The 144,179-nt window shown below is 44.0% G+C and overlaps 1 protein-coding gene and 1 long non-coding RNA gene across 3 annotated transcripts; both read left to right on the forward strand.

The window, feature by feature from the left end:
- The first annotated feature begins 15,915 nt into the window (after window positions 1–15,915).
- On the forward strand, window positions 15,916–94,243 carry LOC121540527 (BMP/retinoic acid-inducible neural-specific protein 3-like). 2 transcript variants are annotated; one of them, XM_041849463.1, is made up of 8 exons: window positions 15,916–16,513; window positions 16,927–17,270; window positions 53,365–53,555; window positions 53,759–53,943; window positions 66,709–66,814; window positions 67,209–67,445; window positions 70,365–70,587; window positions 92,383–94,243. In XM_041849463.1, exons 2-8 carry the CDS (start codon window positions 16,981–16,983, stop codon window positions 93,509–93,511), a joined length of 2,361 nt encoding a protein of 786 aa, XP_041705397.1. In that variant the 5' UTR covers window positions 15,916–16,513; window positions 16,927–16,980; the 3' UTR covers window positions 93,512–94,243. The 2 variants fall into 2 exon arrangements, with proteins under 2 accessions (XP_041705397.1, XP_041705398.1); XM_041849464.1 differs by having other exon boundaries at window positions 92,395–94,243.
- LOC121540528 lies at window positions 26,541–29,392 on the forward strand. Its single transcript, XR_005995502.1, has 4 exons — window positions 26,541–27,037; window positions 27,963–28,050; window positions 28,242–28,414; window positions 29,123–29,392. It is a non-coding gene; the product is annotated as an uncharacterized LOC121540528 (long non-coding RNA).
- Window positions 94,244–144,179: the final 49,936 nt, after the last annotated feature.

Genomic DNA, 144,179 nt, shown 5'->3' on the forward strand with positions numbered 1-144,179 from the left:
TTGGTTTATCTCAGTAGGGGCTATGGCTAGGCTACATAAGGAGTAGCTAAGGTATAACGCCAGAGTCCATATTCATGTCTACGGAGTTATGTATTGACATGTCCCCCCCCCCCTCCCTGTAGCCACTGGTTATGTAGGAGAGAGTGAGGTGGTTGTCATCTTAGACCACCCCCCCCCCCCCCCCCACCTCAAATATAATCTCTGATTAATTGAGAGATTCAAAGGGCTGTCATCGTTAAGTAACATAATAGATGCAAAGCATTGAATATTGAAATTAATTTTGTAACTTTGCCCCAGAAGTATTTAACTGCAGGGCACTCCCATATGATATTAATTAATGTGCCTACCTGATTTAGGAGACAGGGTGTTGTGGAAAACTCGATCCAAAGATTAAGGCAGAGACTATTTAATGATATAATAGAAACACCTTTATTCAAGCAGCTGCAGGGGAGATCTATCTCTGACTTCACAGGGAAGAACTCAAAGAGTAAATGGTTACATGTCCCTTATATAGTGGGAGGTGATAATACAATCATATTGTTTACACAACAGTTATTTTATACAAGCAACAGTTCCAGAACACAGTGGCATTGTGTTAGGGTGCAGACATAACAGGAGTCTATGAAAGGCATAACATCACAGTCCAACACAGAGCACATCCCTTGAGAAGTTACAACATATCACCCCAAAGTCTGCCACAGTTGGGGCCAATTTCATCGTAAAATGTTAGTCTGTGAACAAACATAAATGTGTAAGGTGATTCCAGGATGCCAAGGTTATATTTTTCCATATTCTGTTCCAGTTAAAGTGTTGTTCAATTTCAATTACTTTTGTAACTGCTAGCTCAGAATATTAGTTTTTCAAAAGTTGTTTATATATTATAGAGGCTTCTGGTGGCATGTATTGAAACCTGTGGCTTTCTTTTGCAAAATAACTATGAATTAACGGACACATTTTCAAATAGATGTCAACATATAATATCATATTTAGGTGTGGGATGTTCACTGTATTACAAGGAACAATAGGTCTATTTCGCTCCCGCAGCTGGCATATTCTGTCTATTCACAATTCACCTGTGGGAACATGGCGGCTCTCAACACCCGAAAACAGAAAGATTTGGCCACTACTAACCAAGAGATTGTTTGTAAGGAAATCACCTCTGGCCATGACTTATAATTAAAACCGATAAATGAATCTCTTGTACTGATCACTTGTCAAATGAATACCTACTCAACTAAACTGGAAAGTTTGTAGACAGCGGCCAATGTGAGAGAGGGATGACTCCATGAACTGGAAACAGTGCAAACTAAGCTAGAAGGGAAAATCAATCTCCTAAAAAAGAAAACAGAATAATTCTAAAATCATTCCCGTAAATTCAATGTGCGGGTCAAAGAACTTGAAACTGTTGTGGAAGCGGGCAATCCAACTTCCTTCATGAGCAATCTTTTCTATAAACTGTTTGGGCAGGAGAAGTTGGGTCCCATGTCGCTGATAAACATTGCGCACCGGACCGGTCCTCTCCAGAACGGATCTCAGTGTGTGATTGTAGGAATCTACAGTTTTGAAGTCAAACGGCAAATTGTTCGCCTCGCAGCGGAATTGGGGGCTCTGGCCTATGCAGAGAAGAGAATCAGCATCTACCCAGACCTGAGAGCCAAATGGCTGGACTGCATTTCTTGCACATACCCTTTTCTTTTTATTTTTACATTGTATAGAGCACATACAGTGCTATGAAAAAGTATTTGCCCCTTTCTAATTTTCTCTACTTTTGCATATTTGTGATTCTGAATGTTATCAGATCTTCAACCAAAACCTAACATTAGATAAAGGGAACATAAGTGAACAAATAACACAACAATTACATATTTATTTCATAAACAAAGTTATGCAACACCCAATTCCCCTGTGTGAAAAAGTTATTGCCCCCTTACACTCAATAACTGGTGTGCCACCTTTAGCTGCAATGACTCCAACCAAATGCTTCCTGTAGTTGTTGATCATTCTCTCACGTCGCTGTGGAGGAATTTTGGCCCACTCTTCCATGCAGAACTGCTTTAACTCAGTGACGTGTGGGTTTTCAAGCATGAACTGCTCGTTTCAAGTCCTGCCTCAACATCTCAATTGGGATCTGGCCATTCCAAAACTTGCTAAAAAGCAAAATTTGTTGCTTTTTAGCAATTTTCATGTAGACTTGATTGTGATTTTTGGATCATTGTCTTGCTGCATGACCCAGCTGCGCTTCAGCTTCAGCTCACAGACGGATGGTCTGACATTCTCCTGTAGAATTCTCTGATACAGAGCAGAACTCATGGTTCCTTCTATTAAGGCAAGTCGTCCAGGTCCTGAGGCAGCAAAGCATCCCCAAACCATCACACCACCACCACCATGCTTGACCTTTGGTATGATGTTCTTACTGTGGAATGCAGTGTTTGGTTTTTGCCAGGCATAATGGGACCCATCTTGTCCAAAAAGTAGACTCAAGTTTTCCAAAAAGCACCTGGATGATCATCAAGACTCTTGGAAGAACGTTCTGGACAGATTATTCAAAAGTATAACTTTTTGGACGACATGGTTCCAGGAATGCCTGGCGAAAACCAAACTCTGATATATTAGCAACTATTGAATCTGAAATTACTATCAGAACCCAAATTAATCAATCAAAGATTATCCCGCTTCTATAAAGAACTGTACACCTCTGATTGTAAATCCACACCAAGCCAGACTGTCCTTTCGAAAAAAATTAAAAACTAATCTTCTCTCAACAGAGGAAGCCACCTCGCTGGGAGCCCAAATCTCATCTCAATGAACTCAAAAGGACATTGGATAGCATGAATAAAGGCAAATCACCTGGATGGGACGGTATTCCTCCTGATGTCTATTTAACATTGTGAAATCAAATAGGTCCACTATTGATTTAACTTATTAATACAGACATTCAAAGGTTCATTTGGGAGAGATGTGAATACAGCACTGATTTCGCATTTATAAAAAAAGGATAAGGATGCCAACAAGTCTTCTCACTATCGTCCCCTATCTTTGATACACAGATATTAAAATGTTTTCCAAAATGTTGGCGTCCCATCTGGAGATTTACTTACCCAAATTGGTCCACACGGACCAAAGATAACCTCCATCGACTATTTCACTTCTTAGATGATTCATCAGAAACAACAGCTCCTTGGGATGTATTATCTCTCTATGGAGAAAAAGCTTTCAATAGACTAGAATTCTCATATCTTCGGTCTGTCTTGGAACACATGGGAGTTGGCAGGGGTCGCAATACATTTCTTACAAAAACGATGGATTCCAACTTCCACTGACAATTCTTGAAACAACAGGACAAGCACAGGTACTGTACAGAGTAAAGCGTTAAATAATGGATTTTTATACAATCGAGTGGTAGTGCAAGTTTGAAGTCGCTAATTTTCTAATCTTGATTACACTCGCTTACATATATACAGTGAGGGAAAAAAGTATTTGATCCCCTGCTGATTTTGTACGTTTGTCCACTGACAAAGAAATGATCAGTCTATAATTTTAATGGTAGGTTTATTTGAACAGTGAGAGACAGAATAACAACAAAAAAATCCAGAAAATAAAACGCATGTCGAAAATGTTATAAATTGATTTGCATTTTAATGAGGGAAATAAGTATTTGACCCCTCTGCAAAACATGACTTAGTACTTGGTGGCAAAACCCTTGTTGGCAATCACAGAGGTCAGACGTATCTTGTAGTTGGCCACCAGGTTTGCACACATCTCAGGAGGGATTTTGTTCCACTCCTCTTTGCAGATCTTCTCCACATCATTAAGGTTTTGTGGCTGACGTTTGGCAACTCGACCCTTCAGCTCCCTCCACATATTTTCTATGGGATTAAGGTCTGGAGACTGGTTAGGCCACTCCAGGACCTTAATGTGCTCCTTCTTGAGGCACTCCTTTGTTGCCTTGGCCGTGTGTTTTGGGTCACTGTCATGCTGGATTACCCATCCACGACCCATTTTCAATGCCCTGGCTGAGGGAAGGAGGTTCTCACCCAAGATTTGACGGTACATGACCCCGTCCATCGTCCTTTGATGCAGTGAAGTTGTCCTTTCCCCTTAGCAGAAAAACACCCCCAAAGCATAATGTTTCCACCTCCATGTTTGATGGTGGGGATGGTGTTCTTGGGGTCATAGGCAGCATTCCTCCTCCTCCAAACGTGGCGAGTTGAGTTGATGCCAAAGAGCTCCATTTTGGTCTCATCTGACCACAACACTTTCACCCAGTTCTCCTCTGAATCATTCAGATGTTCATTAGCAAACTTCAGACGGGCATGTATATGTGCTTTCTTGAGCAGGGGGACCTTGCGGGCGATGCAGGATTTCAGTCCTTCACGGCGTAGTGTGTTACCAATTGTTTTCTTGGTGACTATGGTCCCAGCTGCCTTGAGATCATTGACAAGATCCTCCCGTGTAGTTCTGGGCTGATTCCTCACCGTTCTCATGATCATTGCAACTCCATGAGTTGAGAACTTGCATGGAGCCCCAGGCCAAGGGAGATTGACAGTTATTTTGTGTTTCTTCCATTTGCGAATAATCGCACCAACTGTTGTCACCTTCTCACCAAGCTGCTTGGGTCTTGTAGCCCATTCCAGCCTTGTGTAGGTCTACAATCTTGTCCCTGACATCCTTGGAGATCTCTTTGGTCTTGGCCATGGTGGAGAGTTTGGAATCTGATTGATTGATTGCTTCTGTGGACAGGTGTCTTTTGTACAGGTAACAAACTGAGATTAGGAGCACTCCCTTTAAGAGTGTGCTCCTAATCTCAGCTCGATTGATTTGCATTTTAATGAGGGAAATAAGTATTTGACCCCCTCTCAATCAGAAAGATTTCTGGCTCCCAGGTGTCTTTTATACAGGTAACGAGCTGAGATTAGGAGCACACTCTTAAAGGGAGTGCTCATAATCTCAGTTTGTTACCTGTATAAAAGACACCTGTCCACAAAAGCAATCAGGGTGGCTATTTAAAGAAACTCAAATATAACATCTTTATATATTACATTCTCTGGCAACAGCTCTGGTGGACATTCCTGCAGGCAGCACTTCAATTGCATGCTCCCTCAAAACTTGAGAAATCTGTGGCATTGTGTTGTGTGACAAAATTGCACATTTTAGTGTGACTTTTTATTGTCCCCATCACAAGATGCACCTGTGTAATGATCATGCTGTTTAATCAGCTTCTTGATATGCCACACCTGTCAGGTGGATGGACTATCTTGGCAATGCAGAAATGCTCACTAACTCAAATTTCAGAGAAATAAGCTTTTTGTGCATATGGAAATTGTCTGGGATCTTTTATATCAGTTTATGAAACATGGGACCAACACTTTAGATATTGTGTTTACATTTTTGTTCAGTGCATTCGGAACGTATTTAGACCCCTTGTCTTTTTCCACATTTTGTTACGTTACCGCTTTATTCTAAAATTGAAATAATGACTAAGCAAAAACAGGTTTTTCTAAATGTTTGCAAATTTATAAAAATAATAAAACGAAATATCACATTTAAATAAGTATACAGTCCCTTTCCTCAGTACTTTGTTGAAGCACCTTTGGCAGCGATTACAGCCTCGAGTCTTCTTGGGTATGACGCTACAAGCTTGGCACACTATTTGGGAGTTTCTCCCATTCTTCTCTGCAAATCCTCTCAAGTTCTGTCGGTTTGGATGGGGAGCGTCGCTGTACAGCTATTTTCAGGTCTCTCCAAAGATGTTTGATCGGGTTCAAGTCCGGGCTCTGGCTAGGCCACTCAAGGACATTCAGAGACATGTCCCGAAGCCACTCTTGCGTTTGTCTTGGTTGTGTGCTTAGGGTCGTTGTCCTGTTGGAAGGTGAACCTTTTCCCCAGTTTGAGGTCCTGAGCACTCTGGAGCAGGTTTTTAATCAAGGATCTCTCTGTACATTGCTCCATTAATATTTCCCTCGATCCTGCCTAGTCTCCCAGTCCCTGCCGCAGAAAAACATCCACAGAGCATGATGTTGCCACCATCATGCTTCACCGTAGGGATGGTGCCAGGTTTCCTCCAGACGTGACTCTTGGCATTCAGGCCAAAGAGTTCAATCTTTGTTTCATCAGACGAGAGAATTTGGTTTCTCATGTTCTGAGAGTCCTTTAGGTGCCTTTTGGCAAACTCCAAGCGGGCTGTCATATTGCCTTTTACTGAGGAGTGGCTTCCGTCTGGCCACTCTATCATTAAGGCCTGATTGCTGGAGTGCTGCAGAGATGGTTGTCCTTCTGGAAGGTTCTCCCATTTACACAGAGGAACTTTGGAGCTCTGTTAGAGTGACCATCGGGTTCTTGGTCACCTCCCTGACCAAGGCCCTTCTCCACCGATTGCTCAGTTTGGCCAGGCAGCCAGCTCTAGGAAGAGTCTTGGTAGTTCCAAACTTCTTCCATTTAAGAATGATAGAGGCTATTGTGTTCTTGGGGACCTTCAATGCTGCAGATATGTTTTGGTTCTCTTCCCCAGATATGTGCCTCGACACAATCCTGTCTCAGAGCTCTAGGGATAATTTATTCGACCTCTTGGCTTAGTTTTTGCTCTGACATGAACTGTCAACGGTGGGACCTTATATAGACAGGTGTGTGCCTTTCCAAATCATGTCCAATCAACTGAATTTACACCAGGTGGACTCCAATCAAGTTGCAGAAACATCTCAAGGATGATCAATGGAAACAGGATGCACCTGAGCTCAGATTTTGAGTCCAATTTAAAGAGTCTGAATACTTATGTAACAAAATGTGGAAAAGGGGAAGGGGTCTGAATACTTTCTGATTGCACTGTGTATATATATATATACACTACAGGTCAAACGTTTTAGAACACCTACTCATTCAAGGGTTTTTCATTATTTTGTATTATTGTCTACATTGTAGAATAATAGTGAAGACATGAAAACTATAAAATAACACATATGGAATGATGTAGTAACCAAAAGAGTGTTGAACAAATCAAAATGTATTTTATATTTGAGATTCTTCAAATAGCCACCGTTTGCCTTGATGACAGGTTTTCACACTCTTGGCATTCTCTCAACCAGCTTCACCTGGAATGCTTTTCCAACAGTCTTGACGGAGTTCCCACATATGCTGAGCACTTGATGGCTGCTTCTCCTTCACTCTGCGGTCCAACTCATCCCAAACCATCTCAATTTGGTTGAGGTGGGGTGATTGAGGAGGCCAGGTCATCTGATGCAGCACTCCATCACTCTCCTTCTCAGTAAAATAGCCCTTACACAGCCTGGAGGTGTGTTGGGTCATTGTCCTGTTGAAAAACAAATGATAGTCCCACTAAACCCAAACCAGATGGGATGGTGTATCGCTGCAGAATACTGTGGTAGCCATGCTGGTTAAGTGTGCCTTGAATTCTAAATAAATCACAGACAGTGTCACCAGCAAAGCACCCCCACACAATAACACCTCCTCCTACATGCTTTACGGTGGGAACTACACATGCGGAGATCATCCGTTCACCCACACCGCATCTAACAAAGACAAGGCGGTCGTAACCAAAAATGTCAAATTTGGACTCCAGACCAAAGGACACATTTCCACCGATCTAATGTCCATTGCTTGTGTTTCTTGGCCCAAGCAAGTCTCTTCTTCTTATTGGTGTCCTTTAGTAGTGGTTTCTTTGCAGCAATTCGACCATGAAGGCCTGATTCACACAGTCTCCTCTGAACAGTTGATGTTGAGATGTGTCTGTTACTTGAACTTTATTTGGGCTGCATTTTCTGAGGCTGGTAACTCTAATTAACTTATCCTCTGCAGTACAGGTAACTCTGGGTCTTCCTTTCCTGTGGCGGTCCTCATGAGAGCCAGTTTCATCATAGCGTTTGATGGTTTTTGCGACTGCACTTGAAGAAACGTTCAAAGTTCTTGAAATGTTCCGTATTGACTGACCTTCATGTCTTAAAATAATGATGGACTGTAGTTTCTCTTTACTTATTTGAGCTGTTCTTGCCATTATATGGTATTTTTACCAAATAGGGCTATCTTCTGTATACCCCCCTACCTTGTCACAAAACAACTGATTGGCTGAAACGCATTAAGACGGAAAGAAATTCCACATATTAACTTTTAAGAAGGCACACCTGTTAATTGAAATGCATTCCAGGTGACTAACTCATGAAGCTGGTTGAGAGAATGCCAAGGGTGTGCAAAGCTGTCATTTACATTTTACATTTTAGTCAGTGCAAACGCCATGCTCTACCAACTGAGCTACATCCTTGCCGGCCATTCCCTCCCCTACCCTGGACGACGCTGGGCCAATTGTGCGCCGCCCCATGGATCTCCCGGTCGCGGCCGGCTACGACAGAGCCTGGATCAAGGCAAAGGGTGACTATTTGAAGAATCTCAAATCTCAAATATATTTTGATTTGTTTAACACTTTTTTGTTACTACATGATTCCATATGTGTTATTTCATAGTTTTGATGTCTTAACTATTATTCTACAATGTAGAAAATAGTAAAAATAAAGAAAAACCCTTGAGTAGGTGTTCTAAAACTTTTGACCGGTAGTGAATATCTATACACTATGATCCCTTATTGATGTCACCTGTTAAATCCACTTCAATAAGTGTAGATGAAGGGGATGACAGATTATAGAATGATTTTAAAGCCTTGAGACACATGAGACATGGATTGTATATGTGCCATTTAGAGGGTGAGTGTGTCAAGAACTACAATGCTGCTTGTTTTTTCACGCTCAACAGTTTCCCGTGTGTACCAAGAATGGTCCACCACTCAAAGGACATCCAGCCAACTTGACACAACTGTCATTGGAGTCAACATCGGCCAGTATCCCTGTGGAACGCTTTTGACACCTTGTAGAGTCCATTTCCCGACGAATTGAGGCTGTTCTGAGGGCAAGTCAATATTAGGAAGATGTTCTTAATGTTCTGTACACTCAGTGCAAAAATAAATTTGGAGATTACGGTGTACATAGTTGAATAATCTAATGTTAGGAAAGAAGTAGAAGGTGCTCAACCAACGTGAGTAGAGGTGCAACCTAAAAATGCGTAGACATCATTGGACAGGCAAAAGCACAACGCTTGTCTACCATTAAACATACATCTTTCTATTTGACAAGTTTAAAAGATTGACGTTTCGGCCTTCAATGGCCTTCTTCAGAAACAAATAACAAACAAGGCATTTAAACACTTGTTGGTCAATACATGTATAAATGAAATGCCTTTTATGACGTCTGACCGAGTTCACATGAATCCAGTTTGTTTCATTTTATGAAGAAATATTATACAGAATTAGGAGGTTGTTCCTTTACATGGTGTGATAGCTGATACTTTGGTCTATCAAAATATATGTTTCAAATGATGTTATATTAAGAAAATATTTGTGAAAAAGCTAGAGATTGTCCCATCTTTCAAGAGTCCTTGAATCACAAACACTCTGTAAAAGAGGTACACATTACTACATTGTCTTTCCATAAAAGTTCAATGACATGATTTACCTGTTCAACGACAGCCTACTGTACTGCATGTATATACACACCGTCATCTTCAATAGTCTCTCTAGACATCCGTGTTGCCTCCCACAATTTTCAAATGCTCCGGCTTTTTAAAGTTGTCTAGGGTCTGGTTTTCATCCTCACCATTGCTAATGTCAACACGCTCAAGTAGACTTAGTCTAGCTAGCTGATTTACGTACACAAGCTAGCTCAAACACACCCAAACTAAAAGATGAATACTCACGAGATGGTCCGCCAAGCACTGAAGCAACTGCATGCCAAGCAATCTCCTTCTTTCGCATGTCTTTGTAGTGTTTGCTTTTCAGATCATAAAGCTCTGCATATTTTTCTACTTCAGTGATATTCCTCTCGTTGTCCATGATGCATTTTATGTTGGTTAAACAAGGTCAAAGTGAGGTCAGGTCACCAGTCAAAGTAGGTGTAGTAGCTAGCTAGCATTTTTTTTTGTGGGGTTAGCTAAATTTAGAATCACAGAAAACTAAACATCACAACATAATGTACTTTTAGTATTACATGAATATTTTATATATATTTAAAATGTGTGTGATGTTGCATGTAATTGAATAAATCTATTTTTCATGACATTTTAATCGTCCCTCGTATCGAAATACGTAGGCTAGACTCACTTTTACATAGTGCATATTTAATTTGAACACCATAAACAATTTATTAATGGTTTTTCCATTAAAATATTAATCTTGGTTAACCCTGAACTAAAGTCTTGCATAATTGTTCAGATGCTCGATTGAGTTCTGGGTCCATACGTGTTAAAGTAATTGTCCAGTGAAAATCAAACTTTTAAAAGTTCATATTCTGTTAACTGCTACCCAAAAAATGTTGTTGACTCGTGCTATACTCGTATTTGTACCCAAAGCACAAATTGGAGAAAAAACACTTTAAAACCCCCACCTCAAACTTGTATCTAAAAAAGACTGTTTCAAAAATGCTTGCTATTTCCTCATAGAGTAGGATGTCATACTCTAATTACCACTTGAGTATGGTAATGAGTGTAAATCATTTTTGACAATTTCGATACTTTTTGGAAACAAAACACGTTTTATAAGGAGGATGGGATCCACCCGAATAATTTGGGTTCAAGGATCCTTTCACAGCAATATAAGACTGGGTTGAGACAATGACTTATCAATGACCCAAGCCCAGCTCAGTTAATCCCTACCATTGTGTCGCTGAGTTGTCATAATGCTTCAGCAAATGTACATTATACCAGGAGCGTTGGTAGACACAATGTAAGTAACCTAATTTATGTCCCTCTGTCACATCCTGATCTGTTTCACCTGTGTATTTATATCTGTGTTTTCTGTTTGTCTGTTCGTTTTGTTTAGTCAAGACTACCAGCGTTTTTTCCCCTTGCTCCTGTCTTTCTCAAGTTCCTGTTTTCTAGTTTTCCCAGTTTTTACCATTCTGCCTGCCCTGACCCTGAGCCTGCCTGCCGTTCTGTACGTTGTCACACCACCCTTGATTATTGACCTCTGCCTGCCTTGACCCTGAGACTGCCTGCCGTTCTGTACCTTTTGGACTCTGATCTGGATTACTGACCTCTGCCTGCCCTTGACCTGTCATTTGCCTGCCCCCTGTTTTTTTAATAAACTTTTGTTACTTCGACAGCCCCTCAGTAACCCGGCTGTTAGCAGCGTGGTCTCCCCAGCCACCCCGGTTGCCCTAGAACCCTGCTTACTTCCCATGTAACACTTCGCTGGAGAGTCGGGAACCTGACAGCCATTTCTCACTCAGTGTTTGCTCATCATCGAGCTGCAGCCCTCCTCTTTCCCTTCAGACCGCTCTAAGATAGCGTACCTCATCACGCTGATGTACGGGAGAGCTCTCGCCTGGGCTACAGCAGTGTGGGAACAACAGTCAGCCGTATGCTTCAGTCTGGAGGAGGTGCAGGAGGTAAATAAGGTTTTTGATGCTCCATTGCCCGGGAGAGAGGCTGCCCGGAAGTTACTCCAGCTTCGACAAGAATCCCGCAGTGTGGCAGACTATGCAATGGATTTCCGCACGTTGGCAGCTGAGTGTGCCTGGAACCCGGAAGCGCTGTTCGACATGTTCTTGCATGGAGTATCGGAGGAAGTAAAGGACGAGCCCGACTCGCTCATCGCCTTGACCATTAAGATTGATGGGCGACTACGGGAACGAAGGAAGGAGAGGAAGTCCAATTTTACTTGCCCGCCCAAGGATTCCACCTCGCCTCAGAGGCATCCCGGAAGTCCCCGACGGCGCCGTTGCCAAGAGAACCCGAGGCTACCCGAGTTCCCACGAGAGTCTCCGAAGTCTGCCGATTCACCTCTTCCTGAGCCGATGCAACGAGGCAGAGCTAGGCTATCTCCAGTCAAACAGCAATACAGGCTTCACACAAAGAGTTGCCTGTATTGCGGGACTACTGGTCATTTTGTGTCCACCTGTCCACTAAAAGACCAGGCTCACCGGTAGGAGCAGGTCTCTGGTGGGCCATACGGATAACTTTTCCTCTCCCGTTACTCGCACCCCCTTTCATACCATCTTGCTGTGGGGGAACTGGTCGAAATCTCTCCGGGAGCTTTATGGACGCTACCCTTGCGTCCGAGTTGGGCATCCCCACTCAGCCCCTCTCCATTCCCATGGACGTTAGAGCACTGGACGGGCGCTCTATAGGCCAGGTCACCCACAATACCACCCCCATCAATCTACGAGTATCAGGGAACCACAGCGAGACGATCCAATTCCTGCTAATTATGTCTCCTCAGGTTCCCGTGGTATTGGGTTTCTCTTGGCTCCAGCAACACAACCCCTTTATTGACTGGTCTACTGGTGCCATCATGGGCTGGAGCCCGTTCTGCCACGCTCATTGCCTGAAGTCAGCACAGCCTGCCCCGGTTTATCTTCCTGGGGGCTCGAAAGTTGCCTCGGACCTCTCCACCATTCACACAGAGTACCAGGACCTCTGGGAGGTGTTCAGTAAGGCCCGGGCCACTTCGCTTCTGCCGCACCGACCCTATGACTGCGGAATAAACCTTTTCCGAGGCACCACTCTGCCCCGGGGTCAACTGTTCTCGCTGTTGGGTCCGGAGACCAAGGCTATGGAGACCTACATTGAGGACTCCCTACCTGCCAGGTTCATCCGTCCTTCTGCCTCCCCCACCGGTACAGGGTTCTTCTTTGTGGAGAGGTACAGGGATTGGACTGCTGAGGACTGGGGTAAAGTCATTTCCTCTGATGAATCCCCTTTCCGATTGTTTGGGGCATCCGGAAAAAAGCTTGCCCGGAGAAGACAAGGTGAGCGCTACCATCAGTCCTGTGTCATGCCAACAGTAAAACATCCTGAGACCATTCATGTGTGGGGTTGCTTCTCAGCCAAGGGAGTGGGCTCACTCATAATTTTGCCTAAGAACACAGCCATTAATAAAGAATGGTACCAACACATCCTCCGAGAGCAACTTCTCCCAACCATCCAAGAACAGTTTGGTGACGAACAATGCCTTTTCCAGCATGATGGAGCACCTTGCCATAAGGCAAAAGTGATAACTAAGTGGCTCGGGGAACAAAACATACACATTTTGGGTCCATGGCCAGGAAACTCCCCAGACCTTAATCCCATTGAGAACTTGTGGTCAATCCTCAAGAGGCGGGTGGACAAACAAAAACCCACAAATTCTGACAAACTCCATGCATTGATTATGCAAGAATGGGCTGCCATCAGTCAGGATGTGGCCCAGAAGTTAATTGACAGCATGCCAGGGCGGATTGCAGAGGTCTTGAAAAAGAAGGGTCAACACTGCAAATATTGACTCTTTGCATAAACTTAATGTAATTGTCAATAAAAGCCTTTGACACTGATAGAATGCTTGTAATTATACTTCAGTATACCATAGTAACATCTGACAAAAATATCTGAAAACACTGAAGCAGCTCCGACTGGGAAAATACGCTTTTATGCGGTCATCCAACTTGGAATTGTAAGTCGTGAACTCAGGCCTCTTTCTTATATGCCCCCTTTATTTATCCTATGGTTCTGACTTGATGTACAGGGAGAACACTGTAAGAATGGCCAATGTTCTGAATTCTGTCGCTGTGCATTTCAAAAGTGCTAAACAAATAGTTATATTGACTATGTCTGTCCTAGCTCGCTCATGTTTTAATCGAAATTACAGATTGCCTCTCATCCGCTAGTCGTCCCCTTATGCCATAGTTTGTACATCTCAATTGTCAGTAGAAAACACATTTGTTTAAGCAAGTCAGCCATATCAGCTATGTTTTTCTAAAAGGCAGTAAATGAGGCTGAATGAACTGTTTCGCTGCCAGACAAGGCTATGCTGATAGCCAGGTGTAGCAGTAGTAAGGTGTTGGGACTGCTGTTGGGACTCTGCTGTCGGGACAGCTTTATGTAGGCCCTAACAGTTTGTGGGCACCGTTTGTCACCGTTATAGTGCAATTAATGTATTGTTTAGTGTTGTGGCATGCACCCCCCCAAAAAAAATTGTTTGCCCCACCAAGATTTACATGCTAAAATCACCAAAGTGTACAGGCTTCCTTCTTTTCACTCTGTCAATAAGGTTAGTATTGTGGAGTAACTACAATGTTGTTGATCCATACTCAGTTTTCTCCTATCACAACCATTATACTCAAACTGGTTTAAAGTCACCATTTGCCTCAGTGAAATCCCTGAGCGGTTTCCTTCCTCTCCAGCAACTGAGTTAAGAAGGACACCTGTATATTTGTAGTGATTGGGTGTATTGATACACTATCCAAAGTGTAATTAATAACTTCACCATGGTCAAAGGTTTATTCAATGTCTACATTTTTTTATGTTTTACCCATCTCCCAATAGGTGCCCTTCTTTGTGAGGCATTGGAAAACTTCCCTGGTGTTTGTGTTTGAATCTGTCTTTGACATTACAGATAATTGTATGTGTGGGGTACAGAGATGACGTAGTCATGAAAAAATCTTGTTAAAATCCTTGAGTCTATTGACGCACCCATGCGTCAATCTAAGTAACATAATACAAAAATCCCCATCAAAATCTGTCAGTTTAAACTAGAGATATCAGGATTTTTGCATGGGCTGAGTCTCAATCTACCGCATCCACCTATGTCGGCCTTCCGCATCTCCGGTGGTAGGTGGCCGAGCTACTGCAGGGTTTGTCAGACCATGAGACATCCCAAAAAGTGGTATTCTCTCAAGCATCTGTAGCGTCCGAACAGTTTGACCCCACTTTGGAAAGGGGAGACTCTCACGAACACTATTGTGTTCTCTGTTTTGCTCTACAACCACCGCAAGTGTCACAGGACTCGTCTGAAGGTAACCCATACTATAACGAATGGAAATATGGCGGTAGTTGTGGGCCAACAAAAATAAGAGGTTAAATATGTCCCAATTCTTAAAAAATATTTCCTGAGCTTTCTTATATCTCGTAGATATAGGACAGGCACTTCAAAACCTTATTCCTTATTATTTATTTTTGGACTGTCTTTTTTGCCATTCATGAATGTGTTATTCAATGCATTTCTATGGGCTATAGTAGTAAGGGCCCAATTCAATATTTTATCACTTTTTTTTATTTATTCATTTTTATACATTGAGGGGTCCTAAAATTTGAAATCAAATAGCTAAATGATCCAAGGTATGACCGTCTTAAAACAGTTCTATATGTGTGACAACCAAATTATACGTGCTTTCATGTCAGAGTCTCCAAAAGTCTCCAATAACACCAGAAAAAGTCGCTAGATTTGTCGCTAGTCGATTTTTTGAAAATGTGTCGCTAGAGGGGTATGAATACTCGCTAAATATAGCGACCACGTCGCTAAGTTGGCAACACTGGCCGCCTCTGTCAGTTGGGAGGTGGGCTGGGGGCGTGGCTCAGTAACGTTTCAAATTGTGATTGACAGCTCGGGAGAAATATGTTCTAGGTTCATGTGTCTGTTTTCGAAATAAACATAGCTACTATGTTTCATAAGTAGCAGGTAGCCTCAATAGCTGTATAATTATTTTTTTACTTTTGCATGCAAACCCCACTTTGGGATCCTAATGCCAAGGTACCAGATGTCAATAGACTCAACGTTACAATTCAGCATGATACATCTGGCGCAAAAATATATTTTATTAACATGTATTTTAAAATATATTCACATACGATGATGTGCTCAAGTTATATATTTAATCAATATATTCTGGACATATATGTATATTTAAAATTCCCCCGTATATATGTAAGTACACATTTTTGTCTGGGTAAGCACATTGACCATCCGTTCCGTTATACAGCCAGACCTAAGCCCTGCCTCTCTTATCTCGCTTCAGCCAATGGGGAGGGGAGGAGGATCGGTTTAGGAATAATTTTGACATTTTAATAGTGCTAGAGAGCAAGTAAGCGAATGTCACTCAGATACATGCTACTACACTGACTAGAGTACAAGAGGGCATTGCACTGACTCGAGTGAACAGTGCTCCAAGTGAGTCTCTCCAATCAAATGTAAAAATAAATTAGAAAAGAGTACCATTTGGCTTTTTTTGACGTGGAGGGGAAAGCAACCAGGTATTATTGCATGCATTTGTTGTTTATTCTATGGAACATCATAAACAACTAATTTTCTCCCTGGAAAAACACAAGTTTCAACTGCAGAAGGTGACATTTGTTTTCCTTCGGTGGAACGAGCGGCGCGCGCTTGTTCGTCTGTCTGGTGCGCTGTGTTGCCTTCTTCTTCCTTTGGATTTTACATCATCAAGGGTACCCACTGGAGGTATGATGCGGTGAGAGGGGGATCCAGCCATTCAGGTGCTTGTCGCTCAGTTTGCTCTTTCACCAACTTTCCGTGGCCTTATAGCGTATGCGCATCTGACCCCAGTATAAAATAGATTTTTCCTGTTAGGTCTCCATCGCATGCGCGTTCTCCTTTGCATTGTGCTGATCACAACTTTACCGTCCGGTCTGCCTGGGATAAATTGTAACAACTTCAGTGATCAGCTTAGTACAACACAGCTTGCAGAACCAGGTAAAAATGTATTTACTAATGTGTGAAAATACAATAGCCTATTAATTGCAGTCAATTTGACACCTGTGTAGAAAAGGCTATTTACCTGATTATATGAAGTAGACTGTGTATTGATTGGAAAACATTGAATATTTACAATACACACTATACTATATTATTTAAATTGCATAGTGGTAGTTCAGGAGATCATCTTTTTAAAAGCCTAATTGATTATTGAAAAATGTCAGGAAGCCTACAGTATAACAGAAGTTCAAGAAATGACAAGATCCTAGAACCTACAGTATCACAAACACACACACACACACACACACAGTGACGACATGTTAGCCTCTGTTTATTATTCTCATTCCAACACATACTCTTCCCCCTCTCTAACATCTAACCATCCTTTCTGTCTCCATCCTTTCCTCCAGGACACAGGGAGAGAAGTTTGGGGAGAATGAGGAGTCATCGGGTGCGGGGGAAGCATGAGTGGCCGGTGTATCACTGTTAGACGGGCGGCTCTGATGGTTCTATGGGAGTGTACAGCTCTAAGCCTCCTGCAGTGGTGGGTGGTAGTGGCGGCGACCGCGAGGGCCAGCCGGACTGGGGTTGGGGCCGGAGCCACGGCCGCTGCAGATGCAGGGGGCTCCAGCAATGCCACGGGGCCCTTCGCCTGGCTCCTGTCTGACAAAGGACCCTTTCATCACTCCCAGGAGTTTTCTGACTTTACGGAGCGCTACCAGCAAGGATTCACCACCAAGTACACGATATACAGGTGAGTCTGGCTAAGGGGATTAATTAAAGATGGCTGCAAGGTTAAGCAATATACATGTGAGATCATCGAGAGTTTGTTGAGTAGCAAGGTTCAGTGTAAAATCAACACTATCCTTTAGAGATACCTGTACAGGTGAGATTGATGCATGTGAGATTACCAGTATGTTTGTTTTACAAAACAAATGGGTTTAGCCTTGCACCTACCTAAGCTGGCATGTACCTCTAGTTTCAAAAGAATGGGAAGGGCGAGGCAGTTTGCAAAGTCTGACAGAGTAGCCTCATATCGTAGCTCACAACCAGTGGTCTTCATCAATAACATATACTGCTCTGACTACTGACAAGGTCAGATTTCGGATACTGGGATTGTTTGATGTAGTGAGTGCTGTACGCTTTGTCACCTGTCCATACCCATAGTTTGTAGTAGTTTTTTTTTCTATTCACGTGCCAGGGCGCGCACGTGTGTGTTTTTGCGGTGTGTTCCAAGTGCGATTATGTGTGCGTGTGCCAGGTCTTATGAATAGTGATGAGTGTGATTTTGTCGGGGCATGGCATAGCTGGAACAGCACAGTGGATGATACCAGTTGAAGGGTCCTAACTGACACACACTGGCGTTTGGCAGCCGGCTGAGATGACACGGCCAGGCACAGATGGGGAATGTAACGCTGCTCTGGTTACTCTGATCTCTCTGTCTATCTGATCAGTCTATCTATCCATCTGTCTTTCTGTCTCCCTCCCCCTTTCTCTGGTTCTGTGTACCTTGCCCCAACACACACTCTCTGTCTTACACTCTCACACACACACACACGTGAATATTCTCCAGTGCTCCAGTGACCTTTTAAGTCGGGACCGGGAAAGGGAGTCAAGAGGAGTGTGATAGTGTTAGCTCTCCCTCTCCTTCTCTCTCTGTCTCAGTGCCTTACTCCCCCCTAATGGTGACTCTTAGTGCAGAGAACATTACTGCCTCTGCTACACCTGCCAACTCTGGAAGAGAAAGAGCAATAGTGTCTTAGCATTGCAACACCTCAGTGATTCTCATCCCTTATCGGGGATAAACTCTCCCTTCTCATGTCATAAACATAGTTATTTGAAGATAAGAAGTAGTACAGACTCTGAATCAAACATAGGAGTTGAATATTACTATGTAATATGTGCTTTTACATATTACATTATTATATATTTTGTATCCACACTGTTGTGTTGTTACGTTTGTGATTGAGCCTATATAATGTGAGACAAATACACCCTGAATCAACTAAAGCTTTGAATTGAATATTATTGATGTCATTCCTCTCCATCCAGCCTTGGGATAGTGTAGTAGCTGTGGGTATTTGTCGAGAGCAGGGATTACAGTGGTGCTGTGACAGATTAGCTTTGTGACTGTCGGGCCAAAACATGCCAACTCCTATACCATACAAATGTACAACATTGGTAGAATTAGCCTAGAGCTACTGTGCATAATTTCCTTACATATCACCACGCTTTATTTCCGACCACAGTTACAACTCATCCTCTCAGCTGAAAATGACCTTGACTGGTTGATCTAAGAAGTGATTGTGTGTAATTAGGGAGTAATTGCTGTTTAATTAGATACACAACCATGTTTGTTAGAAGAGGCACAGAGAAGCACCTTGATAAACGCCTACAAGATTGAATCATACATTAGCGTCCTTAATTGGGGACATTAATGGTAACTGTAACTCTGTGTGCCACCGCCTTCACAAAAAAAACACATGAAAAAAGCACATGAAAAAAAAGTGGGTTTAGGACACGTGATAATATATTGTTTTGTGTGTAATTTTCATGAGTCAGACACGTGGTTTCATATATTTGTTTTTCATGTTTTTTCCTGAAAAGAAAATCCCCAAGTGACTTTTTTTCTCCATATGTTTATTTTTAACACTTCCAGCTACATCTGGTCTTCCATCCATGGACCAACCAGGACCAACCCTGCTTAGCTTCAGAGGCAAACCAGCAGTGGGATGCAGGGTGCTATGTTGCTGGAATGAATGTGACAAAACTTGCAACTGGAAAAAAGGCAGCGAAAGCAAAGGCCAGGGTTAACATAACCAAAGATAGGGAAAATTGCAGGAAAGAGGGTGGCGTTTTGCTTTTATTGCATTATAATTTTTAAAAATCACTAAAAAAAAAAATCTTACATCCATTTACCCCAAATATTCTCACATTTCTAAATTATTTCCTTGAACTATTTTGTTTCGCTATCAATAATTTTGGGTTTATGTTTTGCTTTCAATATCATTCTTTTTGTTTGCAATACTAAGAATTTTGTTCTCAACTTCAGAAGTTTTGCTTGATATTAATGGCACAAACGTAACTCACTCACTAGAGGATTGCACCATATAATAACAGAATTAACACAAGTTGTTTACAATTACTATGTTTACAAACATTGAAGTAAATCAAGCTTATATTTTGGGTTCTGATGTGGTACGAAAATTGAACTAAACTCATGAGGCATTTGTACATTATATTCTTCAAGAAGCAATGGGTTCATATTATTAATTTATAAGTAAAAAAATGTTTTATGTAGAAACTAATTGTTGCCCCTTTAACAGGCAGCGACCTTCATACAGCAGAACTACACTACATGGCCAAAATAATGTGGACACCTGCTCGTCGAACAGCTCATTCCAAAATCATGGGCATTAATATGGAGTTGGTCCCCCTTCGCTGCTATAACAGCCTTCCACTCTTCTGGGAAGGCTTTCCACTAGATGTTGGAACATTGCTGTGGAGACTTGCTTCCTTTCAGCCACAAGAGCAATAGTGAGGTCGGGCACTGATGTTGCTTCCAGAGGCAGTTTGGAACTCGGTAGTGAGTGTTGCAACCGAGGACATATGATTTTTACGCGCTTCAGCACTCGGCTGTCTCGTTCTGTGAGCTTGTGTGGCCTACCACTTCTCGTCTGAGCCGTTGTTGCTCCTAGACGTTTCCACTTCACAATAATACCACTTACAGTTGACCGGGGCAGCTCTAGCAGGGCAGAAATTTGACGAACTGACTTGTTGGAAAGGTGGCATCCTATGATGGTGCCACGTTGAAAGTTACTGAGATCTTCAGTACGGGCGATTCTACTGCCAGTGTTTGTCTATGGAGATTGCATGGCTGTGTGCTTGATTTTATACACCTGTCAGCAATGGGTGTGGCTGAAATAGCCGAATCCACTAATTTGAAGGGGTGTCCACATTTTGGCCATGTAGTGTATGTCGCCGTTTGAACGTGATCCATTAACCTGCCCCCCAAAATGTATTCAGTGCACTGTTTTGTGAATGTCCTGCAAAATTGTTCCCTTGTCTCGCATTTGGGCATTTTAGATGTGATCACTCTAATTCTACCGGTGGAAACATTGTTGCTGCAACATGTTAACACCATCTTTTCACATGTGAGGAGAATAACATTATTTCACATTCACATGTGAAAATCACATTTGCCGTTTCACATGTTTAAAAAAATCCCAATGTGAAAATATCTCTTTCACATGTGGAAATGTAAATCTGCAATTTCACATGTGAAAGTGAGATTTTCAATGTGAAATGGTACATGTGATTTTCACATGTGAATGTTTTTAAAATGGCAAATATCACATGTGAAACTGCAATTCACACGAGGTGAAAACATGTTCTTCTCCTCACATATCAAAAGGTGGTGTTAACATGTGAACTCTAAGTTTAATACATGTGAAACTTTTATTACTGTTTTAAATTTCAGCTCAACATGTGAAAACAACTATTTCACATGTGAAAATGCGATGATTTTTTGTTGTTGTAAGGGATGTCCTTCCAAGGCAACAGACAGTCCTCATTGCCTATAGAATAGAATACTATATTGTCATTCAAGAGGGAAATCATTTTCACAGCCTCCTCAAAATCACAAAACATAGCCACACAAATCCAGTTTCCAGTCACATAACATTTACTGCTTCAAATGGTTAATATATAGACTCATGATGTACTGCGGATCATGACCTCTCCTCTTCTCTGCCTCAGGACAGTCACAGTAGTGTGTCCCTGTAGCTCGGGGAGTCATGACGAGGAGCTCATAGAGCACAGGGCTTATTGATCCTGACAAGTGTGTGATGGGGGGAGTTATATGGGGCAGAGGTCCGTGGTGGTGTCTCTTCTGCCATGGCCAGTGTCTGTGTGTGTGTTTGTTTGTGGAGCAGAGGTCCGTGGTAGCATCTATTCCAGAGCCTGTGCTTTGTGTCGGTGGTGACAGAGCTTTCACTCTCAGGGACAGCTGAGTGAGGAGTGTTGATGGCACTCTGGTGCTGTGTGTGGCATGTGTGTACACCTGTGTGTGTGTGACTGTGCTATGTACAGGTAACTTAGACCCCTCTTTCGAAGTCACTGAGATCTTTTCTTCTCGGGCTCCCGAGTGGCGCAGCGGTCTAAGGCACTGCATCTCAGTGCTTGAGACGTCACTACAGACCCCCTGGTTCAATTCCAGGCTGTATCACAACCGGCCATGATTGGGAGTCCCATAGGGTGGCGCACAGTTGGCCGGTGTAGGCCGTCATTGTAAATAAGAATTTGTTCTTAACTGACTTGCCTAGTTAAATAAAGGTAAAATAAAAAATAAATCCATGGTAGCCAAAATAATGGCCAACTGGGCATTTTTGTATATGACTAAGCATGATTGGATATTAATTACTTAATTAACTCAGGAACCACACCTGTGTGGAAGAACCTGCTTTCAATATACTTTGTATCCCTCGTTTACTCAAGTGTTTCCTTTATTTTGACAGTTACCTCTATATGTGTGTGAGATTCCAGACACTATGTGTGCTCACTCAAGAGTGTGAGGTCCTGGCACATGTCTGTTTAATTACTTGAATTCCATGTAGCTTATTTTTTGGGGAGCCCAATGCGCCATTTCCCTAGAGAGAAATCAAATCATTTACAAGACACATCAACTCTAGAAATATGTGGGACGCTGGGCTGAAGGGAGTTGTAGTTTTCATTAAACAAATATTCATCCTAGTTCAGCGCAGAAACATGGTAATTAACTACAATGACCATAATCAATTGCGCCATTTTTTTCCAGCTCGGACACGGGTGAGAGAGAGGAAGAGGCGAAGCGAGAGCTTTCACCACAGACAGAAGGGGTAACCAAGACACGTCGCAGGGGCTATTAAGCTGAAGCATCCATTTAGAACGTTTTTTCTCACCACCAAATATGGTAGTGAGAGGAAGTCCAGTGCTGGGTAGTGGGAGAGGAAGGAACTAGGTGAAACTGGGCTCACATTTTTCTGTTCTCAAAACTATAATATTTTACGAACACAATGCATAGACTTGACGCTTTGCCAAATGTTCAAAAAAATTGCGTTGTTTAGAAGGAGTGCAAGGTCGAATTGAGTTTGTGCACACTTCACAGAGGAGGCATTCCCTAACAGAAATACATGGGACAACGCACCAAAAGGATCTAGCTAGCTCGTGCTTGCCTTTGCCCATCTCCTTGCTTGTTCTGCCCACTATGCTTAATTTGCTTCCACTGTAAATGACACAGATGAACGATCTTGGGTTAGTTATAAATATCTATGGTATCACTCTCGAGAAAATCTGTCCAAAAATAATCAATGCATTTCTATTGGTTTATTTTGGACCTAAACTTGTTGCCTACCTTCACGCCTTTAGGACAACGACTCCCATTGTTAGGGCGGAGACATGAGCATCTCGTCATAATATACAGATCTCTGGATGGATACACTTTTACGCCTGCTACGTTAGGTTAGATACACACCGACGAGGGACAGCGACAGTTCGCGAAAGTATGCCTTATCTACTTTGAAGAACTAGTAAAATGATTTTGTCAGACAGCTCTGCAGCATACTTAGGCAGGCTAGCTAAAGAGGATGACTAAAGAGTGCAGTATGGGGAGCACATAGATAACTGGCTGGCTGACTGCTACTGCCTGAGCAGAAAAATAACAAAGTCATCAGATAAAAACGAACTAATATACACAACTGAAATATTGTATTATTTCATAGTAGTTTCCTATTTTACTATTGATGTCTACCCAATATGGACCTGACAGAGACAATGGAATATTTTCTATGTTTTGGCAATTGAATGTTCATTCTTTTTGGCTTTGGAATTTCCATTAAAAATATCTAAAATCATTGTAATCTCATTATTTCATAATGCATTTAGTGTAAAAAATATATATATAATTTGAAACCGAAATCAAAAACGTGATTATTTTGTAATAATTGAACCGAAACCGAACCGACCTCAAGACATCCTGGTCAGGAAGAGCATAGGCCTCGGGCCATTTTGTGAAATAGTCCATGGCCGTGATCACCCAGCGGTTTCCACTGTCTGTGGTGGGGAACGGCCCAACTACATCCACTCCCACCCTCTCCATGGGAGCCCCAACTGGGAACTGTTGGAGCTGAGCATGAGAACGGTCTGGAGGGCCCTTTCTCGCTGTGCAGTTGTCACAGCGGCGGCAAAAGTCCTCCACATCCCTCTTGTGCTGCCCCCAGTAAAAGCCCTGACGGAGGCGGCGGAGGGTTTTTGTGACCCCAAAGTGTCCAGTCCCCACCCCACCATGAGTGCTCTGGAGCACAGCCTCCCTCAGTGCTTTTGGGACCACCACCTGCCTCCTATCCTCTCCCGTAGCTGGCTCCTTCCATGCTCACTGTAGCACGCCATCAGCCAGCCGCAGTCTCTCAATCTTTGACCACAACCCTTTGGTCTCGAGTGAGAGTGCTGCCACCTCTTCTTATGGTGGCCTCAGCTGTGCCTCTACCCACTGTAGCACTGGCTGTAGGTCTGTGTCCCGTCCCTGCTGCTGCCCCCATTCAGCCACGTCGACAGTCTGCAGTTCACAGCAGACAGGCCCACCCGCCCGACACACTGTGGCACAGACCCCCTCCTCTGCACACAGCTCTCTCTCACGGCCCTCTCTCCGCTCACAGTGGCAGCACCCGGCTGCAGTACAGGGCCGATGGGACATGGCGTTGGAGTGGTGTGCCCCTGCCCTGTGCACCACTGTGAAGTCGTACGGCTGAAGCTCCTCCAACCAGCGTGCAACCTGCCCCTCTGGCTCTTTGAAAGACATGAGCCACTGGAGAGCAGAGTGGTCAGTCCTTACAGTAAAGGGCAGGCCACCCAGGTAGTACTTGAAGTGTTTGATGGAAGCCACAACAGCGAGGAGCTCCTGCCGGGTGACACAGTAGCGGCACTCATGTTTGTTAAATTTTTTGTACACTACCACTCTCTCCCCCTCTGGCCCCACCTGGGCCAGCACCCCACCCATGCCCACATTGCTCACGTCTGTGTCCAGGATAAAGGGCAAGGTGAGGTCAGGAGGGGCAAGCACGGGGGTCTTGATCAGTGCACATTTGAGGGTGTTGAAGGCCTCCTCGTACTCCACTGTTGAAGTGAAGGCCTTGGCCTTCGGCAGCAGGCGGTTCAGGGGAGCAGCGACGCTTGAGAAGCCCCGTACAAACCTCCTGTAGTACGAGGCCAGGCACAGGAAGCTCTTCAGCTGATGCTGGTCGGTGGGGTGGGCCAGTCTCGGACAGCCCCCACTTTGTCCTCCATGGTGCTGATACCCTCCTCCCCCACTTGGTGGCCCAAGAAGGACACCTGTCTTCTCATGAAGTGGCACTTCTCAGGGTGGCGCTTCAGGCCTGCGGCAGCCACCCTCTCCAACACACGCCGTAGCGCCCCCAGCGCTGACTGGAAGGAGCTGCCATGGGCCAGGATGTCGTTGAGGTGTACCAGACACTCCTGTCGGGGGATGCCATCCAGCACCCTGTCCATTAGGGTGCTGGATTGCATCGGGCTCACGGAGGGATGTGTCGTGGAGGTAGCTGGGGAAAAGTCACACACAGATGTGGGGGAGGGGGGGGGTCAGTCATGAGTCTCTGCTGCTTTAACTGTTGGAGTAAGGGGGTTGTTGGGTGGTGTGAATGTGACATTAGGGGTGGCCATGGTGACTGCCGGCCCTCCCTGGAAGCTCAGTGTGCCCCCATTTAGGTCTAACTGGCAGCCTGTGCTCCTAAGAAAGTCCAACCCCAGGATACAAGGCTCCTGCACAGCCGCCACCCACACAGGATGACGCACAGTCCTGCCCCCTACTGTCAGAGTCGTTATTCCCTTCCCTTTCATGGGTGCCAGCTCACCTGTGACTGTGCGGAGCTGCACAGTTGTGGGCTCAATCTGAGTCCAACTTGGCACAATATCCGGCCTCACCAGGGTTACTGTGGACCCAGTGTCCACCAGGGCAGAGCAGGGCACCCCCTCCACAGTGACAGGGACATGACAAAAGTCCCCAACACAGGTCCGACCCATCACAACAACAGGCTCCATCCGCTTGCACTTGTCTGGGCGTGGAGCCTTGCTCCCCCATCCATGCCGGTGGGCTCCTCCTGGCGATGGTGGTGGTCGGGAAAGAGAGCCAGGGGTCCGCACCGCCCCGTCTATGTGGACCCCGAGCCGTTTCCCTGAGCTCTTAGGGACATGGGGCAATCCCGGTGCAGATGGCCTGGCTGGCCACACCCCTAGCAGACCATGGGACCAGGGCGTGTGTTGCGTGCCACCTGTAGCGACACAGCATGAATGAGTTCAGTCATTTCAGCCACCCATGCAGGCTTTTCTGGATCTGGGTTGTTACAATATTAATGAAGGAACCTATTAAATTGAAGGAGGCACAGGTGGCAAAAGTGGACTATCAAAGGACACATCGGTTTGGTAGGAAGGTTCCTAACAAACCGAGACCAATTGTTGCCAGACTAACCCACTACAAGATGAAAGTGGCAGTTCTGGAAAGAGGAAGGGAACTGAAGGGAACATACCTTTATATCAATTAGCAATCTTTCTCTATCAATGAGAAATAGCTGGGCGAAATCATCGATAGGAGGCGAGTACCTGTAAAAAAACGGATTTGTTGCTGCAAATCTCCCACAAATGGCTAATGTTATTTAGACAGACTAAGGGTGTTTTGGCTGACTGAAAACGGTAAGTAACAAACGTTACGAATTATGAATTTGATGATCATTCAGGTTAAATAGGTTGACCTATCATAATTAGGTTGCTAGCTTACGTTAGCTTGAGCGTTAGATAGCTAGCTAATGAACGTTAGCTAGCTAGCCATTTTCTGTGCTAATGTCTCTGGCTGTGGTAACGTTAGCTAGCTAGCTAAGGTTAGCCTCATGACCATGCTCGCGACGTAAGCTTACGGAAGTGTTGTCGCGGAATATAAGAAATGTATGGTTTTTGAAGACATTTGGCTAGCTAGCTAACTTTGTCAGTGTCTGTAATAGTAGTTAGCTAAAGTTAGCTAGCTAGCTACCTTAGCTAGCTTAGTCTAACACTTCTTCTGGACTGTCTCAGACACTATTTCACTTGTTAGCTACATTAGCTAGCTATGTTACCATAGCTAGAGTTCACTTATTCTCCATCTGGGTTAATTTAACCAAGCTATTTGGCAGGATTATATCATGATTGCATGGTGATTGATTGAGTTAGCTAGAGTCACTGTACTGGTTTTCAATGGTTTCTGACAGTGGCAGCTTTAGTCGGACTTGTGAAGTTGAGGAGGATGGATGCAAATTCTGTTAGCTAGCTAACGTTAGAGTTTACCTTAATTTTGATGTAGCCAAGTTAGTTTAGCTAGCTAGCTATGTTTCTAACATTTATTTATTTCTGTACTTAAATGCAGAGGTCAAGGCCAATGAATGGACAGCTTTGTAAAGATACACTGAATGAGTGGAACCTGGCCTCTGATTCCAAAGTTTGAGGGTAAGTAAAACAGAGAAATTCCTTTTTGAGAGTGAAGACAGAACTTTGGAAAGGAAAAACAGATTTTCATTGACCCTGTGTAAAACAGTATCTACGTCTTCCACATTGTCATCGATAACCAATCGTACAACCTTAATGGAAACTTGAACTACTTAATTTCACCAGAGCCTCTTAGAACCTTGCAGCCACTTTGGGACTAGATACATTACATGCACAGCTACCATAGATAGTCTGGCCATTTTACCATACTTGCTTTATTGGTCATTCGCACAAATATTCTGTCACAGTGACCAACCTGACACACAACACACATATCACAGGCTGGGAGCAGCTCATGGGCACTTAGGGGTAAACTGCCTTGCTCAAGGGCACAACAGCAGTAGGTAGTATAGAGATATTGTAGCTGGTAACTCTCTGGCTGATGGATCACTCCCTGCAGATATCCCTGCAGGCAGCTCCGGGGTTCGAATATCGGCCTGCCTTTCTAACCTCGAAGCTACTGCTGCACCTATTCATTTAGCTCTTTCCTCACTCCCTTGGATTTGTTCAACCAATTGACCTGGCTTATCAACCCTTCCCTCAAAGTATTTAATTTAGAAATGTGGGTGAAACTATCCCTTACAATCTCCCCCCTAGCGGTTAAGCCTAGCAGTTAAGAGCATTGGGCCAGTAACTGATAGGTCGCTGGTTCGAATCCCCGAGCCAGCAAGGTAAAAAAATCAGCCATTCTACCCTTGAGCAAGGCAGTTAACCCCCAACAACAACTGCTCCTCGGACGCCGAAGACGTGGATGTTGATTAAGGCAGCCCCCCGCACCTCTAATTCAGAGGGGTTGGGTTAAATGCGGAAGACACAGTTTGGTTTAATGCATTCAGTTGTGCAACTGATTAGGTACGCCCTTTCCTTTTTACCCTCTCTTTTGCAGCAGAAGAGATGAACCAGAAAACGCTCTTGCTTTTGGACGATTCGACTACAGCCTGAAGTTAAAGAACAACATAAAAGCCTTACACGCAGTGAGTATTCTTTTTTATACACGATGGGAGGTCCTCAGGACACAAACATGAATACATATATGCTGTGGACACACCAAGCTTGAGCAGTAGCTGGGTCTTGCAAGGTAAATGTTAAAAGATTTGTTGTGTATTTTGAAAACTGATTGTTAAAAGGAATTTATAATTCATTGAATACTTTGTGCTCACAACAGTCGAATGTGAGAGACGGCAGCCCAGATGACCAAGTGGCTGAACAACATCTGGCCGGCAAACCAGGTTGCGGAGTACATGAAGGAGACCACGATCCAGAGGGCTCAGTGGACCAGACAGAATGGGGCCAAGACAGTCGAGATAGTCCGAGAGTATCCATGAGACTCCAGGCATGGTGGGTTATTTTTTTAAACAAAAACAGTAGACTTGAATTTGATTCTGTTTGCTTAACTAGCCTGGTTGACGCAACCCACATTACTCACAGCGCAGGGAGAGCTGTGACCACACTGGTCTGGAAAGGAGGCTGTTAGTTGATGCAATATTCACTAATAAAGTGTGCAACAGGTTTTGATTGGTTCTCTCAAATGTTTTTTTATTTTCTCTGGGTTGAGACCTGTCATTGTTTGGATTTGAAAATCCAACCATAGTAATAAAGGGGGCGGCGCTCAGGGGCTGTGTGTGGCTGTGGCTGTTTGAGTGAGAAAGACACAGAGGAGAGCCAACCAGTAAAACCACAACCCCCTTCATTATCAACGCATTGTGGCGACAACATCAAAGAGCTATTCCGGACTTGAAGTCAGGAGGACTTCAAGAGTTAGGTGTTAGCCAGACTAGTGATTAACTGCAATTGAAAAGTAATTGTTTGTCTGGCTACAACATAACACAATTTGAAGTCATATGGGGCAGAGTCTCACAAGCATTAGAAGCAGCATTGGGTGTGTATGCGGTGGGAATCTGAGCAAGTGTGATGTCATCAATGTTTGTGGATATGTATGTAAATGTTAAGGTGTCTATTGTTTTTGTCAATGTATGTTTTTTTTGGGTTAAAAAATAAAAGTTATATACAATATTACTAAAAACATAATTGTCTGCTTTACTACAGATTGCTCTGGACTTCTCCATTTAAAACCCGGACTACACGGGGAAACTCACTGGAAACTCACTGGATCGCAGTCTTCAAGGACAAAAAGCCTTCGCTTCGCCAGCCCAGAGAGAAGCAGGCCCCCAATTTGAAATGACCCTGCTGGTGGTGCCTCGGATGCATTTATTTTTAGCCTGAAACAATCACGTTTTTCACTAAACATTATTTTCTGCAATATTTACCTGGAGCTAACCCTGCAGATAGCATTACTGGGTGATCTGAAAAGTCATAGTCAATCGATCAATAATATAATAATACTTTTAGCAAAAATGTTTATTTTCAATTTACAATCTGTAGAAACAATGAGAATAGAAAGGTTCAGAACTTTTGTAAAACATCACAGTACAGTTGAAAAATATATGAGAGATTGATGGGTGGTGTTGAAAGATGGGACTAATAACAACTAACAACTAATAACAACAAGATAACTAATAATGTAAGCATACTGTGTCCATAATAAATATATAGGTTGAGCGCTTTTGTGAAAGAGCACAGTTAGAAAGATATGGCATATAGAAGCAAACCGGATGGACATCATGAAAATGATCAGAGAGGTTGAGGGTAGAGGAAGTTCAGGAGTAAAAACAAACAAAATAGAATTATTGTAAAATTGACTGTGTCCATAAAATGTATATAGTTATCAAGTTCTCTGATGGGGCGTGGAATGGATAGGGGAATCAATGTACCGTATTTTCCGCACTATAAGGCGCACCGGATTATAAGGCGCACCTTCAATGAATGGCCTATTTTAGAACTGTTTTCATATATAGGGCGCACCGGATTATAAGGCGCATAGAATAGAAGATACTGTAGTCAAACGAATTGACTGGGGTTGCGTTATGCATCCACTAGATGGAGCTGTGCTAAAAGGAATGTCAACAAAACAGTCAGATAAAGTCAAACTTTATTAAGCGTTCTGACAACTCCGTTCACTCCCATGGTAATGTTGTTCAAACGTTAATGTGCATATTAACAATATCTCCCAGCCTTGCTCACTCTTCTCCCAAACGTGGAGGGGAACCTTTCCCTGATTCAGTAAACACGTAGTAAAAGAAACAGTCTGATACCACTAAATCAAACGTTAGTGCATAACTCAACATTGTTCAGTTACATATAACACGTAAAGCTCACTTTTTCAGTTCATTCCCCATCCACGAACCCCTCGAATTCTTCTTCTTCAGTGTCCGAATTGAACAGTTGGGCGACTACGGCATCCAACCTGCCCGGCTCCCTCTCGTCATTATCCGAGTCAGTGTCGCTGCTGTTGCCTGGCCGGTTCAGATATTATTCCTGCCTTCGTGAAAGCTTTGACCACAGTTGAGACCGATATATCAGCCCAGGCATCCACGATCCATTGGCAGATAGTGGCGTAAGTCGCCCGGCGCTGTCTCCCCGTCTTGGTGAACGTGTGTTCGCCTTCTGTCATCCACTGCTCCCACGCAGCTCGCAGTCTAGCTTTGAACGCCCTGTTGACACCAATATCTAGCGGCTGGAGTTCTTTAGTTAATCCACCCGGAATGACGGCAAGCTCCGAATTAGTTTGCTTCACTTGTTTTTTGACAGCATCGGTGATATTGGCGCGCATTGAGTCGTAGATCAATAGGGACGGAGCTGTGTGGAAAAAAGCCACCCGGTCTCTTGACGTAAATTTCTCTCAGCCACTCACTCATCTTTTCCTCATCCATCCATCCCTTCGGGCTAGCTTTGATGACGACGCCGGCTGGAAAGTTCTCTTTTGGCAAGGTCTTCCTCTTGAAAATAATCATGGGTGGAAGTTTCTGGCCATTAGCCTGGCAGGCGAGAACTACAGTGAAGGATGACTTCTCATTCCCTGTGGTACGTACAGACACCGTACTGGTCCCCGTTTTCTCCACAGTGCGGTTCACGGGAATATCAAAGGTGAGTGGAACCTCGTCCATGTTGGTGATGTGCTCTGGCCGGATCTTCTTTTCAGTGATCTTATTTTTGCAGTATGCGCGGAAAGTGACCAGCTTTTCTTGGTAATCTTTTGGCAGTTGCTGCGAGACGGTAGTTCGTGTGCGGATGGAGAGATTACGTCTTTTCATAAAACGAAAGCACCAAGAAGGACCGCCTCGAAATTCATCGATTGTCATGTCCCGTGCTAGCGCTGTTGCCTTCATTCGAATAGTGACTGTAGAGACGCTTCTACTTGCTGCTCTCTGTTCAACAACCCACTGTTCGAGTTTGTCCTCTAACTGTGGCCATCTCGCTTTGTTCCCGCGGAAACTCTGTTTAGTCTTCTTTACTTGGCGCAGGTCATCTTCTTGCTTCCTCCACTTCCGTACCATTGATTCATTAATGTTGAATTCTCTCGCTGCTGCTCTATTCCCATATTCTACTGCATGACCGACAGCCTTGAGCTTGAACTCTGCGTCGTAAGCGTGTCTCTTGAAAGGTGCCATTTTGGGGTCTTTATACACACACAAGTGGTGTGGGACTGTGAGTAAGCACAATACCGGTGTGTACTGGCTACCGTAATGCTGCAAGTGGTGCGGCTTTGTAGTTTACCAGTCGTACTGAAACATTTCATTATTATTACATTGTTTTTATTGGTTTTTCATACTGAAACATTTTGACAGAGCACCTTGAGCGCCGTGTACAACCAGTATGGATCAACCAATTAACCAATTGATCCATACATAAGGCGCTCCGGATTATAAGGCGCACTGTCGTTTTTTGAGAAAATGAAAGGCTTTTAAGTGCGCCTTATAGTGCGGAAAATACGGTAATGCCTATATGGTGTGTGAATACCCTGTCCATAAAGTTCCCAGCTGCGCCTGAATCGACTAGCGCCTTACACTGGGGAACATCCATGTGCTCAGGAAAGGAGACAAGTATTTTACAGTGTGCAGCAGAGGGCTCTGAACGAGTGTGGGTGTTCGATACCTGGGGTGATGCGTGAGTGCCCTGCCTGCCGCCTCCAGGCCCAAAAGAACGTTGACTACGACGTGTGGTGGATTGTCCCTTCGTGCCACACCTCCACTCTCTCGGCCGGCGGCTCCACCCAGCTCCATCGGCTCGAGGTCCGAGTCTTCCGGGGTGGAAACGGGCAGACCCCTATCAGGACGTCCTCTGACTGCCAGCAGGTTGTCCAACCGAATGGCCATGTCCACCAGTTTATCGAAGGACAACATGGTGTCCCGGCAGGCTAGCTCCTGTCGGACATCCTCCCGCAGATGGCACGGGAAATGGTCGATCAGGGCACGCTCCTTCCACCCGGATCCCGCTGCCAGCGTCCGGAACTCGTCCCCTGCCTCAGGTGGACCAGTCGCTCACCCGCCTCTCGACCCTCGGGCAGGTGGTCAAATACCGCCCGAAAGAGGCGAGCAAACTCCCTGTAGTCCTCCAACGCAGCTCCTCCTTCGTTCCACACCGCGTTGGCCCACTCCAGGGCTTTCCCACAGAGGCAGGAAACGAGGACGGACACCTTTTCCCGCTCCGACGGTGCCGGTCTGATGCTGGCGAAGTAAAGCTCCAATTGGAGGAGGAATCTCTGGCACAGCGCCGTTGTCCCCTCAAAAGCCTGTGGTCGGGATATCTGGATCCCTCCTGGTGCTGGGGTGTAGGTAGCTGGATCTGGTTGGCCAGCTGGTCTCGACAGATCGGGTCTGCTCCTCTCCAGGCGTTGGACTACCTGAAGAACCCGATCCATCGCTTCCCCCAAGCTGACCAGCATCGTGGAGTGCTCCTGGACCCGTGCCACGACTCCAGGCATGCGCTCTTCTCCCGCTAACTCCATAGCGGGTGGGTGATTCTGTGATGCGTGTGATAGAAGGAGTCAGGCGCAGGAGAGTAATACGCATCCAAAAACGTTATTCCGTCGATAAACAGTTGTGCAAGCATGAGACAACAAAACTCAGGCACAGGGGAAATATCTACCTTGGCAAACACCAAGGTAAGGGTAGTTCAACCGAGCTACACACAGCTCACAACAAACAATCACCCACACCGACAAGGAAGAAGAGGGAACACTTATACCTTGACTAATTGGGGATAAGGACCAGATGTGTGTGATTAATTAGACAAGACAAGTGGAGTGATGATAAATGGATCGGCAGCAGCTAGTAAGCCGGTGACGACGAACGCCGAAACCTGCCCGAACAAGGAGGGGAGGCAGCCTCTGTGGAAGTCGTGACAATATTATGTATAAGCTGGAAGTAGAGGCCTAAGCATTGTTGTTCACTAGTTTACTCCAATTAGGGAAGGGGTGGTGGGGTTGGAAAGTAATAAAGGGAAATATATTTTTAAAAAGGAAATGTATATGTATGTGTATGTATGTATGTATGTATGTATGTGTGTATATATACTGTATATGTATGTATGTATGTATGTGTGTATATATACAGTGGGGAGAACAAGTATTTGATACACTGCCGATTTTGCTGGTTTTCCTACTTACAAAGCATGTAGAGGTCTGTAATTTTACCCAGTCTAAAAAAATCCAGAAAATCACATTGTATGATTTTTAAGTAATTAATTTGCATTTTATTGCATGACATAAGGATTTGGTACATCAGAAAAGCAGAACTTAATATTTGGTACAGAAACCTTTGTTTGCAATTACAGAGATCATACGTTTCCTGTAGGTCTTGACCAGGTTTGCACACACTGCAGCAGGGATTTTGGCCCACTCCTCCATACAGACCTTCTCCAGATCCTTCAGGTTTCGGGACTGTCGCTGGGCAATACGGACTTTCAGCTCCCTCCAAAGATGTTCTATTGGGTTCAGGTCTGGAGACTGGCTAGGCCACTCCAGGACCTTGAGATGCTTCTTACGGAGCCACTCCTTAGTTGACCTGGCTGTGTGTTTCAGGTCGTTGTCATGCTGGAAGACCCAGCCACGACCCATCTTCAATGCTCTTACTGAGGGAAGGAGGTTGTTGGCCAAGATTTCGCGATACATGGCCCCATTCATCCTCCCCTCAATACGGTGCAGTCGTCCTGTCCCCTTTGCAGAAAAGCATCCCCAAAGAAAGATGTTTCCACCTCCATGCTTCACGGTTGGGATGGTGTTCTTGGGGTTGTACTCATCCTTCTTCTTCCTCCAAACACGGCGAGTGGAGTTAAGACCCAAAAGCTATATTTTTGTCTCATCAGACCACATGACCTTCTCCCATTCCTCCTCTGGATCATCCAGATGGTCATTGGCAAACTTCAGACGGGCCTGGACATGCTCTGACTTGAGCAGGGGGACCTTGCGTGCGCTGCAGGATTTTAATCCATGACGGTGTAGTGTGTTACTAATGGTTTTCTTTAAGACTGTGGTCTCAGCTCTCTTCAGGTCATTGACCAGGTCCTGCCATGTAGTTCTGGGCTGATCCCTCACCTTCCTCATGATCATTGATGCCCCACGAGGTGAGATCTTGCATGGAGCCCCAGACCGAGGGTGATTGACCGTCATCTTGAACTTCTTCCATTTTCTAATAATTGCGCCAACAGTTGTTGCCTTCTCACCAAGCTGCTTGCCTATTGTCCTGTAGCCCACCCCAGCCTTGTGCAGGTCTACAATTGTATCCCTGATGTCCTTACACAGCTCTCTGGTCTTGGCCATTGTGGAGAGGTAGGAGTCTGTTTGATTGAGTGTGTGGACAGGTGTCTTTTATACAGGTAACGAGTTCAAACAGGTGCAGTTAATACAGGTAATGAGTGGAGAACAGGAGGGCTTCTTAAAGAAAAACTAACAGGTCTGTGAGAGTTGGAATTCTTACTGGTTGGTAGGTGATCAAATACTTATGTAATGCAATAAAATGCACATTAATTACTTAAAAATCATACAATGTGATTTTCTGGATTTTTGTTTTAGATTCCGTCTCTCACAGTTGAAGTGTACCTATGATAAAAATTACAGATCTCTACATGCTTTGTAAGTAGGAAAACCTGCAAAATCGGCAGTGTATCAAATACTTCTTCTCCCCACTGTATTTGTGAGGAAAAAAAACATGGTGGATTGGAAGTGATGCAGACAATTACATTGATGGAAGTTACAATCTATTAAAGCTGATCTACCCCTAAAAAAAAACAAAAAAAACAACAACATTATTTTCTCCAGATACACAAGGTGACATCGCTTTAAGACATCCGCCAGCACCGTGGTCCTCCCAACACCAGTCTACAAGATAGGCAGGAAGACATTCTGACCCAGCTTTAATGAGTCCTTCATTGACTTGCAGCCAGTAAGTTTAAATAGTGGATTGGCATAGGGAGATTGATGGGGAAATTAGATGATGGCATTTTGTAAACCTTGAATGAAGGGGACAGCATTCCAAAATATGTTATGCATAACTGCACACTCCAAGATTCCATCCAATTTGATAATAAATAAATTGGTCATTTAGCAGACGCTCTTATCCAGAGCGACTTACAGGAGCAATTAGGGTTAAGTGCTTTGCTCAAGGGCACATCGACAGATTTTTCACCTAGTCGGTTTGGGGGTTAGAACCAGCAACCTTTCGGTTACTGGTACAACACTCTTAACCACTAAGCTACCTGCCGCCGACACAGTGCACATTGATGACACAGTGCACATAAAAATTACTTTTTGCCATTAAATTCCCATGTACCGAATACAAAAATGAATAAGTTAAATGGGTTTCCATCACATTTTCAACTCTACTGATGGTTTTGTCACAAACTGTTGCATTATATAGCAAATGTGCCCACTCTGGTCTTGGCACGTGCGCTCTAGCCAACATCTTGCACATACAGTGGGGGTAGTCTTTTATTTGTATTCGTCAAATGGCATCCAAGCATCAATCATCAAATCACCAGAATAAGACCCTAAATATTTATTGGAAATCACCTTGCACATTCACCTTGCACATCACCATCCTGTGAAGTTCATCATCATTTATTTAATCTGTAGCCGAATAAACTGCATGCTTTCTCGAGTCATAGTGAGAGGACCACACAACATATCATCGCTTGACTCCAAGTTTAATTTGATATGATGGTTATTATATCAATATTTGAGCTTAAAAGAGTTTCCACCGCCATTTCTCTCATTTCTCGACACAAAAAGATCCCACCATGTCGAATGAACAAATTGTCTGTAGGCATTTATAAAATTGTACCGGCATTTCATATTTCCATCAGCCCGGTCGTAACTTTTTTCATGCGTTAGGTAATTCATGAAATGGTTGGCTGGCAACGTGGTTAGTGTTGTATAAATAAACAAATGAGCCCCAGCCCCAAATGAATGGAAGATGTAGACATCAAACAGGGATTGGGTGTTGATTGATGTAAATGGCTATAAAATATACAAAATAAATTGTGTGTGATGGCATTGTCAGTGTGCCTCCATGATTTGCACGTCCTCATATTCTAAAATCAATGGATTTCTCTAACAGGTTGGGACCAACATGGTTGAGTACCTGCACCAGGTAGAGGTGGCCAGACCCTAACCATTTATGTTGGTTCTTGGGGACTGCTCACAGCTGTTTACAGTCATTAGTGGACCGGCATTGGAGCAAGGTACACTGCTTGGGGCACTATATGTGTGCTTCAAGTTATATTATGTGTTTGATATCAACTTTGCCACTGTGCCCCATCATGGGAATTCCTACAGACCACGGTGTATCAGCTGCCATGAACAGAATCCCCCGCAGTAAGAATGTTGCGAACATGCCTTTTTTCCACTGAAGAATGGTGGATAAGTATCTGCTCTTGTATGTAGTGTGAGAAGTGACAGGAGGAAACACAGCCCTCTGGCTGATATGCTCCTGTGAATTAATAGATCGATGGATGGGCCATGAATGTCTCATTCCAATGCTAATATGCTCTTAAGGCACTATTTATAGCTCTTAAATTGACTTTTAGTTCGTTTTTTAATGCATTTGTGCCTGCTTTTTGCCTACAGTACTGTATGTGGCTCATTTGTTCAACTACTGAAGCGCGTTCTGGTACGTTTTCATTCTATCACAACAATTTATTTTAAATACAAATATTACATTTTGGGGATTGTGAAAAGTGCTTTATGAATGAAATACAGTTAAGTAATGAGTCATTAGTCCATGTTCTTAGTAGAGTGACCTTCAAATGTAATATTTTACACTTGTTCTGTGTAACAATGTTTTAACTCAACTCAAATGTAGACCATTATTGTATTGCTGTCACCTAAGATAGCTGAAGTGTGTCAGTGAATGGGAATATCTATTGTGTTAATACCACTTAAAACAGTGTCACACGCACGCATGCTTTGTTTTTCTCAGATTGCAATCTGAGTGTGCACATCAAGTTCAACTGAGGCTTTAGTCTGATGTTTAGACTGTTTGGTTCATTAAATAATATAAATACATTTAATCAATCCTATCTTCTGAAATAATACATATTTAGACAATAGGGCTTTGTTTCAATGTGCTATTTAAAAACATGTCTATATTCTTGTAAATTTTTCTGACGTGATGTAAGTTTTGAAATGCAGGCAATAGAAATTAATTATTTGAAATTCAACATTTATCTTGATTGTGTGTGTAGGAAAGGGAGGGGGTGGGGTTTTAGAGAAGGCAAATATGCAAGCAAAATTGAAATTAGGATGACACTGAAAATAACCCAAGGATTACATTAAAAATTACTCAGATGCTGGGTCAATCCCCAAACCGAATGTGCTGGGTTTATGTCCCAACCCAACACACTGGGTTGTTTTAACCCAGCAATATAGTCCAATTTACCCACCAGTTGGGTCAAGCACTCAACCCAAGGCACTGGGTTAGAAACACAACCCAAACCCGCTGGGTTGAATTAACCCAATGCTGCATTTGTCCAATATTGACCCAGTGCTGGGTTGTCGAAATTACCCAAATTGAGTTATTTTTAACCCAGCATTTTAACCTAGGAACAATAATTCATTTTGGAAAAATAATATGAATTGCCATATTAGGCATAACTAAATTTCTACATTTTTAAGATGCCAAAATATAAATTGTTTTCAGTAATTGTTTTCAGTATCCTAATTTTCTTTAGTTTTTCTGATTGTTTCAGTGCATGCGTTCAACAAGCATTGGAAGAAGAACTTCCACAGGGCCGCCATGTCCAAAGTTCACTCAAAAAGGCAATAGTTCTGAACTGGGTTTGATATAGTTTTTGTTTTAATTATAACAATTGTGTTAATTATCTTTTAAACTTCCATTGGTTAATATATTGCTCAGTTATCACTTGGCTCATGTAAATAATTATGTAGTTGTCCCTTTAAACATCCTTAGGTCAACAGCCCCATAATGTTCACATTTCTCACATATGGGCTCGTCGGCTATTGGCCTAATGTGTAATGGAAGACAAATGTATATTTATTTGTGATATTGTGTTACATGTTATTGATTATGCTAATATTCAGAGCGGTAGCATAATTCTGCAACTCACAGCCGATGTGCATTAACGAATACACTGATGGATTGAAAGTAGAATACTTTGGTGAGGGCGAATCAAGGGCTGCGTTTGCACGGGCGGCCCGGTTCTGATATTTTTTTCACTGGATTGTCTTTTGACCAAGCTGGATTGTCGTCACCAAGCTTAGGACCCTGGGATTGAACACCTCCCTCTGTAACTGGATTATGGACTTCTTGACGGGCCAAAACCAGGTGGTGAGGGTAGGAAATATCACCTCTGCCATGCTGACCCTTAACACGGGGGCCTCACAGGCGAATATGAGACAGTCTACAGTGAAGAGGTCAGTGACCTGGCAGTGTGGTGACGGAACAACAACCTCTCCCTCGACGTCAGTAAGACCAAGGAGACCACACCCTCATCCGCATCGACGGGGCTGCAGTGGAGCGGGTCAAGAGCTTCAAGTTCCTCGGTGTCCAAATCACTAAGGACTTAAAATGGTTTCATACATGCGCACAGTCGTGAAGAAGGCGCGACAGTGCCTCTTACCCCTCAGGAGGTTGAACAGGTTTGGCATTGGCCCTCAAATCCTCAAAAAGTTCTACAACTGTACAATTGAGAGCATCTTGACTGGCTGCATCACTGCTTGGTATGGCAAGAGCACCGCCCTCGATTGCATGGCACTACAGAGGGTGGTGCAGACAGCCCAGTACATCACTGGGGCCGAGGTCCCTGCCATCCAGGACCTCTATATCAGGCAGTGTGAAAGGAAGGCCAGGAAAATCATTAGACTCCAGCCACCCAAGCAATACACTCTTCTCTCTGCTTCCTCACGGCAAGCGGTAGCAGTGCAATAAGTCTGACACCAACATGCTCCTGAACAGCTTCTATCCCCTTCAAAATAACTAACTATTGTAAATAGCTAACAAAATGGCAACACTGAGTTGATCCTTTTATTTAATTTTTACACCGTCTCTATGCACATTCACAGGACGCTGCACACTGAAACTCCAACACACACACAAACACCCACTCCATAATTTTCTCACACACACATAATATGCATATACAGTAGCAGTCAAAAGTTTGGACAAACCTATATATATATCCCTAAAGATATAATGTATCTTACCAGAACAAATTTAAATAGAAAGTTTGCAAAAATGTACAAGAAACTGCAAACATGGAGAGGTAGTTCACTTTATTTTTATGAAAAAAATCACACTGATTAACTCTTTAGTCATATCACAGTTTACTTTTTTACTTATGGCGCTGCCTACTCCAGACGACTCTTTAAAAAAAAAAAAATATGAGCAAAGAATATGTAGCTTAATTTGGAACGCTAAGCCAGACCAAATTAAATGTTCCTATTTAAATAATGAATATGAGTTTGGGGAACTGAAATTATTCAATATTAAAGCATTAAACCTCTCACTGAAAGCTTCACTCATACATAAGTTATACTTAAACCTAAATTGGTTCTCCTGTAGATTACTAGGAAAGGCTCATCCTTTGTAAAAATAAATAAATGAAATGCCCTTTTGCCTTTATGCAGATTACAATTTCAAATGTTTGGTTAATTGAAAATGAAACCTTGTTCAAAGTATCACCCTTTCTTAAACAAACCTTGAAAAGGTGGTTACAAAAAGACAACAAATATTACAACAAATATTATGGTTAAACTCAAATAGGAATGGTTATGTCACACATGCACCATCAAATATATGGGAATGTTTGCTCAATCCAAAATTAAAACCAATTGATAGCAGCATTACTGCAAAATGGAGCAGGCAAGGGAAAGGGGAAAAGGTAGGGAACTTGTTTTCTGAAATATATTAAAGACCAAAATTGGCTGACAAAGATTGGCATAAATAGAAAATATACCAGTTTCATTTGAGGACAAAAAGGAGAGACAAGAGGGATACAGAGATGAAAGACATAGAGACGTGAGATAGATTCGAGAGAGAGAGATATAAATTAAAGAGATGGAGAGAGACGAAAGAGAGAGAGAGACGGGAGGGAGACGAAAGCGAGATGGAGTATTGGAATGGTTAACAGCTATGATCCTAACGAAAGTAATGATCCAATGATTGAACATGCCACGAACAACATCAAAAGGAAATCAAACACTTACAAAACACTTAACAAATAGAGAGACGAGGGAGGAAGAGACTAAAGAGATAGAGTGAGGAAAGAGAGACTAAAGAGATAGAGAGAGATGAAAGAGAGAGACGAAAGAGAGAGAGATGAAAGAGAGAGTGATATGAAAGAGTGAGCGACCGAAATGTGCTTCTTCTTGAGCCACTCCTTTGTTGCCTTGGCCGTGTGTTTTGGGTCATTGTCATGCTGGAATACCCATCCATGACCTATTTTCAATGCCCTGGCTGAGGGAAGGAGGTTCTCATCCAAGATTTGATGATCGCACCAACTGTTGTCACCTTCTCACCAAGCTGCTTGGCGATGGTCTTGTAGCCCATTCCAGCCTTGTGTAGGTCTACAATCTTGTCCCTGACATCCTTGGAGAGCTCTTTGATCTTGGCCATGGTGGGGAGTTTGGAATCTGATTGATTGATTGCTTCTGTGGACAGGTGTCTTTTATACAGGTAACAAGCTGAGATTAGGAGCACTCCCTTTAAGAGTGTGCTCCTAATCTCAGCTAGTTACCCGTATAAGAGAGGGGGTCAAATACTTATTTCCCTCATTAAAATGCAAATCAATTTATAACATTTTTGACATGCGTTTTATTTTCTGGATTTTTTTGTTGTTATTCTGTCTCTCACTGTTCAAATAAACCTACCATTAAAATTATAGACTGATCATTTCTTTGTCAGTGGGCAAACGTACAAAATCAGCAGGGGATCAAATACTTTTTTCTCTCACTGTACATATGAGATGAAGTGTGCAAGATATGTAAACATTACTAAAGTGACTAGTGTTCCATTTCTTAGAGTGGCCAGTGATTTCAATAGGCAGCAGCAGCCTCTAATGTGATAGTGATGGCTATTTAACAGTCTTATGGCCTTGAGATAGAAGCAGTTTTTCATTCTCTCGGTCCCAGCTTTGATGCACCTGTACTGACCTCGCATTCTGGATGATAGCGGGGTGAACAGGCAGTAGCTCGGGTGGTTGATGTCCTTGATGATCTTTTTGGCCTTCCTGTGACATCGGGTGCTCTAGGTGTCTTGGAGGGCGAGTAGTTTTACCCCGGTAATGCGTTCGGCAGACCGCACCACCCTCTGGAGAGCCCAGCGTTAATACACTTGCGGAGATCATCTGTTCACCCACACCGCGTCACACAAAGACACGGCGGTTGGAACCAAAAATCTCAAATTTGGACTCCAGACCAAAGGACAAATTTCCACCGGTCTAATGTCCATTGCTCGTGTTTCTTGGCCCAAGCAGGTGTCTTCTTCTTATTGGTGTCCTTGAGTAGTGTTTTCTTTGCAGCAATTCGACCACGAAGGCCTGATTCACACAGTCTCTTCTGAACAGTTGATGTTGAGATTTGTCTGTTGCTTGAACTCTGTGAAGCATTTATTTGGGCTGCAATTTCTGAAGCCGGTAAGTCTAATTAACTTATCCTCTGCAGCAGAGGTAACTCTGGGACTTCCATTCCTGTGGCGGTCCTCATGAGAGCCAGTTTCATCATAGCACTTGATGGTTTTTGCGGCTGCACTTGAAGAAACTTTCAAAGTTCTTGAAATGTTCCGTATTGACTGACCTTCATGTCTTAAAGTAATGATGGACTGTCGTTTCTCTTTGCTTATTTGAGCTGTTCTTGCCATAATATGGACTTGGTCTTTTACCAAATAGGGCTATCAACACAACTGATTGGCTCAAACGCATTAAGAAGTAAATCAATTCCACAAATTAACTTTTAAGAAGGCATTCCAGATGACTACCTTATGAAGCTGGTTGATAGAATGCCAAGAGTGTTCAAAGCTGTCATCAAGGAAAGGGTGGCTATTTGAAGAAACTCAAATATAAAATATATTTTGATTTTTGTATCAATTTTTTGGTTACTACATGATTCCATATGTGTTATTTCATAGTGTTGATGTCTTCACTATTATTCTACAATGTAGAAAATAGTAAAAATATTGAAAAACCCTTGAATGAGTAGTGGACTGTTTAGGGAAAATATTTTTTTAAAATTTCAAATTGTATTCCAGGAAAGTATTTGAAAATACTTTCAAATACGATTTGCTAGAGTATTGGTTTTTACAAATAACCATTCAAATTTTCAAAGAAAGGTAATTGTTTTGGGGTATACTCAAATACACAGGAAAAATAATTTTAAATTACTAAATACACATTTATACCCAGGTCTGACACTCACACATTCACACACACCCTAGTTGGAACCCCTGTCGCTCACACACTGCCAGGGGCCAGTGGTGGAATTGCCCAGCGTTCATTCTAGCTAACCTGCCTGTATGTGTGTCTGTGTGTGTGTGTGTGTGTGTGTGTGTGTGTGTGTGTGTGTGTGTGTGTGTGTGTCCTTGCTAACCTGCGGCGGCATCCATAACTGTCCATCAGAAATCTCCAGAAGCTTTGTGTCGACAACGGTTAAGCTCTCCTCCACTCCCTCTCTCCCTTATTCCCTTGTTCCCTCTCCCTCCCCCTCAGCTTAGTGGAAGGAGTACCAGTAATGGCCCCTCGTTATAGAGAAATGCGTCATGAAACAGGCCCTAATGAGCTGATTCCTGTTGGCTACTTTCTTTTATAGCTTGTTTTTTCCTCTGGGGGAATTCTCATTGGTGAGCTTTTGATTGACAGCTAGCACGGACTCCTGAGGGGTTCTCTCCAGAAATAAATGAGTGTTGCTGTGTGTTTGTGTGCGTGAGTGTGTATATCCGTGCATATCTGCGTGTTGTACATTCCACGACAGAACACCCAGTGTAATGGCAGTGTGTAACATCACATCAGCATGCCTGCCTACACAGCAAATATGAGATCAGAATTTTTACACAATAACCCATAATGACAAAGCAAAAACAGGATTGTATACATTTTTGCAAACGTTTTCAAAATTAAAAACAGAAACACCTTCTTTAGACCCTTTGCTATGAGAATCGAAATTGAGTCCACCTGTGGTAAATTCAATTGATTGGACATGATTTGGAAAGGCACACACCAGTCTATATAACGTCCCATAGTTGACAGTGCATGTCAGCGCAAAAACCAAGCCATGAGGTCGAAGGAATTGTCTGTAGAGCTCCGAGACAGGATTGTGTCGAGGCACAGATCTGGGGAAGGGTACCAAAAAATTTCTGCACTATTGAAGTTCTCGAAGAACACAGTGGCTTCCATCATTCTTCAATGGAAGAAGTTTGGAACCACCAAGACTCTTACTAGAGCTGGCAGCCCGACCAAACTGAGCAATCAGGGGAAAAGGGCCTTGGTCAGGGAGGTGACCAATAACACGATGGTCACTCTGACAGAGCTTCAGAGTTCCTCTGTGGAGATGGGAGAACCTTCCAGAAGGACAACCATCTCTGTAGCACTCCACCAATCAGGCCTTTATGGTAGAGTGGCCAGACTGAAGCCACTCCTCAGTAAAAGGCACATGACAGCCCACTTGGAGTTTGCCAAAAAGCACCTAAAGGACTCTCAGACCATGAGAAACAAGATTATCTGGTCTGATGAAACCAAGATTGAACTCTTTGGCCTGAATGCCAAGCGTCACGTCTGGATGAAACCAGGCACCGCTCATCACCTGGCCAATACCACCCCTATGGTGAAGCATGGTGGTGGCAGCATCATGCTGTGGGGATGTTTTTCAGTGGCTGGGACTGGGAGACTAGTCAGGTTCGAGGGAAAGATGAATGGAGCAAAGTACAGAAAGATCTTTGATGAAAACCTGCTCAGGACCTCAGACTGGGGCAATGGTTCACCTTCCAACAGGACAACGACCCTACGCACGAGTGGCTTTGGGACAATTATCTGAATGTCCTTGAGTGGCCCAGCCAGAGCCAGGACTTGAACCCGATCAAACATCTCTGGAGAGGCTTGAAAATAGCTGTGCGGCGACGCTCCCCATCCAACCTGACAGAGCTTGAGAGGATCTGCAGAGAAGAATGGGAGAAACCCCCCAAATACAGCTGTGCCAAGCTTGTAGCGTCATACCCAAGAAGACTTGAGGCTGTAATCGCTGCCAAAGGTGCTTCAACAAAGTACTGCATACATTTATAGAAACCTGTTTTTGCTTTGTCATTATGGTGTATTGTGTGTAGATTGATGATTGGGGAAAAAAACAAACAATTTAATCAATTTTAGAATAAGACTGTAACGTAACTAAATGTGGAAAAAGTGAAGGGTCTGAATACTTTCCGAATGCACTCTATTATACACTGAGTGTACAAAACATTAGGAACACCTTCCTAATATTGAGTTGCACCCCCTTTTGCCCTCAGAACAGCCTCAATTTGTCAGGGCATGGACTCTACAAGGTGACGAAAGCATTCCACATGGATGCTGGCCCATGTTGACTCCAATGCTTCCCACAGTTGTGTCAAGTTGGCTGAATGTCCTTTGTGTTGTGGACCATTCTTGATACACATGGGAAACAGTTGATTGTGAAAAACCCAGCAGCGTTGAAGTTCTTGACACAAACCGGTGCACCTGGCACCTACTACCTACCATACTCCGTTCAAAGTCACTTAAATCTTTTGTCTTGCCCATTCACCCTCTGAAAGGCACACATACACAATCCATGTCTCAATTGTCTCAATTCTTCTTTAACCTGTCTCCTCCCCTTCATCTACTCTGATTGAAGTGGATTTAACAAGAGACATCAATACGAGATCATAGCTTTCACCTGGATTCACCTGGTCAGTCTATGTCATGGAAAGAGCTGTTCTTAATGTTTTGTATACTCATAATTACTTTAGTTATGGCCTAGTTATCTTCAACATTGTGGTCTGAAACTCTTGGCTCATGGGCCACATCAGACCTCCAAGTCACAATAAGATGGTTTGTGAAGTGATTAGTAATTCCTATCGGAATCCAGCCAGAGGAAGGATATCCAACAATTTGAAAATTTTATCAACCACAACCTGTATTCAAAATGACTTGACAAACAAGACTACCTAAACCATCTAAATTGTAACAACCATCTCAGTAACGGGTGCAGTAAGTCCAACCCCTTACAGATTGGATTAGTTTAGTTCAAATAATAAATCAATGTGCATGCAGAAACATAGATATTAAAATAAACTTCTAAAAATCTACCTGCAACAAAGCATTCTGGGAAAAAAATTAATGAGGCCCCTTCCACGTCTTTTTTATTGAACTCAACACAGTTGAGTAACAACACCACTGTCACGGATTCTGCCGAGGCTGCTCCTCCTCCTTGCTCGGGCAGGCTTCGGCGTTCGTCGTCCCCGGAGTACTAGCTACTGCCAATCGAAGTTTTCGGTGTTTGTCTTGTGTTGTCTAGTTTATACACCTGTTGCTTATTAGTGTTGATTGTGTAGCATATAAGTTCCCTTGTTTTACGTTTGGCCTTTGTGTGTTATTGTGTATTGTCTCGTTGATGTTCGGCATAGCTATTTCGCCTCATTACGCACAGGGTGTTTTTCCCCTCCAGTGTTTTGGAGACTTTTGTTTGTGCATTTGCATTCAGTAAAGTAGTCATCCTGATTCTCTGTGTCCTGCGTCTGACTTCACTTGCTGCGTACACATCACCTTTTTGACAGAATAACACACCCACCATGGAGTCAGCAGGACCAGCGGTGGTAACGGAGTCTCTAGAGGAGCGCGTCAGCAGCCAGGACGCCATGATCCGAAGACTCGGCACCGCCATGCAGGATGTGATGGACACTTTGAGCTGATGGGAAAGAGGAGGTTTGCCCACACCTCCTCCTACAATACCACCACCATCGGCCAGACCCATCGTTCCATCTCCGGAGTCCAGTGGGATTCGGCTCTCGCTCCCGAGGGCATATGATGGCACCGCAGCCGGGTGTCAGGGTTTCCTACTTCAAGTAGAACTCTACCTGGCAACCATTCACCCGGCGCCCTCGGGATACGAGAGCGTTTCCGCCCTCATCTCCTGTCTATCCGGCAAGGCATGGAGTGGGCCAATGCCGAATGGAGGGGAATAGACGCCGCCACCATCAGTTATGCGGAGTTCTCCAGCCGCTTCAGGGCGGTTTTCGATCATCCCCCAGAGGGGAAAGCGGCGGGGGAGCGTCTGTTCCACCTCCGACAGGGGAAGAGGAGCGCGCAAGAGTTCGCCCTGGATTTCCGGACTCTGGTGGCCAATGCAGGGTGGAATGAGAGGGCCCTCATCGACCACTATCGGTGCAGCCTACGGGAGGACGTTCGCCGAGAGTTGGCCTGCAGGGACACCAACCTGAGCTTCGATCAGTTGGTGGACATGTCGATCCGTCTGGATACCCTGCTGGCTACCCGCGGACGTCCGGAGTTGGGGCCGTCCATTCCATCCCCCAGCACCTCCGAGCCAAGCCCTATGGAGCTCGGGGGTGCTGGTGCTAGAGAGAGGAGGAGAGAGACCCGGAGAGAGGCCGTCCCCTGCACCAACTGTGGCCATAGAGGACACACTGCGGTTCGGTGCTGGGGAGGGTCTCCTGGGGATCGAGGCAACAGGTCACGCACTGATGAGTCATTTCAGGTGAGTAGACGCCCAACTCACCCAGAGCTCTCTGTTGTCCACTTGTGTATTCAAGTTGAATTTCCCCAGGTTTCATCTCATTCCCAGCATAAGGCGCTAGTCGATTCAGGCGCAGCTGGGAATTTTATTGATCGTAATTTCAGTGATAAGTTAGGGATTCCCCTCCTACCAGTAGATGTGCCTTTCCCTATCCATGCCCTAGACAGCCGTCCTTTGGGGTCAGGATTAATTAGGGGAGGTCACGGCGCCACTAAAGATGAAGACGCAGGGGGGTCATGAGGAAATCATACAGTTGTATCTGATCGACTCTCCTGCGTTTCCCGTGGTGCTGGGGCTTCCTTGGTTAATATCTAATGACCCCAACATTTCGTGGCAACAGAGGGCTCTCAGGGAGTGGTCTGATCAGTGTGTCGGGCGGTGTATAGGTGTTTCCGTAGGGGCGACCACGGTGGAAAGTCCGAACCAAATGCCCGCACTGCACATTCCTCCTGAGTATAATGATTTGGCACTCGTCTTCAGTAACAAGAGGGCGACACAATTACCACCTCATAGACAGGCAGGTGCTGCACTTCCGCGTAGTCATGTGTATCCTCTGTCTCAAGAGGAGACGGCGGCTATGGAGACATACATCGCCGAATCTCTGGGACAGGGATACATACGGCCCTCCACTTCTCCTGCGTCCTCGAGTTTCTTTTTTGTGAAGAAGAAGGATGGAGGTTTGCGCCCGTGTATTGATTACCGTAGTCTCAATCAGATCACTGTTAAATACAGTTATCCTCTCCCTCTGATTGTGAGTATGACGGAGTCATTACACGGAGCGCGCTTCTTCACAAAATTGGATCTCAGGAGCGCTTACAACCTGGTGCGCATTAGGGAGGGAGATTAATGGAAAACAGCATTTAGTACCACCTCGGGTCACTATGAGTATCTCGTCATGCCATACGGGTTAATGAATGCTCCTTCAGTCTTCCAATAATTTGTGGACGAGATTTTCCGGGATTTGCATGGGCAGGGTGTAGTGGTGTATATTGACGACATCTAGTATACTCTGCTACACGAGCCGAGCATGTGGCCCTGGTGCGTTGAGTGTTGGATAGGCTGTTGGAGCATGACTTGTATGTGAAGGCTGAGAAATGCCTGTTTTTCCAGGAGTCCATCTCCTGCCTGGGCCATCGGTTGTCCGCGTCAGGGGTGGAGTGGAGATTGACCGCGTTTCAGCCGTGCGTAATTGGCAGACTCCTACCACGGTTAAGGAGGTGCAGCGGTTTTGGGGTTTTGCCAATTACTACCAGAGGTTTATCCGGGGTTTTGGACAGGTAGCAGCTCCCATCACCTCCCTGCTAAAGGGGGGCCCGGTGCGTTTGCAGTGGTCGGCTGAGGCGGACAGGGTGTTTAGACAACTGAAGGACCTGTTCACCTCGGTTCCGGTGCTGGCACATCCGGACCCCTCTTTGGCGTTCCAAGTGGAGGTGGACGCGTCAGAGGCGGGTATTGGGGCAGTACTGTCTCAACGTTCAGGCATGCCTCCTAAACTCCGGCCCTGTGCTTTTTACTCTAAGAAGCTCAGCCCGGCGGAACATAATTACGACGTGGGGGACAGGGAGCTGCTAGCTGTGGTCCAAGCCCTAAAGGTGTGGAGGCATTGGCTTGAGGGGGCTCAACATCCTTTTCTCATTCTGACTGACCATCGTAACCTGGAGTACATCCGGGCAGCTAGGAGACTGAACCCTCGTCAGGCTAGGTGGGCCATGTTTCTGGCCCGGTTTGTCTTTAAGCTCACCTATATACCAGGGTCACAAAACGTTAAGGCAGACGCCCTGTCCCGGCGATATGACACAGAGGAGAGGTCCATTGAGCCCACTCCCATGCTTCCGGAGTCTTGTCTGGTGGCACCGGTGGTGTGGGAGGTCGATGCGGAGATTGAGCGGGCGTTACGTACCGACCCTACTCCTCCAGAGTGTCCGGAGGGGCGGAAGTACGTGCCGCTCGAGGTTCGTGATCGACTAATTTATTGGGCTCACACGTCACCCTCCTCTGGTCAGCCTTAGTGAAAAGTACTGGTGGCCAACATTGGCAAAGGACGTGAGGGTTTATGTCTCCTCCTGCTCGGTGTGCGCTCAGTGTAAGGCGCCTAGACACCTGCCCAGGGGGAAGTTACAACCCCTACCCGTTCCACAACGGCCGTGGTCTCACCTATCGGTAGACTTTGTCACGGACCTTCCCCCCTCCCAGGGGAATACCACTATTTTGGTTGTTGTGGATCGGTTTTCTAAGGCCTGTCGTCTCATTCCAATGCCGGGTCTCCCTACTGCCCTACAAACTGCTGAGGCCCTGTTTACTCACGTCTTCCGACACTACGGGGTACCTGAGGATATAGTGTCTGATCGGGGTCCCCAGTTCACCTCTAGAGTCTGGAGGGCGTTTATGGAACGCTTGGGGGTCTCGGTTAGCCTTACCTCGGGTTTCCATCCTGAGAGTAATGGGCAGGTGGAGAGAGTAAACCAGGATGTGGGTAGGTTTCTGAGGTCCTATTGCCAGGACCGGCAGGAGGAGTGGTCGGGGTATATCCCCTGGGCAGAGATTGCCCAGAACTCCCTTCGCCACTCCTCTACTAATCTGACTCCTTTTCAGTGTGTGTTGGGGTATCAGCCGGTTTTGGCACCCTGGCATCAGAGCCAGATCGTGGCTCCTGCGGTGGATGAATGGTTTCGGCGCTTGGAGGAAACATGGAACGCTGCGCATGTCCATCTGCAGCGGGCTATCCGTAGGCATAAGGCGAGCGCCGATCGCCACCGTAGTGAGGGTCCAGCATATGCACCTGGAGATCGAGTCTGGCTCTCGACTCGAAACCTACCCCTTCGCCTGCCCTGCCGGAAGCTGGGTCGGCAGTTTGTGGGGCCATTTAAAGTCCTGAGGAGATTGAACGAGGTATGTTACAGGTTACAACTGCCAAATGATTATCGCATTAACCCCTCGTTCCATGTGTCTCTCCTCAGGCCGGTGGTAGCTGGTCCACTCCAGGACAATGAGATACGAGAGGCTCCTCCACCCCCACTGGACATCGAGGGGGCTCCGGCGTACTCAGTCCGGTCCATCGTGGATTCGAGACGTCGGATGGGGGGTCTGCAGTATTTTGTGGAGTGGGAGGGGTACGGTCCGGAGGAACGGGTGCCTAGGAGGGACATCTTAGATCCCTCCCTCTTGACGGAGTTCCACCGGAGTCATCCCACTCGCCCTGCTCCGCGTCCTCCTGGCCGTCCCCGAGGCCGGGGTCGGCGCACGGCTGGAGCCGCGCGTCAAGGGGGGGGGGTACTGTCACAGATTCTGCCGAGGCTGCTCCTCCTCCTTGCTCGGGCAGGCTTCGGCGTTCGTCGTCCCCGGAGTACTAGCTACTGCCGATCGATGTTTTCGGTGTTTGTCTTGTGTTGTCTAGTTTATACACCTGTTGCTTATTAGTGTTGATTGTGTAGCATATAAGTTCCCTTGTTTTACGTTTGGTCTTTGTGTGTTATTGTGTATTGTCTCGTTGATGTTCGGCATAGCTATTTCGCCTCATTACGCACATGTGGTGTCAATTGCAATCCCACTGGTGTTAAAGCTGCAAAATGTATCAGTTTGGGCGACCCGACCAAATTCACATAGAAATGTGAGTTATATATATATATATATATATATATATATACAGTGGGGAGAACAAGTATTTGATACACTGCCGATTTTGCAGGTTTTCCTACTTACAAAGCATGTAGAGGTCTGTAATTTTTATCATAGGTACACTTCAACTGTGAGAGACGGAATCTAAAACAAAAATCCAGAAAATCACATTGTATGATTTTTAAGTAATTAATTTGCATTTTATTGCATGACATAAGTATATGATCACCTACCAACCAGTAAGAATTCCGGCTCTCACAGACCTGTTAGTTTTTCTTTAAGAAGCCCTCCTGTTCTCCACTCATTACCTGTATTAACTGCACCTGTTTGAACTTGTTACCTGTATAAAAGACAGCTGTCCACACACTCAATCAAACAGACTCAAACCTCTCCACAATGGCCAAGACCAGAGAGCTGTGTAAGGACATCAGGGATAAAATTGTAGACCTGCACAAGGCTGGGATGGGCTACAGGACAATAGGCAAGCAGCTTGGTGAGAAGGCAACAACTGTTGGCGCAATTATTAGAAAATGGAAGAAGTTCAAGATGACGGTCAATCACCCTCGGTCTGGGGCTCCATGCAAGATCTCACCTCGTGGGGCATCAATGATCATGAGGAAGGTGAGGGATCAGCCCAGAACTACACGGCAGGACCTGGTCAATGACCTGAAGAGAACTGGGACCACAGTCTCAAAGAAAACCGTTAGTAACACACTACGCCGTCATGGATAAAAATCAAGCCAGCGCATGTCCAGGCCCGTCTGAAGTTTGCCAATGACCATCTGGATGATCCAGAGGAGGAATGGGAGAAGGTCATGTGGTCTGATGAGACAAAAATAGAGCTTTTTGGTCTAAACTCCACTCGCCGTGTTTGGAGGAAGAAGAAGGATGAGTACAACCCCAAGAACACCATCCCAACCGTGAAACATGGAGGTGGAAACATCATTCATTGGGGATGCTTTTCTGCAAAGGGGACAGGACGACTGCACCGTATTTAGGGGAGGATGGATGGGGCCATGTATCGAGAGATATTGGCCAACAACCTCCTTCCCTCAGTAAGAGCATTGAAGATGGGTCGTGGCTGGGTCTTCCAGCATGACAACGACCTGAAACACACAGCCAGGGCAACTAAGGAGTGGCTCCGTAAGAAGCATCTCAAGGTCCTGGAGTGGCCTAGCCAGTCTCCAGACCTGAACCCAATAGAACATCTTTGGAGGGAGCTGAAAGCCCGTATTGCCCAGCGACAGCCCCGAAACCTGAAGAATCTGGAGAAGGTCTGTATGGAGGAGTGGGCCAAAATCCCTGCTGCAGTGTGTGCAAACCTGGTCAAGACCTACAGGAAATGTATGATCTCTGTAATTGCAAACAAAGGTTTCTGTACCAAATATTAAGTTCTGCTTTTCTGATGTATCAAATACTTATGTCATGCAATAAAATGCAAATCAATTACCTAAAAATCATACAATGTGATTTTCTGGATTTTTGTTTTAGATTCCGTCTCTCACAGTTGAAGTGTACCTATGATAAAAATGACAGACCTCTATATGCTTTGTAAGTAGGAAAACCTGCAAAATCGGCAGTGTATCAAATACTTGTTCTCCCCACTGTATATAGTATCCTTGCTGTGGTGTAACACTCGCAACATGGACAGCTTTTAATGGAATAATACACCTCAGTAGCACTCATGTCTGACAACTGTACAATGATCCTTTCTTTCCATAACAGGCTTGACCACTAAAGCCTGGTTATTATGAGCTATTTGAGCCACTTGGTAATCTATACATCGAGCAGCAGCCTCTGTGTGCACTAGATAAAGACCGTTGGAACCCTGCTCTGCCAGCATGGATATCAAGACCCTTTATCTTTATCAGAGGGTCTGAGCCTCTACAGAGGAGCCTTGAGAGCAGCTCAGCAGCACAGTGTTTTGCCCTTTGAGCAGAAGGTCTTCCCCAGTGATTAAAAACCAGTCCAGCAGCAGGGCATCACAAGTCACTCTACACAACCAGAGATTGCACCATTGTGTAAAAAGTGTTGGGGAAGGACAGTGTTTTCACGATAGACACAGAGCAATTATCAGAACACATTGAAAACAGCATGGCACCATTCATCTTTTAGGAAATGGCACATACAGATCCAAATGGCACCAGAGTTGCTGTGCAGACATGATATTTTCCACCCAGCATGGCCTGAATCTGAATATGAGTCTTCTAATGCAGGCCAAGCTGTGTTGTTCTGTCCACTCTGCAATTGGAACAGTATAATCCTATGTTGTATTCTTCTTTCAATACTCAGAGCACAGATAAACGTTGGCCTCGTCTTGGGTCGGGGCCAGGGCCTCTGCCTATCTTTACACTCTTCATTCTGGCAGAGGGGACTGGGGTTGTGGGCTGGGTCTGGCTGTAACATGCTCTTGAGCCCTTTTTCTCTCTCCTCACTATGACTATGGTAGACGGTGTTTGCTAATGGAGTGTGCCCTGCCTGTGTGTGTGTGTGCATCCCAGCCTGTGAGTTTGTTTGTGTGTGTGTTTGTTAATGTGTGTGTGCATACTAATGTATGTGTGTGACATTGCAGGGAGTTTGGCCGCTGGAAGGTGAACAGCCTGGCTCTAGAGAGACAGGATAACAATGATCTGGCCCTGCCTCTGGACCCTGAGTTCCTCCAGACCATCAGGCACCTGGGCAGACGGCCCAGCCTCAGCTCAATCACAGACAGCATCATCAGGAAGTATGGAACACACTTCCTACTCTCAGCCACCCTGGGGGGTAAGAATAATAAAACATGTATTTATTTATTGGTGTAATGATTGGAAGGCCAATTTCTTTCCACTCAATCTGTATGCTGCTGATTCTCAGCTTCAGAAACACATTATTTCTTTGCTGTATAGGTGTCGTATTGGATGTGGACTATTCCCGGCCCAGTTCTCAGTGCATATTCTGCTCCTCTCTGTGCCCTTGTTTGTGTTTAGGGGAGGAGTCGTTAATGATCTTTGTGGACAAGCAGCGGTTGAGTAGGACAGTGGAGGCAAGCGAGGCCAACAGTACGGCCGTGACTCTGGAGGCTCTGCACCAGCTGGCTGCCTCCTACTTCATCGACAGAGAAAGCACCCTGCGCAAGCTGCACCACATCCAGATAGCATCCACAGCCATCAAGGTAAACCTAGGTACACACATCACAAACCATACAATGGTTCGAATCAACCTAGCAGTTTAGCTTTGTATTTCCATCTGTGATGTGTGCTGTAGCTGTGTCTGTTGGCTTGGTGGTGGGGGTGTTGGTGCCAGGATTAAATTTTCCTACATAGCAGGATGTGTGTTTGATTTAAATATCATCAGTCCATTCCATCTTTCATTCCCAGAGCCTTCTAGCTGGGTCCATCATTATTACTGAATAGTGAATGTGATCGGCTGAGTTTGCCCTTTGCACAGCAGGACATGTTTGTCAGACTCAGCATTCAGACTGATTAGTTGCCTGTGAGCCTGTGATTTATTTACATGTACCTGTGACAATGACAGGATTATCATTGAGGAAATTCCCTTGCACAGGCACCTTGTATAAGAGCGGTGTTTCCCAAATGGCAGTTTTGGACGAGCTGGTGAGCCACTCCCAGCTAATTTACATTTCTTTAAGAGTCATGGTATAAAACTACACAGCTGGACTGTTTTGTTCATAATGAGGCTTTGGGAACCAATGTCACAGTCATCCCTAACGTAATTATACAGTTGAGTGTTGATTCCTAACACTATCTGAGATTAATTAAAAATGAACTTGTTGTTTGAAAGCGTCCATCCATTTATCATTGACTCATCCCAGTGCTATCCCATCTTGGGCAACCACAGACAGATAAGGCCATATTCCTTAAAGTGAATTGGCAAAAGGACACATCATGGCTGCGTTGGAAGTGTCCTCGTGGACAAAGTGTTGCTAAAACCGTCTGATTAAGTTGAATGGAGCAGAAGTCCTCTGAGGTGCATTTGTTTGGGAAGCAGTTTCAAGTTACTGATGTGAAATATTCACAGCATCAGCAGGCTTTAATTCAGGCCATGGATTTCTACCTCACTCAGATGAAGACGGATGGCAAGACAAAAGCGTCACATAGAGAGAGCACCAGACAACGTCTTTAAGAGATAGATTTTCAAGAGGAGAAAAACCTGTCGTCCTAGTATAACGCAGGAGATATAGCTACTGTATAACACTCCGGGTGAAAAATAAATGGAAGGGGAAAAGAAAATAGATAAAGAGGGGAGGGGAAGTGGTGCCTCTACAATTACGCATGAGAGATGAATTATCGGTTCCATTTCAATCATTTCTTTGAGATCTCGCCCCATATGTCAGCCATTTTGGGTATGAGTTAATGTGTCTCACACTGTCTGTAATAAACGATGCTTTAACCTACCAGCGAGCAAGGAACACTGACAGGAAACACTAAAAGCACTGGGTGGACATAAATCAGGTGGTTTAAGTTTGATTTACAACTCAGGTCAAGTTCTACTGAGGTTTATCACAATTAGCCTGAAAAACAACTAGCCATCGATGTGAGAAAGGACAGAGGAATGTGTTTGACCCAATTCTCTGGTCTGCTAGGATGTGGTGTTCAGTCATTCACACCATGTTATGGTTAATTTGTAGGAGAATAAAGAGAATTTGCTAGGCTGAGCTTTGGAACGCAAGAGAAATCTAGTGAGAAATGACGGTAGCAGCAGTTCACGATGTAGAACGGATTTAATGTAAAAACTGTAGCTATTTGAATACATAAATGATAGAATAACACTATTTTACCAAGATACTCAGAAAACATCATCAAATACATAAATACATGTATTATGATCATCAGACGAATTACTGTCATCACTGAACGATGGGACAACATCATTTACTTTAAAATTTCTGACAGTGATTTTTTTTTGCTTGCGTGATGTTATTGTTGGCTAGACTAGCCCAGACAAGGGATGGGCAACTCCAGTCCTCGGGGACAGAGTGTAACTTTTCCCCCATCGCCTAGCAAACACAGCTGATTAAACTAATTGCATTCTAAACTGAAGATCATGATTAGTTGATTATTGGAGTCAGGTGTGTTAGCTGGTGCTGACACCAATCAGACCCCCGGGGACTGGAGTTGCCCACACCTGGCCTAGACCATACTTAGCGGCAGATGGCAAAGACATGTTCTGATTGGCCTGTCTGTATTTGTTAAGGCTTGTGATTGAATTGCAGATAGAACCTTATAGTGCCAAGTTCAAATGGGTTTATGGAGATAAAACGTACTAGTTGTTCCCTTTTTTCACTTAAAATTTACTTTTTCAAAAATCTAACTTCACAGACATATGAAGAACCATCTGAAGATATGTGACTAACTCATTTTTGACAAAAATGTCAGATTGAACCGTAGAGTACAAAGGTCTCGATGTACTCCCCCTCAAGAAAAAGGCACCCTCGGATGCAAAAACAAGAGGAAGTTTGTTATTTTCTATCAAGGTCATAGAATCTGGGGGAACTTTACAAATTAGGTAAAGATATGAGCTGTAGTCAGCTTCGCTTACCGTTAAACCTCTGTCTGGGTCATCAGTCAAGCTTCTCAATCACAAGCTGTGCATAATCTTAAACGTTAGCCAGCTCGGTTTCCTCTCTGCAATGTTGTCTGGTCAGAGCACCAGAATTATTAAGCTCTGAGAGAAGGGAAGAGGACCGCTCAATCACTCCGTCAGTATGAATTAGCCTAGTATCAAGCCCCTTCTGTCGGTCTGGACTTCATCACATCTTCTTGCAAGTCTCCATGTGCTGGCTCCATAAATGTTTCTGTGGACACATACACACAGTCACTGTTCTATTACCAATGGCAGTTAGGGATATGTGATAGCTGACACTGAAACATATCCTATCTTGAAGTTTGAACAGATCAGATAAAACCTACCCAATTATGGTCTCCCCATCAATCGACTGAGGCTGCCGTCTGACAAAAACATCCCCAGTCCATCTGTAGAAATAGGCAGAGTTTAGGCAGAGTTCATCAGTGAGACAAAAAAGGGTGTTGCTATTACTGGATATTTGTGCTGTACTATATTATTAGTAATGACCTCATTGTGAATGTGTTGAGTGGATGTGTTGAGTGCCAGGTCTCTCTGCATTTCATGCATCTGTGAACACATACACACAGTCACTGTTCTGTTACCAATGGCAGATAGGGCTAGGTAATATCTGACACACAAACATATACTATGTTGAAGTTTGAACAGGTCATCCTAAATCTACCTAATTCTGTTCACCCCATCAACGACCGTTGGTGAGCAAGCAAGAGGTGAGGCTGGAGGTGAGGTATTTTCCAGCGCACAATTGATGGGCATAGCAGCGTAGATCAGCTCCTTGCTCATCAAAGATACTGGTCGGTCACACACAAACACATAGACACAGAGCACTGATTACATTATCAATGGTGGTTATGATTAGCCTGGTGAATTAGCCTATATTTCACTTCAGATATCTTAAAATGTGAAGTGAAATAGGATTATATGCATCTAAGTAGTAGAAGATAAGCAATAAATAATGTCTGTTTCATAAATGATGTTTCACAATTGGGTTATCAAATGTATCAAAGTAATGAAGTGGGTTACCTTCTGTATTTGTACAAATGATGAGCCTGTGAAAGCTGTTGCCGCTGACAGGTAAAGATTGCTGGCTGGATACTTGCCAACATGTGTGCATGATGCTGATAAGGGCCCCCTTGCTGGTCTTCTCTATGCTGCATGTTCGGCTGCAACCTGGACCTCTCTCAAACAACTGTTGCAGGCAATCTTATGAGGTGGTGTTGACTGGAAGGGCCTGTGACAAGGTGATATAATAGACAGCCAAGTGGTAAAATTGCATTTTGTTTTAAAGAAAGGACAAAGCTTTTTGCTAATGCGCTTCACAACCAAAATGACATTACTAGTTGCATCTGCTTGGCTGGGGAATTAGCCTACCAGTTTATCAAGCCAGGTATTTTTTTATACACATTTTCACATAACATACAGTGCATTCGGAAAGTATTCAGACCCCTTGGCTTTTTTTCACATTTTGTTACATTACAGCCTTATTGCTTTTTTTCCTTCATCAATCTACAAACAATACCCCATAATGACAAAGCAAAAACAGGTTTGTAGAACTTTTTGGAAATGTATAAAAAACAACAACTGAAATATCACATTTACATAAGTATTCAGACTCTTGTTGAAGCACCTTTGGCAGTGATTACAGCCGAGTCTTCTTGGGTATGACGCTACAAGCTTGGCACACCTGTATTTGGGGAGTTTCTCCCATTCTTCTCTGCAGATCCTCTCAAGCTCTGCCAGGTTGGATGGAGAGCGTCGCTGCACAGGTCTCTCCAGAGATGTTAGATCGGGTTGAAGTCCGGGCTCTGGCTGGGCCACTCCTGCGTTGTCTTGGCTGTGTGCTTAGGGTCGTTGTCCTGTTGGAAGGTGAACCTTCGTCCCAGTCTGAGGTCCTGAGCGCTACTTTGCTCCGTTAATCTTTCCCTCGATCCTGACTAGTCTCCCAGTCCCTGCCACTGAAGCGGGCTGTCATGTGCCTTTTACTGAGGATTGGCTTCTGTCTGGCCACTCTACCATAAAGCCCTGATTGCTGGAGTGCTGCAGAGATGGTTGTCTTTCTGGAAAGTTATCCCATCTCCACAGAGGAACTCTGGAGCTCTTTCAGAGTGACCATCGGGTTCTTGATCACCTCCCTGACCAAGGCCTTTCTCCCCCGATTGCTCAGTTTGGCCGGGCGACCAGCTCTAGGAAGAGTCTTGGTGGTTCCAAATTTCTTCCATTTTGGAACGATGGATGCCATTGTGTTCTTGGGGACCTTCAATGCTGCAGACATTTTTTGGTACCCTTCCCCAGATCTGTGCCTCGACACAATCCTGTGTCGGAGCTCTACGGACAATTCCTTCCACCTCATGGCTTGGTTTTTGCTCTGACATGCACTGTCAACTTTGGGACCTTATATAGACAGGTGTGGGCCTTTCCAAATCATGTCCAATCAATTGAATTTACCACAGGTGGACTCCAATCAAGTTGTAGACCCATCTCAAGGATGATCAATGGAAACAGGATGCACCTGAGCTCAATTTCGAGTCTCATAGCAAATGGTCTGAATACTAATGTAAATAAGGTGTTTGTGTTTTTTTTATTTTGAATCATTTGCAAACATTTCTAAAAACCTGTTTTCGTTTTGTCATTATGGGGTATTGTGTAGAATAATGAGGAAAACAACTAATTTAATCATTTTTAGAATAAGGCTGTAACTTAACAATATGTGGCAAAAGTCAAGGGGTCTGAATACTTTCTCATAGGAGTCGAGGGTGACTGGCAACAATGGAGGAGTTGTCACAAGGGTACTTGTGTCGCATGACACACTTTTATTCTGAGGTCTTGCCTGACAAGCTGTGAAAATAGCAAGCGAACAGTGAATAATTTTTTGGGGGGATGTCGCTAAACCATTGCAATCACATTGCTGGACATGTTATGATACCCACCTTTGCTCCTTCTGGTAGGTCCCGGCATCTGTTCATGACCAGGGGATCAGTCTGGCACCCAACTGTGCACTTTGTCTAACAGAAAAACAGGTTCAACGATTGTCATCATCCCTCAATTAATAACAAAGCTCGAGAAATAATGTAATCTCTTTTGGAAGCTAATTCTATGCTTTACAGATGTAGACTGACTGGCTCCAGATTAGATTAGGTTTAGGCCGGTGATGCCGTTACATTCTGCAACCAACTGTGACATGTTTTGCTATGGCCCTGGGTTGGTTTGAGTTTTTTGCTGCTAGTTAGTGTGCTGTTGTAGTCAGACATTAGTTAACTAGTACCACCATAGCTGCATCCAATATGTATTTGTGCCCTAGACATGGGTTGCACCTTAGCGGCTAATGTGACTGTTTCGTCTAAATTACACAAATTTAGAGTGGCATGGAAATAAGATTATATTTCTAAAGTAGGCAAATAATTTGTAGGAAACAACTTTGCTATATTATGATGTTGTCAAATTTAATTTAGAGAGCTGGCAATGTTTCCATTACTGTTACTAGGAAAGTTTGTCAAAAATAGCTAGCAATGTTAATTTGTGGTGGTCCCCTCAATCTTAGTTAGCTGGCTAAAGTTATACTGCATCTAAAGTCAATCTAGTGACATCACAATCATAACAAAACGTTTTCCTACTAATTATTTGCCTAATTATTCGTGTTTCCAAGCCAAATCCAATAATAATATTAACGCTTGCATTTTGAAAATAATTGAGCTTCCAAGACACTTGAGGCAATGCACCATACAAAATAAAATATAAAAGGGTTGTTACTGTACTAAGTTTGAGCACTTTCTCCATTCTTCCTTAAAACCTTTAAACAATGGCTGAGGCATTTTAAGACATTCTTGCCTGAATCAGAGGAAGCGTGCATGCTTCATAAGGAGTGAGTGAAAGAATGCTGGTGCTGACTCATAGTACTGTATGATGATGCATACTAGACACATCCCCTCCCAGGGCCGGCCCTAGCCTTTTGAGGGCCCTAAGCAAGATTTGGTTGGGGGACCCCGCCACCTCATGGGCAAAACATTTTAGTGGCTCCACTCTTTATTATTTCCCCCTCTCCGGAGTAAGAAAAAGTTCATTTGCTGCAATTTTACACATTTCTCCATGGGGCGTAAAGAAAATATTGCATAACTTAATATTTGAAAGCAAGTTTTCCGCAGTTTTACACATTTTGCCATAAGGTAGAGAGAAAGTTTAGCAATTTTATAACTAATTTCATACAATTCTACTCCTTTTGCCATGGGGCGGAGAGAAATGTGCAGTTTTACAGCTAATTTCCTGACATTCCACAGATTTTGCCATGACTTATGCCATGTTAACATGATATTTTACAGAGAGTGACTAACAAAATCAATGGGGGCTTGTGCCCTGGGCGTGAATGAAGGAGTCAGGCGCAGGAGGTAAAACACCGAAGACCAGAGTTTATCTCATTTACATAAATAAAACGCACCCAGCGTCAAAATTAAACTATCACAAGGGAAATATTCCACCTTGGCAACAACAAATCACTCACAAAGACAAGGGGAACAGAGGGAACACTTATACACATACTAATTAATGGAATGAGCACCAGGTGTGTGTGATTGACAAGACAAGATAGGACAAGTGGAGTGATAAGAATGGGATCGGCAGTAGCTAGTAAGCCAGTGACGACGAACGCCGAAACCTGCCCGAACAAGGAGGGGAGGCAGCCTCGGCAGAAGTCGTAACAGTACCCTCCCCTTGACTCGCGGCTCCAGCAGTGCGCCGACCCCAGCCTCGGGGACGGCCAGGAGGACGCGGAGCAGGGCGAGTCAGTTGGTGATGGTGGAAATCCCTCAACAGGGAGGGATCGAGGATGTCCCTCCTTGGGACCCAGCACCATTCCTCCGGACCGTACCCCTCCCACTCCACGAGATACTGAAGGCCCCCCACCCGACTCTTGGATCCAGTATGGAACGGACTAAGTACGCCGGGGCCCCCTCGATGTCCAGAGGAGGTGGAGGAACCTCCGCACCTCAGACTCCTGGAGCGGACCAGCTACCACCGGCCTGAGGAGAGACACATGAAACGAGGGATTAATATGGTAATCAGGGGGAGTAACAACCTGTATGTAACCTTGTTTATCCTCAGGACTTTAAAACGGCCCCACAAACCACAGGCTCAACTTCCGGCAGGGCAGGCGGAGGGGTAGATTCTGGGTTGAGAGCCAGACCCTATCCCCTGGTACGAAAACCGGGGCCTCCCTGCAGTGGCGGTCAGCGTTCGCCTTCTGACGACGTACGGCGCGCTGGAGGCGAACGGAACGTGGGCAGCGTCCTAGGTCAACTCCGCGCGCCGAAACCAGTCATCCACCGCAGGAGCCTTGGTCTGGCTCTGGTGCCACGACGGGTTGGTAACCCAAAACACATTGGAAGGGTGTTAGGTTAGTGGAGGAGTGGTGGAGAGAGTTCTGAGCGTATTCTGCCCATGGCAGGAACACAAACCACTCCCCCGGCCAGTCCTGACAGTAGGTCCGCAGGAACCTACCCACATCTTGATTCACCCTTTCCACCTGCCCATTACTCTCAGGGTGAAATCCAGAGGTCAGGCTGACCGAGACGCCCAGACATTCCATGAACGCCTTCCAGACTCTAGACGTGAACTGGGGACCTCGGTCGGACATTTTATCCTCTGGTACCCCGTAGTGCCGGAAGACGTGAGTAAACAGAGCCTCCGCAGTTTGTAGGGCCGTGGGGAGACCGGGCAGAGGAAGGAGGCGGCAGGACTTCGAAAAGCGATCCACAACGACCAGGAGAGTGGTGTTACCTTGGGAGAGGGGAAGATCAGTAAGAAAATCAATACTAAGGTGAGACCATGGTCGTTGTGGAACTGGTAAAGGTTATAGCTTACCCGCTGGGAGGTGCCTAGGTGCCTTACTCTGGGCGCACACTGAGCAGGAGGAAACATACACTTAGCCAAGGTAGGGCACCAGTTCTTCTCTGTCAGGCAGCGCATTGTACGACCGATACCTGGATGACCAGAGGATGGTGTCATGTGTGCCCAGTAGATCAGACAATCACGCATAAGCGTAGGCCATACTGCAGCCCAGCTGGACACTGCGGTGGAGATGGATCTGTGCGTAATGCCTGCGCTATATACGCGTCCATCGCCCATACTACCGGCGCCACAATGCATGAGGCCGGGAGTATGGGGGTGTTGTCTCTGGGTCTCTCCTCTGTGTCATACAGCCGAGACAGTGCGTCTGCCTTCACGTTCTTCGTATCCGGAATATATGAGAGTGTGAAATCAAACCGGGTGAAGAAGAGGGCCTACCTGGCCTGGCGAGGATTCAGCCTACTCGCTGCCCGAATGTACTCCAGGTTACGGTTGTCTGTCCAGACAAGGAAAGGGTGTTTCACCCCTTCGAGCCAATGCCTCCACACCGTCAAAGCTCGGACAACAGCCAGCAGCTCCCGATCACCAACGCCGTAGTTCTGCTCCGCCGAGCTGAGCTTCTTCGAAAAGAAGGCACAGCTTGGGTGGCGTGCACGAGCATTGGGATAAGACAGCGCCTATCCCTACCTTGGACGCATCCACCTCCACTACGAACGGTAGTGATGGATCGGGGTGAGCCAGTACCGGGGCTGAGGTGAACAGACCCCGCAATCTACTGAAGGCCAAATCAGCCTCAGCAGACCAGCGGAGCTGGGACGGCCCACCCTTCAACAAGGAGGTAATGGGAGCTGCGACCTTGCCAAAGCCCCGAATAAACCTCCGATAGTAGTTGGCAAAGCCAAGGAAGCGCTGCACCTCCTTCACCATGGTTGGAGTCGGCCAATTACGTATGGCTGAAATGCGATCTCCCTCCATCTCCACACCTGTGGTAGTAATGCGGTGTCTGAGGAAGGAGATTGACTGCTGGAAAAACTCACACTTCTCTGCCTTGGCATAAAGATCATTCTCCAGCAGTCGGACCAGTACCTTGCGAACCAGGGACACATGCTCGGCGCGCGTAGCGGAATACACCAGGATGTCATCGATGTAGACCACCACACCGCGACCAAGCATGTCCCGAAACACCTCGTTCACAAAGGACTGGAAAACGGATGGCGCATTCATCGAAACGTAGGGCATCACCACTGTCAAGTACTCTGATGGGGATTGGAATGGATAGGGGAACCAATGAAATGCCTTGACGACGTGCAAATGCCCTGTCAATAAAGTTCCCAGCTGCGCCTGAATCGACTAGCGCCTTACACTGGGAAACTACCAGGTGATCGGGAAAGGAGATAGATAAGGTACAGTGCGCCGCAAAGGGCCCCTACCAGGACGTCCTCTGGCTGCTAGCAGATTGTCCAGCCGGATGGCCATGTCCACCAGTTGGGAGAACGATAGCATGGCATCACGGCAGGCTAGCTCCCTTCGGACGTCCTCCCTTAGGTGGCACCCGAAATGGTCGATCAGGACCCGCTCGTTCCACCCAGACCACGCTGCCAGCGTCCGGAACTCCAGCACATAGTCCTGTGCGGTCCTCGTCCCCTGCCTCAGATGGACCAGTCGTTCGCCCGCCTCTCGACCCTCAGGCGGGTTATCGAAAACGGCCCGAAAGAAGCGAGCAAACTCCCTGTAGTCCTCCAACGCGGCACCTCCCTCGTTCCACACCGTGTTGGCCCACTCCAGGGCTCTCCCACAAATGCAGGAAACAAGGACGGATACCTTCTCCCACTCCAGTGGCGCCGGCCTGATGCTGGAGAAATACAGCTCTAGTTGGAGCTGTATCCCTTACATTGCGCTGCCGTCCCATCAAACGCCGGTGGCCGGGATATCTGGATCCCTCCAGGGGCTGGGGTGTAGGTGGCTGGATCCGGTTGACCAGCTGGTCTCGATAGATCGGGTCCTCTCCTCTCCAGGCGTTGTACTACCTGAAGAACCCGATCCATCGCTTCCCCCAAGCTAGCCAGCATCGAGGAATGCTCCTGGACCCTTGCCACAACTCCAGGCATGCGGTCTTCTCCGGTAAAACACCGAAGTCCAGAGTTTATTCCGTTTACATAAATAAAACGCACCCAGCGTCAAAACGAATCTATTACAAGGGAAATATTCCACCTTGGCAATAACAAATGGAAGACTCGCTCTCACAATGAAACAATCACTCACAAAGACAAGGGGAACAGAGGGTACACTTATACACATACTAATTAGGGGAATGAGCACCAGGTGTGTGTGATTGACAAGACAAGACATGACAAGTGGAGTGATGAGAATGGGATCGGCAGTAGCTAGTAAGCCGGTGACGATGAACGCCGAAACCTGCCCGAACAAGGATGGGAGGCAGCCTCGGCAGAAGTCGTGACACTGGGCTTGTGCCCTTTGTGCCCGGTCGGTAATTTGGCCATGATTACTACATGTTAAGATAGCTGGCTAGACTAATTTACCAATCAAATTTTTTTTAGCTGACATGGGCTAATCGACAACTGCTGATGCACAACCAAATTTCGAAATTGTACCTTGTGTATTCTACTATTCTAACTCTCAACAGTAAGTAGAGTCCCCGACTGAGTTCCTAAAAAACATATTTTTTTGTTTAGCTTTTTTGTCAGCCCCCTAGGGACCAAATTATTTTGTTTATACCTTGGGCCGGCCCTGTCCGCTCCTAATTACATCACATAACCAAGCAACACAAACTAATTATTCCAGGAAAGCCTTTAAGAGCAATCATCAGACCCATTAATTGTAGCTGTTAGAATTTCTGATAGTCAGCATGATTTAATTGCACTCAATTATGGCATATTAGTACAACCCTCCCTCTCTCCACCTGCTCTCCCCACCTCCAATCCATCTCATTTAAATGTTTCAACTTGTATTCAGGCAATCTCCCAGTTTTGATAATGACAGAGCCCAAAGCCCCCGTAAATTACTGTACATACTGAGATATACAAATCACTGTTTAGAGTATTTGTTTTTCTAAATCAATTTCTTAAAGAAACAAGTAAGTGTGCACATGCTCTGCTCAGCTGGGTCCTTGTTGCAGATGGTCTCATTGCTATGCATAGAAAACCCAGCTTTAGATTTGCATTCGGTCAATTTTCCCTTTAAATCGGACATCTGTCTGTGTTAGAAAGTAATCTTCCCATACCTGTAGACACATCTTGGATTTTAATTAATTGTGTCGAAGCATCAATAAAAAAGAATGGAAATGCTGGCGATGGGCCTGCTAAAGTTGTGGTTGTCTTTCCCTCTTTCTCACACCCACCCTCTCTTTTGCTTTGTCTCGCTCACTCTGTCTCGCTCACTCTCTCTCACACACTCACTCTCTTTCTCTCCCCCTCTCCTTCTCCATTTCAAAGTAACTCAAACCTCAATGTTGAGTGAAACTTTAAATGAACATCTTGTGATTATCATATAATGAATAACTGCTACTTATGTAATGGTTAAATAAGGTTGGTCATGGTTCTGGTGTCTCAATGCTTTGAAGGATACAGACCTTTTGACACAGTTCCGTTTCTTTTCTTTTTCTTTCTCATGTCTCACCCTTCCCTCCGTTTTCCCAGTGACCTTAAAGTAGGTGTTAAAGAAAAGCCAATTTTTCTGCCCACAGAGGGAAAGGAAAATTGTGTCCTTTCTGCTGGATGTAGAACCATAGGTACTCATTAATCTACACTGGTGATGTGGTTACTTTTAAGGAGCCACTGTGTTGGTAGGGGAGAACAATTTATAAGTGACATGGAGGGAGATGTTTGTCTTGGGAGGGTGGCAGAGGAACCTTGATATACGGGAGCTTTAAATCTGCCTTTTGTCAATGATGATTGAGCTGTGATTGTGAACAATCTAACCGCACACTCAGAGGAGAACAGAGATCCTGTGTCTTCCTGGATTGTCAGCGTGAATCTAGTGATTTATATTCTTTCTTCAAGTTGTTTCTTCACGTCTCCACATTATCTCCCCTGTGTCAGATGACAGAGCTTTTGGGTTGCATCGCTACTGTATGTCATCACTTTCTCTGAGTAGACAAACCTACTCTGCACCCTTAAGCTTCATGTACCATACTTTTTGGATATAACATCATGTGGCCTGTGAGTTTTCATATAACAGACTATACAGAATATGTCATAATGCACAACCTTGGTGTTGCGTCATACATCAAACAACTGAACTACTGTATCTAGACTACTTGTAATGTTTGTAGATGTGAACATTTAAACGTGTCTAAATAAGGTATAATATATTTAGTCCTGTGGAAGTGCAGATGGGAGGAAGTAAGTGAGTGTACTATTAGTTGTTAATCTCATTCCATATGACATTCAACTCTGCATCCCTGCATTTTTAATGACTTTAGTGGCTCTCTCTCACAGTGTAGTGGATTTTTGCCATGTGCCTCTGTCTTTCCCTTTAGGTGACCGAAACAAGGACGGGCCCTCTTGGATGCAGTAACTATGACAACCTGGACTCAGTCAGCTCTGTTCTGGTTCAAAGCCCTGAAAACAAGATTCATCTGCAAGGTCGGCCATCCAGAATTGAACACACCCAGACATTCTGATGGAATTGTCACGGTTTCTATTTTCTGCAAAGCATTATACAAGAGGCACCAGAGTGTCAGAAGGAATTTAGCTTCAATCCGTCTTTCAGTGTGGCATTGGAAACCAAACCACTGGATTCCTAAGCGAATCACAGGGATTTGTAGACATGTATGAACAAGCCAGTGGAAATTAATCTATAAAGTGACTAGAAACTACCTCCTCTTCTGTCCTATAGTCATTTACAGTAGAAATGCTATAGGCTATATTTACTACAGTATTTGACAGTCTAGTTTATATTATTACAGTAATGTGTCTTGTAGTTTACCAAGTATTGTCATATACTGTATAAAAAGTACCATATCCTCTGTTCTGCCAGGTCTCCAGACCATCCTACCAGCGTACCTGAGGGCTAGGTTCGTCCAGGCGGCTCTGAACTACATCGGCTGTAATGAGGAGGGTCAGTTTGTGTGCCGGGACAATGACTGTTGGTGCCGCTGCAGCCCAGGCTTCCCCCAGTGTAATTGCCCCAACGTGGACCTGAGGGCCATGGAGGCCAGCCTAGTGCACATCAGGGACACCTGGAACATGGCTAACCAGGACTTTGAGGAGTCAGGTAGGGAGCATGAGATTGACGATACACTCACCGAGTATAGAAAGAGTTTGTAACATTAAAGATACTTGCACACAGAGCCAAGTACTGTAGGTAGACGACAGAACATTACACAACACAGAGATCAATGTGACGTCTGCTGTCTGCCTTTGACAAGAGATATGGGTTCACGTCTACACTGAGTGTTTAAAACATTAGAAACACCTTCATAATATTGAGTTGCCCTCAGAACAGCTTCAATTCATCGGGGCATGTACTCTACAAGGTGTCAAAAGCATTCCACAGGGATGCTGGCCCATGTTGACTCCAATGCTTTCCCGAGTGGCGCAGCGGTCTAAGGCACTGCATCTCAGTGCTTGAGGCGTAACTACACACCCCCTGGTTCGATTCTAGGCTGTATCACAACCGGATGTGATTGGGAGTCCCATAGGGCAGCGCACAATTGGCCCAGTGTCGTCCGGGTTTGGCCGGTGTAGGCCGTCATTGTAAATAATAATTTATTCTACTAGTTAAATAAAGGTTAAATAAAAAATGAAATAAAAGTTGGCTGGATGTCCTTTGGGTGGTGGCCCATTCTTGATACACACAGGAAACTGTTGAGCGTGAAAAACCCAGCAGCGTTGCAGTTCTTGACAAACTCAAACTACCATTCCCTGTTCAAAGGCATTTCAAACTTTTGTCTTGGCCATTCACCCTCTGAATGACACAAATACACAATCCATATCTCAGTTGTCTCAAGGCTTAAAAATCCTTCTTTAACCTGTCTCCTCCCCTTCATCTACACTGGTTGAAGTGGATTTAAAAAGTAACATCAATATGGGATCATAGCTTTCATCTGGATTCACCTGGTCAGTCTATGTCATTGAAAGAGCAGGTGTTCCTAATGTTTTGTACACTCAGTATATACTTTAAGGATTAATTATGCAAATTAAATGTCAGGTCAATATTGATAAGTCTAAAGTGTCTGCTTTGTGTCAGTAAACACATTTAATTAATATGGCCCATATGAGGGACTTTATTAGACTACATTTTCATTTGATAAATTATAGATTATATAACTAATCAGGATTGACTTGATTTAGTTACACATTTCAAATATGGAGAGCATAGGGATATTTCACCCCCGGTCTTGATAAGAAATTACTATACTTTTTAAAGACACATTGTAATCAACGGATTAAATAAATTAGAGGCTGCACCAATATGAGTTTTCCATTCATACAACATGTAGGGTAAATTACCACAGTAGATTTGCCTTGGTAAATGAGAAAATGATTTATGTATTCTGAAAGTTATTTATCTTGAAAACTTGATTGCTGACAAGAAAAACATTTTGGGACTAGATCAACAATGGACTAATGAAACAAATACCAAAAGATAGTTTTTGGGTGGAGTTTTCCTTTAAAGAGCAGTAAATCATTGGTCAATTTGGATGCAATTGAGATCAGCAGTGCAGGTCTAGGAGCAACAAAGGTTCAGCCGCGAAGTGGTAGGCCACACAAGCTTACAGAACGGGACCGGCGAGTGCTGAAGTGTGTAGCGCGTAAAAATCGCCTGTCCTCGGTTGCAACACTCACTACAGAGTTCCAAACTGCCTCTGGAAGCAACGTCAGCACAATAACTGTTTGTCAGGAGCTTCATGAAATGGGTTTCCATGGCTGAGCAGCCACACACAAGCCTAAGATCACCATGCGCAATGCCAAGCGTCGGCTGGAGTGGTGGTGTAAAGCTCGCCGCCATAGGACTCTGGAGCAGTGGAAAACGTGTTCTCTATAGTGATGAATCATGCTTCACCATCTGGCAGTCCGATGGACGAATCTGGGTTTGGCGGATGCCAGGAGAACGTTACCTGCCCAAATGTATAGTGCCAACTGTAAAGTTTGGTGGAGGAGGAATAATGGTCTGGGGCTGTTTTTCATGGTTCGGGCTAGGCCCCTTAGTTCCAGTGAAGGGAAATCTTAACACTACAGCATACAATTACATTTTAGACGATTCTGTGCTTCCAACTTTCTGGCAACAGTTTGGGGAACACCCTTTCCTGTTTCAGCATGACAATGCCCCCATGCACAAAGCGAGATCCATACAGAAATGTTTGTCGAGATCGGTGTGGAAGAACTTGACTGGCCTTCACAGAGCCATGACCTCAACCCCATCGAACCCCTTTGGGATGAATTGGAATGCCGACTGCGAGCCAGGCCTAATCATCCAACATCAGTGCCCGACCTCAGTAATGCTCTTGTGGCTGAATGGAAGCAAGTCCCCATAGCAATGTTCCAATATCTAGAGGAAAGCCTTCCCAGATGAGTGGAAGCTGCAGCAACTCCATTTTAATGCCCATGATTTTGGAATGAGATATTCGACGAGCAGGTGTCCACATACCTTTGGTCATGTAGTGTATTACACAATGGCTAATCTAAGAACGAATGCCTATTGTAATCAGATATAAATCAGCACCACTGTTAATTGTAAATATCACAGTCACTTTCTCATTACAGATTAGGTTGGATTGATTCTATGGCTATTGATAGCTCTGAAAATATTTTGGTTAATTCCTGTTATGCCCCCTTTCACTCATTAAGCCGGATGCCCTGAAGCAAGGTAACATTTAAACATTTTTGCCCTGTTTGGCTGTTTGGCCTCTACACACAGAGATGAGCTTGCTCTGCTAGGAGCTGGCTGGGTTCTTGGCGTTTCATACACAGACCCACATTTAGTTCAGTCTCTCTCCATTAACATATGCGTCACACAGTATCACTTCCAGTTTCCCCCACGGTGGCCCGGCAAACCAGGTCCCATGTGCCATCTCCCTAAAGTGATCCGTTTGACTATGAGCCAAAATGAACAGAATCATATAAATAAAGAACTAAGCGGAGCAGAATTGCGATGGCGCATTAAACCTTTTCACACCTGTCTGCCTTTCAGAGGAGTTCCAGAACTTTGTACGGAGACTCCCGACATTCTACGCCCTCAACACATCTGCCATCCAGTACTTCTGGAAAATGGAGCCTGCCGTCCATCAGCGCTACAGACAGCTAGAGCTCAGCAGCAGACAGCTTATCGCCAAATCCAGACGGATCGTCAACAAACTCTTCACCCTCAGCAAGAGGTGCCGGACACAGCTGACAGTCATTGTGTTGAGAAAGAGGTGAGAACATGTTATGATAAATGATAAACATTTCCTGTGAGGAGTGGTTGTTTAGTCATAATATCTGTTCAGATGGACATACAGACAGTACTGTAAGGAGATCTGAAAAAAATACAATCAATCAATGGGAGATATTGTAGGTAAAGTATTTATTTTTAGGGCAATCTCAGTAGAAATGGTACAAATAGACGTTCAAGACCCTCGTAAGACAGCATAGTAAAATAGGATGTATTGTAAAAGGAAATAGTAAAATGGTGGTGTACTGGGTGTTACGTTCCCCAATTAGAAACCAAAAATAGTCGCTGAACAGAAAAAGGGAACTAACAAATGAGCCACTGACAACCAAAAGAAAAAAGGTGGGGTTTTAAAATGGGTTCTGAAAGGCAACCATGTGTGCTGGCCAAGCAAACTTGAGTAGGGTCTTAACACCCACCATGGATGCCCACTAGATTCCCATGATAGACAAATTAAAGGAAAAGAAAACCCCCACCAATTTAGGGTAGGGAGTAAAAACAAACATGAAGCAAACCAAACAGGGGAGACACAAGCACTGTGCGAAAAGGGACCATAATCAGGGGATATCTTTACATGACATGTTTTTGATATTCTACAGAATACAGACAATTTCCAATGCATATTTTGAGTGTTGTGGACATCCTTAAAATTTCGGAATCCAGATGTGCCTTTTAGACATGTATGATATTGGGATGACTCTGAATATCACACATGGACATTTCCTATGGCCGGATATGTACTCATTCAATGTCCTGAGATATGTGACATCCTCTTTCTTCTCTTCATGTTGACAAATACTGACTGTATACATTGCATATCTGTGTTTTCTCAGCACATTCAAGATATGAAACTATATTGATTCCAGATATGCTTCTCTTGGCTGTCCATATCTGGATCTTGATATGCTTTTTGATATGCTGAAAATAAGGATGATTTCTGATGCATTTCTGAGTTTTCACCACATGCTCAATAATTTGACAAATATTAAATCAATATTTTTCTTTCATACACAAATCACTTTTGGATTCCCTCTGGATTTCTCTATATGATGACAAATACTGACAGTAGGCCTACATAGTATATTTTCTCAGCACATACAATGCATAGGCTCTTGACTGAGATCCATATCAGGATCTTGATATGAATTTTGATATGCTTAATAAGGACAATTCCTGATGCTTATTTGAGTTTTGAGGATATGCTCAATAATTGGACAAATATTTAATCCATATAATTCTTTCAGACACTAGCTATGATTTTTTATTCCTTCTTGATAAAGGCACCCGCAATCCGCAAGCTAAAAAGCACAGTAACTGGTAGCCTAGCAACAAGAATCACTTATTTTCAGAGTTCCAATTGTCATTTTTGAATTTGGGTGCCACAAATGAGTGTGTAAACGGTGTATGGTTGAACTGACAACTGGAGAAACAAGGACGTGAGAATCTGTTCAGAAAATACTTCAAAGAAGTTAATGCTAAAGTGAGTAGCTAATTTGAGATGTTTTATTTATCTTAGTAACTAGAATCAAGAACGTTGATTAATTTGGCCAGCAGCTAGTAGAGCTAGCTAGCTAGGCTTGATAGGGGAATAAAATATAACTGGTCGCCTAGCTAGCTAGCAACAAAAACATCAATTATTTTTACCCCCTATCAAGTCTCAAGGTGACAGATAATGTTTTAAAACGTTTAGGCATATTTTGTATTACTGGTTAATATAAGCTAGCTAGCTAACTAACTTAGCTAGCTAACTAACTTAGCTAACTAGCAACTTGGCTAGCTAGCTAGTTAGTTAGTTAGTTAGTTAGTTAGTTAGTTAGTTAGTTAGTTTTCTCGTCATGAATGAAGCAAGTAGAGTAGCTACATTATATATACACATGTTTGTGGAAACCCCTTCAAATTAGTGGATTCAGCTATTTCAGCCACACCGTTGCTGACAGGTGTATAAAATCGAGCACACAGCCATGCAATCTCCATAGACAAACATTGACAGTACAGTGGCTTACAAAAGTATTCACCCCCCTTGGCATTTTTCCCACTTTGTTGCCTTACAACCTGGAATTAAAATAGATTTTTGGGGGGTTTGTATCATTTGATTTACACAACATGCCTACCACTTTGAAGATGCAAAATATTTTTTATTGTGAAACAAACAAGAAATAAGACAAAAAAACGGAAAACTTGAGCGTGCATAACTATGCATAACTATGTCTCTATAAGCTTGGCACATCTAGCCACTGGGATTTTTGTCCATTCTTCAATGAAAAACTGCTCCAGCTCCTTCAAGTTGGATGGGTTCCGCTGGTGTACAGCAATCTTTAAGTCATACCACAGAATCTCAATTGGATTGAGGTCTGGGCTTTGACTAGGCCATTCCAAGACATTTGGACATGACAAGACATGCTTTAGCAGTGTGCTTAGGGTCATTGTCCTGCTGGAAGGTGAACCTCCGTCCCAGTCTCAAATCTCTGGAAGACTGAAACAGGTTTCCCTCAAGAATTTCCCTGTATTTAGCGCCATCCATCATTCCTTCAATTCTGACCAGTTTCCCAGTCCCTGCCGATGGAAAAACATCCCCACAGCATGATGCCGCCACCACCATGCTTCAAAGTGGGGATGGTGTTCTCAGGGTGATGAGAGGTGTTGGGTTTGCGCCAGACGTAGCGTTTTCCTAGATGGCCAAAAAGTTCAATTTTAGTCTCATCTGACCAGAGTACCTTCTTCCATATGTTTGGGGAGTATCCCACATGCCTTTTGGCGAACACCAAACGTGTTTACTTATTTTTTTCTTTAAGCAATGGCTTTTTGTCTGGACACTGTTCCATGAAGCCCAGCTCTGTGGAGTGTACGGCTTAAAGTGGTCCTATGGACAGATACTCCAATCTCCGCTGTGGAGCTCTGCAGCTCCTTCAGGGTTATCTTTGTTGCCTCTCTGATTAATGCCCTCCTTGCCTGGTCCGTGAGTTTTGATGGGCGGCCCTCTCTTGGCAGGTTTGTTGTGGTGTCATATTCTTTCCATTTTTAAATAATGAATTTAATTGTGCTCCGTGGGATGTTCAAAGTTTCTGATATTTTTTATAACCCAACCCTGACCTGTACTTCTCCACAACTTTGTCCCTGACCTGATTGGAGCACTCCTTGGTCTTCATGGTGCCCCTTGCTTAGTGGTGTTGCAGATTCTGGGGCCTTTCAGAACAGATGTGTATATATACTGAGATCATGTGACAGATCATGTGACACTTAGATTGCACACAGGTGTACTTTAATTAACTAATTATGTGACTTCTGAAGGTAATTGGTTTCACCAGATCTTATTTAGGGGCTTTATAGCAAAGGGGGTGAATACATACAGTGGGGGAAAAAAGTATTTAGTCAGCCACCAATTGTGCAAGTTCTCCCACTTAAAAAGATGAGAGAGGCCTGTAATTTTCATCATAGGTACACGTCAACTATGACAGACAAATTGAGAAAAAAAATCCAGAAAATCACATTGTAGGATTTTTTATGAATTTATTTGCAAATTATGGTGGAAAATAATTATTTGGTCACCTACAAACAAGCAAGATTTCTCGCTCTCACACACCTGTAACTTCTTCTTTAAGAGGCTCCTCTGTCCTCCACTCGTTACCTGTATTAATGGCACCTGTTTGAACTTGTTATCAGTATAAAAGACACCTGTCCACAACCTCAAACAGTCACACTCCAAACTCCACTATGGCCAAGACCAAAGAGCTGTCAAAGGACACCAGAAACAAAATAGTAGACCTGCACCAGGCTGGGAAGACTGAATCTGCAATAGGTAAGCAGCTTGGTTTGAAGAAATGAACTGTGGGAGCAATTATTAGGAAATGGAAGACATACAAGACCACTGATAATATCCCTCGATCTGGGGCTCCACGCAAGATCTCACCCTGTGGGGTCAAAATGATCACAAGAACGGTGAGCAAAAATCCCAGAACCACACGGGGGAACCTAGTGAATGACCTGCAGAGAGCTGGGACCAAAGTAACAAAGCCTACCATCAGTAACACACTACGCCGCCAGGGACTCAAATCCTGCAGTGTCAGACGTGTCCCCCTGCTTAAGCCAGTACATATCCAGGCCCGTCTGAAGTTTGCTAGAGTGCATTTGGATGATCCAGAAGAGGATTGGGAGAATGTCATATGGTCAGATGAAACCAAAATATAACTTTTTGGTAAAAACTCAACTCGTCGTGTTTGGAGGACAAAGAATGCTGAGTTGCATCCAAAGAACACCATACCTACTGTGAAGTATGGGGGTGGAAACATCATGCTTTGGGGCTGTTTTTCTGCAAAGGGACCAGGACGACTGATCCGTGTAAAGGAAAGAATGAATGGGGCCATGTATCGTGAGATTTTGAGTGAAAACCTCGCATTGAAGATGAAACGTGGCTGGGTCTTTCAGCATGACAATGATCCCAAACACACCGCCTGGGCAACGAAGGAGTGGCTTCGTAAGAAGCATTTCAAGGTCCTGGAGTGGCCTAGCCAGTCTCCAGATCTCAACCCCATAGAAAATCTTTGGAGAGGGTTGAAAGTCTGTGTTGCCCAGCGACAGCCCCAAAACATCACTGCTCTAGAGGAGATCTGCATGGAGGAATGGGCCAAAATACCAGCAACAGTGTGTGAAAACCTTGTGAAGACTTACAGAAAACGTTTGACCTGTGTCATTGCCAACAAAGGGTATATAACAAAGTATTGAGAAACTTTTGTTATTGACCAAATACTTATTTTCCACCATAATTTGCAAATAAATTCATAAAAAATCCTACAATGTGATTTTCTGGATTTTTTTTTCTCATTTTGTCGGTCATAGTTGACGTGTACCTATGATGAAAATTACAGGCCTCTCTCATCTTTTTAAGTTGGAGAACTTGCACAATAGGTGGCTGACTAAATACTTTTTTCCCCCCACTGTATGCATGCACCACTTTTCCATTATTCCTTTTTTAGAATTTTTTAAAAAAGTTTTTAATTTCACTTCACCAATTTGGACTATTTTGTGTATGTCCATTACATGAAATCCAAATAAAAATCCATTTAAATTACAGGTTGTAAAGCAACAAAATAGGAAAAACACCAAGGGGGATGAATACCTTTGGAAGGCACTGTATAATAGCCTTACTGAAGAGCTCAGTGACTTTCAACGTGGCACCGACATAGGATGCCACCTTTCCAACAAGTCAGTTTGTAAAATTTCTGCCTCGCTAGAGCTGCCCTGGTCAACTATAAGAGCTGTTTTGTGAAGTGGAAACCTCTAGGAGTAAGAACAGCTCATCCGCGAAGTGGTAGGCCACACAAGCTCACATAATGGGACCGCCGATTGCTGAAGTGCGTAGCAAGTAAAAATCGTCTGTCTTCAGTTGCAACACTCACTACTGAATTCCAAACTGCCTCTGGAAGCAACGTCAGCACAATAACTGTTTTTCGGGAGCTTCATGAAATGGGTTTCCATGGCCGAGATCACCATGCGTAATGCCAAGCGTCGGCTGGAGTGGTGTAAAGCTCGCCGCCATTGGACTCTGGAGCAGTGGATACGCGTTCTCTGGAGTGATGAATCACGCTTCACCATCTGGCAGTCTGAAGGACGATTCTGGGTTTGGCGGATGCCAGGAGAACGCTACCTGCCCCAAAGCATAGTGCCAACTGTAAAGTTTGGTGGAGGATGAATAATGGTCTAGGGCTGTTTTTCATGTTCGGGCTAGGCCCCTTAGTTTCAGTAATGGGAAATCTTAACGCTACAGCATACAATGACATTCTAGACGATTCTGTGCTTCCAACTTTGTGGCAACAGTTTGGGGAATGCCCTTTCCTGTTTCAGCATGACAATGTCCCCGTGCACAAAGCGAGGTTCATGTAGAAATGGTTTGTCGAGATCGGTGTGGAAGAACTTGACTGGTCTGCACAGAGCCCTGACATTAAACCCAGAACACCTCCTCTTTCCGTGACATATACTGACCAGGTGAAAGCTATGATCCTTTATTGAGGTCACTTGTTAAATCCACTTCAATCAGTTTAGATTGAGGGGAGGAGACAGCTTAAAGAAGGATTTTTAAGCCTCGAGACAGTTGAGACATGGGTTTTGTATGTGTGCCATATAGAGGGTGAATCGGCAAGACAAAATATTTGACTACCTTTAAACAGGGTATGTTAGTAGGTGCCAGGCGCACCGGTTTGCGTCAAGAACTGCAACACTGCTGGGTTTTTCATGCTCAACACTTTCCCATGTGTATCAAGAATGGTTCATCACCCAAAGGACATCCAGCCAACTTGACACAACTGTGGGAAGCATTGGAGTCAACATGGGCCAGCATCCCTGTGGAACGCTTTCGACACCTTGTAGAGTCCATGCCCCGATGAATTTAGGCTTTTCTGAGGGCAAAAGTGAGTGAAAAAATTGAATAAATACAAAGGTCAACTCAGTCCGTGTAAATGTTGTTAGCTATTTAGCAGTCTTATGGCTTGGGGATAGAAGCTGTTCAGGAGTCTGTTGGTGTCAAACTTTGATGCACCGGTGCCGCTTGCCATGCGGAAGCAGAAATAACAGTCTTTAACAATTTTTCCAGGCCTTCCTTTCACACCGCCTGATATAGAGGTCGTGGATGGCAGGGATCTCGGCCCAAGTAATGTACTGGGCTGTTCTCACCACCCTCTGTAACACCATGCGATTGAGGGCAGTGCTATTGCCATACCAAGCAGTGACCATGTTTACATGCGCACAGTATTCCAGATAGTAGCTCATTTCCCGCTTAAGGTCTTATTAGGGATAAACTGTTTACATGCACCTTTGATATCCCAGTATTGTTGTAGCCATGAATAAACAGATTATTCCTAATTGAATTTCATATGAGTTAAATGGAATAGTAACTGAAATCTGAAGGCCTATAACCTCTCACATGTAGCCTAATATAATATTAACTCCTGCAGAATTAGGCATTTATTGCAGTAACATTATACAACAAATCTAAAGATTTGTCTCGGGAATAGGACTGGAGAAATACGATTTCTTTTTTTCAGCATCTCTTGAGAAAATGCGAATGCGCATGTAATGTGTTATCTTACTGTAGTTTGTTAACAAGAAATGTGTGGAGTGGTTGAAAAACGAGTTTTAATGACTCCAACCTAAGTGTATGTAAACTTCCGACTTCAACTGTATTTGGCTAAGTGTATGTAAACTTCCGACTTCAACTGTATATGTTTGAAATCTATCACTTCATGGGTTCATTTCAGAGAGACAAATAATCATGTTTTGCTGCAAATGCTATATATCCACTTTACTCTCAGAGAAATAGGTAGTACTGTTTGGTTTTACACAGTCAAATGTGACAAATAATGAAATTTTTTATAAAAACGTTACAAATGATACATTTGTCACATCAATATTTAAAAACAATACAGTAATATGAGATCTGTATGTGAAATATTTACATTTTACAATTTAGTCATTTAGCGGATGCTCTTATCCAGAGCGATTTTACAGTTAGTGAATTCATCTTAAGATAGCTACAGTAGGTGTGACAATCACATTTCACAGTCAAATATACAATACAGGACACAAACATTCAATTTCAGCTAAACAACGGATATATAGTGTTTTGCAACAACACCCATTTTAATACACATCCAATCTTCATCTAAATCTATGAATTAAAATCTGTGAACAGTAATATTTTACACACACATGAAGGTATCCATAAGTAATAATTTCTGATGAAAAAACACTAATGTGAAAAATGTGTGTGTATATAGCCTTTTGTAACAAACGTCTTAAAATATGACTCAGCTAGATTGTGTGTACTCTATTAATTATATTGTTATATTCAACATGCAGTTCCAGATACAGCCCTGCCATTAGTTGAAGGTAGCCAATCCAGTAGTTTCAGAAAAATAGTCACTTCCTGAGATCTGTATTATTATTTTTTTAAGTCATTGCTTTCTCAGATCTTTGTTCAAATAGTTGACAAAAGTAGTTACTTTCTGAGATCTGTATTCAAATACTTTTGAAAGGTAGTCACTTTCTGTGATCTGTATTCCAATAGTTGTAGTCACCTCCAAAGTAACGATATATATATATATATATTTTTTTTACATTCCACAACTTACAGTTAAAACTATAGCTATCCCATTCTGGAGGATGCTATGATAAACATTGTTGGTGACCTTTAAATTACATGAATATGGATGCAGAATCAAGCCTCAAACTGGTAGTTACTGTATTTATAGCTCTGGATGGGGTATCAAACTAGTAATAAAGAGGTAGTAAAATAGTAATAACACGTAATTAACACAACCCTTAACGGCTGAGCTTTTCTTAGCAGAGACCTTAGAATTTATTTTGTAGAAAGAACAATTGTAGATAGCAATATGGTCGCAATATGGTCAATATGGTCGCTAATCTCTATTGACTACCAGAGTATTGTTATTTTAGACCACAAGATCGATCTAATCCATTCAGCTACTCAGTCTCCAGTTCTTTTTAAAGAACGGACTGTACTACAATCTGAATTTGACATCCTCTCCACAAAAAAGACAGAACAACTGACGCTAAGCTCAAGGCAAAACTTTTTCGAACATGGTGAAAAATCTGGCAAACTACTCTCCCAACAATTAAGACAGGCATACAGCTGGCCAAATTACTCAATTATGGCACAAGAGTGGAATGTGATTGTGGACCCAATCTGTATCAATTATCAATTTTAATCTTTCTACCAGAACTTACAGTATATACATCAGAGACGACAAACACCTCCCATATGGAGTCTTTCTTTGAGAAACTTGACATCCTGACTATAAATCAAGAACAACGATCTATGCTTGACCTCATTCTCCATTGCGGAAATAGATCAAGCCATCGCAAGCATGCAAGGCAGGAAATTACTGTGACCTGATGAATTCCCGGTAGAAGTTTATAACAAGTTTACTCATAAATTAACCACACGTCACGGTTTTCTCTGAGGCAATTGATAAGAATAAACTACCTCCAACCCTCAATCAGGCAGTCATACAGTATCCGTTTGACAATAAACAAACAAAACAAAGACCCACGCAATTGCAGTTCCTACAGGCCAATTTCCTTGCTCTATATCGATTATAAGATTTTAACAAATATCCTCTGATGCCGTCTGGAAACTGTCATGCCAATCATAATCTACCTGGATTAAACAGGCTTTATAGCAGGAAGACAATCGTCTTTTCAATATAATCTATGCCAGCTAGTCAACGTAATCGGCAGAAGTAGCAATCTCGCAGGATGCTGAAAAGGAATTTGATTGAATCTAATGAAAATACTTCTTCACTGCCCTTGATACATTTGGATTTTGTGAAGTATTTAAATAATGGATCAAGATATTGTACTCATTCCCTATGGCGTCTGTACGTACAAACAAAATATGTTTAGACTACTTCCCTCGACCTAGAGGCACGAGTCAGGGATGTCCACTTTCGCCCCTTCTATTTAAAATTGCGATAGAGCCGCTTGCTATAGCACTAAGAACAAATTAAAATGTTACTGGTATACATAGAGCCGGTGTAAATCACCAACTTTTGTTGAATTCAGATTTTCTACTCTTGTTTATTTCGTTCCCTCATAATACAATCCCACAGGTTATCGATTCGCTGAAAGGATTTGACAAGCTTTCTGATTACAAGCTGAACCTGAACAAAATAATTATGTTCCCAATGAATAACACAGTATCTAATGCATTTTTTGATGGAAAGGTAAATGCCAATAAATGCACAGCCATTCTGAGTGATCACCTTCAACCTATGGTGAATAATTTATATCCTGATGGGAGTGGATGACAATGCCTCCATCCACAGGGCACGAGTAGTCACTGAATAGTTTGATAAGCATGAAAACGCTGTAAACCATATGCCATGGTCTTCTCAGTCACCAGAGCTCAACCCAGTTGAACACTTATGGGAGATTCTGGAGCGGCGCCTGAGACAGTGTTTTCCACCCCCATCAACAAAACACCAAATGATGAAATTTCTCATGGAAGAATGGTGTTGCATCCCTCCAATAGGGTTCCAGACACTTGTAGTGCCCAATGCTTTATATGAAGCCCTATCTAAGCCAGGGGGTGGGGGTTTCTCCTAAGATAACATATGGAATTGTTTAAGATGGTCATACCAAGGACCATTTACAGTGGGGAAAAAAAGTATTTAGTCAGCCACCAATTGTGCAAGTTCTCCCACTTAAAAAGATGAGAGAGGCCTGTCATTTTCATCATAGGTACACGTCAACTATGACAGACAAAATGAGAAGAAAAAATCCAGAAAATCACATTGTAGGATTTTTAATTTATTTATATGCAAATTATGGTGGAAAATAAGTATTTGGTCAATAACAAAAGTTTCTCAATACTTTGTTATATACCCTTTGTTGGCAATGACACAGGTCAAACGTTTTCTGTAAGTCTTCACAAGGTTTTCACACACTGTTGCTGGTATTTTGGCCCATTCCTCCATGCAGATCTCCTCTAGAGCAGTGATGTTTTGGGGCTGTCGCTGGGCAACACAGACTTTCAACCCTCTCCAAAGATTTTCTATGGGGTTGAGATCTGGAGACTGGCTAGGCCACTCCAGGACCTTGAAATGCTTCTTACGAAGCCACTCCTTCGTTGCCCGGGCGGTGTGTTTGGGATCATTGTCATGCTGAAAGACCCAGCCACGTTTCATCTTCAATGCCCTTGCTGATGGAAGGAGGTTTTCACTCAAAATCTCACGATACATGGCCCCGTTCATTCTTTCCTTTACACAGATCAGTCGTCCTGGTCCCTTTGCAGAAAAACAGCCCCAAAGCATGATGTTTCCACCCACATGCTTCACAGTAGGTATGGTGTTCTTTGGATGCAACTCAGCATTCTTTGTCCTCCAAACACGACGAGTTGAGTTTTTACCAAAAAGTTATATTTTGGTTTCATCTGACCATATGACATTCTCCCAATCCTCTTCTGGATCATCCAAATGCACTCTAGCAAACTTCAGACGGGCCTGGACATGTACTGGCTTAAGCAGGGGGACACGTCTGGCACTGCAGGATTTGAGTCCCTGGCAGCGTAGTGTGTTACTGATGGTAGGCTTTGTTACTTTGGTCCCAGCTCTCTGCAGGTCATTCACTAGGTCCCCCCGTGTGGTTCTGGGATTTTTGCTTGTGATCATTTTGACCCCACGGGGTGAGACCTTGCGTGGAGCCCCAGATCGAGGGAGATTATCAGTGGTCTTGTATGTCTTCCATTTCCTAATAATTGCTCCCACAGTTGATTTCTTCAAACCAAGCTGCTTACCTATTGCAGATTCAGTCTTCCCAGCCTGGTGCAGGTCTACAATTTTGTTTCTGGTGTCCTTTGACAGCTCTTTGGTCTTGGCCATAGTGGAGTTTGGAGTGTGACTGTTTGAGGTTGTGGACAGGTGTCTTTTATACTGATAACAAGTTCAAACAGGTGCCATTAATACAGGTAACGAGTGGAGGACAGAGGAGCCTCTTAAAGAAGAAGTTACAGGTCTGTGAGAGACAGAAATCTTGCTTGTTTGTAGGTGACCAAATACTTATTTTCCACCATAATTTGCAAATAAATTCATTAAAAATCCTACAATGTGATTTTCTGGATTTTTTTTCCTCAATTTGTCTGTCATAGTTGACGTGTACCTATGATGAAAATTACAGGCCTCTCTCATCTTTTTAAGTGGGAGAACTTGCACAATTGGTGGCTGACTAAATACTTTTTCCCCCACTGTAGCTTTTTGATTTAGAATTTTAAGACCGCTTAAGGTATAAAAAAATATACAATATATTTTTTGATAAAAAATTGAATTTGGCATTGAAACCTCTCATCACCCCGAGAACACCATGCCCACAGTGAAGCATGGTGGTGGCAGCATCATGCTGTGGGGATGCTTTTCATCGGCAGGGACTGGGAAACTGGTCAGAACTGAAGGAATGATGGATGGCGCTAAATACTGGGAAGTTCTTGAGGGAAACCTGTTTCAGTCTTCCAGAGATTTGAGACTGGGATGGAGGTTCACCTTCCAGAAGGACAATGCATACTGCTAAAGCAACACTTGAGTGGTTTAATATAATAATAATATGCAATTTAGGATATTATTGTGCTACTCGAGTGGTTTAAGGGGAAACATTTAAATGTCTGGGAATGGCCTAGTCAAAGCCCAGACCTCAATCCAATGGAGAATCTGTGGTATGACTTAAAGATTGCTGTACACCAGCGGAACCCATCCAACTTGAAGGAGCTGGAGCAGTTTTGCCTTGAAGAATGGGCAAAAATCCCAGTGGCTAGATGTGCCAAGCTAATAGAGACATACCCCAAGAGACTTGTAGCTGTAATTGCTGCAAAAGGTGGCTCTACAAAGGATTGACTTTGGGGGGGGTGAATCGTTTTTTTTTGGTCTTATTTCTTGTTTGTTTCACAAAAAAAATATTTTGCATCTTCAAAGTGGTAGGCATGTTGTGTAAATCAAATGATACATAAAAAAGAGGAGAAATGCCAAGGGGGGTGAATACTTTCTTAACCCACTCTATGTGACCGACCGCATCGGTTCGGTTTTATGTAACAACATTTGAAATTGTGTTTTTTACATTGGATAAAAGTAAAGACTTAGAGCTACAAAATGGTATATTATACACTGCAGTTGAGGAACAATGGGAAAGTAATTCTGCTTTGAAAGTTGATAAACTTGTAACCCCACTTTTGAGAAAATCGTCCTTGAATGTTTTGGTACACCTACTGGAGTGCTCTTCTTTGTATACACCCTCTTAAGCCTTATCCCCACCCATCTTTTTAAGGATTCACATGTGAGGCCATGTGCTAAACAAAGTGAGTGAGGTAGTGTGGTTGACAACCGAAGATTTCAAGACTAAAAGTGGTGAAAGTAGTAGCCTACAATAAGAGAAAAACAGGTAAAAATACACTTTATCTAGTCCTTGGCCTATATCCTAATCTGACTTTGGTGCAGGTCATGTTGTTCTTCACATTACCGTCTCTGATAAACACACACTATATCAAATAAAATCAAACATTATTTGTCACATGCACAGGATACAGAAGGTGTAAACAGTACAGTGAAATGGTTACTTGCCTATTTGCATAGTAGCAATATAAAAAATAGAAAGTATTTTCTAAATATTTTATAATTATTAGATGATGTTTACCAAGACACAATTGTCTTAATTGATGGGTCATGTGAAATAAATGCTATAACCACCCACAAGCCACATCTAGCTTAGTGGATGGGTCACTATTGTCTAGACATGTACACATTTTCATGAAATACAATAGATGGCCGTAATCACCCCTAGACACACCTGGCTAAATTGATGGGTCATGTAATCATCTGCCAAAGTGGAGTAATAATAATAATAATAATAATAATATGCCATTTAGCAGACGCTTTTATCCAAAGCGACTTACAGTCATGCGTGCATACATTTTTTTTGTGTATGGGTGGTCCCGGGGATCGAACCCACTACCTTGGCGTTACAAGCGCCGTGCTCTACCAGCTGAGCTACAGAGGACCACAGAGGAGCTACAGAGGAGTCTACAGAGGAGTCTTTTGTTAGCTAACATTAGGCTATAACTAGCAATGCAAATGTTTTATACAACCTCCTTCTGTGTTTTCTTTTTGACTCCCTCCGCCTTTGCAATCAAATACCTAAATATTCTCCATCTCCTTGCTATCATACTCTGCTTCCATCGGTGATTCCACTGATTTCAAAACTAGGTCAACTTCTTCCGTGACAACAACACTGTTGATCGCGTTTCTTTCCCATCACTGTCATCAGACGACTCTACAAAGTTTGGTTCAATTAACATTTTTTTAAATAAATCAGAGATTTCCTCATCGTCTGATTCATTTTCAGAGTCAGAGAGAGTCAGCATGGCATGATCATCAAAACTTTTTCCCACTGATCTTTGTCGATAGTACCTGCTAAATTCAGGGCAGCAATGTTGTTGAGAGCAGTAGCAACACTTCTGCAGTTCTCCATGATATCTTTCAAAAAGCTGCGGTAGCAAGGATTATCTACACATACTGAGCAGCTCATGTTATAGACAGAAGAATACTACATGGCAGACCAATCCGAACTCATCTCTCAGCATTTCCAGCCCATCCATTATCTCAGCCAATCATGGCTATAACGTTAAGGTTCCTGTCTTTTTCCATGGCTAAACCTGCTAGGCTCGTAATTTAACAATTGTATTCGTATTTACAGATGGCATACACATTTGTTGTTAAGGCACATGAAAGTTCACATGTTCCAGAAGGCATTTCTGCCCCCAAAAAAGCATTACAAGAATAATAAAAAAGTTTTTGACTTTCAAATGCCTCTCCTGTGAAGTAGTGACGTGCACCATACGCCTAGCTTCTTGAAATGGGTCACATATACAGTATACTTCCATAAATTGTTTTAACTGGTATCAGGGACCTTCAGATGAGTCTTGTGAGGCTTTTGGGCATCTTGGAGCAAAACTACCGACATTAATGCGTTCGTGAGAAACTCACCTAGTGTGTAGCCCAAACTTTTTGGACGCTACAGACAGAAGTGAGCAGAAATGGATGTACTGACTTCAGTCGAGTCCCGTGATGGTTGTGGGTGTCGTAGAGCAAAAGTACACCATCGTGTTCGTAAGAGTCATCTTTCCACAGATCGGTCATAATAGTAGGTCAAACCGTTCGGACGCTTTAGATGTTTTCATGAGAAGACTGATTTTGGGGATGTCTCATGGTCTGACAAACACCGCTCTAGCTCTGCCACGTTTCAATACAGATGCAGAAAGGCGATATCAGCGGATGCGGTGGATTGAGACACAGACATATTTTGATGGGGAACGGAATTAAGACCCTTGTGGATATCTTACCAATCAATACTTTGCTTCCTTCGTATTCCTGAAAAGCGAATTGACCAACACTTAGACTCCAATCCCAGTGCCTGCTGAAACATCTACCAAACCATCCAAAACATGAAAAGCCTGTCATTGGTAAAAACAAAGACATCCTGGGAGAAAGAAATGGGGGCAGAGATATCGGAAGACGTGGCAATCTTTCAAGGTGCAGGATGTAAAAAATGAACACGGTATTGGACCCTATACTGTATATATTAATTGCCTTCCGGCTACTGCTATATGACATCATATGTTTTGGGAATGTCCGTCTTTATTCCTTTTTTGGTCCGCATTTTCAACACTTTATGCAGCGTCTGCGTTCGACCAATTGACCCCAACCCATACACCGCCATATTAGGAATAACCCCAGTGAACAATGTCACAAAACATCTATCAGACATGATAGTATTCACATCTCTGTTAGCCCGCTGACTCTTCTTATTTGAATAGAAATCTGCTGCCCCAACCTCCAATTCACGATGGGTTAGAGACGTTTTATCTCTCCTTAAATTAGAGAATATTAGGTTAATTCCCCAAGGCGCTACTAAAAAAAGTCAAAAGTGTGGCAGTCTTTCACATCACATGTAATGAGCTTCACATCTCTGTAGATTTTCAAGGCCAGGCACCTACAGGTGTAGGCCTACACACAGACTATTAGTGAATAAGATGAATGTGCTCTCTACACAGCTAAGAGGAGAAGTATTTGTGAGCTTGGGGATGTGAACAAAAAAGTATGATTGTGTGTATACTGTATTATGTATAATATGACTAGTTGTACATGATGTATTATCTGTAGCGGGACGTCAGATATAGTATTTTATGGTTCTAAATCCAGCAGTCTATGCTAACTATTAGTATTATTATCAGTTTTTTATTTATTTATTATTTTCCATATATATACAAGAAGTGCAGTCACACAACAAGGATTTTAAATTGGGGAAAAAATATGAAATAGTGAAGGACCGAGATTAATTAAAGTTTTAATTTTTCTTGTATTCATCCCACCCTCCAGTGTAGGAGAGGTGGGTATGATCTGTAAAAAAAAAAAAATGTTCCGTAGGTGAAAAGTATTTTACTGCTGCTCTTTAATTATTTGTTACTTTCATTTCGTATTATTTTATATTGTATTTTTGTGTGATCTTTATTTGGTATTCTTTCTTAAAACTGCAATGTTGGTTAAGGGCTTGTAAGTAAGCATTTCACTGTAAGTATTGTATTCGGCAAATACAATGTGATTTGATTTGATTTGAAGTGCTTTGAAAGGCTGGTCATGGCTCACATCAACACCATCATGCCGGAAACCCTAGACCCACTCCAATTCGCATACCGCCCCAACAGATCCACAGATGACGCAATCACCGGTTGCATCACCGCCTGATATGGCAACTTCTCGGCATCTGACCGTAAGGTGCTACAGAGGGTAGTGCGTACGGCCCAGTACATCACCGGACCAAGCTTCCTGACATCCAGGACCTACAGCTGAAGTCGGAAGATTACATACACCTTAGCCAAATACATTTAACCTCAGTTTTTCACAATTCCTGACATTTACTACTAGTAAAAATTCCCTGTCTTAGGTCAGTTAGGATCACCACCTTATTTTAAGAATGTGAAATGTCAGAATAATAGTAGAGAGAATGATTTCTTTCATCTTTTATTTCTTTCATCACATTTCCAGTGGGTCAGAAGTTTACATAAACTATATTAGTATTTGGTAGCATTGCCTTTAAATTGTTTAACTTGGGTCAAATGTTTCAGGTAGCCTTCCACAAGCTTCCCATAATAAGTTGGGTGAATTTTAGCCAATTCCTCCTGACAGAGCTGGTGTAACTGAGTCACGTTTGTAGGCCTCCTTGCTCGCACACGCTTTTTCAGTTCTGCCCACAGATGTTCTATAGGATTGAGGTCAGGGCTTTGTGACGGCCACTCCAATACCTTGACTTTGTTGTCCTTAAGCCATTTTGCCACAACTTTGGAAGTATGCTTGGGGTCATTGTCCATTTGGAAGACCCATTTGCGACCAAGCTTTAACTTCCTGACTGATGTCTTGATGTTGCTTCAATATATCCACATAATTTTCGTTCCTCATGATGCCATCTATTTTATGAATTGCACGAATCCCTCCTGCAGCAAAGCACACCCACAGCATGATGCTGCCACCCCCGTGCTTCACGGTTGGGATGGTGTTCTTCGGCTTGCAAGTGCCCCATTTTTTCCTCCAAACATAACGATGGTCATTATGGGCTTCTATTTTTGTTTAATCAGACCAGAGGACATTTCTCCAAAAAGTACGATCTTTGTCCCCATGTGCAGTTGCAAACCATAGTCTGGTTTTTTTATGGCAGTTTTGGAGCAGTGGCTTCTTCCTTGCTGAGCAGGCTTTCAGGTTATATCGATATAGGACTCGTTTTGCTGTGGATATAGATACTTTTGTACCTGTTTCCTCCAGCATCTTCACAAGGTCCTTTGCTGTTGTTCTGGAATTGATTTGCACTTTTCGCACCAAAGTACGTTAATCTCTAGGAGACAGAACGCGTCTCCTTCCTGAGCGGTATGACGGCTGCGTGGTCCCATGGTGTTTATACTTGCGTACTATTGTTTGTAGAGATGAACATGGTACCTTCAGGCGTTTGGAAACTGCTCCCAAGGATGAACCAGACTTGTGGAGGTCTACATTTTTTTTTCTGTCTTGGCTGATTTCTTTTGATTTTCCCACGATGTCAAGCAAAGAGGCACCGAGTTTGAAGGTAGGCCTTGAAATACATCCACAGGTACACCTCCAATGGACTCAAATGGTGTAATTAGCCTATCAGAAGCTTCTAAAGCCATGACATCATTTTCTGGAATTTTCCAAGCTGTTTAAAGGCACAGTCAGCTTAGTGTATGTAAACGTCTAACCCACTGGAATTGTGATACAGTGAATTATAAGTGAAATAATCTGTCTGTAAACAATTGTTGGAAAAATTACTTGTGTCATGCACAAAATAGATGTCCTAACCGACTTGCCAAAACTATAGTTTGTTAACAAGAAATTTGTGGAGTGGTTGAAAAACAAGTTTTAATGACTCCAACCTAAGTGTATGTAAACTTCCGACTTCAACTGTATATACTAAGCGGCCCAAAAAATTGTCAAAGACTCCAGTCACCCAAGTCATGGACTGTTCTCTCTGCTACCGCATGGCAAGCGGTACCGGAGTGCCAAGTCTAGGACAAAAAGGCTCCTACCCCCAAGCCATAAATGACTGCTGAACAATTAATCAAATGGCCACCCGGACTATTTACATTGACCCCCCCTTTGTTTTTAAACAGCTGCTACTCACTGTTTATTATCTATATGTATAGTCACTTTACAAATTACCTCGACTAACCTGAACCCCCGCACATTGACGCGGTACCAGTACCCCCTGTATATAGCCTCGTTATTGTTATGTAATTTTCTTGTGTTACTTTTTGAATTGATTAGATTTTGTAACTTTATTTTATTTAGTAAATATTTTCTTAACTCTATTTCTTGTACTGCATTGTCGGCGCATGTGACAAATACAATTTTATTTTATTTGAGCAAGACACTTAACCCTAATTGCTCTGGATAAGAGTATCTGCTAAGTGACATGAATGTAAAACATGCAGGTCATCTAAACAATCCACTTGGGTATACCCTTTGTGCCTGAATACACTCTGGTGTTTTAAAAAAATATATATTTTACCTTTATTTAACTAGGCAAGTCAGTTAAGAATAAATTCTTATTTACAATGACGGCCTACACCGGCCAAACCCGGACGACGCTGGGCCAATTGTGCGCCGCCCTATGTGAATGTCCCAGTCGCAAATGGCTGCCTCATGTCCCCATGTTCATGTTCAGACGTACACATTGTTTATAAGTGAGGGGTGATAAATTATATACTCTGCATATTGCTTTGACAGTTCTGCACTGATGTTTTATGTTTCTTATGTTCAAAAGAGTTCAAAGGCAATCAATCAGAACATGGGATAGCTGCTCCAATTTCACCAACCCCCTTGCCGGGTAAAACTGCTGTGCTTGTGTTTTTTTCTCTTCATTTAAAAAAAAAATTGTTTTAGAAATGGTTTCACTTGGCAAAATCAGCACTTATTTCTTTGTTAACAATCATAGAGGACTGATTAATAAAGCTGAACCTATTTCATACATTAGATATACTGAGATTGCCTTTATTTTCATGGTGTGTCCTGTTTACTTGTCCTAGTTTATGGAGAATGTATTTTCTTCATACATGAAGATAATACGGTAGTTAGATTGATACTCTATAAATAAATAAAAGGGTCATGGCATGGCCATTTGATTCTCATAAGCTGTGAAAATACAGCCACTGCCATAGAAAACTCTGTCTCCTACAACTATAGTGCCTTGCAAAAGTATTCATCCCCCTTGGTGTTTTTCCTATTTTGTTTTATTACAACCTGTAATTTAAATTGATTTTTATTTGTATTTCATGTAATGGACATACACAAAATAGTCCAAATTGGTGAAGTGAAATGAAAATAATAACTTGTTAAAAAAAAATCTACAAAATTAATAACGGAAAAGTGGTGCGTGCATATGTATTCACCCCCTTTGCTATGAAGGCCCTAAATAAGATCTGGTGCAACCAATTACCTTCAGAAGTCACATAATTAGTTAAATAAAGTCCACCTGTGTGCAATCTAAGTGTCACATGATCTCTGTATATATACACCTGTTCTGAAAGCCCCAGAGTCTGCAACACCACTAAGGAAGGGGCACCACCAAGCAAGTGGCACCATGAAGACCAAGGAGCTCTCCAAACAGGTCAGGGACAAAGTTGTGGAGAAGTACAGATCAGGGTTGGGTTATTAAAAAAATATCTGAAACGTTGAACATCCCACGGAGCACCATTAAATCCATTATTGAAAAATGGAAAGAATATGGCACCACAACAAACCTGCCAAGAGAGGGCCGCCCACCAAAACTCACGGATAAGGCAAGAAGGGCATTAATCAGAGTGGTAACAAAGAGACCAAAGATAACCCGGAAGGAGCTGCAAAGCTCCACAGCGGAGATTGGAGTATCTGTCCATAGGACCACTTTAAGCCGTACACGCCACAGAGCTGGGCTTTACGGAAGAGTGGCAAGAAAAAAGCCATTGCTTAAATAAAAAATAAGCAAACACGTTTGGTGTTCGGCAAATTGCATGTGGGATACTTCCCAAACATATGGAAGAAGGTACTCTGGTCAGATTAGACTAAAATTGAGCTTTTTGGCCATCTAGGAAAACGCTATGTCTGGCGCAAACCCAACACCTCTCATCACCCCGAGAACACCATCCCCACAGTGAAGCATGGTGGTGGCAGCATCATGCTCTGGGGATGTTTTTCATCAGCAGGGAGTGGGAAACTGGTCAGAATTGAATGAATGATGGATGGAGCTAAATAGAGGGAAATTCTTGAGGGAAACCTGTTTTAGTCTTCCAGAGATTTGAGACTGGGACAGAGGTTCACCTTCCAGCAGGACAATGACCCTAAGCATACTGCTAAAGCAACACTTGAGTGGTTTAATTGGTGAATAGTGATGCACGCTCAAGTTTTCTGTTTTTTTGTCTTATTTCTTGTTTGTTTCACAATAAAACATATTTTGCATCTTCAAAGTGGTAGACATGTTGTGTAAATCAAATGATACAAACCCCCAAAAAATCAATTTTAATTCCAGGTTGTAAGGCAACAAAATAGGAAAAATGCCAAGGAGGTTGAATACTTTCGCAAGCCACTGTACTGCTATTGTGGCTGTAACACAGAAGTTATCTTGTTCAAGTCTGACTCTGTGACAGATTTGTCTTCATGGGTTTCAGTATAGCAGTACAAGCTGCTTCCTACCCCTTCCATTTCCATTCTAGGTTTTCTTCTCAACCTATTATTGTTTCCCGCCTAATGTTTCATGGAGGCAATTTATAAAGTAAATCCAGTTAGTCACAGAGAATTGTGTGACAGCGCAGAGACAAAGAGACATCCCCGGTCTCTGGCATTAGGTGTTTTTGTAAAGCGCTGACAGACCGACAGCTACATGTAACACCTCTTCACTTGCCACCCACCTCCTCTCTCACCTCATCTCTCTTGGCAACACCTACCCAGCAGTATTTACATATGCTGAGGAGGTGGCATGAAGCATTCTGGTTTGGCGTGGTGGGAGAACAGCATTATTCTGGCTGAGCAGAAGTTCCAGTGAGGAGGAGAGATATGTATACTACCCATGAGGGTGACAACACCAGGCCCAGTAGATAAAAAATCTAATCAAATAAAAAATGAAACATTTCTATTAGATAGAAATGTTTCTGCAGCTATAATTTGATTTGATTAACGTGCACGGCCAAATGTCTTATGGCATCTATAATGAGTTATTCATCTATGAAGCTGGCCTTTAAAAGATAATGTTTTATTTTCTGCTTTTCCACTCTCATATATTTTCATGAGCTGTCCTCAATTCATCATACACTGTTGCTGTGTGCACATATACCTTTTTATGTCTCGTGGGGTTGGGAAAATACCGTGACACCCTGCCTGCGTACATATGACGTTAACACTCTTTGACAACCCACTGACATGGCCAGACATAAATACTGCAGGGGAATAATTAATATATTGTTATTTTGTCAGAAAAATACAGCTATATCATGACATGAACCTACAGGAGATGGAACTATTTTTTGGGGAATATGAATATCAGCCAACTTTGCGGTTATTCTAGTGAACCTGATATCATAGTGCAGATAGTGTTCCCAGAACTGCAAAGTGCACTATACAGTGTATGGCTATACTAAGTGCATTTCCCAACAAAAAAAAGAAACAGGTCTGGAAGGTGATCCATATTTGTGTTTGAGTGTGTTTTGCAGGTCCTTCAGCTACTGGCTGAACTACATCCTGTCCATCATGTACTGCAGCGAGAACAACCACATAGGTTCCTACCTGGAGGAGACAAGGAGCTGCTCCTGCCCCTACGACCATCCGTCCTGCCAGGGTGTCATACCCTGCACCGTGGGCGAGGGCTCTTTCTGCGCCTCCTGCTCCTATGACAACCGCTCCCGCTGTGCCACCTGCAACCCAGGGTACATGCTCAGCCAGGGGGTCTGCCGCAATGAGGTCCCAGACTCCACGGACCACTACATCGGCTTCGAGACGGACCTGCGGGACCTGGAGCTGAGATACCTGCTGCAGAAGAAAGACAGCCGTATTTGCATCCATGGGATCTTCGTCAGCAACGACGTCCGGCTCAACAACTGGTTTGACCCGTCTTGGAGGAAGAGGATGCTGCTTACACTGAAGAGCAACAAGTACAAGTCCAACCATGTCCACATGCTCCTGGGGATGACCCTGCAGATCTGCCTTACTAGGAACAGCTCCCTGGAGCCAGTGCTGTCTGTCTATATCAACCCCTTCGGGGGAAGTCACTCTGAGAGCTGGATCATGCCCATCGACCAGAACAGCTACCCTGATTGGGAGAGGACTAAACTAAACATTCCCCTGAACTGTTACAACTGGACGTTAACTTTGGGCAACAAGTGGAAAACTTTTTTTGAGACGGTCCACTTCTACCTGCGGAGCAGGATCAGGGCTCCGTTGCCCCAAGGGAACGGCTCGGTGTACTATGAACCTTTAGAGTTCCTGGAGCCCGATAAGAACCTGGGCTACATGAAAATAAACAGCATCCAGGTGTTTGGTTACAGTATGCACTTTGACCCGGAAGCGATCCAGGACCTGATTCTGCAGCTGGACTACCCATACACTCAGGGATCGCAGGACTCAGCCCTGCTGCAGCTGCTGGAGATCAGGGACCGGGTCAACCGACTGTCCCCTCCCGGACCTCAGCTCCTGGACCTGTTCTCCTGTCTCCTGCGCCACCGCCTCAAATTATCCACCACAGAGGTTGTCCGAATACAGGCAGCGTTGCAGGCTTTCTCTGCCAAACAGCCAAACTCCATGGAATACGAAACAACCAAATTATGTAGCTAATAAGGTGCCAGAGTCCAGCTGCATAGATGCTTTTGCTGCTATCACACTGACTTGATTACAGTTAAGAGCAATTTTGGAAGGCACTGAGGGACATTTTCTTTGTGGTTATGATCTCAAGAGATATGCATTGGGATTAATGTAACATTTTAACTCTCCGGAAATTTGTAGTGTCATATACACATAAGGGGGCTTCACCATGCTCACTTTGCCTTTTTACATAATAAAAATAAAACTATGACTTTCTGACCATTATGGATATCAAAAGATTTATCATCACTGATATGTTGCCCGTGTCCTGAAATCCATAGATTGCACAGATCTCAATAATCACTTACAATGTGATGCTTTTTATGATAATGAAGTGTTATATTTGACACCAGCATGGTTTTACTTAGGTCCTTCACTTTATTATTGAACACACATCGTTTTTATACTCACACTCTTCAGTTTAATCCTACTCCACCCCAAGTCCAAAGCTACATGAGACACTAAGGAAATCAACTGTTCCTTGTTTTTAATTTTTTCATGTTTAAATTCCCACAAATTGGAGTTATAACAATACTTCAGACGTACAGAAATAAAACACCATAAATGCAATGGCTAGTATGTTATGGTACATGTACTTTTATTTTTTATAATGCAGTTGTTTGTGAACAGTTACTAAGCAATGTCGATATGCTGTATAACAACATTCTGAATTTGTTAATTCACTAAATAAAAGTCATTTTTATGTCCTGTCTGTAAATAGTGTAGATATTCCATCTAGTGTCTATTTTTATCAGAGATAATCTATGACTTAAATCCATCTCATATGTATATTTGATCTTTAGTTCATTAATCTAGATAATATCATATTTGATGCAATTCGGACAAAAAGAGACACAGTACTACTGTTAGTTGTTCCCAGATCCTGTCAATTAGTACCAATTCACCAAATGACGAAGATAAAACGGAAGTGTGTCAGTTAAGATTATATTTAAATGCTTCAGGAAAATCTCATTAAGATGTTCCATTAATTCATTCAGTGCATCGATAGGATTTCTCATCCCATAATTTAGGAGCAGGACAGACAGATATTCCATGAAATGTTGCCTTATGTGAATCTTTGCAATTAATCTGTGTAAAAGACTTGGACAAGGCTACATTGCCAGACAACAGTATAATACATTAAAGTCACAACAAACCCTAGAGCACAACTCGCTCCAGTGTTTGCCATTAAACGCCAGGTGCCTTGTTCTTAGACTAATGGCTTTTCCCCTTGGATATCCTTGAAAACAATCCAGCCAATGCATTGCGTGATAAAAAATTGTAAAATACTAAGTGGCAGCTTGGAAAGTTTTCTATAATTTATGATGGCCATCAGAGTGGGGGCATTCATTAGTTATTGATTTACTTTCTTATCTTCATTATGGCTGTCATTATGTAGTACCTTTTCAGAATAATGGGAATATGAGGTATGAATCTAAGGAATATTAGGTGCAAATATACAAATACAGTTAAGAAAAAGAAAACACTGAGTTTAATTGGAATGTCTGATGAGATAACAGTGAAACAAAAGCGGCATGGATAAACTTGAAATGTGAATTGTATTTGTTTCAATTACGTGTAGGTGGGTGCAGGTATATGTTATGTTTGGTTATTAATGAGACATGGCCATCCCTAATTAAATCCCATCACTCATCCCAGTGGTTGGCATAGTCGGCAGGGCAGCAGCAGCAGTAGGCTATACTGCGCAGAAAATTGCTTCACCAAAGGTCAGCCAGGTCTGTGAAATCTAGTTTCGAATAACCCAGCTTTGGCCCTCTCTGTATCTTCCATTTACATTGATGGATGGTTGCTGGAGGAAGAGAGACGGGCACCGTATCAAAGCCCATTATCTCAGGTGTTTCTCTCACTAGCTGCTACTCTCTAGTAATCTGAAGACTTTTATGTTTTACTCTGGGTCCTGGAATAAAGCTATTCAGCTGAGAGGCCTCAGAGAGAGAAAGCTTTGGGTTGTCCCAACAATGGGCCTGATGGGAGGCAAGTGTTTACATTTTGGTTTAAATCTACCAGCCCTAGCTGAGCTCTAGCTCCATCACCCAGAATGACAACTGGAGGCAATGAGACTCAAACATTCCACAGCATTAGCTCAGACACAGGCAGCAAAGAAGGAGGAAAATAGTAAATAGAAAACAGAGGTGGCCAACCTTCCTCCTGAAGAGCTACTATGTTGCTCTAGTCATGCTTTAACAAATCTGACTCCCTTTACAAAAATGAATTTGTTGCTGCAAACTAAATATTCTCCCACAAAATGTTGCCAAAAGTTAGCCACTAGTGGTGAATCTGCAGCAAACATTTGGCAACAATAATATGTATTGACACTACATTTTACATTTTAGTCATTTAGCAGACGCTCTTATCCAGAGCGACTTACAGTTAGTGAGTGCATACATTTTTCATACTAGTGGCAAACAGTTCACCAGAGGGTTTTTTCTGGCAGACAATTCTCTCAGGATTCAATTTTAATTTGTGGCAAACCTGTGGCAACAAGTTCCAAGACCAGTAACCGTTGATGATCAATCAGGGGGATTGGAAACATATGTTGGAAAATGGAAACAAAGCTATCTAGATAACTAGCTACCTACCAAAGTCGTCCGGTGAGTGTCTAACATATGAATTAAACTTCCTAATAAACGTACAAATTGTATTAGCTAAATGATGCATAGTTAGCAATGTCATGTTTTATGGGATAGAGTGAAACACATTTTGTTGATACCAGTTTCAATCTGTCAGCTCCACTGACTGACTGGCTAGTGCTTAGCTAGTTAACGTTAGCTATCATATTTTTGCTAGCTAGGTAACTAATGATTTGCCTAAACACAATTTTTTGGTGAACACATTCCTGTCTTTTAATACCAATATGCATGGCAGTGTGCTAGTGTCACGGTTCAGTAGCATGTTCGTTAGCACTACAGCTAAGGAGTGTTGTTCCTTCTCCATTTCTAGAAGTCAGGAGAGCTGACAGATTGAAACTGGTATCAACAAAATGTGTTTCACTCTATCCCATAAAACATGACATTGCTAACTAGGCATCATTTAGCTAATAAAATTTGTACGTTTATTAGGAAGTTTAATTCATAAGTTAGACACTCACCATACAACACTCCTTCAGTAGCCTCCAACTGCTCGTAAAACTAAATGTATGCTCTTCAATCGAACGCTGCTGGCACCCGCCCACCCGACTAGAATCACTACTCTCGACGGGTCTGACCTAGAGTATGTGGACAACTACAAATACCTAGGTGTCTGGTTAGACTGTAAACTCTCCTTCCAGACTCACATTAAGCATCTCCAATCCAAAGTTACATCTAGAATCAGCTTCCTATTTCGCAACAAAGCCTCCTTCACTCATGCTGCCAAACATGCCCTCGTAAAACAGACTATCCTACCGATCCTTGACTTCGGCGATGTCATTTACAAAATAGCCTCCAACACTCTACTCAGCAAATTGGATGTAGTCTATCACAGTGCCATCCGTTTTGTCACCAAAGCCCCATATACTACCCACCACTGTGACCTGTACGCTCTTGTTGGCTGGTCCTCACTACATTTTCGTTGCCAAACCCACTGGCTCCAGGCCATCTATAAATCAATGCTAGGCAAATCCCCGCCTTATCTTAGCTCATTGGTCACCATAGAAACACCCACCCGTAGTATGCGCTCCAGCAGGTATATCTCACTGGTCATCCCCAAAGCCAACACCTCCTTTGGCCGCCATTCCTTCCAGTTAATAATATAATAATAATATGCCATTTAGCAGACGCTTTTATCCAAAGCGACTTACAGTCATGCGTGCATACATTTTTGTGTATGGGTGGTCCCGGGGATCGAACCCACTACCTTGGCGTTACAAGCGCCGTGCTCTACCAGCTGAGCTACAGTTCTAGTTCTAGCTAGTGCAACTGAGTGACTGACGAGTGGAAAACAGCTAACGTTATTTCGACAGACTAAGGGTGTTTTGGCTGACTGAAAACGGTAAGTAACAAATGTTACGAATTATGAATTTCATGGTCATTCAGGTTAAATAGGTTGTCCTATCATAATTAGTTAGCTAGCATTAGCTTGAGCGTTAGCTAGCTAGCCATCTTCTGTGCTAATATCTCTGGCTGAGGTAACGTTAGCTAGCGAGCTAACTTTAACCCCACGACCATGCTCGCGACGCTAGCTTACTGAAGTGTTGTCACGGAATATAACTAGCTAAATGTACGTTTTTTTGTTGACGTTTGGCTAGCTAACTATGTCAGTGTCTGTAATAATAATAATAATAATAATAAGCCATTTAGCAGACGCTTTTATCCAAAGCGACTTACAGTCATGCGTGCATACATTTTTGTGTATGGGTGGTCCCGGGGATCGAACCCACTACCTTGGCGTTACAAGCGCCGTGCTCTACCAGCTGAGCTACAGAGGACTTAGCTAACTTAGTCTGACACTTCTTCTGGACTGTATCGGACACTGTCTCTCTCATTAACTATCTTAGCTAAATTAGCTGGCTAGCTTGCTACATTACCATATCTAGATTTTACTTATTCTCTATCTGGGTTAATATAACCAAGCTATATGGCAGGCTTATCTCAAGCTTGCATGGGGATTGATTTAATTTTCTAGCGTTACTGTACTGGTTTTAAATTGTTTTTGACAGTGGAAGCTTTAGTCAGACTTGTGAAGTTGTGGAGGATAGATGCACATTCTGTAAGCTAGCTAACGTTAGAGTTGACCTTAAGTTTGATGTAGCCAAGTTAGTTTAGCTAGCTATGTTTCTAACATTTATTTATTTCTGTACTTAAATGCAGAGGTCAAGGCCAATGAATGGATAGCTTTGTAAAAATACACTGAATGAGTGGAACCTGGCCTCTTTGATTCCAAAGTTTGAGGGTAAGTAAAGCTGAGAAATTCCTTTTTGAGAGACAGAGCTTTGGGGGAAAAAAACATAGAATTTCATTGACCCTGTGTAAAACAGCATCCACGTCTTCAACATTGTCATCGATTACCAATAGTACAACCTTAATGGCAACTTGAAAGACTTAACTTTCATGTCGGCTTCCTATTTCGCAACAAAGCCTCCTTCACTCATGCTGCTAAACATGCCCTCGTAAAACTGACTATCGTACCGATCCTTGACTTCGGCGATGTCATTTACAAAATATCTTCCAACACTCTTCTCAGCAAATTGGATGTAGTCTATCACAGTGTCATCCGTTTTGTCACCAAAGCCCCATAGACGAGTGGAAGCCCCGTACCCACCATTGTGACCTGTACGCTCTCGTTGGCTGGCCCTCACTACATATTCGTCGCCAATCCCACTGGCTCCAGGTCATCTATAAATCACTTCTAGGAAAATCCCTGCCTTATCTTAGATCATTGGTTACCATAGCAACACCCACCCGTAGTATGCGTTCCTGCAGGTATATCTCACTGGTCATCCCCAAAGCCAACACCTCCTTTGGCCGCCATTCCTTCCAGTTCTCTGCTGCAAATGACTGGAACGAACTGCAAAAATCTCTGAAGCTGGAGACACTTATCTCCCTCACTAACTTTAAGCATCAGTTGTCAGAGCAGCTTATCAATCACTGCACATGTACACAGCCCATCTGTAATTAGCCCACCCAACTACCTCATCCCCATATTGTTATTTATTGTTATTTATTTTGCTCATTTGCACCCTAGTAGCTCTATTTGCACATCATCTTCTGCACATCTATCACTCCAGTGTTAATACTAAATTGTAATTATTTTGCCCTATGGCCTATTTATTGCCCTACCTCCATAACTTACTACATTTGCACACACTGTATATAGATTTTATATTGTGTTATTGACTGTACGTTTTGTTTTTGTTTATTCCATATGTAACTCTGTGTTGTTGTTTTTTTATTGCACTGCTTTGCTTTATCTTGGCCAGGTCGCAGTTGTAAATGAGAACTTGTTCTCAACTGGCTTACCTGGTTAAATAAAGGTGAAATAAAAAAATATAAATGAAATTCACCAGAGCCTCTTCGAACAATGCAGCCACGTTGGGACTAGATACATTAAATGCACAGCTACCATCGATAGTCTGGCCATTTTACCATACTTGCTGTATTGTTCATTTGCACAAATATTCTGTCACAGTGACCAACCTGACACACAACACACACATCACAGGCTAGGAGCAGCTCATGTGCACTTAAGGGTAAAGTGCCTTGCTCAAGGGCACAAAAGCAGTAGGTAGTATATACAGATATTGTAGCAGGTAACCCTCTGGCTGATGGATCACTCCCTGCAGATTTCCCCGCAGGCAGCTCCGGGGTTCGAATATCGGCCTGCCTTTCGAACCTTGAAGCTACTGCCGGCCCTATTCATTTTGCTCTTTCCTCACTCCTTTGCCTTTATTCAACCATTTCACCTGGCTTATCAACCCTTCCCTCAAAGTAATTAATTTAGTAATGTGGGTGAAACTATCCCTTAAAATCTCCCCCCTAGCAGTTAAACTCTAGCGGTTAAGAGCGGTTGGGCCAGTAACTGATAGGTCGCAGGGAGAGCTATGACCACACTGGTCTGGAAAGGAGGCTGTTTGTTAATGCAATATTCACGAATAAATTGTGTAATTGGGTTTTGATTGGTTCTCTCAAATGTTAGTTTTTTCCTAGGGTTGAGACCTCTCATTGTTTGGATTTGAAAATCCAACCATTGTAATAGAAGGGGGCAGCGCTCAGTGGCTGTGGGTGTTTGAATGAGAAAGACACAGAGGAGAGCCAACCAGTAAAACCACAGCCCCCTTCATTATCGGCGCATTGTGCTGACAACATCAAAGAGACAATCCAGACTCTGAAGTCAGGAGGACTTCAAGAGTTAGGTGTTAGCCAGGTTAGTGATTAACTGCAATGGAAAGGTAATTGTTTGTCTTGCTACAACATAACACAATTTGAAGTCATATGGGGCTCACAAGCATTAGAAACAGCATTGGGTTTGAATACAGTGGGAACATGTGGATCTGAGCAAATGTGATGTCATTAATGTTTGTGGATATGTATTTAAATGTTAAGTTGTCTATTTTTGTCAATGTTTGTTTTTGTTTGTCAAAAAAAACAAAATAAAATAAAATGTTACAACAAAAAAATGATTTACTACAGATTGCTCAGGACTTCTACATTTTAAACCCGGACTGCTCGGGGAAACTCACTGATATTGTGGTCTTCAAGAACAAAAAACTTCAAGATCTTCTCTTCGAAGTGCAGATATAGTTTGAATTGACCCTGCTGGTGGTGCCTCAGATGCTAGTGTTTTTTTGTTGTTGCCTGAAACAATCGTTATTCACTAAACATTCTTCTCTCCAGACACACAAGGTGACCACGCTTTAAGACTTCTGCCAGTGGTCCTCCCAACACCAGTCTACAAGATAGGCAGGAAGACATTCTGACCCAGCTTTAGTGAGTCCTTCATTGACTTGCTACATCATGTACGTTTAAATAGTGGATTGGCATAGGGAGATTGATGGGGAAATTAGATGATGACATTTTGTAAACCTTGAATGAAAGGAACAGCATTCCAAAATCTGCTACACATAACTGCACACTCCAAGACATTAGCAAGGTTTCCATCCAATTTGTGACAGATTTCCATGTGAATATTCTAAAATCTGCATAAAACAATATGTGCATTTTCCCACCATAGATATTTCCAGCAAACTGACTTTTTGCGGATAAAAGGCTGTGCTCAGTTATCATTTGGCTCATGTAAATAATGATGTAGTTGTCCCTTTAAACATCCCCATAGTGTTCAGGTTTCTCTCATGTAAATGTTGTAGCTACATGAAAATATTAAATAAACAATTTAGGAAATATCCAGTCTGTTATTTTCTTCATTACCATGCTGATGTTTTCAAGTTGTATTGGATATATTTTTATCTGTTAAAGACATTGAATACATGTTGTCTAGTATATTTACTACATTTAGTATGTTTCTTTTTTTTCTCTGTGTAGTAAGTTCATTTAAAGTTACGCGATTTGATTTATGTAGATATATTTCAATTTTGTTTAACACACAGTAGCCAAAATCCGGATCTAATTTGCATATTCATACTGAGTTTGCAGCAAACAGAATGTTCGCCACAAGTTTCCCAGAATTGTTTGCCAGAAGTTCACAAGTTGCCACATATTTACCGCAACAGTTTGTCACAAAACTAATTTGCATATGAAATTATGAGCTTGCTGCAAACTGTAGAATGTTCGCCACAAGTTTCCCAGAATTGTTTGCATTGAAAAATATGAGCTTGCCTCAAATGGTTTGCCACAACTGTTTTTTTTTTATTTTATGTTTTTTTTTAGTATTCATTTATTTTAATTTTTTTTATTATTCTTTTTTTTATATATATATATTTTTTTTTTTCGGGGGGAATTACTGCCACAACTGTTTGCCAGAAGCAAGTTTTTTCTGTATGGGATATTTTTAGTACAGATGTTTAGGTCCATAAATTATATTTATGTGCTTTAGGTTTCTCTGCCAGAGGGGCTTAGTGAAACTAATTTACTGGCAATGCAACTAAATTAATGGAGTACAGGCATCAGAACACATAAAGGGGTAATTCTGTCTGAAAGTAATATTAACATCCTAAGAGTGCAATTGTGAAAAGGGAGCCAAAAAATTGTGATTTGGTCGGCCAAATGCAAATTCACCTTTCACTTGATTCCGCTCTGCAACTCCTCCAACTTTCAATCAATCAACATTTCAGATGGATTAAAAAAGGCAAGGCTTTTCTCCAAATCATCAGATTTGTGCATAGCTCTGAAATACACAAAATGCATTTGATAATGAAGCAGAGAGGAGGGGAATTCTGATTTATGTTCCTTACCTCGTTTGACACTGGGGACCGTTTAGAAGTGGCATTTCAAAGGAATGTACTTTCCATTAGCTCTCCAAATACTAACATTGATTGGTGCCTTTTCTTGAAAGATAAAAAATCTTGTCCATAATAAGTGCGTTAAGTAGTAAGAACATCCAGGTCCAGGCACTACTTCTGTTGGTGTCGTTTGGTTCTAAAGTTACTGTTATAACACATTTATTTTTTTATGGGGTAACTGCTATTGTGTGTCATTTCCTTGTGAAAAGCTCTATTACTGTTTGTTAGAGTAATGAACCCATGCCATGGCCCACCTGTACCATGGTGTTGTGAATACTGTGTTGTTGCTTTCCCATCTTCTATACCACGTTCAAAGTGGTGTCAAAGCTTGCAGAGAGTAGTTGCATGGCTGTAGCAATATTTAAATGGGACAGTGAAAACAGGAAGGTGAAATACATTACTCCAGGAAAAACAAAAACATTATCTCTGTTATTTCTCCAGACATATGCTTCCTTTCTTTCCCTCTCCCTTGTCCACCTTTTTCTCAACATCACAGTGCACCCTCTTGGCCAACCTACTTACGCCTGCCGGAAAAAGTATATTTGCGACTGTATCTATTCCAATTGCTCATGATAGAGAAAACACCATCTTACTTCTGGGACCATAAATGCTCATTAAAAAAAATTCCCAGTTGTACTCCAAGGTTGCCAACCTCAGTGGCTCATTTTAAGCGTCTTCTCCAGAGTCGCAGCGCACAAACACTGGGGAATGGTTAAAGAAAATTGTGATAAATAAAAAAGTATACACGTTTAATTTAAGGACCAAAGGATTGACAGCCGTCCCATATAGATTGCAAAATAGTTGGGAAGAGATTTTTGACGTACCGATTCCATGGCAGTGTTCATGAACTGATACGCAAAACGACGCCGGATTCAAAACTCATAATTTTTCAATTAAAATTATTATACAAAATTCTTGCTACCAATAGAATGTTATTTGTATTGGGGATACAATCTTCCCAGCTCTGCAGATTTGGCTGTGAAGAGACAGAATCATTAGATCATTTGTTTTGGTACTGTCCATTTGTAGCTTGCTTCTGGACACAGGTCCAGGAATGGCTGAAGGATTGCAATATTTGCATGGAGCTGACCCTGCAGATAGCACTACTGGGTGATCTGAAAAGTCATAGTCAATCGATCAATAATATAATAATACAGACATGCTGTGTCCATAATAAGTATATAGGTTATATATTGTGAGCTCTTGTGAAAGAGCACAGTTAGAAAGATATGGCATATAGAAGCATACCAGATGGACATCATGAAAATGATCGGAGGAAGTTCAGGAGTAAAAACAAACAAAATATAATTATTGACTGTGTCCATAAAATGTATATAGTATGTATAAGCATGAAGTAGAGGCCTAAGCATTGTTGTTCACTAGTTTACTCCAATTAGGGAAGGGATGGTGGGGTTGGAAAGTAATAAAGGGAAATATATATATTTTTAAAGGATATGTATGTATGTATGTGTATATATATATATATATATATATGTGTGTATGTGTGTGTGTGTATGTATATATATATATATATATATATATATATATACAGTGGGGAAAAAAAGTATTTAGTCAGCCACCAATTGTGCAAGTTCTCCCACTTAAAAAGATGAGAGAGGCCTGTAATTTTCATCATAGGTGCACGTCAACTATGACAGACAAAATGAGAAAAAAAAATCCAGAAAATCACATTGTAGGATTTTTTATGAATTTATTTGCAAATTATGGTGAAAATAAGTATTTGGTCAATAACAAAAGTTTCTCAATACTTTGTTATATACCCTTTGTTGGCAATGACACAGGTCAAACGTTTTCTGTAAGTCTTCACAAGGTTTTCACACACTGTTGCTGGTATTTTGGCCCATTCCTCCATGTAGATCTCCTCTAGAGCAGTGATGTTTTGGGGCTGTCGCTGGGCAACACGGACTTTCAACTCCCTCCAAAGATTTTCTATGGGGTTGAGATCTGGAGACTGGCTAGGCCACTCCAAGACCTTGAAATGCTTCTTACGAAGCCACTCCTTCGTTGCCCGGGCGGTGTGTTTGGGATCATTGTCATGCTCAAAGACCCAGCCACGTTTCATCTTCTATGCCCTTGCTGATGGAAGGAGGTTTTCACTCAAAATCTCACGATACATGGCCCCATTCATTCTTTCCTTTACACGGATCAGTCGTCCTGGTCCCTTTGCAGAAAAACTGCCCCAAAGCATGATGTTTCCACCCCCATGCTTCACAGTAGGTATGGTGTTCTTTGGATGCAACTCAGCATTCTTTGTCCTCCAAACACGACGAGTTGAGTTTTTACCAAAAAGTTATATTTTGGTTTCATCTGACCATATGACATTCTCCCAATCCTCTTCTGGATCATCCAAATGTACTCTAGCAAACTTCAGACGGGCCTGGACATGTACTGGCTTAAGCAGGGGGACACGTCTTGCACTGCAGGATTTGAGTCCCTGGCGGAGTAGTGTGTTACTGATGGTAGGCTTTGTTACTTTGGTCCCAGCTCTCTGTAGGTCATTCACTAGGTCCCCCCGTGTGGTTCTGGGATTTTTGCTCACCGTTCTTGTGATCATTTTGACCCCACGGGGTGAGATCTTGCGTGGAGCCCCAGATCGAGGGAGATTATCAGTGGTCTTGTATGTCTTCCATTTCCTAATAATTGCTCCCACAGTTGATTTATTCATACCAAGCTGCTTACCTATTGCAGATTCAGTCTTCCCAGCCTGGTGCAGGTCTACAATTTTGTTTCTGGTGTCCTTTGACAGCTCTTTGGTCTTGGCCATAGTGGAGTTTGGAGTGTGACTGTTTGAGGTTGTGGACAGGTGTCTTTTATACTGATAACAAGTTCAAACAGGTGCCAATAATACAGGTAACGAGTGGAGGACAGAGGAGCCTCTTAAAGAAGAAGTTACAGGTCTGTGAGAGCCAGAAATCTTGCTTGTTTGTAGGTGACCAAATACTTATTTTCCACCATAATTTGCAAATAAATTCATTAAAAATCCTACAATGTGTTTTTCTGGATTTTTTTTCCTCAATTTGTCTGTCATAGTTGACGTGTACCTATGATGAAAATTACAGGCCCCTCTCATCTTTTTAAGTGGGAGAACTTGCACAATTGGTGGCTGACTAAATACTTTTTTTCCCCACTGTATGTATGTATATATATATGTGAGAAAAACAAAACAACATATGGGGGATTGGAAGTGATGCAGACAATTACATTGATGGAAGTTACAATCTATCTGCAATATTAAAGCTGATCTATCTATATATATATATATATATAAATAAATAAAAACACTGATGGATTGGCCATGTTGCTTAGGCAATTATCGAAGTCCTCTCTCCCAGCCGCAACTGCCCGCCATTCGCCGCTCCACACCACGTGTCTCCAACGCCACTTCAGGGTAAAATGCAATTAAGGTGGACACCCCAGTTCAACTTCACATGGAAAACTAATGCAGAGGCAACATGTAGAGACTAAGCTACCATAGCAGTGTTATGACTTCTTTGTGCATCTATTTGTGAAAGCATTTCCGCAGGCCAGGCTCTCAGAATTCCCTCGCTGTGAAGTGTATCATGTGCTCAGACACATGAGAGTTGGGATGAGATTGTCTTAATTGTGATAAAGACCGGGAGGAGAGGTGTTCTGTTACAGTTCTGTAATATTAACCACAGGACATCATCCAATCCAAGGCAATGAGCAGCAGTGGAATAATAGTTTGAGAGTAGAGCCTCACTCTCCCCACTGAGGGACTGGCAAGGAAGTTCAACGTGCAGGATAAATAATTGTTTACTTTGTATAACAATGCTTCTCTGCGAGGTAAACATTAGAGAAGTGGGTACAGCGTGGCGCTTCTGAGAGTAATTGGCATTCACAAGCACCCTCTCATTCGTCCCCACTGAAAATTATTGTAATTTTTTTCACGGACTCTTGTATTTCTGTGTGATTGGCATGGTGCGCTGGAAGGGGTTGCCACGGTTTGCCAAACAGAATAAAAAGCTTGAATGTTGTCACTTGCACCCCTGTAGTAATCTGAGCCCTAGCCCTCTTTCTCCAGGGTGTTCCCTCATTTAGGATAGGTTTTCACTCATGGAGCTCTCTCTCCCTCTCTCTCTCTCTCTCTTTCTTTCTCTCTCTCCCTCAACAGCCTGACTTAGGGCACATCCTCATTATGTGTATCCTGATACCTACCACGGCTAATGAGGAGAGGGACTGGAGCAGCAAAGTTGGAGTGTTTAGATTAATGGGAGTTGTGCAGCAGGGATATTTGGGAATAGTGTGTACTCTAGTCTCTCGAGCTGTTCATTACTGTGGATATATGACATTTTAGAACGGGGAGCTGAGCCGCTGCCTAATCATACAGTGGGATAAAAACTGGGGACAGGTTACCTCAGTCAGGACTGGAGACACCTAAGGAGGTTTCTGCCAGAGGGAACGTCAACAAAGACGGCTCTATTCTTCCTGTCTGAAGTATTTGCCTTATGTAGAGTTGATCCTGTCCCACGTTTTTATTAATTGATGAAGAACACATCTACAGTGGGGAAAAAAAGTATTTAGTCAGCCACCAATTGTGCATGTTCTCCCACTTAAAAAGATGAGAGAGGCCTGTAATTTTCATCATAGGTACACGTCAACTATGACAGACAAATTGAGAAAAAAAAATCCAGAAAATCCCATTGTAGGATTTTTAATGAATTTATTTGCAAATTATGGTGGAAAATAAGTATTTGGTCACCTACAAACAAGCAAGATTTCTGGCTCTCACAGACCTGTAACTTCTTCTTTAAGAGGCTCCTCTGTCCTCCACTCGTTACCTGTATTAATGGCAGCTGTTTGAACTTGTTATCAGTATAAAAGACACCTGTCCACAACCTCAAACAGTCACACTCCAAACTTCACAATGGCCAAGACCAAAGAGCTGTCAAAGGACACCAAAAACAAAATTGTAGACCTGCACCAGGCTGGGAAGACTGAATCTGCAATAGGTAAGCAGCTTGGTTTGAAGAAATCAACTGTGGGAGCAATTATTAGGAAATGGAAGACATACAAGACCACTGATAATCTCCCTCGATCTGGGGCTCCACGCAAGATCTCACCCCGTGGGGTCAAAATGATCACAAGAACGGTGAGCAAAAATCCCAGAACCACACGGGGGACCTAGTGAATGACCTGCAGAGAGCTGGGACCAAAGTAACAAAGCCAACCATCAGTAACACACTACGCCGCCAGGGACTCAAATCCTGCAGTGCAAGACGTGTCCCCCCTGCTTAAGCCAGTACATGTCCAGGCCCGTCTGAAGTGCATTTGGATGATCCAGAAGAGGATTGGGAGAATGTCATATGGTCAGATGAAACCAAAATATAACTTTTTGGTAAAAACTCAACTCGTCATGTTTGGAGGACAAAGAATGCTGAGTTGCATCCAAAGAACACCATACCTACTGTGAAGCATGGGGTTGGAAACATCATGCTTTGGGGCTGTTTTTCTGCAAAGGGACCAGGACGACTGATCCGTGTAAAGGAAAGAATGAATGGGGCCATGTATCGTGAGATTTTGAGTGAAACCCTCCTTCCATCAGCAAGGGCATTGAAGATGAAACGTGGCTGGGTCTTTCAGCATGACAATGATCCCAAACACACCGCCCGGGCAACGAAGGAGTGGCTTCGTAAAAAGCATTTCAAGGTCCTGGAGTGGCCTAGCCAGTCTCCAGATCTCAACCCCATAGAAAATCTTTGGAGGGAGTTGAAAGTCCGTGTTGCCCAGCGACAGCCCCAAAACATCACTGCTCTAGAGGAGATCTGCATGGAGGAATGGGCCAAAATACCAGCAACAATGTGTGAAAACCTTGTGAAGACTTACAGAAAACGTTTGACCTGTGTCATTGCCAACAAAGGGTTTATAACAAAGTATTGAGAAACTTTTGTTATTGGCCAAATACTTATTTTCCACCATCATATGCCAATAAATTCATAACAAATCCTACAATGTGATTTTCTGGATTTTTTTTCCTCATTTTGTCTGTCATAGTTGACGTGTACATATGATGAAAATTACAGGCCTCTCTCATCTTTTTAAGTGGGAGAACTTGCACAATTGGTGGCTGACTAAATACTTTTTTTCCCCACTGTATACTGTAGAGTCTTAATTAGAGAGGTACTGAAGAATAAAATATGTCAAGTTAGGAAACCTGTATAGTCATAAAAATATATATATTGTGATGAGAATGCGTCCAACTCTTTGTTTTAGTAGCTTTTGGGGTCAATGTTGAGTAGTGATGATCAACTCTGGAACTTGACAGCATAAACGACAAACCCTCTCTGATTTGATGCAGACGTCAAATGGAGGTAATATTTTAACTGTATTGAGTCAGCAAAATCCCTTTAAAAATTACTAAACCCAAACCTATTTTCCGGGGATAAAATATGCTGTCTAAACACAGTTTTATCACATCTCAAATTAAAAGTCAACATTCCACCCTTTAGCATCACTGAGCCACTACACAGCTGCAGTCCAATAACCAAGGCCTATCCATCCTCTCAGAACCCCAGCCCTCAAGACGGAGACAAATTATCCTTTGATTTGAAATTGACCATTTCCTTAAATACCTGCATTCCTAACAAACACCTGCAATCCTTCCCCCCTCTCCTCCCCTACGGTTGTCTCTCTATTAGCGTCGGGGGACGTAGCAGCGAGCTGAGCTGTACACAGGACGTGGAGTTTGGCTGAGTGATTAACTAAACCTTGGGGCTGACAGGACTGCTAGCCCCAGAGGGGGCCCCAGTTAGACTAATGTGGCTCTCTGTTTAACAAGGCTGGGAGAGGGAGAGACAGGGGTGGAGGGGGAGGAGGTAGTGAGAAAGGGAAGGATCGAGGAAATAGGAAAGTAGTGAAGGGGCTAGTTAGAGTTGGAGAAGCGGAGAAGGAGTGTAAGGGGGTAGTTAGAGAGAGGAAGGGGGTAGAAGAAGGGGATGAGAAGGGGCAGTAATGTGAGAGTGAAGCACAGGTTTACAGGGAGGACCGTAGCAGTGCGTGAGTAAAATCACTGGGGAAACCAAGCCCCCCCCATCAACAACTATTGATTTAGAACCGCAAAGAGACCGCAAGTTGCAAAGAAAACAGGAGCTGCATGTAGAGAGACATGTAGAGAGACAGGCGCTGTTTTTGTTTTTTTTTGATTGCAGAGCCAGTGGTCTTTTCAAGTGAATTGACAGCTACGGTTGATGGTTGATGTCCATAAGGTGTTGAGGGAGACGGGGCATTGTTAAGTATGTGTACGAGTAACGAGGGATGGGTGTGAAAACAGAGTAATTAGACCGTGGCAGAGCTGTTCGTTATCACAGATTAAACAGATCAGTTTTAACCATTGGCATGAACACTCCTCACACACCCAGTGTCTTCCTAAAACACAGAGTCCACTGATGTTCCTTTATTGACATCGCTTAACAGACAACTGTGATGTCAATTCACGCAAGTCCATTTTTGGGTTAGGTTTTCAACTAATCACAGGCATTAGATATGTGCATTGTCCCATAGATTGCCTTTACCGTCGTTAGACAGGAAAGCACCTCACTGCACTGAGGAAAGTATACTGTGGTAAAATCGCACTAAAGCAGCTATAGAATCCTGTTCTCTATTAATGTCCTATTCTCTAACTGTCAGAATCTTTACAGTAGTGTTTCCCATCACCAGAAAGTGCTGGGCTCAGCATGTAGTCTCCCCTATTAGTGTCATTCCTCGCTGCCATTGTACTGGGAACAGTCACAATGACTGTGAGAAGTGGGAGTACCCCTGGGTATGTTTGCTGGTAGGTAAAGTGGATGTCAGAATACAGCTGTTGTCATCTGCTGCTGAGAAACAGAAGACTTCACACTCTCTAGCAATGAGAAGCCCATATCTCTCCCTTTCCAACCCCTGATTATATACCACTAACAGCAGAGTGGATACCCTGTCAACGATCTGTATGGACGACAGAGATAGAGGTCAGTGAGAATGAAAGCTTCTCTATTCTCTTGAATGAATACAGTGGGTTGGAGCTAGATCATATTCCATTTGGTCAGTGCTGGTCTGATTCTGGTCAAGCTGGTCTGACCAGCATAACCAGCTAGAACATGCTGGTAAACCAACATAACCAGCTAGATCAGGGGTTCACAAACTTTTTTGGCCCGCGTCCCCATTTTGATATCAAACACTTTTCTTAACCCCACCATTTAAAAAAAAAAGTTATCTAATCAACAACCAATGTTTACTTTTTTTTTATTTGGAGCTATGACAATTTATTGCAAATCAGTCTGACAGTATTTCAATCTGAAGGAAGTATGGTTTGAAGTGACTGAAATGCATCAGAAAGGTATTGTGAATGCATCAAAAAGGCAATAATTGTGGATGATCTTCTGTGTAGAAAAGAACATCATCATTGATCAGTCTGATTTTTAGGGGGTTCTCTTGCGATACCATTTTCAAATCAGACGACCCCTAGTTTGGGAAACGCTGCTCTGAACCAAGCTGGTCAGACCAGCTTGACCAGCTGCTGGTTAGGCATGCCGACTAGCTGGTCCAGGAAGTATGCAGGGGCCGGTTGCACCAGTTGGTAGTAAGTGAGTCGTAATTCTATGTCTGACGTAAAATGTGGTCTACACCGGACCTAAAAATTATACCTGTTGCACCACCTGGGCGTAAACCCTTCTATGAGCTACACCTGGGGGAGCAGGCATAGGGTGTTGAATTGGGACTATCTTCTTTCATGATATGCACAGAAAATAATAGCAATCTATATTTTTAAAAGGATGTGAGTCTTGTGTTCATATTTCACAACCTCTGCGGGCTTTTCGCGAGTCAATAGCAAAATAATACACTTGATTGATGCTACATTATAGCATGCTAAATGTCTCTGATCAGGTATTAGCAAACTGATAGATGAGCTGACACCTCCACTTATTTGCCCAGCCAGAGATCAAATAACCAAATATACAGACAGAGATTCAGTGAAACAAAATCACATTGATTATCAGACAAGTCAAGAGCTTTTAGTCGGGATATAGCCTAGGATACTACGTGAGTGAAGAGCAAAATAATCCACCTGTTATACTAGGCTAGCATAGGCTACATAACATGCTAGAAAAATTTTCTGATAACACTCTTAGACGAGCAAACTAGACTAAAGATTAGCATCATGAACACTCACCTCAATTTGGCTAACATTTTCCCAGCCTAATTGTAACCAAATATCGAAACGGAGACTCAGTGAAAACAAAAATCAGACATTGATTGATTTATCAATCATAACGGTGCTGAAATATAGTTGACCACACATGGCTATTGCTTTAAAGTATTTTAAACGATTGGATGACTTTGGGAGTTTCAATAAGCAACAATAGGATAAATGCCTTCAAAGGCATTAGCATACTTTATTCCAATATTTTCGTAATTCAGTGATATTCAATCCCACAGTAATTTGTTAGTTATATATTTAACCTTTATTTTATCAGGGAGTCATACTGAGACCAAGGTGTCTTACAGATGAGCCCTGAAATAAATATAAATTACAAAAAATACATACATCAAAATATAGCAGAAAGAAAAACACGATCATAAAAATAAATTAACATTAATCAGTAATAAGGTCATCAGTCAACTTTCTGAATTGCCCCGGAGGCACCAAAACATCAAATGTAAGAACATTTTGTAGATTGTTCCACAAATAAGGTGCAAGAAAACTAAAAGCTGATTTACCTCAGTAGAGACCAAAGGAATTTCCAGAGTTGAGATCGGGTGTGGTAACTCGTATGTCTAAAGTTTAATAATGATGTTAACTACAGTGAGACTTTTTGTAAAAGGGCTTTATAAATAAAAGATAGCAATGTATCAACCTACGTGACATCAAAGAGGGACAACCAGCTTTCTGGTAGAGAATGCAGTGATGAGTACTAAAATTGGTGCCTGTAATAAAGTGCAATGAAGTGGCAGCTGCGTTCATATTGATTATGTCGGCATAGTCTAGGACCGATAGGAATGTCGTCTGAATAATCTGCTTTCTACTGTTTAGCGAGAGGCAGGACCTATTTCTATAGAAGAAGCCCATTTTAATTCTCAGTTTCTTAACTAACTCATCAATATGCTTTTTAAAACACAGATTTTCATCTATCGAGATGCCCAGATATTTGCAAGCACGGACACGATCAACATGGACACCATCCAAAGTACATATTCTTAAATCATCAGACTTATTTTAATGCGCTCTAGAAAACAACATATAACCTCAGTAAAAAATTAAACGTCCTCTCACTGTCAACTGCGTTTATTTTCAGCAAACGTATCATGTGTAAATATTTCTATGAACATAACAAGATTCAACAACTGAGACATAAACTGAACAAGCTCCACAGACATGTGACTAACGAAAATGGAATAATGTGTCCCTGAACAAAGGGGGGGGTCAAAATCAAAAGTAACAGTCAGTATCTGGTGTGTGGCCACCAGCTGCATTAAGTACTGCAGTACATCTCCTCCTCATGCACTGCACCAGATTTGCCAGTTCTTGCTGTGAGATGTTACCCCACTCTTCCACCAAGGCACCTGGATGTTCCCTGACATTTCTGGGGGGAATGGCCCTAGCCCTCACCCTCCGATCCAACAGGTCCCAGATGTGCTCAAGGGGATTGAGATCCGGGCTCATCACTGGCCATGGTAGAACACTTGTCACGGTTTCGGCCGAGGCTGCTTCTCCTCCTTGTTCGGGCAGGCTTCGGCGGTCGTCGTCTCCGGAGTACTAGCTGCCACCGTTCTATGTTTCGATGTTCGTTTGGTTTGGTCTGTTTGTACACCTGTTCTTTGTTAGTGTTGATTATGTGCCCTATAAGTTCTCTTAGGTTTTGTCATGTGTTGTGTGTAATTGTTTCGTGTCAGCTTGGCGTCAGTTTGTTCTCTCTCGTTCTGTTTTGTTTGGAGAGAGTGTCCGCACTGTGTGCACAGTTTGGGTTACGCACTGTTTCCTGTGTGCGTAATTGTTTCGCTTGCGCTCCGGCTGGGATTTTGCCGTGAGTCTTTTTGTATTGTTTATCCTCACTAAAGACTGTTGAAGAGCCTCTGTTGTCCTGCGCTTGATTTCTGCACCACATCTACGCTCAGCCCTTGACAGAATTACACACCACCATGGAATCAGCAGGAGCCGCCTCATCTGTCGAGGCAATCGAGGAGCGCCTTCGCGGACAGGATCAAAAGATCAGCTGAATTGGGAACTCTCTCGAGGGGGTGGTGGAGACCCTCCGTAGATGGGAGACCGGCGGGGCTCCCACGCATCCACCCATCGCACCATCGCCAACAGCCAGTCCGCCTGTTCAACTTCCGGAACCCAGTGGGATTCAGCTCTCGCTCCCGAGGGCGTATGATGGTACCGCTGCCGGGTGTCAGGGTTTCCTTCTACAAGTCGAACTTTACCTAGCCACAGTACACCCGGTGCCCTCGGGATACGAGAGCGTTTCCGCCCTCATCTCCTGTCTCACCGGCAAGGCGTTGGAATGGGCCAATGCCGAATGGAGGAGGATAGACGCCGCTACTATCACATATGCGGAATTCTCCCGCCGCTTCCGGACTGTGTTCCACCATCCACCTGAGGGGAAAGCGGCGGGGGAGCGTCTGTTCTACCTCCGGCAGGGGATGAGGAGTACCCAAGATTTTGCACTGGAGTTCCGGACTCTAGCGGCTGATGCAGGGTGGAATGAGCGGGCCCTCATAGACCACTTTCGCTGCAGCCTCAGGGAGGACGTCCGTAGAGAGTTGGCCTGCAGGGACACCACTCTCACCTTTGACCAACTGGTGGACATGGCAATTCGCCTAGACACCCTGCTGGCCACCCGCGGACGCCCTGGGGGAGGGTCGCCCCTTCCACCCTCCAGCACCTCCGAGTCGAGTCCAATGGAGCTCGGGGGGGCTGGCGCTAGAGAACGGAGGATAGGGAGTTCGAGGGGGGCCGTCCCCTGCACCAACTGTGGCCGTGGAGGACACACTGCGGCCAGGTGCTGGGGAGGGTCTCCTGAGGGACGAGACGGCAGGCCACGCGCTGGGGAGTCCTTCCTGGTGAGTAGGCGCCCCACTTACCCAGATCTCTCTGTCGTGCACATAACCATACCTGTTTGTTTTTTACAGGTTGCACCTCGTTCCCAGCATAAGGCGCTAGTAGATTCAGGCGCGGCTGGGAATTTTGTAGATCGTAAGTTTTGTAAAGAGTTAGGGATTCCTCTCCTTCCTGTTAAAGATCCCTTCACTGTACATGCCCAAGATAGCCGTCCGTTGGGATCGGGGTTGATTAGGGAGGTCACAGCGCCACTTAGGATGGAGACGCAGGGGGGTCATGAGGAGACGATTCAGCTATATCTGATTGACTCTCCTGCGTATCCGGTGGTGCTGGGGCTTCCCTGGTTGATTACTCATGATCCCACTATTTCGTGGCGAGAGAGGGCTCTTAAGGGGTGGTCTGCCCAGTGTGGGGGGCGATGTCTGGGTGTTTCCGTGGGGGCGACCTCGGTGGAGAGGCCAAACCAAGTGCCCGCATTGCACATTCCCCCCGAGTATGAGGATCTGGCGGTCGTGTTTAGCAAGGCGAGGGCGGCGCGATTGCCACCTCATAGACGGGGGGATTGTGCGATAGATCTCCAGGCAGGAGCTGCGCTCCCGCGGAGCCATGTGTATCCGTTGTCGCAAGAGGAGAAGAGAGCTATGGAGACATACATAGCTGAGTCTCTGAGACAGGGATACATATGGCCCTCCACTTCCCCTGCGTCCTCGAGCTTCTTTTTGTGAAGAAGAAAGATGGAGGTTTGCGCCCGTGTATTGATTACCGTGGTCTCAATCAGATTACTGTAAAATACAGTTATCCACTCCCTCTGATTGCGACTATGAAGGAGTCATTACACGGGGCAAGGTTCTTCACAAAATTGGACCTCAGGAGCGCCTACAACTTGGTGCGCATTAGGGAGGGCGATGAATGGAAGACAGCATTTAGTACCACCTCGGGTCATTATGAGTATCTCGTCATGCCATACGGTTTAATGAATGCTCCGTCAGTCTTCCAATCCTTTGTAGATGAGATTTTCCGGGACATGCAGGGACAGGGAGTGGTCGTGTATATAGACGATATTCTGGTGTACAGTTCTACCCGAGCCGAGCATGTAGCCCTGGTGCGCCAAGTATTGAGGAGACTGTTGGAGCACGACCTGTATGTCAAGGCAGAGAAATGTCTGTTTTTCCAGGAGTCGGTCTCCTTTTTGGGTTATCAGTTGTCTGCGTCAGGGGTGAAGATGGAGGTTGACCGTGTGTCAGCCGTGCGTGATTGGCAAACCCCAACCACAGTTAACCAGAGCCCTGTCTCGCCGGTATGACACAGAGGAGAGGTCCGTTGAGCCCACTCCCCATACTACCGAAGTCTTGTCTGGTGGCACCGGTGGTGTGGGAGGTCGATACTGAAATCGAGCGGGCGTTACGTACCGACCCTAGCCCTCCACAGTGTCCTGTGGGCCGGACGTACGTTCCGCTCGAGGTTCGGGATCGACTCATTTATTGTGCTCACACGTCACCCTCCTCTGGACATCCAGGTATTGGCCGGACAGTGCACTGCCTTAGCACAAAGTACTCAATCAATCAATCAATCAATTTTATTTTATATAGCCCTTCGTACATCAGCTAATATCTCGAAGTGCTGTACAGAAACCCAGCCTAAAACCCCAAACAGCTAGTAATGCAGGTGTAGAAGCACGGTGGCTAGGAAAAACTCCCTAGAAAGGCCAAAACCTAGGAAGAAACCTAGAGAGGAACCAGGCTATGAGGGGTGGCCAGTCCTCTTCTGGCTGTGCCGGGTGGAGATTATAACAGAACCATACCAAGATGTTCAAAAATGTTCATAAGTGACAAGCATGGTCAAATAATAATCAGGAATAAATCTCAGTTGGCTTTTCATAGCCGATCATTAAGAGTTGAAAACAGCAGGTCTGGGACAGGTAGGGGTTCCATAACCGCAGGCAGAACAGTTGAAACTGGAATAGCAGCAAGGCCAGGCGGACTGGGGACAGCAAGGAGTCACCACGGCCGGTAGTCCCGACGTATGGTCCTAGGGCTCAGGTCTCTCAGTTGGCTTTTCATAGCCGATCATTAAGAGTTGAAAACAGCAGGTCTGGGACAGGTAGGGGTTTCGTAACCGCGGGCAGAACAGTTGAAACTGGAATAGCAGCAAGGCCAGGTGGACTGGGGACAGCAAGGTGTCAGCATGCCCGGTAGTCCTGACGTATGGTCCTAGGGCTCAGGTTCTCAGAGAGAAGAGAGAACGAGAGAATTAGAGAGAGCATACTTAAATTCACACAGGACACTGGATAAGACAGGAGAAGTACTCCAGGTATAACCAACTAACCCCAGCCCCCCGACACATAAACTACTGCAGCATAAATACTGGAGGCTGAGACAGGAGCGGTCCGGAGACACTGTGGCCCCATCCGAAGAAACCCCCGGACAGGGCCAAACAGGAAGGATATAACCCCACCCACTCTGCCAAAGCACAGCCCCCGCACCACTAGAGGGATATCCTCAACCACCAACTTACAATCCTGAGACAAGGCCGAGTATAGCCCACAGAGGTCTCCACCACAGCACAAACCAAGGGGGCGCCAACCCAGACAGGAAGATCACGTCAGTAACTCAACCCACTCAAGTGACGCACCCCTCCTAGGGACGGCATGAAAGAGCACCAGCAAGCCAGTGACTCAGCCCCTGTAACAGGGTTAGAGGCAGAGAACCCCAGTGGAGAGAGGGGAACCGGCCCGGCAGAGACAGCAAGGGCTGTTCGTTGCTCCAGAGCCTTTCCGTTCACCTTCACACTCCTGGGCCAGACTACACTCAATCATATGACCTACTGAAGAGATAAGTCTTCAGTAAAGACTTAAAGGTTGAGACCGAGTCTGCGTCTCTCACATGGGTAGGCAGACTGTTCCATAAAAATGGAGATCTATAGGAGAAAGCCCTGCCTCCCGCTGTTTGCTTAGAAATTCTAGGGACAATTAGGAGGCTCTGCGTCTTGTGACCGTAGCGTACGTATTGGTATGTACGGCAGGACCAACTCGGAAAGATAGGTAGGAGCAAGCCCATGTAACGCTTTATAGGTTAACAGTAAAACCTTGAAATCAGCCCTTGCCTTAACAGGGAAGCCAGTGTAGGGAAGCTAGCACTGGAGTAATATGATCAAATTTCTTGGTTCTAGTCAGGATTCTAGCAGCCGTATTTAGCACTAACTGAAGTTTATTTAGTGCTTTATCCGGTAGCCGGAAAGTAGAGACATTGCAGTAGTCTAACCTAGAAGTAACAAATGCATGGATTAATTTTTCTGCATCATTTTTGGACAGAACATTTCAGATTTTTGCAATGTTACGTAGATGGAAAAAAGCTGTCCTTGAAACAGTCTTGATATGTTCGTCAAAAGAGAGATCAGGGTCAAGAGTAACGCCGAGGTCCTTCACAGTTTTATTTGAGACGACTTTACAACCATCAAGATGAATTGTCAGATTTAACAGAAGATCTCTTTGTTTCTTGGGACCTAGAACAAGCATCTCTGTTTTGTCCGAGTTTAAAAGTAGAAAGTTTTCAGCCATCCTCTTCCTTATGTCTGAAACACAGGCTTCTAGCGAGGGCAATTTTGGGGCTTCACCATGTTTCATTGAAATGTACAGCTGTGTGTCATCCGCATAGCAGTGAAAGTTAACATTATGTTTTCGAATAACATCCCCAAGAGGTAAAATATATAGTGAAAACAATAGTGGTCCTAAACGGAACCTTGAGGAACACCCGAAATGTACAGTTGATTTGTCGGAGGACAGACCATTCACAGAGACAAACTGATATCTTTCCGACAGGTAAGATCTAAACCAGGCCAGAACTTGTCCGTGTAGACCAATTTGGGTTTCCAGTCTCTCCAAAAGAATGTGGTGATCGATGGTGTCAAAGGCAGCACTAAGGTCTAGTAGCACGAGGACAGATGCAGAGCCTCGGTCTGACGCCATTAAAAGGTCATTTACCACCTTCACAAGTGCAGTCTCAGTGCTATGATGGGGTCTAAAACCAGACTGAAGCATTTCGTATACATTGTTTGTCTTCAGAAAGGCAGTGAGTTGCTGCGCAACAGCTTTTTCTAAAATTTTTGAGAGAGGAATGGAAGATTCGATATAGGCCGATAGTTTTTTATATTTTCCGGGTCAAGGTTTGGCTTTTTCAAGAGAGGCTTTATCACTGCCACTTTTAGTGAGTTTGGTACACATCCGGTGGATAGAGAGCTGTTTATTATGTTCAACATAGGAGGGCCAAGCACAGGAAGCAGCTCCTTCAGCAGTTTAGTAGGAATAGGATCCAGTATGCAGCTTGAAGGTTTAGAGGCCATGATTATTTTCATCATTGTGTCAAGAGATATAGTACTAAAACACTTAAGTGTCTCTCCCGATCCCAGGCCCTCGCAGATCTGTGCAGATCCAGGACAGCTAAGCCCTGGAGGAATACGCAGATTCAAAGAGGAGTCCGTAATTTGCTTTCTAATGGTCATGATATTTTCCTCAAAGAAGTTCATGAATTTATTACTGCTGAAGTGAAAGCCATCCTCTCTTGGGGAATGCTGCTTTTTAGTTAGCTTTGCAACAGTATCAAAAAGAAATTTTGGATTGTTCTTATTTTCCTCGATTAAGTTGGAAAAGTAGGATGATCGAGCAGCAGTGAGGGCTCTTCGGTACTGCACGGTACTGTCTTTCCAAGCTAGTCGGAAGACTTCCAGTTTGGTGTGGCGCCATTTCCGTTCCAATTTCCTGGAAGCTTGCTTCAAAGCTCGGGTATTTTCTGTATACCAGGGAGCTAGTTTCTTATGACAAATGTTTTTCGTTTTTAGGGGTGCAACTGCATCTAGGGTTATTGCGCAAGGTTAAATTGAGTTCCTCAGTTAAGTGGTTAACTGATTTTTGTCCTCTGACGTCCTTGGGTAGGCAGAAGGAGTCTGGAAGGGCATCAAGGAATTTTTGTGTTGTCTGAGAATTTATAGCACGACTTTTGATGCTCCTTGGTTGGGGTCTGAGCAGATTATTTGTTGCGATTGCAAACGTAATAAAATGGTGGTCCGATAGTCCAGGATTTTGTGGAAAAACATTAAGATCTACAACATTTATTCCATGGGACAAAACTAGGTCCAGAGTATGACTGTGGCAGTGAGTAGGTCCAGAGACATGTTGGACAAAACCCACTGAGTCGATGATGGCTCCGAAAGACTTTTGGAGTGGGTCTGTGGACTTCTCCATGTGAATATTAAAATCACCAAAAATTAGAATATGATCTGCTATGACTACAAGGTCTGATAGGAATTCAGGAAACTCAGAGAGGAACGCTGTATATGGCCCAGGAGGCCTGTAAACAGTAGCTATAAAAAGTGATTGAGTAGGCTGCATAGATTTCATGACTAGAAGCTCAAAAGACGAAAACGCCATATTTTTTTTTTGTAAATTGAAATTTGCTATCGTAAATGTTAGCAACACCTCCGCCTTTGCGGGAATGCACGGGGAATATGGTCACTAGTGTAACCAGGAGGTGAGGCCTCATTTAACACAGCAAATTCATCAGGCTTAAGCCATGTTTCAGTCAGGCCAATCACATCAAGATTATGATCAGTGATTAGTTCATTGACTATGACTGCCTTTGAAGTGAGGGATCTAACATTAAGTAACCCTATTTTGAGATGTGAGGTATCACGATCTCTTTCAATAATGGCAGGAATGGAGGAGGTCTTTATCCTAATAAGATTGCTAAGGCGAACACCGCCATGTTTAGTTTTGCCCAACCTAGGTCGAGGCACAGACACAGTCTCAATGGGTATGGCTGAGCTGACTACACTGACTGTGCTATTGGCAGACTCCACTAAGCTGGCAGGTTGGCTAACAGCCTGCTGCCTGGCCTGCACCCTATTTCACTGTGGGGCTAGAGGAGTTAGAGCCCTATCTATGTTGGTCGATAAGATGAGAGCACCCCTCCAGCTAGGATGGAGTCCGTCACTCCTCAGCAGGTCAGGCTTGGTCCTGTTTGTGGGTGAGTCCCAGAAAGAGGGCCAATTATCTACAAATTCTATCTTTTGGGAGGGGCAGAAAACAGTTTTCAACCAGCGATTGAGTGCTGAGACTCTGCTGTAGAGCTCGTCACTCCCCCTAACTGGGAGGGGGCCAGAGACAATTACTCGATGCCGACACATCTTTCTAGCTGATTTACACGCTGAAGCTATGTTGCACTTGGTGACCTCTGACTGTTTCATCCTAACATCGTTGGTGCCGACGTGGATAACAATATCTCTATACTCTCTACACTCGCCAGTTTTAGCTTTAGCCAGCACCATCTTTAGATTAGCCTTAACGTCGGTAGCCCTGCCCCCTGGTAAACAGTGTATGATCGCTGGGTGATTCGTTTTAAGTCTAATACTGCGGGTAATGGAGTCGCCAATGACTAGGGTTTTCAATTTGTCAGAGCTAATGGTGGAGCCTTCGGCGTCTCAGACCCCGTAACGGGAGGAGTAGAGACAAGAGAAGACTCAGACTCAGACTCCGACTCGCTACATAATGGGGAAAACCGGTTGAAAGTTTCTGTCGGCTGAATGAGCGACACCGGTTGAGCATTCCAACAGTATTTCCCTCCAGAAGCCATGAGAAAGTTGTCCGGCTGCGGGGACTGTGCGGGGGATTTATACTAACGTTACTATCTGTACTTACTGGTGGCACAGACGCTGTTTCTTCCTTTCCTACACTGAAATTACCCTTGCCTAACGATTGCGTCTGAAGCTGGGCTTGTAGCACAGCTATTCTCGCCGTAAAGGCGATCGTTCTCCTGTATATTATGAGTACAGCGACTGCAATTAGAAGACATCATGTTAATGTTACTACTTAGCTTCGGCTGTTGAAGATGTTGACGAACCATGTCCAGATAAAGCGTCCGGAGTGAAAAAGTTGAATGAGGGAAAAAAGTTGCGATGGAAAAACTAAAAATATAAACGGTAATTAAAAACAAAACAAAACAAAAAAAACAAAGTTGTCAGCTAGCAAAATAAAGTAAAGTTGGCAGCAAAAACGCACAGCAACAAAACGCACAGCAACACGTCTGATGGATATACTGAGATCATGTGACAGTACTGGTGGCCAACGTTAGCCAGGGATGTGAGGGTTTATGTCTCCTCCTGCTCGGTGTGTGCCCAGTGTAAGGCGCCCAGACACTTGCCCAGGGGAAAGTTACAACCCCTGCCTGTTCCACAACGACCCTGGTCTCACCTCTCGGTGGATTTTGTTACAGACCTTCCCCCCTCACAGGGGAATACCACCATCCTGGTCATTGTGGATCGGTTCTCGAAGGCCTGTCGTCTCCTTCCCATGCCGGGTCTCCCTACTGCCCTACAGACCGCTGAGGCACTATTCACCCACGTCTTCCGGCATTACGGGGTACCCGAGGATATAGTGTCTGATCGAGGCCCCCAATTTACCTCCAGAGTCTGGAGAGCTTTCATGGAGCGCTTGGGGGTTTCGGTTAGCCTTACCTCGGGGTACGACCTGGAGAGCAATGGGCAGGTCGAACGTGTGAACCAGGATGTGGGTAGGTTTCTGAGGTCATATTGCCAGGGCCGGCCGGAGGAGTGGGCGAGGTATGTTCCCTGGGCCGAGATGGCACAGAACTCTCTCCGCCACTCCTCCACCAAACTAACTCCGTTCCAGTGTGTTTTAGGATACCAGCCGGCTCTGGCACCTTGGCATCAGAGCCAGATCGAGGCCCCTGCGGTGGATGAGTGGGTGCGGCGCTCGGAGGAGACGTGAACGCTGCTCACGTCCATCTGCAGCGGGCCATCCGTCAACAGAAGACGAGCGCCGATCTCCACCGCAGTGAGGGACCGGTGTACGCACCGGGAGATCGGGTCTGGCTCTCGACCAGAAACCTGCCCCTCCGCCTGCCCTGCCGGAAGCTGGGTCGGCGGTTTGTGGGGCCTTTTAAAGTCCTGAGGAGGTTGAACGAGGTGTGTTACAGGTTACAATTGCCTATTGATTACAAGAATATTAACCCCTCGTTCCATGTGTCTCTCCTCAGGCCGGTGGTAGCTGGTCCACTCCAGGACTTTGAGATAGAGGAGACTCCTCCGACCCCGCTGGACATCGAGGGGGCTCCGGCGTACACTGTTCGGTCCATCCTGGATTCGAGACGCCGGATGGGGGGGCTCCAATATCTCGTGGAGTGGGAGGGGTACGGCCCGGAGGAGCGGTGCTGGGTGCCGAGGAGGGACATCTTAGATCCGTCTCTTCTGACCGAGTTCCATCGTGGTCATCCTATGCGCCCTGCTCCGCGTCCGCCTGGTCGTCCTCGAGGCCGGGGTCGGCGCACGGCTGGAGCCGCGCGTCAAGGGGGTGTACTGTCACGGTTTCGGCCGAGGCTGCTTCTCCTCCTTGTTCGGGCAGGCTTCGGCGGTCGTCGTCTCCGGAGTACTAGCTGCCACCGTTCTATGTTTCGATGTTCGTTTGGTTTGGTCTGTTTGTACACCTGTTCTTTGTTAGTGTTGATTATGTGCCCTATAAGTTCACTTAGGTTTTGTCATGTGTTGTGTGTAATTGTTTCGTGTCAGCTTGGCGTCAGTTTGTTCTCTCTCATTATGTTTTGTTTGGAGAGAGTGTCCGCACTGTGTGCGCAGTTTGGGTTACGCACTGTTTCCTGTGTGCGTAATTGTTTCGCTTGCCCTCCGGCTGGGATTTTGCCGTGAGTCTTTTTGTATTGTTTATCCTCACTAAAGACTGTTGAAGAGCCTCTGTTGTCCTGCGCTTGATTTCTGCACCACATCTACGCTCAGCCCTTGACAACACTGACATTCCTGTCTTGCAGGAAATCATGCACAGAACGAGCAGTATGGCTGGTGGCATTGTCATGTTGGAGGGTCATGTCAGGATGAGCCTGCGGGAAGGGTACCACATGAGGGAGGAGGATGTCTTCCCTGTAACACACAGCGTTGAGATTACCTGCAATGACAACAAGCTCAGTCCGATGATGCTGTGACACACTGCCCCAGACCATGACGGACCCTCCACCTCTAAATCGATCCTGCTCCAGAGTACAGGCCTCGGTGTAACGCTCATTCCTTCGACGATAAACGCAAATCCGACCATCACCCCTGGCGAGACAAAACTGCGACTCGTCAGTGAAGAGCACTTTTTGCCAGTCCTGTCTGGTCCAGCGATGGTGGGTTTGTGCCCATAGGCGACGTTGTTGCCGGTGATGTCTTGTGAGGACCTGCCTTACAAAAGGTCTACAAGCCCTCAGTCCAGACTCTCTCAGCCTATTGCGGACAGTCTGAGCACTGATGGAGGGATTGTGCGTTCCTGGTGTAACTTGGGCAGTTGTTGTTGCCATCTTGTATCTGTCCCGCAGGTGTGATGTTTGGCTGTACCGATCCTGTGCAGGTATTGTTCACGTGGTCTGCACTGCGAGGACGATCAGCTGTCCGTTTTGTCTCCCTGTAGCGCTGTCGTAGGCGTCTCACAGTACGGACATTGCAATTTATTGCCCTGGCCACATCTGCAGTATTCATGCCTCCTTGCATCATGCCTAAGGCAAGTTCACGCAGATGATCAGGGACCCTGGGCATCTTTCTTTTGGTGTTTTTCAGAGTCAGTAGAAAGGCCTCTTTAGTGTCCTAAGTTTTCATAACTGTGACCTTAATTGCCTACCGTCTGTAAGCCGTTAGTGTCGTTTAATGACCGTTCCACAGGTGCATGTTCACTAATTGTTTATTGTTCATTGAACAAGCAAGGGAAACAGTGTTTAAACTCTTTACAGTGAAGATCTGTGAAGTTATTTGGATTTTTACGAATTATCTTTGAAAGGCAGGGTCCTGAAAAAGGGACGTTTCTTTTTTTGCTGAGTTTATTTACTTTTCCTGTATTCAGTACTAATTTCAGGTGAATATATATTTTTTTATACAATGAAGGCAGACTGCAGTTCAGATAGACCTTGGTCAACCATGGGGGCAATAGCATACACAAAAGTATCATCAGCATACAAGTGCAGGTTAGAATTTTTTACAGACAAGTCGATATTGTTAATGTAAACACTAAAAAGTACAGGACACAGAAACGACCCCTACGGGACACCATTCATAATATCCAGGAAACCTGATTTACCAACATCAGTAGATATACTTTACATGCAGCCTGGTTAGTTACATGCAGCCTTGTCTAGGCCAATTGAGAAAAGCCTCTGAATTAGCAGTGAGTGAACAATTATTGATGGATCCATCCAGTTGTGGTAAAAAAAAGGTGCATGCATAGTGGTGGGCTTTGCAACGTGATGGGACATGCCTCGCAAAGTTTAGAACAGCCTAGTAACGGGCGCTGCCAAGCATCCATCATTATAAGCATCAAATCTCATGAACGCACATTGCTTACGTCGGACTTCGCTACGACTAGTCTTATTTTTGGTCGGTGCTACAGGTTTATATTTTGATTCCAAAGTCGGACGTAGTTACGCCTGACCTTTAAGACCAACTTTTTTTTTCTGCCCTCAAACCAACTGCCTGCTAATTATCCATAGGCTATGTTTCAACTTGTCAATTTCAAATTATTTTCTAACAGTTTGAATTGAGGTGTGTTCCGCCTCCTCATTCATTCACATAAGAAGTAGTCAATTTCACTGTTGACAGCCCAAGCACTTCCCCAGTGTTTACCCAGATCAAGTATGCAGACATTTGCGCATATCTAGTCAGAACAGGCCAACTTTTTCCCCCTGGCACATTTTCTGGCGCCCGCTTTGCCTTCATTGTTATTTTCCTTACTAATAATAACTTTGGACATGTGTGCGTTCCTAAGAAGTAAGTGCCTTATTTTCTGTATATCGTGTTGTCGTTTCTACTGTAGCATACCATATGTATGTATGTATGTATGTATGTATGTATGTATGTATGTATGTATGTATGTATGTATGTATGTATGTATGTATGTATGTATGTATGTATGTATGTATGGAGCATAATGTATTTACTGTTTTATTCACATTTTCAAATACTGGTGACAAATCATGCATTCTGATTCTTGCATAGATTTTAATGGACACATGATGTGTGTACATTTATTTTTTGAAGGTTGTACTGATTATGATGAGCTAATGCTAAGCTTTTTTCCAGCTATGTGTGGCGCCATGTTTGTTGACATCAAACAATGCATTCTGGTTGTAACGTAAGCGTCTTTCAGACCAAAGATTTACTTTGTGATTTGTCAAAAACTGTCAACTACTTGTCAAGTCATGTGCTCTGGTTCTTGTATACGCTGTAATGAGTACATCGAAGATTTGTAATATGCTGAAAAGTTGCGTAACTAAGTTAATATTTTTCAGACAATGGGCGCAGCCATCTGTAACTTTGTTTATTTGCGTCTTGTTATGATGAATTTCTCGGGAATCAAGTAATTCTGGATGCAAGAATATACTTAAACAATTATATGGAGAGATCATACAAATATTGAATAGACACGGTACCGGGTTCGTCTAACAAATGGCACATGCTCTGCCTCTTGTCATCCGAACTACTAGACAAAAAAAACCTCTCAGTATATATATTTCATGTTACACGTTTCTTCAATAACATCTGGTAACCATCAGTTGGCACTCCCTTCTTTGATGGTATTACCCTGTACCCAAGTCAGTGTATTCTATCTATCAATCATTCTAAGATAAACCACCAGTAAGCTCCCTTGACATAATGGAATCCTTGGTATTCAGACTGTGCACCAAGAATCACTTATCTAATACAGTGAGGGAAAAAAGTATTTGATCCCCTGCTGATTTTGTATGTTTGCCCACTGAAAAAGAAATGATCAGTCTATAATTTTAATGGTAGGTTTATTTGAACAGTGAGAGACAGAATAACAACAACAAAATCCAGAAAGACGGATGTCAAAAATGTTATAAATTGATTTGCATTTTAATGAGGGAAATAAGTATTTGACCCCCTCTCAATCAGAAAGATTTCTGGCTCCCAGGTGTCTTTTATACAGGTAACAAGCTGAGATTAGGAGCACACTCTTAAAGGGAGTGCTCTTAATCTCAGTTTGTTACCTGTATAAAAGACACAATCAATCAATCAATCAATCAATCAATTTTATTTTATATAGCCCTTCTTACATCAGCTAATATCTCGAAGTGCTGTACAGAAACCCAGCCTAAAACCCCAAACAGCTAGTAATGCAGGTGTAGAAGCACGGTGGCTAGGAAAAACTCCCTAGAAAGGCAAAACCTAGGAAGAAACCTAGAGAGGAACCAGGCTATGAGGGGTGGCCAGTCCTCTTCTGGCTGTGCCGGGTGGAGATTATAACAGAACCATGCCAAGATGTTCAAAAATGTTCATAAGTGACAAGCATGGTCAAATAATAATCAGGAATAAATCTCAGTTGGCTTTTCATAGCCGATCATTAGAGTTTAAAACAGCAGGTCTGGGACAGGTAGGGGTTCCATAACCGCAGGCAGAACAGTTTAAACTGGAATAGCAGCAAGGCCAGGCGGACTGGGGACAGCAAGGAGTCACCACGGCCGGTAGTCCCGACGTATGGTCCTAGGGCTCAGGTCTCTCAGTTGGCTTTTCATAGCCGATCATTTAGAGTTGAAAACAGCAGGTCTGGGACAGGTAGGGGGTTTCGTAGCCGCAGGCAGAGACAGTTGAAACTGGAATAGCAGCAAGGCCAGGCGGACTGGGGACAGCAAGGTGTCATCATGCCCGGTAGTCCTGACGTATGGTCCTAGGGCTCAGGTTCTCAGAGAGAAAGAGAGAACGAGAGAATTAGAGAGAGCATACTTAAATTCACACAGGACACTGGATAAGACAGGAGAAGTACTCCAGGTATAACCAACTAACCCCAGCCCCCGACACATAAACTACTGCAGCATAAATACTGGAGGCTGAGACAGGAGCGGTCCGGGAGACACTGTGGCCCCATCCGAAGAAACCCCGGACAGGGCCAAACAGGAAGGATATAACCCCACCCACTCCGCCAAAGCACAGCCCCGCACCACTAGAGGGATATCCCCAACCACCAACTTACAATCCTGAGACAAGGCCGAGTATAGCCCACAGAGGTCTCCACCACAGCACAAACCAAGGGGGGGCGCCAACCCAGACAGGAAGATCACGTCAGTAACTCAACCCACTCAAGTGACGCACCCCTCCCAGGGACGGCATGAAAGAGCACCAGCAAGCCAGTGACTCAGCCCCTGCAACAGGTTTAAGACACCTGTCCACAGAAGCAATCAATCAATCAGATTCCAAACTCTCCACCATGGCCAAGACCAAAGAGCTCTCCAAGGATGTCAGGGACAAAATTGTAGACCTACACAAGGCTGGAATGGGCTACAAGACCATCGCCAAGCAGCTTGGTGAGAAGGTGACAACAGTTGGTGCAATTATTCGCAAATGGAAGAAACACAAAACAACTTTCAATCTCCCTTGGCCTGGGGCTCCATGCAAGATCTCACCTCGTGGAGTTGCAATGATCATGAGAACGGTGAGGAATCAGCCCAGAACTATAGGGAGGATCTTGTCAATGATCTCAAGGCAGCTGGGACCATAGTCACCAAGAAAACAATTGGTAACACACTACGCCGTGAAGGACTGAAATCCTGCAGCGCCAACAAGGTCCCCCTGCTCAAGAAAGCACATAAACAGGCCCATCTGAAGTTTGCCAATGAACATCTGAATGATTCAGAGGAGAACTGGGTGAAAGTGTTGTGGTCAGATGAGACCAAAATGGAGCTCTTTGGCATCAACTCAACTCGCCGTGTTTGGAGGAGGAGGAATGCTGCCTATGACCCCAAAACACCATCCCCACCGTCAAACATGGAGGTGGAAACATTATGCTTTGGGGGTGTTTTTCTGCTAAGTGGACAGGACAACTTCACCGCATCAAAGGGACGATGGATGGGGCCATGTACCATCAAATCTTGGGTGAGAACCTCCTTACCTCAGCCAGGGCATTGAAAATGGGTCGTGGATGGGTATTCCAGCATGACAATGACCCAAAACACACGGCCAAGGCAACAAAGGAGTGGCTCAAAAAGAAGCACATGAATGTCCTGGAGTGGCCTAGCTAGTCTCCAGACCTTAATACCATAGAAAATCTGTGGAGGGAGCTGAAGGTTCGAGTTGCCAAACGTCAGGGTCGAAACCTTAATAACTTGGAGAAGATATGCAAAGGGGAGTGGGACAAAATCCCTCCTGAGATGTGTGCAAACCTGGTGACCAACTACAAGAAACGTCTGACCTCTGTGATTGCCAACAAGGGTTTTGCCACCAAGTACTAAGGCATGTTTTGCAGAGGGGTCAAATACTTATTTCCCTCATTAAAATGCAAATCAATTTATAACATTTTTGACATGCGTTTTTCTGGATTTTGTTGTTGTTATTCTGTCTCTCACTGTTCAAATAAACCTACCATTAAAATTATAGACTGATCATGTCTTTGTCAGTGGGCAAACGTACAAAATCAGCAGGGGATCAAATAATTTTTCCCTCACTATATATATATATATTGTGATGTCACGAGAGGCTGTGTCCTGGAGGGACGTTACATCCCCCTGAGATGGCTGCAAACCCAGACAGCTATGGCTCCATCTGCTGGTATGGTCGGGAACTCCAACCCTCTATGGCCAATCTTCCCACGCAGCTGAAACCAATCAGGAGCTGATGAGCTGAAGGTTTGGGGAAGTGAAGAGACACAGTCTCCAACCTGGGCTCTCTGGAGGACAAGAGTGCTGCACGTCCACTTCCATGAGGAATATAAGGATTTGGAGATACTTACCTTTGGGAAATACTCACCTTTGGATATATGCACCTGTGGAAATACGTGTGGGACATTTGGAAGGACGTTTTGCTGGGTTGGCCACTAGCTGCAACGTGGAATACAGTAAGACTGGGGAAAAGTTATTTGAGCGAGGGAGAGTTATGATTTTGGATGTGGAAGAGACATCCCTGAACTGTTAACCCTTAAAGAGCCACCAGAGAACAGAATTGTGTTATACTTTCGTTAGTTTCCCAAGACCTTTAATAAAATCCTTGTTTTGGTTGAACCTGGTCTCCTTGCACTACTTGAGCAATCCCGCTGAAAGCTGTGTAGCCTCTCGTGACATCACAATATATATATATATATATATATATATACAGTTGAAGTCGGAAGTTTACATACACTTAGGTTGGAGTCATTAAAACTCGTTTTTCAACCACTCCACAAATGTCTTGTTAACATACTATAGTTTTGGCAAGTCGGTTAGGACATCTACTTTGTGCATGACATAAGTAATTTTTCCAACAATTGTTTACAGACAGAATATTTCACTTATAATTCACTGTATCACAATTCCAGTGGGTCAGAAGTTTACATAAACTAAGTTGACTGTGCCTTTAAACACCTTTGAAAATTCCAGAAAATGATGTCATGGTTATATCTCAAGACATCAGTCAGGAATTTAAAGCTTGGTCGCAAATGGGTCTTCCAAATGGACAATGACCCCAAGCATACTTCCAAAGTTGTGGCAAAATGGCTTAAGGACAACAAAGTCAAGGTATTGGAGTGGCCATCACAAAGCCCTGACCTCAATCCTATAGAAAATATGTGGGCAGAACTGAAAAAGCATGTGCGAGCAAGGAGGCCTACAAACCTGACTCAGTTACACCAGCTCTGTCAGGAGGAATGGGCCAAAATTCACCCAATTTATTGTGGGAAGCTTGTGGAAGGCTACCCGAAATGTTTGTCCCAAGTTAAACAATTTAAAGGCAACGCTACCAAATACTAATTTAATGTATGTATACTTCTGACCCACTGGGAATGTAATGAAATAAATAAAAGCTGAAATAAATCATTCTCTCTGCTATTATTCTGACATTTCACATTCTTAAAATAAAGTGGTGATCCTAACTGACCTAAGACAGGGAATTTTTACTAGGATTAAATGTCAGAAATTGTGAAAATCTGAGTTTAAATGTATTTGGCTAAGGTGTATGTAAACTTCCGACTTCAACTGTATATATATATATATATATATATATATATATATATATATATATATATATATTATATTTATTTTATATTTGAGATTCTTCAAATAGCCACCCTTTGCCTTTATGACAGCTTTGCACATTCTTGGCATTCTCTCAACCATTTTCACCTGGAATGCTTTTCCAACAGTATTGAAGGAGTTCCCACATATGCTGAGCACTTGTTGGCTGCTTTTCCTTCACTCTGCAGTCCGACTCATCCCAAACCATCTCAATTGGGTTGAGGTCAGGGGATTGTGGAGGCCAGGTCATCTGATGCAGCACTCCATCACTCTCCTTCTTGGTCAAATAGCCCTTACACAGCCTGTAGGTGTGTTGGGTCATTGTCCTGTTGAAAAACAAATGATAGTCCCACTAAACCCAAACCAGATGTGATGCCGTATCACTGCATAATGCTGTGGTAGCCATGCTGGTTAAGTGTGCCTTGAATTCTAAATAAATCACAGACAGTGTCACCAGCAAAGCACCCCCACACCATAACACCTCCTCCTCCATGCTTTATGGTGGGAACTACACATGCAGAGATCATCCTTTCACCCACACTGCGTCTCACAAAGACACTGCGGTTTGAACCAAAAATCTCAAATTTGGACTCCAGACCAAAGGAAAAATATCCACCGGTCTAACGTCCATTGCTCGTGTTTCTTGGCCCAATGAAGTCTCTTCATCTTACTTCTGTCCTTTAGTAGTGTTTTTTTTGCAGCAATTCGACCATGAAGGCCTGATTCACACAGTCTCCTCTGAACAGTTGATGTTGAGATGTTACTTGAAATCTGTGAAGCATTTATTTGGGCTGCAATTTCTGAGGCTGGTAACCCTAATGAACTTATCCTCTGCAGCAGAGGTAAGTCTGGGTCTTCCATTCCTGTGGCGGTCCTCATGAGAGCCAGTTTCATCATAGCGCTTGATGTTTTTTGCGACTGCACTTGAAGAAACTTTCAAAGTTCTTGAAATATTCCATATTGACTGAGATGTCTTAAAGTAATGATGGACTGTTGTTTCTCTTTGCTTATTTGAGCTGTTATGCCATAATATGGACTTTGTCTTTTACCAAATAGGGCTATCTTCTGTATACCCCCCTACCTTGTCACAACACAATTGATTGGCTGAAATGTATTAAGTTAACTTTCAAGAAGGCACACCTGTTAATTGAAATGCATTCCAGGCGACTGTCTCATGAAGCTGGTTGAGAGAATGCCAAGAGTGTGCAAAGCTGTCATCAAGGCAAAGGGTAGCTATTTGAAGAATCTCAAATATAAAATATATTTCGATTTGTTTAACACTTTTTTGGTTTCTACATGATTCCATATGTGTTATTTCATAGTTTTGATGTCTTCACCATTATTCTACAATGTCAAAAATTGTAAAAAGAAAAACCCTTGAATGAGCAGGTGTATACTGTCTGTAGCTAAGAAAGTAATACTAAGTGTATGTTGTGTAGTAAGCTGTTAGTAGCCCATGTACGTCTCCCTAATAATTTGGTCAATTTTCCCCTCATAATTTCACCTACTGTTCTGACTTGGTGGTGCACATGTAGCCTATAGCCTGTTTTAGAGAAATGTAATCATTGAATATTGTAAGAGCTTTCGTTGTCTGCCTAAATGCCCCCTTTATTTATCCTACGGTTCTGACTTGGTGTACAGGGACAATACTGTAAGAACTGCCCATGTTCTGAATTATGTCGCTGTACATTTCAAAAGTGCTGAACAAATTTCTCGCTCATTAACGTCTTATCCGTTCGTCGTCCCCTTATGCCATAGTTTGTACATCTCAATTGTCAGTAGAAACCACATTTGTTTAAGCAAGTCAGCCATATCAGCCAAGTTTTTTTAAAAGGCAGTAAATTAGGCTGAATGAACTGTTTCGCTGCCAGACAAGGCTCCGCTGATAGCCATGTGTAGCAGTGGCAAGGTGTTGGGACTGCTGTTGGGACTCTGCTGTTGGGACAGCTTTATGTAGGCCCACACCGTTTGTTACCGTTATAGTGCAATTCATGTATTGTTTAGTGTTGTGTTGTTTAGTGGCTTTGCTGGCATGACGTTAAACTCCAAAAGGTATCTGCATTGTAATACCATATGGCAACGTTGTACAATTTCTAAATTTTCTGTGATGTGTTCTGTCGGTTCCCTTGCTAACCTTGCTAACGTTTGCTAAACCAAATCTAGTTTGACACTATAGCTAGCTGAAATAGTTTCAACCTTGTTCAATTGTTTTGTAACAGCCAATGTACGTAAGAATGTATTTCACATAGCAGGATATCTAACACCTAGCTAACCTCATTCATTGTATGTGCAGGTTGCGTTGGACAATGTCGATGGCAGTCTGACTAGCAGGGCAAGAGGCAGGGCTAGAGGGAGAGCCAGGGGCAGAGTACAGACAGGCAGAGGCAGGGCTAGAGGGAGAGCCAGGGGCAGAGGACAAACAGGCAGAGGCAGGGCTAGAGGGAGAGCCAGGGGCAGAGGACAAACAGGCAGAGGCAGGGCTAGAGGGAGAGCCAGGGGCAGAGGACAGACAGGCAGAGGCAGGGCTAGAGGGAGAGCCAGGGGCAGAGGACAAACAGGCAGCGGCAGGGCTAGAGGGAGAGCCAGGGGCAGAGGACAGACAGGCAGAGGCAGGGCTAGAGGGAGAGCCAGGGGCAGAGGACAGACAGGCAGAGGCAGGCAGCAGAGAGACAGAAATTAGGATAAGGAGAGGATTTTTTCTCTCTGACGTGATGGCTGCCACACAGGTTTGTATTATGTTAAAAATGCCTATAGATTTAACAAAAATAAAGTATTTGTTCTTGAATAGTTACATTTACATCATTTAGCAGACGCTCTTATCCAGAGCGACTTACAAATTGGGGCATTCAACTTATGATAGCCAGTGGGACAACCACTTTTTATTTATTTATTTTTTATTTATTTGGGGGGTGGGGGGGTAGGTAGAAGGATTACTTTATAATATTCCAGGTATTCCTTAAAGAGGTAGGGTTTCAAGTGTTTCCGGAAGATGGTCAGTGACTCCGCTGTCCTGGCGTCGTGGGGGAGCTTGTTCCACCATTGGGGTGCGAGAGGAGCAGCGAATAGCTTTGACTGGGCTGAGCGGGAACTGTGTTTCCGTAGAGGTAGGGGAGCTAGCAGGCCAGAGGTGGATGAACGTAGTGCCCTCGTTTGGGTGTAGGGTCATATATGAACAGAAGAATTGGTGTCTGAATACATTTTGGTTTTTGGTATTTCTCCACACATACTAAATTCAATAGAAATATGATCTAGTTTGATCAATTTGCAATAGAAAGTAGTGTTTGAATTGGCTTTGAATGAATCGTAGACCTTACATTTACATTTACATTTACGTCATTTAGCAGACGCTCTTATCCAGAGCGACTTACAAATTGGTGCATTCACCCTATAGCCAGTGGGATAACCACTTTACAATTATTATTATTATTATTATTTATTTATTTTTTTGGGGGGGGGGGGGTAGAAGGATTACTTTATCCTATCCCAGGTATTCCTTAAAGAGGTGAGGTTTCAAATGTCTCCGGAAGGTGGTGAGTGACTCCGCTGTCCTGGCGTCGTGAGGGAGCTTGTTCCACCATTGGGGTGCCAGAGCAGCGAACAGTTTTGACTGGGCTGAGCGGGAACTATGCTTCCGCAGAGGAAGGGGAGCCAGCAGGCCAGAGGACCTTGACCATACATATGAGAAATACCTTTCTGCCTTTCTGATAATAGGCTATGTGTGCATCTGTTCATTCAGGAATTCCTCATCAGGGATCTGGATGATGCAGACAACAGGGAGGTGGTGAGGCTCATGTTTCAGCGAGAGCTGGGGTTGGTTTTTGATGTTCTAGAGATTTACCAACGGCGGATTGGTGAGCCACCAACCTTGGTGCGCCTGTGGCAACTACAGGGTGATGCCTACAGACAGAGAGAGGAAGTGTTGCGGTCAGGGACCAGACCTCTGTGTAAGCCTGCTGCCACATTTCGCCCATTACTGCCTAGACAACGGATATTTACGTTTGCATAGGCGGTATAGGGTTGACATGTTGGCAGTGGCTGATGCAGCAGAGACTGGAGATGACGCCCGGGAGTACTGGCATGCTGCCTACACACAGTTTGTGATGTGGCAGCATGGTGCAGGAAGCCGAGTTGTCATCCCCAGTTGCTGTGTTTGGAGAATCAGGGACACATTCCCTGATCCCCATTCACAGTACACTGGATTCCACCCTGGGCGCTAGCATTCTCAAAGCGTGTGGCAGTATGACATACTATTGTTATGCCCAAAGAGGGTCCATTGCCAGACACTTAATGGCGTAACATTGGTATGTCATCATGTCACTTGCTGTGAACAGAACACAACCTTTCCCTCAGTTTGCATTCTCCACACACAAACACCTGCCAGGTGCATCTTCAGCACATCAAAAACCTTCTTACTGGGCACACCATGTCATATCAGACTCTAAAGGTTGTTAGTTTATTTCTCACCCAAAAGTGTCATCACTGCAATTTCTCCCGACACAAAGTTTAAATGGGAAAATGTCAGATTTGATTTATACATCTGGAAGTGTGCCTGTTCTCCACTCATTACCTGTATTAACTGCACTTGTTTGAACTCGTTACCTGTATAAAAGGCACCTGTCCACACACTCAATCAAACAGACTCCAAACTCTCCACAATGGCCAAGACCAGAGAGCTGTGTAAGGACATCAGGGATAAAATTGTAGACCTGCACAAGGCTGGGATGGGCTACAGGACAATAGGCAAGCAGCTTTGTGAGAAGGCAACAACTGTTGGCGCAATTATTAGAAAATGGAAGAAGTTCAAGAAGACGGTCAATCACCCTCGGTCTGGGGCTCCATGCAAGATCTTACCTTGTGGGGCATCAATGATCATGAGGAAGGTGAGGGATCAGCCCAGAACTACATGGCAGGACCTGGTCAATGACCTGAAGAGAGCTGGGACCACAGTCTCAAAGAAAACCATTAGTAACACACTACGCCGTCATGGATTAAAATCCTGCAGTGCACGCAAGGTCCCCCTGCTCAAGCCAGCACATGTCCAGGCCCGTCTGAAGTTTGCCAATGACCATCTGGATGATCCAGAGGAGGAATGGGAGAAGGTCATGTGGTCTGATGAGACATAAATAGAGCTTTTTGGTCTAAACTCCACTCGCCGTGTTTGGAGGAAGAAGAAGGATGAGTACAACCCAAAGAACACCATCCCAACCGTGAAGCATGGAGGTGGAAACATCATTCTTTGGGGATGCTTTTCTGCAAAGGGGACAGGACGACTGCACCGTATTGAGGGGAGGATGGATGGGGCCATGTATCGCGAGATCTTGGCCAACAACCTCCTTCCATCAGTAAGAGCATTGAAGATGGGTCGTGGCTGGGTCATCCAGCATGACAACGACCCGAAACACACAGCCAGGGCAACTAAGGAGTGGCTCCATAAGAAGCATCTCAAGGTCCTGGAGTGGCCTAGCCAGTCTCCAGACCTGAACCCTATAGAAAATCTTTGGAGGGAGCTGAAAGTCCGTATTGCCCAGCGACAGCCCCGAAACCTGAAGGATCTGGAGAAGGTCTGTATGACGGAGTGGGCCAAAATCCCTGCTGCAGTGTGTGGAAACCTGGTCAAGACCTACAGGAAACATATGATCTCTGTAATTGCAAACAAAGGTTTCTGTACCAAATATTAAGTTCTGCTTTTCTGATGTATCAAATACTTATGTCATGCAATAAAATGCAAATGAATTACTTAAAAATCATACAATGTGATTTTCAGGATTTTTGTTTTAGATTCCGTCTCTCACAGTTGAAGTGTACCTATAATAAAAATTACTGACCTCTACATGCTTTGTAAGTAGTAAAACCTGCAAAATCGGCAGTGTAACAAATACTTGTTCTCCCCACTGTATATACACTGCTCAAAAAAAATTAAGGGAACACTTAAACAACACAATGTAACTCCAAGTCAATCACACTTCTGTGAAATCAAACTGTACACTTAGGAAGCAACACTGATTGACAATAAATTTCACATGCTGTTGTGCAAATGGAATAGACAACAGGTGGAAATTATAGGCAATTAGCAAGACACCCCCAATAAAGGACTGGTTTTGCAGGTGGTGACCACAGACCACTTCTCAGTTCCTATGCTTCCTGGCTGATGTTTTGGTCACTTTTGAATGCTGGCGGTGCTTTCACTCTAGTGGTAGCATGAGACGGAGTCTACAACCCACACAAGTGGCTCAGGTAGTGCAGCTCATCCAGGATGGCACATCAATGCGAGCTGTGGCAAGAAGGTTTGCTGTGTCTGTCAGCGTAGTGTCCAGAGCATGGATGCGCTACCAGGAGACAGGCCAGTACATCAGGAGACGTGGAGGAGGCTGTAGGAGGGCAACAACCCAGCAGCAGGACTGCTACCTCCGCCTTTGTGCAAGGAGGAGCAGGAGGAGCACTGCCAGAGCCCTGCAAAATGACCTCCAGCAGGCCACAAATGTGCATGTGTCTGCTCAAACGGTCAGAAACAGACTCCATGAGGGTGGTATGAGGGTCCGACGTCCACAGGTGGGGGTTGTGCTTACAGCCCAACACCGTGCAGGACGTTTGGCATTTGCCAGAGAACACCAAGATTGGCAAATTCACCACTGGCGCCCTGTGCTCTTCACAGATGAAAGCAGGTTCACACTGAGCACGTGACAGACGTGACAGAGTCTGGAGACACCGTGGAGAACGTTCTGCTGCCTGCAACATCCTCCAGCATGACCGGTTTGGCGGTGGGTCAGTCATGGTGTGGGGTGGAATTTCTTTGGGGGGCCGCACAGCCCTCCATGTGCTCGCCAGAGGTAGCCTGACTGCCATTAGGTACCGAGATGAGATCCTCAGACCCCTTGTGAGACCATATGCTGGTGCGGTTGGCCCTGGGTTCCTCCTAATGCAAGACAATGCTAGACCTCATGTGGCTGGAGTGTGTCAGCAGTTCCTGCAAGAGGAAGGCATTGATGCTATGGACTGGCCCGCCTGTTCCCCAGACCTGAATCCAATTAAGCACATCCGGGACATCATGTCTTGCTCCATCCACCAACGCCACGTTGCACCACAGACTGTCCAGGAGTTGGCGGATGCTTTAGTCCAGGTCTGGGAGGAGATCCGTCAGGAGACCATCCGCCACCTCATCAGGAGCATGCCCAGGCGTTGTAGGGAGGTCATACAGGCACGTGGAGGCCACATACACTACTGAGCCTAATTTTGACTTGTTTTAAGGACATTACATCAAAGTTGGATCAGCCTGTAGTGTGGTTTTCCACTTTAATTTTGAGGGTGGTTCCAAATCCAGACCTCCATGGGTTGATACATTTGATTTCCAATGATAATTTTTGTGTGATTTTGTTGTCAGCACATTCAACTATGTTTAGAAAAAAGTATTTAATAAGATTATTTCATTCATTCAGATCTAGGATGTGTTATTTTAGTGTTCCCTTTATTTTTTTGAGCAGTGTACAATCTATGGTTGTGAGAGAGTGGGAGAGCGCATAGATGCAAGAGAGAGTGCTTGGGCATGAGGGAGTGCGCATGAGCGCTAGAATGTAAACAGCAGAGTAGTTAGCTGCTAGCTAGTTGTAGATAAACAGTTGTGGTTGCAGGGAGAACATTTATTTTAATGTTCTACTGAACAAGCATCATCATTAGTATTGGATCTATATCAACTCAACCCGAAAAGAGAAGTGAGAAAAAGAGGTAAGTGCTGGGTTTCGTTCAAAATGAAATAAAAAAAGAGGTGTGTCCGGGGGTCACAGACGACTCGTTGATTCCAGCTTTAAGGAGTTCAGATGCAATGTGAACATGATCAAACGCAAGTTAACCCTTAGCTACCAAGAAAAATGGTCAACTGATGAATGGCTCAAACAGAAACTCAGAATATAATCAGATCAAAAACACCTATGATCCAGAACCTTGTGTCACTTGTCACCTAACAATAAAAAAAAATATTTGTGTGTCAGCCTAGACACAATATACATCCCTAGAGGCAGGTAGATCCCCATGAACACAGGGATGAGAGCATTAGAGGAGGGTAAAGAGGCCAACAATATATTTTAATAGAGCTACAGGTGAAGTCGGAAGTTTACATACACCTTAGCCAAATACATACAGTGGGGAAAAGTATTTAGTCAGCCACCAATTGTGCAAGTTATCCCACTTAAAAAGATGAGAGAGGCCTGTAATTTTCATCATAGGTACACGTCAACTATGACAGACAAATTGAGAGAAAAAAAATCCAGAAAATCACATTGTAGGAATTTTAATGAATTTATTTGCAAATTATGGTGGAAAATAAGTATTTTTGGCACCTACAAACAAGCATGATTTCTGGCTCTCACAGACCTGTAACTTCTTCTTTAAGAGGTTCCTCTGTCCTCCACTCGTTACCTGTATTAATGGCACCGGTTTGAACTTGTTATCAGTATAAAAGACACCTGTCCACAACGTCAAACAGTCACACTCCAAACTATACTATGGCCAAGACCAAAGAGCTGTCAAAGGACACCAGAAACAAAATTGTAGACCTGCACCAGGCTGGGAAGACTGAATCTGCAATAGGTAAGCAGCTTGGTTTCCACCATAATTTGCTAATAAATTCATTAAAAATCCTACAATGTGATTTTCTGGATTTTTTTTTCTCATTTTGTCTGTCATAGTTGACGTGTACCTATGATGCAATAGGTAAGCAGCTTGGTTTGAAGAAATCAACTGTGGGAGCAATTATTAGGAAATGGAAGACATACAAGACCACTGACAATCTCCCTTGATCTGGGGCTCCACGCAAGATCTCACCCCGTGGGGTCAAAATGATCACAAGAACAGTGAGCAAAAATCCCAGAACCACACGGGGGGACCTAGTGAATGACCTGCAGAGAGCTGGGACCAAAGTAACAAAGCCTACCATCAGTAACACACTACGCCGCCAGGGACTCAAATCCTGCAGTGCCAGACGTGTCCCCCTGCTTAAGCCAGTACATGTCCAGGCCCGTCTGAAGTTTGCTAGAGTGCATTTGGATGATCCAGAAGAGGATTGGGAGAATGTCATATGGTCAGATGAAACCAAAATATAACTTTTTGGTAAAAACTCAACTCGTCGTGTTTGGAGGACAAAGAATGCTGAGTTGCATCCAAAGAACACCATACCTAATGTGAAGCATGGGGGTGGAAACATCATGCTTTAGGGCTGTTTTTCTGCAAAGGGACCAGGACGACTGATCTGTGTAAAGGAAATAATGAATGGGGCCATGTATCGTGAGATTTTGAGTGAAAACCTCCTTCCATCAGCAAGGGCATTGAAGATGAAACGTGGCTGGGTCTTTCAGCATGACAATGATCCCAAACACACCGCCCGGGCAATGAAGGAGTCGCTTCGTAAGAAGCATTTCAAGGTCCTGGAGTGGCCTAGCCAGTCTCCAGATCTCAACCCCATAGAAAATCTTTGGAGGGAGTTGAAAGTCTGTGTTGCCCAGCGACAGACCCAAAACATCACTGCTCTAGAGGAGATCTGCATGGAGGAATGGGCCAAAATACCAGCAACAGTGTGTGAAAACCTTGTGAAGACTTACAGAAAACGTTTGACCTGTGTCATTGCCAACAAAGGGTATATAACAAAGTATTGAGAAACTTTTGTTATTGACCAAATACTTATTTTCCACCATAATTTGCAAATAAATTCATTAAAAATCCTACAATGTGATTTTCTGGAATTTTTTTTCTGATTTTGTCGGTCATAGTTGACGTGTACCTATGATGAAAATTACAGGCCTCTCTCAACTTTTTAAGTGGGAGAACTTGCGCAATTGGTGGCTGACTAAATACTTTTTTCCCCCACTGTATAAACTCAGTTTTTCACAGTTCCTGACATTTAATCCTAGTAACAATTCCCTGTCTTAGGTCAGTTAGGATCACCACTTTATTTTAAGAATGTGAAATGTCAGAATAAAAGTAGAGAGAATTATTTATTTCAGCTTTTATTTCTTTCATCACATTCCCAGTGGGTCAGAAGTTTACGTACCCTCAATTAGTATTGGGTAGCATTGCTTTTTAATTGTTTAACTTTGGTTGTCACACCCTGTCTTATGGGACTCTTGTATGTTGAGTCAGGGTGTGGAGATCTATGTCATTATTTCTATGTTCACATTCTAGTTATTGTATTTCTATGTTTGGCCGGGTGTGATTCCCAATCAGAGGCAGCTGTCGCTCGTTGTCTCTGATTGGGGATCATACTTAAGTTGCCTGGTTGCAATCATTAGTTGTGGGATCTTGTTCCGTGTAGAGGCTTGTTTTGTGTTTAGCCTGAGGACTTCACGTTACGCTGTTTGTTCATGTGTTTATCATTGTAATGAACATGTATGCATTTCACGCTGCGCCTTGGTCTGACCCGTCCTTCAACGAACGTGACAGAAGATCCCACCAAACACGGACCAAGCAGCGTGCCCAGGAGCAAACACCCTGGACACAGATGGGGAAGATTTGGTCTTGGGAGGAGATATTTGCGGGGAAAGGACCCTGGGCGAAGGTGGAAGCCCAGGCAGGAGAGGAGCAACGGCAACACAGAAGGCGCCGGCCGAGGAGGAAGCCCGAGAGGCAGCCCCAAGAAAAAAAAATTTGGGGGCTAAAGGGGTGGTCGGGGAGTGAGAGAGAAGAGCCCCGACCACTGCACCCGGTGGGTTTCCAGGTTGAGTCCCTACGACCATGGGAACAAGAGTGGGAACAGTTTTATACTGAGGAGTCGGAGGATGACGATGAATTTCTGTTCCCTAACTCGTGGGGGCTCCCGGAGGAGTCCTCACTGGAGGAGGATGGCCGAGAGAGAGAGAGAGAAGATCAGATCTGCAGGGTAAGAGAGGAGGCCACCACATTACGGGGGCTGATAGCGAGAATAGAGCGGGAGAGCTCCATTCAAGAGGAGGCACTGCAGGAGGCTCGTAGGGAGAAGGAGGAAGTAGATGCACGGAGAGAGGAGCTGGTTAGGCAACATAAGGAGCGTGGGTTAATAGAGGAACCCATGTATGCGGAGATACGCACTGTATCGCCAGTGCGCATGCACAGCCCAGTGCGTTCTGTGCCAGCGCCCCGCACATGTCGTGTGAAAGTGGGCAGCCAGCCAGGACGGGTTGTGACGGCTCAACGCTCCTGGTCTCCAGTGCGCCTCCAAGGTCCAGTATATCCTGCTCCGGTTCTATGCACTGTGTAACCAGTGCACCTCACCAGTCCTGTACGGCCCGTACCTGCTCCTCGCACCAGGCCAGTAGTGCGTGTTCCCAGTCCGGTACGGCCCGTGCCTGCTCCCCGCACCAAGCCAGTGGTGTCTGTCCCCAGTCCGGCCCGGCCCGTTCCTGCTCCTCGCACCAGACCTGTGGTGTGTGTCCCCAGTCCAGCCTGGCCCGTTCCTTCTCCTCGCACCAAGCCAGTGGTGCGTGTCGCCAGCCCGGTACGACCCGTACCTGCTCCCCGCAACAAGCCAGTGGTGTGTGTCCCCAGTCCGGCCCAGCCCGTTCCTGATCACCGCACCAGACCAGTGGTGCGTGCTCCCAGTCCGGCCCGGCCCGTTCCTGTATCTCGCACCAAGCCAGTGGTGCGTGTCGCCAGCCCAGTACGACCCGTACCTGCTCCCCGCACCGAGCCAGTGGTGTGTGTCTCCATTCCGGCCCGTTCCTGTTCCTCGCACCAAGCCAGTGGTGCGTGTCACCAGCCCGGTATGACCCGTACCTGCTCCCCGCACCAAGCCAGTGTTGTGTGTCCCCAGTCCGGCCCGGCCCGTTCCTGTTCCTCGCACCAGACAAGTGGTGCGTGTTCCCAGTCCGGCCCGGCCCGTTCCTGTATCTCGCACCAAGCCAGTTGTGCATGATGCCAGCCAGGTACGACCCGTACCTGCTCCCCGCACCGAGCGAGTGTTATGTGTCCCCAGTCCGGCCCGGCCCGTTCCTGTTCCTCGCACCAGACAAGTGGTGCGTGTTCCCAGTCCGGCCCGGCCCATTCCTGTTCCTCGCACCAGGCCAGTGGTGCATGTTCCCAGTCCGGTACGGCCCGTGCCTGCTCCCGGCACCAAGCTAGTGGTGTGTGTCCCCAGTCCGGCCCGGCCCGTTCCTGCTCCTCGCACCAGACCAGTGGTGCATGTTCCCAGTCCGGCCCGGCCCGTTCCTGTTCCTCGCACCAGGCCAGTGGTGCGTGTTCCCAGTCCGGTACGGCCCGTGCCTGCTCCCCGCACCAAGCCAGTGGTGCGTGTTGCCAGTCCGGCCCGGCCCGTTCCTGCTCCTCGCACCAGACCAGTGGTGCGTGTTCCTAGTCCGGTCCGGCCCGTGCCTGCTCCTTGCACCAGACCAGTGATGCGTGTGTCCAGTCCGGCACGGCCCGTGCCCGTTCCATACCGCTCTCTAGGCCCTCTACTCATTTCTATTTTTACCAATGACCTGCCACTGACATTAAAAAAAGTGTGTGTGTCCATGTATGCTGATGATTCAACCATATACGCATCAGCAACCACAGCTAATGAAGTCACTGAAACCTTTAATAAAGAGTTGCAGTCTGTTTTGGAATGGGTGGCCGCTAATAAACTGGTCCTGAACATCTCTAAAACTAAGAGCATTGTATTTGGTACAAATCATTCCCTAAGTTCTAGACCTCAGCTGAATCTGGTAATGAATGGTGTGGCTGTTGAACAAGTTGAGGAGACTAAATTACTTGGCGTTACCTTAGCTTGTAAACTATCATTGTCAAAACATACAGATTCAATGGTTGTAAAGATGGGGAGAGGTCTGTCCGTAATAAAGAGATGCTCTGTTTTTTTGACACCACACTCCAAAAAGCAAGTTCTGCAGGCTCTAGTTTTGTCTAATCTTGATTATTGTCCAGTCATGTGGTCCAGTGCTGCAAGGAAAGACCTAGTTAAGCTGCAGCTGGCCCAAAACAGAGCGTCACGTCTTCCTCTTCATTGTAATAAGAGGAATTTTATAAATACGATGCATGCAAGTATCTCTTGGCTAAGAGTTGAGGAGAGACTGACTGCATCACTACTTTTTATAAGAAACATTAATGTGTTGAAAATCCCAAATTGTTTGCATAGTCAACTTACACACAGCTCTGACACACATACTTATCCCACCAGACACGCCACCAGGGGTCTTTTCACAGTCCCCAAATCCAGATCAAACTCAAGAAAGCATACAGTATTATATAGAGTCATTATTGCATGGAACTCCGTTCCATCTCATATTGCTCAAATAAACAGCAAACCTGGTTTCAAAAAACAAATAAAGCAACAACTTATGGCACAACGCCTCTCTCCTATTTGACCTAGATAGTTTTGTGTATGTATTGATATGTAGGCTACGTGTACCTTTAAAAAAAATAAAAATTAGTTCTGTCCTTGAGCTGTTCTTGTCTATTAATGTTCTGTATTATGTCATGTTTCATGTTTTGTGTGGACCCCAGGAGAGTAGCTGCTGCTTTTGCAACAGCTAATGGAGATCCTAATAAAATACCAATACCACCGATCACAATCTAAATCAAAATAAGGTTCAGGTGTGTAGCAACGGGTTTGGGGAGGGGGATGGTCTGCTCTGTGTGTTTCAATAGGCTAGAATCACGTTGTCACTCTTATTCTGTCTTCTA

This window comes from Coregonus clupeaformis, chromosome 26 (genome assembly GCF_020615455.1).
Source record: "Coregonus clupeaformis isolate EN_2021a chromosome 26, ASM2061545v1, whole genome shotgun sequence".
Classification (NCBI taxonomy): domain Eukaryota; kingdom Metazoa; phylum Chordata; class Actinopteri; order Salmoniformes; family Salmonidae; genus Coregonus; species Coregonus clupeaformis.

Bases quoted from the DNA above. Each gene is read 5' to 3' on its own strand.
- LOC121540527 (XM_041849463.1), top strand. From the start codon at position 16,981: ATGAGTGGCCGGTGTATCACTGTTAGACGGGCGGCTCTGATGGTTCTA. The intron at 53,556-53,758 runs GTAAGAATAATA...GTTTGTGTTTAG, and splicing joins ACTCTCAGCCACCCTGGGGG to GGGAGGAGTCGTTAATGATC. The intron at 53,944-66,708 runs GTAAACCTAGGT...CTTTCCCTTTAG, and splicing joins TAGCATCCACAGCCATCAAG to GTGACCGAAACAAGGACGGG.